Here is a 143,171-nt window from a genome sequence, read left to right on the forward strand (position 1 = left end):
TGCCAAAATAAAATTTAAAAAGTAAGAAGAACTCTGGAGTAATATTTTCCTAGGTTCAGTCTCCAATACTGCAAACAAACAAATCAGAAAACAAAAAAATAATCTTTTGCTCAATAAACAATATAAAAACGGGGTGAGCAGACAGGAGCTGTAGTTTTCTACTCGCTAGGTTAGAGCAGCATCTCTCAACATGTGGGTCATGACCCCTTTGGCAAACCTCTAGCTCCAAAAATATTTACATTACGATTCATAACAGTGGCAAAATTATAGTTATGAAGTAGCAATGAAAATAGTTTTATGGTTGAGGAGTCACCACAACGTGAGGTCTATTAAAAGGTCACAGAGTTAGGAAGGCCGAGAACCATTGGATTAGAGAATGACTGGAGGTACAGGTGCAAGAAGACCTGCCCAAGGCAAAAATCAAGAGAGTCAATCTACCTAGGAGGCAGGCAGAGAGGGGCGGGGAGGGAGGGAGAGAGAGATTCGTTAAGTACCACCACTTTTGCATCTATGAGTGCCTACTACGCCACAGGCACAATGTTAGGGTTGAAGCTGTATAAGAGTATAAGTATTTTTTGCCATTCAGTCTAGCTAGTGAGGTTTGTCTGCATTGTGTCATGAGCTACAATTGAGCAGCATGGAATATGGAGGTTAGTTCCTCTTGAGAAACATCAAATAGCACTTTCAAGAGTCATACTAGGTAGGAACTGCAAAGATACACAAGCCTTGTCATATAGGTTAAGTGGTATACTTAGCAGGGAATACAAACATCTGCCTCATCTCCTGGTCTTCGAATACTGCTAATCGAGGAGAAAGCAGGAAAAATACTAGGTGAGCGTATAGGCCAAGGAACCTGTAAAGTATAGTTGACAACAATTAGTTGTGTATTTCATTATAGAGAGACTTTGAATGTTTCCAGCACAAAGAAACGGCAAACGTCTGAGGGGAAGCTGTGCCAGTTACTCTCACTTGGTCATTAGACACTGTACGCATATGATGAAATATGTATCGTACCCATACGTATCTACAATTGTTATGCATAAATTAAAATGTATTAAAAAGTAAAGTTGCAAAGATGGAGTGTCTGGGGGGGATAATTGGACCACTAAATTGTCCTAGATGCTCCAGGCTCTCTCTTCATCTTCTGGCTCTTTCCAGTCTCTGTCCTCACACAGCTCCAAGCCCTTCCCACACTTCTGTAAGATGCCAAGCAGGACACAGTCTCAGCCCCTTTGCCCTGGCTGTCCCACTGCCCAGAGTCCGACCTCTTCATCACTTTATTTCTCAGCGGCCTTCTCTGGTCCCGGTCTGAAACAGAAACTGTAGTTAGGTTCACTTGATTTTCTCTCCTCACCCCAGCATTGCTGATTTCATCATCCGCTGGCTTATTGTCTAGTTTCTCTACTCCAAACAGAAGCTCCAAGAAGGGAGGCTCTCTGCTGCCTCTAAAATCTGGACTAGTGCCTGGCAAAACAGAGGGACATAAGAGTGAAGTTCATTCTCCAGATCTACAGGCCCTGCACAAGCAAAGTCAACCGAGCTCAGGTTGAATATTTTCAGTGAAATATTGTGTCAGACATCAACTTCTATTCCCTTTTTCCTTGTCCTTATCTCTTTATAGGTTAGTTAAGTATCTGTAAGGAATTTACATTGTATCCAATAGCATGAGTAACACATTGGTGATTCAAAGTATACTGCAATATGCACAAGAATACACAATTTGATTGATTGATCTACTAATTGACTGGATCTTGCCCAGGCTGGCCTTAAACTCTTGATCCTTCTTCCTCAGACTCCCAGAGCCGGGATTACAAGCATGTGCCTCCAGATGCATTATGCAAGTGAATGGGTATCTAGGGGAAATCCTAAAACCAGTCCTCTGTGGGTATGGAGTGATGGCTGTAATAGTCAAACCAGTAAGAGAACTAGGAAGAGGGTAAGAATGGCAAGGGAAGGGGAGGGAGGGGAATGGGTTTGCAAAGGAGCAAGGTCTGTAGTCTTCATCTTACTGACCAAGTAACATGGGAATATGTCTCCTGAGAGGGAGGGGGAGTCCAGGGTTGGAACATCTGTGAGAAACAGGCAAGAAAAGCATGGGGGAGACACATGCCAAACAGATAGGTAATTGCACTGTGCCTAGGGGTGGGGTGAGGTAAAGCGAGAAGGCAGCTCCTCCCTAACCATCTTGTGGTAATTTCATTTATCTTTCTTGGAGTCAAATGCAGAATGATGGGGTGGGGAGGACCAAGCTGAGGCTCCTGGAGGAGTAAACAGGCGAGGGGGGATAGAGGAGAAGTGAACCTTGGCAGGCAGCAGCGACCCATCCGACAGCCCTGTGTGACTTACCTGGAACTGAAGGAGAGGACGAAAGCACGCACAGGGCTTCCTCAGTTTCAGGGCGCTGGGATTTAAAAAAAATCTCCCAACTATAAACATACCTGGTATTTGGCAGCTGGAAATTCTCAGTTGGCTGGAAGTGAGTTTCAGGACAAATTGCCAGCGACTGTCCCTTTCTCTTTCCCTTCCCTTGGGCAGGGCATTTGTGTCAACAACAGTAAAGACAAACTGGAGTAAATGATTCACATTCTTCTGTTCTTGCTTCCATTTTATTGCAGTAGTTAGTTTTTTTTTTTTTTTTTTAACTAATCTAGAGTTGCCAGTGTTCAGACTAAACAAAATGTACTGTGTATAGTCAGTTTTCTGGAAATAATGAGATGAGCTCCCCATTCCTTGACCTGTTGGGAATTGGAGCATTGGTGAGCAATAGGAATTCTTTTTCTGTATGTAGGATCATATCTCAGGCTGTTGTGGGTTATAGGAAGGAACTGAAAACAGATGAACTAGGAAAGATCTGTGGTGTAAAACAGTCCCTGTATGAACGGCTGAAAATGACTTGCTCTCCACAGCTGTGCAGAAACTCAGTGTTAGAGTTTCTTTCATTTTTGTTAGGATTTTAGAATTTAGTATGCTCCGGATTGATTTCCTCTTCCATAAAACCTGTTCTCCTCAGGTTACCCATCTCAGTTTGTGGCAACTTTCACCCTTCAGGACCAAGATCTCGGAGTCATTCTTGAGTTCTCTCGCATCCCATATTTACCTTGTGCGCTCACCTGTCAAAGAATAGACTGTAGTGATATTTTGTTTGCGATCTAACAAATAAAGCTTGCCTGAAGATCAGAGTGCAGAGCTAAGCCACCAGTTAGCCATAGAGGCCAGTGGTGGTACACACCTTTAATGCCAGCATTCAGGAGACAGAAGCAGACGGAAGGCCACCCTGGGCTACACTAGATTGATCCAGTCTAAAAGAGAAACAGAGCTAGGGGTGGTGGCTCACACCTTCAATCCCAGTACTTGGGAGTCACATGATTTTAATCCTAGCACCAAGGAGGTGGAGACAGGAAGGGATATGGCTGGGTGGAGAGAGGAACACAGGTGGGAGGAAGACAGGAGCTCAGATGCAATCTGAGGATTCCTAGAGACAGGGCCTCTTGAGCCTGAACATTGGTAGAGATAAAAGGTCTCTCTAGTAGCTGGCTGATCTGCTTCTTTGATCTCTCAGCTTTCACCCCATAGCTGATTCCTGGTTTTTTATTATTGAGACCAATTAGAATTCGTGCTATAATAGATCCTCCATCTGCCCACCTGTCATGACACCCGCCTTGATCATCCATACCCCTTACTTTCATCTCCTGTCTATAGCATTACAAGGGCCTCCTATGGACTCTCAGTCTTTTCTAGTAGCTGGATGATCCTATTGAAACACAACAGTGTACATCATTCTTCTGTCAAAACCCTTTTCTCATTGTTTCCCTATTGCCTTAGTTAGAGTTTCTATTGCTGTGAAGAGACATCATGACTATGGCAACTCTTATAAAGGAAAACATTTAATTGGGACTGACTTACAGTTTCAGAGGTTTAGTCCAGCATCATCCTGGTGGGAAGCCTGGTGGCATGCAGGCAGATATGGTGCTGGAGAAGGAGCTAAGAGTTCTACATGCACATTGGCTGGCGGCAGGAAGAGCATCAGACACACTAGGACAAGCTTGAGCTTCTGAGACCCCAAAGCCCGCCTCTAGTGACACAGTTCCTCCAACGATGCTACACCTGCTCCAGAGACCACAACACCATACTTCCCAATAGTGCCAGTTCCCATAGGCCTATGAGACTCTTTTTGTTCAAACTACTACACCTGTTTTACTTCCTAAACACTAATGTCCTTATAATAATAGGCCTTGGTTTACTCGACTATTTTTATGTGTATGGATGTTGACTGCATGTATGTTTGTGTACCATGTGCATGCAATGCCCATGGTGGCCAGAAGAGGGCAACAGATTCCCCACCCCAGAACTAGAGTTGACAGTCGTTAGCTGCTTTGTGGGTGGGTGCTGGGAATCAAACTCAGGTCTGCTGGAAAAGCAGCAAATGTTTTCAGCCATTGAGTCATCTCTCTAGCTCCTACTCAATCCTGCATATTACCCTGCCTTATATACTCTCCTCTGTCTCATACACTGTGCTGGACCTGAATACACTAAGCAGGATCCTCTCTCTGGGGCTAAGGATCGGCTAATCTGCGTGGAAGCTTTCTTTCACAGATTCATGTAGCTTGTTCCTTCAAGTTTGTGCTTCTCAGTGAGGCCTGTTTTGAATACCCTATTAAAAAATAAAACGTAAAGCCTCATCCTTATATAGTCTATTTCCTTACCCAGGTAAATAGAATGGTTTTAAAATAAAATATTTATTACCAAAACACTTGAATACTGGTTTTATTGCCTATTCAACTTTATTTTGTTCATTGATTGATTGATCCATAGTACTTAAAATACATAGTACATAGTTAGTATTTTGATAAATATTACTGAATAAGTGGAGGTCTGGATTTCCTTTACTTAACCCAGGATAATCTTAAAATTAATAGACTCTAACTAAACTAGGTTTCATTAGAACATTACATTTTAGTTGCATCAGTTATAATTTCATACTTAGATATAGGAACTGGGATGATGCCGATAGGGAGTTTGATGGCAATTTTGGTTAGGGATATGTTAAATTAAGAAACATTCTTTTATTTGTTGTTCATGTATGTACTTGGAGACAAGGCATGTAGCCCAGGCTGGCCTCAGACTCCTGATTCTTCCTACCTTGGCCTTCCCAGTGCTGGGAGGACAAGTGTGCATCACTACTTCAAACAAGGGCTGTTAATTCTTTTTATTAAAACCAGGGCTTACACACGTTAAAAAAAAAAAGCACTGTATCAACGAGCTATGTTCCCAGACTCTTTTTTTAGTTTATGTTTTGAGACCTGTTCTACCAAGCTGCCCAGTCAGGCCTTTTTATTGGGATCTTCCTTCCTTAGCCTTCTGAGTCGTTGGGAATAGAACTATGTGGCACAGGTCAATTTTTAATTTAATTTTAAAAAGGTGAGCTTTTTTTTTTCTCTTGTTTTTTTGGCAAGGGCTTACTCTTTCAGGCCAGACTGGCCTAGAACTCACCGTCATCCTCCTGCCTCAGCCTCACATTCAGCTGGCTTTATTCTTGAAGCTACATAAATCCAGGTGCTTTATTTCATTTCGTTGTCGGGAATCTTGTGTAATAATACACAGTTCCGAGTGAGCTAGCATGCGCTACTTAATTAACCTGAAATGAGCTTCTGGGAGTTACTGTTCCTGAAGCCTATGTCTCTCTGGATGGTGGAAGAGGGGTCCTCAGCTAGTGTGGCTCAGTCAAAGCAGAACACTGCACTTTTCCCAGCATGCGCTTCCATAGCAAGAAAGGATCCGTGTTAAGTTTATAGGGTGTGACAAGCGGAAGAGCGCCTCAGAAATCTGCTTTGCACATTTTTCAAACCTTTGACTGTTCAAAAGCATACACAACACCTCCCAGTTCAGGAATGTCGAAGTACTCTTTTTCTTCTTACATCATAGCAAGTAACCTTTTAGATGAGGCCGTGGACATGGCCTGAGGAGTTGGAAAAGAAGGACAGATTCGAGATCTCCTGCAGCCAAGAACGTGCTCCGGGGCCAGGCGCACTCGCGAGTCTCCATCTTGTGGGGCGGTCGGATCCCCCAGGGCTCCCCGAGTCAGGTGTGTGACGCGGCGCCGCGGGGACTCTCTACGCCTCGAGGTAGGATCACGGTCCCTAAGGCAAAGGGCTCAAGTGTCTTGTGCAATTCAGGACTGTCGTGGAGGTGAGGGACACAGCCCTGGGCTCCATCTCAGGGTTTTACGATTATTGTTCTCGGGAGCCTGGCTCCGCCTGGAGGCGCGCACACGAGCAGCTCCGCCCCGCCCCCGAGCCCACACTATGCTCCCGGGGGGGGGGTTCCCACCCCTCCGGCCCCGCCCCCAGATTCTGCGCCTGCGCTCTTGTCGCCCCGGCCGGGGATCTTTCCCTCCCTTGTCCCCCTCCTTCAAGCCTACGGGCGCGCCGCGGGCGGGGCCTCGCAGGAGGGGGCGGGGCCGGAGCGCCTCCGTGGGGGCCCGACGGGGATTAGTTGGTTTCGGAGAGGAGGAGGAGGAGGAGGAGGAGGGAGTCGCGATCGCCCAAGACAAAGCCGCGTCGCGTCCCGGGGACCGGCGAGGGGAGTGGGCCGGGGGCTTGGTGGCGTCCCAGTTGGCTGAGGGGATCGGCGCGCCGCTGTCTTGCAACAGGTCGGCCGCCGGGCGCGCGGCCTCGTCCTCGCTCGGCTTCCCCGGGCCCGCGACCCCCGGGCCAGTTGTGCTCGGCCAGGCCGCGGCCGGACCCCCGCGTCCATGCGGTTCGGGTCCAAAATGATGCCGGTAAGCAGGTGGGCGTGCTGGGGCCACGGTTTGGGGCCCGGAAGTGTGCGGGGCGCGGTGGCCGGAGCAGCCGAGCCAGTCGAGCTCGGGGCTTCGGGACTCCGAGGCTTCGCGGTGCCCGGTCCCCGCTAGGGTCGCGATGCTGCCTCCCAGGTCAGGGAGGCAGCCCTGGGCCGCCGCTCCAAACTTTGCCTCTCGGATTGAGACATTTTGGGGGGGTTGTTTTGAAGGTCAAGAGCCGCGGCTCTGGGCTGTTCTGTTAATTGTTTAGGCTTTTTACAGGAGTGAAGAGTAACGCTGGAAAAGGCTTGCCTTTCCTTTTCTTTATTTCTGTCACCCCCCCCCCCCTTGAATTTCGATCTGATGTTGGCGATAGCAGCCAAGTCACCCTATCTCTTTGTGGAAGCAGGTTTTAGTAAATGTAGCCTTAAAAGTTTTAGTTTGCAGGAAAACTTCTGTGACCCGCTCCTAGAGCTTGTTCTGCAAGACCTCTGAGAAAGGAGTGAGCTCTTTAGGCATCCGACTTGGCCACCAGACCACAGGTGATCCGCAGCTTCCAAAAGCCACTTTTCTTCCGCGAGCGTAAGATTTGGCTATTGTGGTGGCCTCTATAGTCGTAGATTTCCTCCTGGGTGCTGTATTGCTCCTCTTGCAGAGAGAATCAATCTTGCAGTCAACTTGAGTTCTTATAATAGTAATAATAATAATTTTATATATTCTTCGAAAAGTTCATGTATTTTAATCATAACCATCGCTAAATTCCATTCAACCCATGTTTGTATAACTTCACTTGTTTAAGAAAACAAAACAAAACACCTGAAACAACCTTTTCTTTTGGAAAATCCTTGGAATAGAGCAATGAAATTTGTGTGGGTGGGTGGGGAGGTCTGTTTTGTTTGTTTTTGTAATTACACGTGCAGTATATACTATATTGTCTCCTTGCCCCTTGTGTTGTGGAAGATGTCTTAAATTTTTTTTATCTTATACATACACATAATAATTTGATTTTTTTTTCTGGGGAGGGGAGTTAGATGACTTGGGATGTTTTTTATTGGTAAGAGTCAAGGAATTTGGAATTGTTAGCATTTTGTGTCTTCTGGTTTAGTATTCCTTCTGTTTTTATTTCTTTGTTGTGAAGAAAAACTTTTGTAGGTTTTCTACTGTTTTTCTCTGAACAGTAAAAGGAACAGAGTAGGTGTTTTTTGTTGCAGTATGGCGTCTTCCTGGAAGATCAGTTCAGTAGCAAGGTAGCCTTTGTTTTGTCTTTTTCTTCTCTCTCTCTTTTTCTTTTTTCTTTTTTGAGACAGGGTTTCTCAGTGTAACAGTCCTGGCTCTGTAGACCAGGCTGGCCTCGAACTCACAGAGATCCACCTGCTTCTGCCTCCCAAGTGCTGGGATTAAAGGCATGCGCCACCACCGCCCAGCCGTTTTGTTTTTCTTCTTGTTTTATGTAGGGATGTTTTCCTCCCAACTACATAGATGATCATCTGAATTCTTATAAGAAGTTAGGAAACTTGGAAAGTCCCTTAAGTATGTGGTTCTGACTGCTTTTCTGATGTCAGAATCTTAATAGAACAGGTGTAGTGTGCATGAGGCCCTTTGGAATTTTGCACATTAGTAATCTCAGATGTTTATAAAAAGCAAAACTGTCCCTGCTTCAGCATCTGTAGTTGGGGATGGTAGAGTACTAGCTCTCAGTGTAGTCTGGAAGAGTAGAGTTACTCTTTAGGAAGGAAGGGATTAGTATGGGGCCTGGCTTGGGATAGGTGCTACATAAAACTCGTGAATTAGCAACAGTGATTACACATGAGGGTCTCGCTCTTCAATACATAAGATAGATTTTCATTTAGCAGCCTTGTGTTCCTTTTACACAGGTTTATGTCTGTGAGTGTTTTCCTCTGTGTGTGTCTCTGTGTGTGAGCCAAGTGTGTGCCTGGTCTCTGCAGAGGTGAGAAGAGGTCATCAGATCCTCTGGAACTGGAGTTGCCAATAGTTGTGAAGCTGCTGTGTAGGTGGTGGCAATTGAACCTGGGACCTCTGTAGGACTAACAAGTTCTCTTAACTGCTAAGCATCCCTCCAGCGCCCAAGCCTCAGGTCGTATGTGTCTTTGTTCTTGTATTATGAGGGTACCTGAAAAAGAAACTCCCTGTGTGTGGTAGTAAGGATGAAACACAGGCCTTGTATACATGCTAGACAAGCACTCTGTTACTGAGCTATAAAGCCCCTTAAAAGTTTATCTTGTTCTTTGAGATAGACTGGTACGGCACCTACTCTGTAGCCCAGGCTGCCCTTTAGCTCACAGCAATTCTCCTGCATCAGCATGTGAAATGCTGGGATAACAGGCATGGGCCACCATTCCTGACTTAAAACCATATTCTTAAATGTGGTTTTATCTTTAGCTTTTAATATGCTTGGAACTTGATTCTAGTACGAGGAAGGTTTTGTTGTATTTTGTTCTTACTTTGGGAAACTAAAAGTTTGTCAGGAAAAACATCATACTAATGGAAGATGGACACTCAAAATGCAGATCAGTTGCCTTGTGCTTTTTTTTTTTAATGTGGTAAAATATACATAATTTTAAAATGTACCTTTCTAACCATTTCAAGGGCATTTTTTATGGCACTAAGTAAATTTCTTGGTTTGTTTTGGAAGGCATTTTGGAGTTCTGTTGCCTTATATTGAATACATACAAAAAATAGTATTCATTTATTTTCTTACCAAATAGTACAGACTCAAGTAGTTTTCCTTTGTGTGGGACACAGTGATAATTGGTTACAAAGCCAGAAGTGAAGATGTACTCTAGCAGGCTAACTAAAAATAAACAGAACCGCAGCGCTAATGATAGGGTGCTGTGAGTGGGAATGACGGCTCCCCTCGCTTTCAGATGCCCGCCATGGCCAGCATCTGGAGCTCTGTGCTGTCTCCGCCAGTGATGAGGGGAAACTGAGTCTAGAGCCGACACCTTGCCTTCATTTCAGAAGGGTTTGAACCTGGACAGGGTGGCGTTTTAGTTTTCCATTCATTGTGACTGATTTTCAGATGGAGGCAATTCTCCAAAACAAAAATTCTTACCCACTTGAAAATTATACTAGATTTCTTTTATGTGTGACTTTTCCTTTCGTGAAGTGTTATATGCCAACAAAAACAGCGTTTTTATGAAAGAGCTTATCGAGCTCTGAAGGAATTTACTGCTCTTTTCAGAAACCAGTTTCATAAAAATTTAAGTTCCTATCTACTATTGAAATGGTAAATTAAAAAGCAGATTCCACCTAGGAAAAGCTATCCCCTGTAGTTGCGAGTGCCCCATAGAAGGCCAGAGGCCTTGGATTTGCCTGTATGGCACATTTGGGCACACTAGTGTAGACAGTGGGGTGCGCTGGCAGTGCCTTGTACACAGGGTGGCTATTGTGAGTTAAGAACTGAACTTGAAAAATGATTCATTTTAATTTTGTTTAAATAGCTGTGTGTGCCTGGTGGTGACTGTTTTGCATGCGTAATCAAACCAAATGTCATCATACTACAGATAATCTTTCCAGACACACTGGCTTGTTTTAAAAAGTTCAGTTGATCTGACCACGGTTTAGTTTCAAGTTTGTGGCCTTTTTCCTGTCAGTGCTGCAGGGGCATAACCACTTGGAGTTGTTTTGGAGAGCTGGAGAGCAAACCTGATTCTGGGGGCTTCTGGTTGTCCCAGTGACTCCGTGAGCAGCGTGGCCCCTGGTCAGCAGTTTCTCTGTTCTGTAGTTCCGCTCCTCCGCAGACCAAAAGCCCCACTTCTACTCAAGTACTGTATTTCCAGAAGTCTGGTTTTATTTGCCACTGTTAGGAATATGGGGCTGGAGAGATGGCTCGGTGGTTCATTGCACTGGCTGCTCTTCCAGAGGTCCCACGTTCAATTCCCAGCACTCACATGGCCACTCCCAACTGTCTGTAACTCCGGTTTCAGGGGATCCAATGCCCTCACACAGACAGACATGAAGGCCAAACACCAATGCACTAAAAATAAATAAATATCTTTTTTAAAAAAGTTGCTGATGAGAATTATTAAGCCTGTGTAAATTATGTGCTCTGAAAGAATTCCTTCCAGTGGACTAGGAATATAAGAATATGTTGGTTTTTATTCCAGAATGAAGTTTAGACTCAGTTCTTAAAGATGAGTTCCTGTCTCTTAGAGTTGTAATTCTCAAAGACTGTTGAATCATCTATTTTTAAAAATGTGCAAAAGATCTCACATTTCATGTGTTTGAGTTTTGTGGCCTTGTGACTTTAATTATATTATGTGTGATTTCACATTTGAAATTTTCTGACTTTTTTTTGCTTTTCAGAGAAATCAGATTTAAGACAGCATAAAGGAGTGTAAGCAAGCATGCAGTGCCCCATATTTTAAAAATTAAAAAGAATTAGCTTATGTGGAAGGGATCTTGGGGTGTCACTCTTACTCTTGAGGAAGAGCTGGCAGTCCCCCCACCCTGCAGCCTCTAGGAACAGTGAGGACTTTCTGTGCTGGAGCTCTTAAGGGATCCTTTGCCCTTATTGCTTGGTGACCTGCAGCAGGTGGCACTCCTTTCTAAGGCACACAGAGCCCTTGGGAAGTCTGGAGCTGGCCTAGGTTTCTCCAGTTCACACAGGAGAACTTTGGAGCAGTGCCTGCTGCTCTAATATGCTGTCATGTGTCAGAAGCCTGCACTAACAACTGTCTCAAAGAGCGAGAGCTGTGGGCTGTAAGAGCTTCGGAATCCAGAGTGTTCTTTTCAGTTCATGCCCCTTAATCAAGCCAAACATTATTTAAATACTGTGTTTTGATAGTGTGCTAGGTACTAAACAGAACATTTTTCTCTTATCTCTTAGAATTGAGAAAAATGTAGATAAATAACCACATTTGAAATGTGTTCTTAGTTGGAGTGGCAAGGTTTAAGATTCTGCATCTGTTCTGCATGTGGACCGTTGGTCATAGGAGCTCCTGAGAGGAGGAGGCAGGAAGCAGTGTCATTAAACGCTGAGTACTGTTTTGTCAGAGAAGTGCCAAGTTCAAGTTTAGATTGTAGGTAAGAGGAAACTTGGCAAGTGTGGTTTTCTCTATGTAAAATAATTTAGAAGCTGATTTATATAGATTATACTAGCACCAAATCATCAATGAAAATAAATGCCCAGTTGACTGCTCATAACTACTGGACTTCTGAAACATATATTAATTGCTTTCTTAGAAGAAATTTTTAAAAGATTTAATTTAAAACTTATGTGTATTTGTGTTTCTGTGTGAGGGTATCTACCTCTGAGTGCAGTAGAGGCCATAGGTAGGGGTCAGATCCCCTGAGCCAGAGGCACATGTGGCTCACAACGTTGGTGCTGGGAATTGAGAAGTACATGTTCTTAACTCCTGAGCTATCTCTCCAGGCCCTTAGAAATGTAGGTAAATTTCACACATACCAACTAAAAGCCCCATAGAAAAGTAGAATTATAGAAAACCACAATGAACAATTATAAAGTACCAATTTAAGCCACTAGTGATAAAAAAGATGGTTAGGGCACTTTACTGACCTCTCACTGTGGGACAAACTGTTTGAAAACTTGGACTTGGAGGTGGGGTGAAGTGGAAGGTGGGAAACCCAGCTTCCCTTGCAGGTCAGGCAAAAACTTCTGTTTAGAGCCCTTTGTCTAACACAGCCCTGTGACCTAGAGAAGTCTTTCTAGCTAGTCTCCTTGTCACATAGTGAAGTTGGTCTTTCCATTTTCAGACAGCAGAATTTGAAGCTCAAAGTCATTTCAGTAATTTGCTTCTGGCCATTGTGCTGAAGTGAGATTTGAACTCGCTGCTTACAGATGCATGCTCTGGCCAAGCTTGCAAGCACTTGGACTGTAATGCAGGGCATTATTAGCATTTGGCCAGTGTCTAATATGATAACTTCCAAAATTGCTCTTCAGAAGCTAGAGAGAAGTCTCACTGACTGAGGGCACTTGCTGCTCTTCCACAGGATTGGAATTGGCTTCCTAGCACCCAAGTCAGGAGGCTCACAACAGCTCCTGCCTCTGCGGGTTTGGCGCCCACTTCTGGTCTCCACAGGCACCTGGACACACGTGCATATACTCTTTCACACACACATCTACACATAAATAAAAATAAATCTTAAAAATTCTCTCCAGAATGTAGCTAATTTTTGAAGTGGAAAAAGAAAACAGATATTTTCTATTTAAATGCACGTTAAATTGAGAAAATTGGTAAATCTGTTACCAAGTTCCCATTGAAAGGGAGGTGGTGACCTGCCCCTAAGCAGAGGAATTATCTCAAAGGCCTTTTAAAAAATTTCCCCTCTACTACTATAGAGAGCTCAGATCTTTCTCATTCATAGGGAAAGAGAAGGGACTTAATAATTATCTTTTTATGAGGGATAAATCTCCTGCAGTGGTTGTTTTAACAGGGCGTGAAGGAGATGGTGTTGAAAACAAAACAGAAGGGACAAAGGGTGGAATAGGGACACTGGAGATGTTGAAGACAGGGAAACGGAAATGGCTGTGTTCATTCTCTGACCATTTCCGGTTGGTTGGATGGTGCAGAAGTGTTGAGATGGTGGCAGAGGGGGAGCACTCCTGTGTCCTCGGGACTGCCCCTTGGGTGAGGACGGTGAGGGCTGATGTGTCCTCGGGACTGCCCCTTGGGTGAGGACGGTGAGGGCTGATGTGTCCTCGGGACTGCCCCTTGGGTGAGGACGGTGAGGGCTGATGTGTCCTCGGGACTGCCCCTTGGGTGAGGACAGTGAGGACAGATGTGTCCTCGGGACTGCCCCTTGGGTGAGGACAGTGAGGACAGATGTGTCCTCGGGACTGCCCCTTGGGTGAGGACAGTGAGGGCTGATGTGGATGGAATCCTAATTGGATCATGCCTCTTCTTTCTTTCTCACGATGGCTGCTTGGGGACAGCACGTTAAGTGAATGTCCTCTGTATTTCAGGCTCCTTTTTGGACGTCAAGGACGCAGAACAGAATAGGACAACATTCAGGGAGACTACCTCTCATGGAGCTTGGGGAGGTGGAGACATGTTAAAGGAAGTAATGGCATTTGATGGAATTTCAGTGAGGCTAATGTGACTGGGTGGCTGCTTTACATCAGGTGACCAGGGAAGTGACATTTCTGCTGGATCTGCATAGCAGGAAGGAATGAGCCAACACTGGAGATTTCCACACGGAACATTTCAAGTGGGCAGAATTCCTGTGTCTGGGGCAGATGCCCATCCTGAAGCATTGGAAACCAACTAGACCAGAGCTTTGGGGGTAGGGGAAGAATGGCAGGAAGTGAGGTAGAGACCTGGTAGCGTATACATTTTCTGTGGAGGAGACGTGGTAGCCTCTTGAGTGCAGGATAGTGAGAGGTGGCATGATCTGATGTCTAGGAAAGCTTGTTCCTTGGCTGTGTGGAGAAAGGATTCTAGGGCTGCCATGGTGGAAGACGTGGGAAAGACTGTAAGACACTGAAAAATGAACAAAAGGGTCACCTAGCCACATGAAGGGCTTAACCAGTGGTAAGAGCTGGTTGCAGATTCAGTGTACACAGTTTACCACTTGCTCTGCCAGCTTGTCTTAGGTGACATTGAGAGGGGAGAGGAGAAGTAGACTTCCTAGGGCTGGGAATCAGAACAAGGTGGGAATGGAGCTATTTATCTGTCGTTCACTTCTTCCCTCCCTTTCTGCACTGGGGATTCAGTTTAGGGCCTTGCACATGCTCTTCGCAGTGCTTAACAACAGCAGCCAGAACCCACACTGTGTTTGTCCGCATGTGTGTCTGTTTACCATGTGTATGCCTAGTTCCTGAGGAGGCTGGAAGACAGTGTTGGGTCCCCTAGAACGGGAGTGGCAGAGTTGTGAGCCACCACGTGGGTGCTGAGAATCGAGCCCAGGCCCTTTGAAGAGCAGCCAGGGCTCTTGACCACTGAGCCATCTCTCTAGCCCACAGTTTGCTTCTTACTTTTGAGACAGAATCTCCGTAAGTTGCTCAGTCTAGTTTGAACTCTGTCTGTGGCCCTGGTAGACCTTAAATTTACACTCCTGTTTTCTTCAGCTTCCTAAATAACCAGCTGGTTTATAGCATGTGCCACTGGGCCCAGACCAGTTTCTTAACTGGTTAAGTTTTCACGTTAACATGCCCTTCCAGCCTTATAAGTGCTATAGGAAGCGTTTGATTGTATAGCCATGTTGTTCAAGCAGCTTCGGATCCTGCCTCACTGCTCCTTGATCCCCTTTGTTTTGAAATCAGTGCTATTTTCATGTTCCTAACATAGCTACAAAGTAGGCAGAGACCTAAGGAAATCAAGTCAAGGTGACTTTAAAAACCATCTCTTCATGTTTTCTCCATCACACAAGCTAATCTATGAGATAGAGGTAGTTTTTGTTAAATGTGTTCATTTTATGACATAGAGACACTATTTTGAACAACTATTACTTATTTTCATTTTCTGTTTGGTAGGTGTGTGTGGTTGAGCATGCCGTGGTGTGTGTGGATGTCAGAGGGCAGCTTTCAAGGGAGAAGGCTCTCTTTCTCTGTTGGGTTCTGGCGATGCAGCTTGGGCTGTCGGGCATGCACAGCAAGCACTTTTTATCTGCTGAGCTGTCTTGCTGGCCCCCAACACTAGTATTTTAAAGTAGCTCAGTACTTTGGTATTTTGGTTGTTGGTCTCAAGAGACAGAGATTTATGCTTCTTTCTTTTATTTTCTTTCAGCCATTTGGTCAGTGTGCACTTCTGCAGTCTCTTTTTCCCTTGGACTTATGCGGTGCTCACCTTGCTCGTGGCTTTTGCTCCAGTCTGTACCCAATTGTGTATTCCTTGTGGTCTTTCTGAAACAGCAGTTTTCCCCTCTGGGACTCTTCTAGATAGGTCTCTAACACAGCATAATAAATACCTTAACCGGATATCAAGTTTCTTTGTTATCTAGCCCAATGAAATGAAGCCTTTTATGTAAAGGGTACATCCCATTTCAGAAGTTTTAGCTGCCTACAGAAAGTGACTGAAAGATTCAAAATACGAAAGTCAGCATTTAGAAGAGAGCGCCTGGTCACCTTACTGCCATCTCGTGCTCCTAAGGAATCTCATGGGGCACCACAGGGCTAGAGGGGTATTGGGTTTTTCTCTTGCTCACAACAAGTGTGTCCTTTCGCATCTTGCTGTCCATAGCTATCTCTACTCCACTGAACTCCACCATCTTTCTGTGTGAAAGGCAAAATGAAACATTTAATAGTATCTTCATGTAAAACAAGTCACATAATAATAAAGTAGCAATGCCCACTTTAGGGGAGAGCATAGCAACATTGATCTTACAGAATAGTTATAGGCAGGAAGATTATATTAAACATGTATTTTGCTCCTTTTAATTTATTTGTGATTATTACAGCTACTGGAAAGCAGAGTGACCCCAAGGGACATTGCTTTGGATGATGTATTTAAACTTTGACTGAATTCAGTTTTAGGTATAGTTGAAAAGAAAGTTTTAAATTTGTCTCCAAATAGGCAGTGTTCTGTCCTTTTCATTTGAGACATTATTTAGCTTTGAAAATGCTCACTTGGAAGTAATGCTATATTTACGGATAAATGTTTCTTGAGGCACACACACAGACCGTCATGTTCCAGACTCCTGTAAGTGTTCTCATCCTCCTGGAGTGTTAAATCTCTGACTCAGTGTCACTCACTCACTCAGGCAGACCCAGACGGCAGAGTTCTGTGTGTAAGGCTGAGTGACTCGGGGAGTGGGATGTAGTGGGGGAAGAGCAAGGGCTGTCTGGCAAAGAGAGCATTTCCCTTGGCTGCACTTGGCTGTTTGTGTAGGAGCAGCTAGAGGAGGGTTATGGTCTGTGTTAGTTTAAAATTGTAGGGCTGGCTCCAACACGGGGGATGGTAGGGGCTGCAGATGAGCTATTGTTCTAGGAGAGAAGTGAGAAAGTGGATTTTAGATTTCTTACTTGGTAACTGGAAGCTGTTACCAAGGAGCTGCTCACTTGATGTACGTTGTAGGGTTGTTTTTTTTCCTCCTTCTTCATATAGGGTATTAGTCTGTAACCCAGACTGACCTGAAAGTTGGGATGATTCTTCTGCCTCTGTGCCCTGGGTGCTAGTGTGAGCTACCATACTCAACAGAGCTTTACACACCTCTGATTCCAAAACCTTCAAACTCTGAAATCTTTTGAGTGTGAATAGGGTGTCATGAGTAAATTTCACACCTGACTGATGTGAAGTGTTGCAGTTAAGAAGGCAGCCTGTATGCTGTATATATCGGTGTATATAAACACGTGAATTTTATGTTTATAATTGAGTCTCTTTAATAAGATTTTTGTGGATAATACAAATACCCCAAAATACAGAAACAAAGCAAATTCTGGAACATTTGTAGCCCTAAGTCTTTTAGGTAAGGAATACTCAACCTTTATTTCCTGAATTGAATTGGAATTTCCTGAAATCAAAATATACAAATCTGCTCTAATGACTTCCCCAGCAATAAAGCCTATACTTACCTCCTTAAAAATAAACATTTATATTTTTACGGTCATGGGTGTTTTGCGTAGATGTATGACCGTGTCCCATTTGCGTGCAGTGTCCATAGAAGGCTGGAGCAAGCTGGGAGTGGAGTTACAGTTAGGAGCTGCCATATGGGTGCTGGGAATGAAGTCAGGCTGTTGTTAATCTCTGAGCCTTCTCTCCCATTGTAACACTCCTTATCCCTGACCTTCCACACTTCAGCGGTGTATTATTAATTTTCCTATTCTTCCCCGAAGAAGGCAGTTTTTACTTAAACTGTGTTTGCTTGATAAGCTCTCAGTACATGAAGTTAGTAAATAGTTGGGGTTGAGAGGAAGACAGAACCAGGAGCTTGGTTAGAGTGACTAATTTCGATAAGAGCCTTGCTCAGAGTTGGATGTAGAAGCAGCTGTTAAGGAGTGGTAGTGTTACCAAAAGTTTTCATGTTTAATTAAAATAATAACAATTGTGAAACTCCCCATGTTGATTATTTTAGAAAATAATCATCTACATGGTATTGAATGAGTGAGAGCATGTTTTATGTATAATTAACTTTCTCACAGAGTATTGTTCAAATTAAAGCTTCATGTGTTAATAGCCAAGTTCTAACTTCTCGTAGGTGACCCAAGAAATAGTCGATGTAGAAAACAATCCATTGACTATGATTTTATGATTTTGCTTTAAGTAACTCAAATCTAGCTGCTAGAGACTGATAGACATAGGTTAAAAGTATGCCAGGATGAAAAAGCATAGAAGAGTTTTAATGCAATTGAGTCTTAGCAGATTGGTAGATAGGATTCATGCACTTGATGAGAATTTTCAACATAGCTTGACAGCCCAGAGTAGACTGTAGGTGGGAGAAAGAACTCTGGCAAGCGTGTTAGGCTGTTGTGAGTAGCAATCTTTTGAGAACTGTATTACAGTTGGAATGTCCTCAGGGAGGCTGGGAAGGGACTCGAAGATGAAGTATGCCTGGGGCTCCTGAAAGAGGCTCCACATCCACTAAGACCTCACATGCTGCCCTCTCAGATTGGGGGTGATCCCATAATGGCGTCATGCAGAATCTGCCTGCCTGAGGAAGCTAGCGACTTGCTGTAGTATACTGTCTACCAGCGGAGTCACCACAGGAGCAGGGACTGACGGAACAACCATTTGAAGCTCTTTGAAGTGTTGTAAGGTGTGTTTGGATTGAAAGTCCCCATGAGAGTTGAGAGATGGAAGGAGACTTTGATTGATGGTGCTCTGTGTGTGTGTGTGTGTGTGTGCGTGCGTGTGTGTGTGTGTGAGAGAGAGGGGGGGAAGGAGGGAGAGAGAGGGAGAGAGAAGCGAGAGAGAGAGAGAGAGAGAGAGAGAGAGAGAGAGAGGGAGGGAGGGAGGGAGGGAGGGAGGGAGGGAGGGAGGGGGAGGGGGAGAGAGAGAGAGAGAGAGAGAGAGAGAGAGAGAGATCCAGGTCCTGGCACACCTTTATTGTGCTCCTGAGCAACAACATAGTCCTTAATGTTATTTTCTAATTAAAAATGTGATATTATTCTCTCTCTCTCTCTCTCTCTCTCTCTCTCTCTCTCACGCACACGCGCGCACACACACACACACACACACACACACGACACCTTTGTGGAGACATTCCTTATATCCTGATGTTCAGACATCAGGCTTGTGTTGCACTTATTCACTGAGCCATCTCATTGGCCCTGCTGTGTCTTAAGTTCTCTCTCTGGGGGCTGGGACGATGGGTCCTTGGGTATAGTACCTGCTGTGTAAGTATGAGGACTTGAATGTGGATTCCCAGCACACACATAAAAGCTGGGCGTGACAGTTCACAACTGTAGCTGCAGTACTGGGGAACAGAGATAGGTAGGCCCAGGGTGGGGGTAGGAGACTCACTGGCCAGCCAGTCTAGCTAGTTGGTCAGTTCCAGGTTCAGTGAGAGATGTTGTTTCAAAATGTAAGCTGGAGTCAGCCTCTAGCCTCCATGTGACATGCATTTGCACATGTGTATACACACACACACACACACACACGCACGCACGCACGCACATGCACACACAGATCCTTTTTGGGTCAGTGTTTGGGAAGGTATTTTTGCAGGGCCAGGTTAGAAGGAGTTTCACGACCTTCTTCTCCAGAAAGCAGTCAGGATCTAACAAAATCTCAAACTAGATGGGCATTTCACATTTGCTCCTCGCAGAGGAGTAGGGAACCCTCAGCTCTCCTCCAAACCTCACCACTAGCTTAATGAATTACCTTGCAGTTTTTGGGAAGTTTCTTATGCTTTGGGAAATTGGAGATGCTCATTTTTCTTTGACGAGCTGACCTATCTCCTCGCGCGCCTGACTTCCTGCATGTAAGTCTAGGAAGTGTGTTTTCACAAATGGCAACTCTGAAGGTAGAGTGGTCAGTCTTTACTTCCTGTCCATTGCAACAAGCATCTTAGACCCAGGTTCCAGTTTTCTTCCTCTGTGGCTTCATGTGACTTTTAAAACCAAATGACTAGGACCTGCTGAGGCAGCTCAGTGAGTAAAGGCCCTGTTGTCACCCTGACCACCTGAGTGATCCCAAGGAGCTATGTGGTGGGAAGAGAAAACAATACCTCCACATCTCAAGTGATACGTGTGTGTACCCCCTCCAAAAACAAGTAAATGAACTTTAAAACCCAGTGAATAAGCTGAAACGTGTCTCAGTCAGTTTCTGACAGTGCCCTACCTACTGTCTGTGTGTCCTCTGGGAAAGGTTGTTCCTACTTCCATCTGAAATAGCTCTTTTCTCTTTGCAAACAAAGCATTCTTATGTCGGTGACGTAACATGAGTTATAGTGACTGCATGTTCTTTCACAGTGGAGCTTTAAACTAAATCTGTGGCCTGTTCCTGCTAACTGAATGTTATCTGTACCCTTGTGTTTCTGGAAGTTCCGTGTAGATGTGGCTTTGGCACGAATTCCTGTGCAGTGTTCCTGGAGTTGCATTTTATCTTTTCCTGCATATTTTCCCCTGAGCTTGATCATTGTAAGAGACAGAAAAAGCAATAATCATTTTAGACATGCTTTCAAGCTGTAAAATATTTCTAAATTTCAACAATATAGTGATTAGCTTGGAACTTAAAAACCTCCTATCTCAGCTTCCAAAGTGTGAATGCTACCACGTCTGATTTTGAAATTTGTTTTTCATCATGGTTATTTAAAAGTCACCTGATCTGAACAAAGCAGTAACTGCTTCATTTTGTTTCTGGGAATTAAATTGTAGTGTTGAGACTACCTGACTCATTTAGGAGAGCACATTTTATTAAAAAAAGCTAAAAGGAGGTAGCAGTGCAAGGTACTTGCATGCCTTCAGCCTTCACACTCAAACCACACACAGGTAGTTCAGCCAGCTTTCCCTTTTCTTCCTTCTTTTCAAGGAAAGGGAGGAGAAAGGAATTGATATTTATTGGAAACAAGTCTGCATTTTATTCTCTTTATAGCATTTAAAATATAGGTTGTCACATTAAAATTCATCATTGTGGCTAGGTTTCAAGTCTAGAGATGTGAAGTCATATTTAACCTTTATAACTTGGGTGAATACTTAGGAAAAGGACATGTTTGACATAATTTTAAAAGAATGTTTCAAAGGTGTGGTAACTTCATTTTGTTATTTTATTCTCATGTCTTCTAAGAGGAGAAAGAGGCAATTCTCTTTTTCCAGAGGCCCTTGACAACCATGGATGATCTTCTTCTTCCTCCTCCTCCTCCTATTATTATTATTATTATTATTATTATTATTATTATTATTATTATTAGTCTCCAGGGGCCTCATAAATTACAATCCAACTTTCCTTGTTTGGGCCTTTCATAATGGCTCTTGGTAGGTTTCTAGACCAGTTGTGTACCATCCAGGAGTTGTTAGACGTGAAAGGGTCTCAGTTCCGTTCCCATATCTGCTGACTCAGAACCTGACAGGGCAGGGCCAACAATCTGTGTTGATCTACCCTTTGTTCTTGCCAGCATTTTAGAACCTCTGCCCATAAAGACTTGCACACTGGTTTCCTCTTGCTCCTGGAGTCTTTTCTTCTTCCTTTCTCATTTTCCACAGATGTGACCAACTGTTTCCTCCTGGGGCCTTTGTTCTCTGTGTGGCATATGTGCCCAACCTTAGCTAGGCTTGCACCTCTTTTCTTTTAGATGGTGGCTGCCTGCTTAAAAACCCTCCCAGCATTGTGGAGAGCAGCTCGGGTCCCCCACAATCCCGTCCTCTATCTCTCTTTGTACCTTAGGAGGGTGACATTTGCATGTGCCCCAGACCCCCTAGCCATCTGATTCTCCTTGGGGTTGCCCAGTGGGAAATAGGAGAGCAAGGGAGCTGCTCCCTGTGTCTTTTTTTCCCCACATAGATTTTGTGTTCTTTCCCTCCCTCTGCTTCGTGTTCAGCATTAACTATTTCATCAGATTGTTTCTATATTAGAGTCCAGACCATAGATCATCTATAACTACTGAATGAGTAGAAAGGACATTGAATCAGAAGGAGAATGGTGGTGGCTATTCAGTCGAGAAGTGAGGATGTCGAGCCTATAGCTTGCTGCATGCTATATGCAAGACCATTTAGTGGGATCTGAGTAGAACTGAAGCTGGGGGTAAGGTTGTGTGCTGTGGGCAAAGCCTCTCTCTGACAGGCAGAACTAGCTGCGGTGACACATGCTTCCCATGTGTGCTGTTGACGGAGGAGACACAGTAGTACAGTAGTTGAGAGCTAAGTCTCTGCAGGAAACCTGCCTTGGCTTTGGATCTTGGTTTTGCCATTTCATAGCTGTACGACTTGCAGACTTTAGCTTAGTCTCTGTGCTTCAGTGTGTGTTCATCAAGTGTAGTGCCATCTCCAGCGTTTGACAGCACACTAACAAAGACAACCCTTGACTGCGTGATGCCCACATTTGTAATAAATGGTAAGCTTGTGACTGCCAAGTACAGAACCTATGCAGAGGCACTGGCCAGTGTGTATGTGTGTTTGATGTTGGAAATGTAGGTGGGGTGGCCAGGGAAGATGCTACTGAGAGGGGGCAGATGTGTAGACGAGAAGGGGAGGCACGTTATTCTGCTTACGAGCGTGCTTAACAGGAACAGTGAGTGCAAGACTCCAAGGTGGGCACAGGCCTGGACTGTTGTGTGACAGCTTGGAGGACTCTGGTAGAACAGAGACTGGGTAGAAGTGAGGAGTTGTGAAATTAGTGGTGGCAGTGCTGTTGGTGTGAGCAGGACACGTGGTCCTGCGGTCTGTAGTCGGTATTGACTTTTATCGTGCACCTAATTAAACAGCAGTTCTTAGGGAGCAGAAAACTCGTTTTAAATGTAAGAGTGCTGAGTAAAAAATAATAATAAAAAAAAGAGTGTTGGGCTGGAGAAATGGCTCATTGATTAAGAACACTGGCTGCTCTTCCAGAGGTTCTGAGTTCAAGTCTCAGCAGTCACATGGCATATAAATAAATCTTTAAAAAAAGATGAGTATTTCAGGTACCTTTCCTGACACTCTGTAGAACAAATGTGGGATTCTGATTGGATCTCCCCAGGAAGCCAACAAAATGCCATTGCTGGTCCAGTATTGATTTCACCATAGGCACTGGATCACCACAGCTAGTCTGTATGGGGAAAGGGTGTTGGCTCAGGCACTGCGTTCCCACCAGTGTTAACTCCATGGGGAAGTACCCCGGGAGGAGCCCTTCTTTCGTATTTCTGTAGTAGTTAGGCTCTTAAACAACAGCGCCATTGGTTTCAGAAAGAAGGTTAGATTGCTGTTAAGTTGGGGTGTCTGGATAAGTAGAGGACTTCCTAATGCTTTCCTGCCAGAAGCACAGGCGGCTTGAAGAGTAGGATCAGAAAGTTATACTCTGACTTTGTTTCAGCGGCCAAGGAGATCACTGTTTTTTCGTCACCGAGAGTCTGTCTGAGAGTTGGTGTGAGTCCGAGGGGCAGTGGCAGAAGTGAGCAGCGGCGCTGTTATGTAACACTGTTTATCTGCTGCTGCGCGTGTGCAGTGTGCGTTCTTCAGATGCTGCTACTGTAATTTAGCAAACATCTCCAGTCTCAAACTTAGCCGGAAACAGTTCCTGCTTTGTAGCTTTAAACTTCAGAGAAAGTTTTGGTGTGGGTGGGGAGAAGTACCTACTTAATACTGCTGCTGTGGTTGACTAAGTATGCTGGGTTTTCTGGCCCAGCAGCAGCAGAGAAGCATTCTCCGAGCTTGGTTAATCTTTCTCTTTCCCAGTGTTGTCAAAGCGCTGTGTGTAAGGCCTTGCTGGTTAAGGTGAGACTTTTCGATCCCACACCTTCATGCAGTACAGTTATCAGAGTGTACCAAACCTGGAATAATTGGCTTAATGCATTCAGTCCATGCTAGGGATCTGGACATTTCCCCTGTTTATGTGATCTATTTACAATTTTAACAGAATCCACTTCTGCTGTTTCTGGATTACTTTGTATGTGTTAGGTGTTTATGTAAATTAGGAGATGCATTTGCAAAAAGTGGAAGTGAAGTCCCCAAGGAAATGGACGGGCCTTAGCATACTGAGGAGCAGAGCCCAGGTGCCTCCAAATCTGCTGGTCCCCGCTGTGATGTCAGTTTCTGTTGCTGTCCCTCCTCAGTGCTGCTCTTTCAGAGAGCCTTGTGCAGTTTTTTCACTGGGATGCTGGCCAGAGAAGCTTCAGCCTGCAAGGGTGGTCAGGTGACTTGGCAAAACCTGTAAGCCCGTAATGGTGCTGTGTCACTGACCAGAGGGTAGCTTCTACTCACTCTGCTTTCTTTTTCTGTTGTAGTCGTAAACCCCATACTTTGTTTGTTCGACGCAGGGTTTCTCTGTGTAGCGCTGGCTCTCCTGGAACTCATTCTGTAGACCAGGCTGGCCTCGAACTCAGATTGCCTGCCTCTGCCTCCTGAGTGCTGGGATTAAAGGTGTGCACCACTACTGCCCAGCCAACCTTGTATTTTCTCAGTGATCAGCTAAGTGTCATTTGGTGATTCTGAAAGACAGTGTCTTATCTGTTGTTTTCCAAGCTCCCGAAGTCTGTGGATTCCTTCTTCCTTCAGGGTGAAAGAGGGATAACTCCTTACAAATGTTACCCTTCATCCTGATACATACCAGTTCACATGCAGGCGGTGTTCATGGAACTGGAGGAACAGGGTTTTCTGACTTGAATTGTCATCAAACATTTATTTGCACCTTGTTAGTTTCTTCAACATTAGGAATTAACTAAATTTTAAAATAACTTAATAGAGAAAGATTTACAGAGCATTTTAATTATCTGTTGGACCGAATTTATGTACAAGATCAGGTAGGTTTTTAAATACTAACTAATTTCTACTTGTTAATGAAATATCATACTTTAGAGTAGGTATTGGATTTGATTGAAACATTTCAGTTTTAAATTTTTTAAAATATTTATTTATTTATTATGTATACAATATTCTGTCTGTGTGTATGTCTGCAGTCCAGAAGAGGGCACCAGACCTCATTACAGATGGTTGTGAGCCACCATGTGGTTGCCGGGGATTGAACTCAGGACCTTTGGAAGAGCAGGCAGTGCTCTTAACCACTGAGCCATCTCTCCAGCCCCCTCAGTTTTAAACTTTGGGAGTCGTTAATATAGGTACATGATATAAAAATTTTTCCTTGTTTGATCTGGCTCCTGATCTTATCCGACACACCATCAGAATATGTACTTAAGTATATTTTTATATATCCTTCCAAAAATAAATGCACTGGTGTAACATTTACTACTGAGAGATCATATTGAAGCTGAACTTACAGTTCAGAATTCCCAAACTTAACAATCCTTCTGCCTCAGCTTCCTGAGTAGTTTGGACTACAGGTGTAAATGGAGGCTGTGCTTTGGTTTTCCAGTGCCTAGGCCTGAATATTTATATAGAAACTATATTAGTTACAGCACTGTTTGGCCTGTTAGCTCAGGCTTCTTATTAACTCTTATATCTTAAATTTGCCCATTTTTATTATTTTATATTAATAAATATAATAATATAATAAATATTGCCTGACTCTGCCTTCTTTCCTCCTTTTTCTCTGCTTGGATTTCCTGCCATAGGACAAAACAGTTTCTTTTTTAACCAATGATAATAAAACATATTCATAGCACACAGAGGAAAATCCAACATCAATAGGCGTGCTCTACCATGTCTGGACTGTATGACATTCTTTAACTGTGAAAGGATTCATGAAAAGATCTGTTTGATGTCTTGGTCTGGCTAAGTTTTTGCTTAAACAAATAGTACAAATGAAACTGGCAGAAAAAGATTTTCTTTGCTCTTCTATCCTGAAGCTTCCTATGACTGTCCTGTGGGGTTTCCCTTTCAGCCAGCAGTATCTGTGCTTTGGGCTTAGCCAGCCCCCTCCGCTTTCTTTCAGGGCAGGGATCTAAGGGGAATGCTACCCGTGCAGATGAGACAGGTGATGGTTTTTCTATGTTTCAGGTGTTCCTGACGGTGTACCTCAGTAACAGCGAGCAGCACTTCACAGAAGTTCCTGTTACCCCGGAGACGATCTGCAGAGATGTGGTGGATCTGTGCAAAGAGCCTGGCGAGAGCGACTGCCATTTGGCTGAAGTGTGGTGTGGCTCTGGTATGGACCTGGCTTTCTGTTTGAGTTTTGTTGTCTTCTGTTGCTTTGGGGTTCTAGGATTGGCACTGTGGGAACACTTGTTTTCACCTATAGACAGCAGGGTAGGTTACACCTTCGAAGGTCATATTCTTGTTCCAACTTTTGATGACAAAGTCTTTTGTTCTTCTCTTTTCCTGCAACAGAAGGAAGTCACTGAACAAGTGTTAGAGGTCATAGGTCTTAGGACAGATGACAAACGTGTTAAAATGTGTTGGGTGGAAGCTTCTAGGGTATTGCTGTGGTCAAGTACTTGGTGCTCAGAGTTGTTTTTTTTTGTTTTTGTATGTTCAAGCTTTCCTTACCAGACATTGGGGCACACACCTTTAATCCCAGCACCTAGGAGAAGAGGCAGGCAGATCTCTGAGTTCGAGGCCAGCCTGGTCTGCAGAATGAGCTCTAGGTCAGTCAGGGCTACACAGAGAAGCCTGTAAAGCTTTCCTCAATTAGAAATGTGAGACATTCTTCCTTTCTCTTCTCATGTCCTGGTCGTTTCCTTCCCTTCCCCTTTAATGTTGGGGATTGTCTTATTTTCATTTTTCTATGTAAAACTCTCTGAAGTAACTTTTGCCTCGTAGTTCAGGTTGTTGTGCATCGTGTTGGGGACCTCACAGCAGTAGAAGCTTAGGGAGTGGGTCACACTGCAGCTACACCCAGGAATGCCTGCTGGGGAAAAGAGCCATCCTTAGCCCAGAACTTTAAGTCTATTCTGTTGTTCACTCTCTAGATATTAAAGTCTTTTCTTCCCCTCCCTCCTTTTCTTTTATTTCCTTTCTGTCAGCTTATGCATCTGCTTGGAGAGCATTTCTTGGATGCCAGGGTACTAGATTTTGAGGGATCCAGAGATGGAAATTTCCTGCTTTCAGATACCCCCCAGTGCCTGAGAAAGAAGCTGATGTCAGCTGGCGTCCCTTACAGTGTGCTGTGAGGGCGGCGGCAGTGGAGTGGGTACCAGGGTCAAAGATGAGTGCTAGTAGCCGTCTGTTCGGACTGAGAGTTTGTATGGTTTGTAGAAGGCAGTTAAGTGCATCACTGTTACTGGGAGTAGAACCAGGACTGCAAGTTGTTTGTTCCACCCAAGCAGATTAAGTTCGGGGTTAAGTCACAGAATTGGCTGCTGAGTGCCTGGCCGCAGTCTCTGGCCATGCTGTTTATTTAAGGCATTGAGAGATGGTGTCTTTGATTACTGATAAGTGTATCGTTTTCATAGGACATTTCAATATTCTTACGCAAATTATACTGATGTCATTGAGAACTCTGGGTTTATGCACTTGCCTTCTTCTCAACTGGTATGTAGGGTTTTTTCATTCAGTCCTTTTCAAAGTGGAAGGTTTTTTATTTTTTTGTTGTGTTTTGTTTTGTTTTTAAATAATTCAAGATCCATTGATACTGAAGCTCCCAGTAATGGAGTATTCAGCTGTGTCCTTTTTGCTTGTTTCTAGAAAAGTTAATGAAAGGCGGCAGTCTTGCTGCCGAAGAGCCAGATAGATATCTTCTCATTGAAATATTCTTTGCAAATGAATGTTTCACTCTTAACATTATTTACAAACTGATAATTTATAAATATTGGGTCTGGGAAGTTGGCTCAGTGGGTAAAGTGCTGCACACAGCATAGGCCCATGTTTGTATTCCCAACACTCCTGTAACTGAATATTGCTGCAGGCTCTGTAACCCCAGTGGTAGAAGTGCAGACAGGGGGATCCGAGGGACTCCTTGGCTAGCCAGCTTGGCTAACATGGCAAAAATTCAAATTCAGTGAAGAGACCCTGTTGCAAAAACTAAGGAAAGTGAACAACAACAACAAAAGCCGGGTGGTGGCGCACTCCTTTAATCCCAGCACTCGGGAGGCAAAGGCAGGAGGATCTCTGTGAGTTCAAGGCCAGTCTGGTCTACACAGTGAGTTCCAGGACAGGCTCCAAAGCTACAGAGAAACCCAGTCTCAAAAAACCAAAAACCGTAAGGAAAGTGGAAAGTGATGAAGGAAGACGTCCTGATGTTAGCCTCCACATATGTACACATGGGCAAAACACATCCACACACGTGTTTGTGTGCACGTATACACACCTGTATACCCTCCCCCAAATCATACAAGGAAAAAAACTGTATTAAAGACTTGGAATTAAAACTTGAGCTGAGGCCATTGAGAAAGGTGTTTTTAATTTTTTATTCATCTATCTAGGGGTACATAGACCATTAGTGTTAATGAGAGTGGGTCTCTGGCTATGAGGTTCACACAAACTGTTGAAACCCTCAGGAATTAAGTGGCATGCTGATAGTTATTAAGGAGCCACTGAGTTAGACTCTTTAGAACCTGACAACTTATGTACACCCATGGCTTCTTTTACTTTATCATGACTTAACAGAGATTGTGTGGAAAATTTGTGACGTTCCATTTTTCTGAGTTCTATTAATGGAAGAAAAATATTATACAAAATACCAAGTATATTCTGTATTTGTAACATAGTTTATGTCAAGGATATACTTGTTTTTGTTTTACCTGTAGATAATGTGTAATTCTTTTTCTTTTAGAACGCCCAGTTGCTGATAATGAACGAATGTTTGATGTTCTTCAACGATTTGGAAGTCAAAGGAATGAAGTTCGTTTCTTTCTTCGTCACGAACGTCCCCCTAGCAGGGATATTGGTACATAATATTCTATGAATCATAATTAGTATTGAGGCTTTTATTTTGTGCATTGTAATAGTTGGGGAGAAGCATAGGATGAGAAACTGAGAAATTGGAGAGGCGAAGGGAAGCTAGGAAGTTAGAGCAATGAGGCAGGTTTTTTAGTCTGTTCTGACTGATAGTGGGGTAAAAGATACAGTTTGATAAAGAAGGGAGGAGTTCGACTGTGGTTTTAATGGGGTAGGAAGGAGTCTGTAAAGCAAGAAGTTGAAACTAGAGAGAGGAGGGATGTTTCTGGGTCCCTGAGGTCCTGAAAATGGGTGTCTCCACCTGAGCTTCTCCTCTGGACCTCCTCACATTAACAGGGAAGAGAGAAAACCACACACACACCTAAGTTCGGGAGTCTGCGGTACGAGTTGAGGTGTTTCTCACCTGAAGACATGGATTTTCTTGGGGATGGTGATGGAGGTGGGTGAGCCGCTGAGCTGTTAAGAGGAGAGCATGCACATGGGAGAAGTAGGGTGCTGGGAGCTTTGAGGCCACCTGTTGAGATACTGGGAACCTGGGCTTTCCGTCTAGGAGTGCTCTTCAGCGCAGGAGGTTGTGATGCAAGACAGACTGGTCTAGGGTTGGGTTTTGCCTCGTGGATTTGGTGGGAATTCAGTGGGGGTGGTAGAATTAGGCAAGGTATCAGCTAGGTTTTGTGGGGTCTTAATGACGTTTCCTGTTGCCCTGAAAAAACACCTTGACAGAAGCTACTTAGGAAAGGGAGGGTTATTCTGGCTTACAGGTCAAGGGATACATACGGTGTGTTTGGCAGGAAGTCAGGCTGGTGAGAGCTTTGAAGCAACTGTTCACCTCACATCCAGTCAGGATGCTGGATCATAAATACTAGCACTTACTTTGCTTTCTCCTTTATGCACAATTCAGGTTGTTTGCCAGGGAATGGGGCCACTTGCAGTGAGCAGGTCTTCTAGCCCTGATTAACCTGGTCCAGACGCTCCCCCTAGGCATGCCCAGAGGCTTGTTTCATGGGTGTTTCTAGATACTGTCAGTTTGTTAGTTAACATTAACCACAGCAGTGGGGTAGAGATAAAGAAAGGATGGGTCCATGGGGAAAGAGTAGATTGCATCTAGGAACCAAACCTCATAACTAGATTATCAAACAAATGTAGTGAGGGAGAAATGAGTGATCGGGAAGTCGAGTGAGTAAGTGTGAGATCTCAGCTGTAGACCGCTCTCAGTGCTGTTCTTTCAGGTAGACCCTGGAAAGGAGCGTGGTTTCCTGGGTAGCAGGGTCCAGAATGAAGGCTACTTTGAAGGCATAAAGAAGGGGATGGTTAAATCTTCGTAACTGATGGTTGTGACATGAGTTGATATAGAACAGGAGAGGACAAACAATAATACAAGTGGAAACTTGTGGGCTGCAAATGCTTTAGATACTGAGAATGTGGCCTTGTCTGTAAGATGCAGATGAATCCATATTCAGTCTGGGGAAGAGTGCTTCTCATTGGGAAGCCACCGGTTGAAACAGGATTGTTCTGTACTTCCAAACATGCTGGCATTTTTAAAGGAAACTTACAGTTTTCTTGGGAGTAAGAATGTAGATAACATCTTAATGAGTAGATTGTCTAACTTCCCAGTTTTATTATTTGCTGTTATTTTAATTCGTGTCCACACGGTACCTGACCATTTCGAAATGATTAGTGTCAGGGATTAGAACTGACTAGTTTGGCGCCTTCTAATCTGCAGATGAGAAGTGCTGATATGTCCGGTTAAGTTGCTTGCCGGGCCACATGCCTGGTGGCAGAGCCAGGAGGGAAAATCCGAATCTCCAGACCAGGCTGACTTATAGCCTTTCAGTTTCTCTGTTGTTTGTAATTTTATTTTAAATATATATAGAGCTCCCCCCCCAGCCTTCTTTTAAAAATAAATTTTAATTGACATTTGCATCATTTTATTTTGTTCTCTATTAGCATTACCTTATACATTCTAAGTTCTAATAAGTTGGAATTTGGCTATCCATCTCCCAGTTCAAATGTCTTGCTGTGTGCAGCTCCGGGTGAATTATTAAATGGTCTCCCAATAGTGTATCGTGCAGTTTCGAAATGTTTGTCATGTGAGAAATAAAGTGTTAACTAAGACAAAGGAGCTGTTTGCACACCATTGCAGACACCAGTGCCGCACAGTGTTTAGTTGATGGAGAGCAAGATGGCTTTCTCGCCTGTTTTAGGCAGGTCCCTACTTCCCTGTTCAGTTCAGACTGCTAAGCATTGGGAGACCAACGAAGACTGTGACCCACATTGTGTTTGAAATTATTTTTAAAACTTTTGCTTTTTACTCTAATTATGTAACTGATTATGAATTTTCCCTGTGACAGAAAAGAAAGCAATTATTTGTACTGTAGAATGAATATATATATTGGTTATTCGAGACAGAGCTTCTCTGTGTAGCTTTGGGGCCTGTCCAGGTACTCTTTCTGTAGCCCAGGCTGGCCTCGAACTCAGAAAAATATTTTCTTCCAGAGATACTGTAATATATGATTCAGGTTATGTTATTGGAGAGCCAAACAGCATTTAAAAGCTCGCTTTAGAGTTCTATAGGAGTGTAATGCTTGGCCCTGAGGCTAGCTAGTCATATTTATTTATTGACAGAAGAGTTTGTCCTGAGTTTCTTGATAGGTATACTAGATATTTCTTTCAAAGAAATATTTGTCTTAAAGTCTCTCAGGTAATTGTAGTGATTGTTGTAATTTCTGGAAATTGTGGGTATGAGTTTAATACATTTAAAAGTTGTCCTTGTTGATATTTCATATATGTATTAGTTTAAATTTATTCCTTTCCTTTTAGTGCATTGAGTGGTGCCAAGATATATGTTTTGGCTTGAAAAAGTCTTTTTAGTCAAAAAAGCATTATAGTCATTAATTTTCAGTTAGCCAGGAAATACTCTGCTACTGAGCTATCTCCATATATTACAGCCTGCTTACATTTTAAAAATTACACTCATATTTAATCCACATATATATAATAAATATATGTATATACATATATATGTATATATTTGTGTGTGTGTGTGTGCTGATTCCATGGTGTGCCTGTGCTTGTACTGTGGCATGTATGTGGAAGTCAGAGGAAAACTTAAGGGAGTCAGTTCTCTCTTTTCATCCTGTGGGTCCTTGGAATCAAACAGCTCATTTGGCTTGGGGGCAAACATCTTACTAACCTGTTGAGATTTTGCTGGTTCCCCCATCCCTCTTTCTGTTTTGAGACAGGCAGGCTTGGCAGTTGGGCTTCTCTTGGTTGATTCTCCTGAGTAGCTGAGATTGTAGACTTGGGCCACCAGGTTCCTCTGAAGCCATTTCAGTTCTTCACTGCATGGACTAGAGCTAGGAGGAACAACTACCAGCAAATGGTACGAGTTACCTGGGGTCAGATACAGTAATTCCCCACCGTTGTGAGTGAGTCAGGCAGCTTACTAGGGAATAAATAGGTGGAAAGTGAGCTCCGTGTTGCTGCTCATTTTTTGGATAATTATGTTTTCAAAATAAGCCTAATTATGAGACCTACACTCTATTGCTGTTAGAGACTTTAAGTGAACATTCAAAGTAAGGATCACACAGCAGTAGAACAGACAGGAGGAAGGAACTGCTGTAGAGTTCTCTCAACTCTAATGTAATGCGTAGGTTTTCATTCTGTATTTAGGGAGTGGACCAAGATCTCAAGATCCAAGTGTAAAAAGAAATGGTGTGAAAATTCCTGGTGAGCATCGGAGAAAGGAAAATGGAGTAAGTGGTTCTTCTTTATTTTATTGTACGCCACAGTGATATGTTTTTAAATGGTAACTCTCACTCTCTTATTTTCTTGTTCAGTGGATCAATAATAACCACCTTTGAAAGGCTTCTTCTTTTTTAACCATTTTAAAATAAAAAAAAGCAATTGTTACTTATTTGTGGGACTGGGTCAGAGGGCAGTTGTGAGCTGCCTGCTGTGGGTGCTGGGAATTGAACCTGAGTCCTCTGCAAGAAGAGGATATGTTCTTAATCACCAAGCCATCTCTTCAGCCCCATAAATACTTTCATATATATATTTCCATGATTCTTGTTTGGCTATTACTCTTAAGAAGCTAGCTTATGGTAAATGTTTATATTTAAATATTAAATATTTATGGTAACTATACCATAAATTCACAACAAAATAAATGTTCAGCAATTTCCAGGAAATATTTGGTGATTTTATTTGTTGCTATAATCACTTTTAGAAAGATAGAAAATTATTAATTAGTGATCTTACTGTTGTATATGAACTGAAGTGTCTTGAACACCTTTGAAGGTGTTCTTTCCAGAGCCCAGAATTTTGAATATCATTCTGGATTTCCTGTATTATCTTACTCTACCTTATAGTTAATTTTTGTCAGAGTTCCTGATATCTAAAGTTTCTGCTCTACATTTCTGTGAGTACTTGCTGCTCTGTTCTTTGATTGACAGTTAGTTATCTTACTGTGAAGGTCAGTGGTGGATAACAAAAGTGGTTTTCCTAAGTGTGACCTAACGTCATCCCTCAGTTGGTGCTTCCTGTCCCAAAGGAAGCTTTACGGAGTAGAATTACGCTAAACAAAATTGCCTCTTCATTCATTCATTCATTCATTCATTCATTCATTCATTCATTCTTCCTGCACAGTTCAGGCTAGCCTTGAACTTGTGATCATCTTCCTGCCTCTGGATGTTGAGTGCGGGATTATAGGTGTAAGCTACCATACCCAACTTTAGACTGTTTTTTGAGATTGGAAAGCAGTAACTCTTGCCTTGTCCTCCCCAGTGCTTGGGGTTACAAGCATGCACTACCAGGCCCATGCAGTGTTGATTTATGTTGCAATCATGTTTTGATGACTGCGGTCTAGGTTTGCTGTGTACACCCTGGCACTATATTTATGCAGCCACAATCTGCTGTAAATTAATCACAGGACAAAGTAACTCTGACCAAACTATTTAATTTAAAAATTACAACTTAAAAGATCATTGGCCTATATGTTGGTATGTTTTTGTATCTTAATAAGTCAACTCAGTGAATTATTAAAGTAAAGATTAATACCTAATAATTTTGTTATGATTAGTTGAGATGGAGCTTTTCAGTAGGCCTTTGAGTGGAATCTCTGAACATCATATGCAAGTGGATGGTGTTGTGTTTCCATTGTAGGTTAATAGTCCTAGGATGGACCTGACCCTTGCTGAACTTCAGGAAATGGCATCTCGCCAGCAGCAGCAGATTGAGACCCAGCAACAAATGCTGGCTACTAAGGTAGTGTCTTCACAGACCCCATCGCCCACTGCCATTAATGTCTCTGTGGAAACCGACAGTCTGCCCTGCTTATTAAGGCCCTTGTCCCTCACGTAGGAACTGGTGTTAGCCCCGGGTTACCTCCCGTGTGACTTTCTTCAGCATTTTTCAGAAGTCCTTGTGTCATTTTAGTTCAGATTTTTCCTGACCTAATTTTTGTTACTATTCTTTTTTTCTTTTTGAGTTAGATGTTTGTCTGTGTTCTTGCATGTAGTATTTCCATGCATTCCTGTGTGTCCATTTCTACTTGTGTGTGATACCCAGCACCGTGGTGCATTGCTTCTCAGACTGGACCTAATCACCTAGGGCCAGTTTGGGATCTAGTTAAGAAATGGGTTTCTGGTCCAGAATTTGGAGCCTGAGATCCTGCATTTCTAAAACTGTTTTTTGAAACATGATTTCTCTCTGTAGCTTTGGAGCCTGTCCTGGAACTTGTTCCATACACCAGGTTGGCCTCAAATACACAGAGATCCGCCTGCCTCTGCTACCCAAATGCTGTATTAAAGGCATGCGCCACCATTGTGCAGCTGCGTATTCCCATGTTACAGTTGAAGAAACAAATGTGTATTCTCGGCAAAGCGATATAATATGTCCAAGATCTGATAGGAATTCATAGTGTGACATGGGTTCGAATCTGAATTTGAATTCATATCCTCTACATTTAACTGCTTTTTTACATTGCCTCCCAACTCAAATGGACTCCTTCTTAAAGTTAGCCTCGCTTTTAAAAGTTAGTGTGCATGCGTACATGCTGTGTGTGAATGCACACGTGCTTTTGCTTTCCAGTATACATATCTCTACCACAGTGCAAGTGTGGAGATCAGAGGAAAACTCTTGAGAGTTGGATGTTCTTCTGCCTTGTGGGCTTCAGGGACTTAACTCATTATCTGTATAGTCTCCCTCCTCCCAAGGCTCAGGGATCACTGCAGAAGAGGGAGCAGGAGGATGATAAGAGCCAGTGGCAGTGGGCGACTACAAGGAAACGTTTTCTAGACGTGACAGCATTTACACGTATGAACTCATTGCAGTCATGACAGCATTTACACGTATGAACTCATTGCAGTCATGACAGCATGTGTACGACCTGTGCAATCTCAGATAAGATCCGAGCATGGAGAAGGAAGATGGGCACGCAGTCCCACCCCAGCTGGGGGAGGGTGTTGTCAATTGATAGCTTCTGGGAGGGGAGTCAGTTTTCTTAAGGTATGACTCTTGGTAGGTTGGCGCCTCCAGCGGAAGGCGCACATTGAAGAGTACATGAGCAGCACAACTGTACCTGATTGTCTAAAGAGGGGACACGGCCCAGCCGTTAAAGGCATGAGCTGCTCCCCAGAGAGCCTGAGTCTGTTCGTAGCCCTCATGCTGGGTGGCTCCTAACTGCCTATAACTCCAGCCCAGGGGCTCTGAATCCCTCAGCCTCTGCAGGTACCTGCATTCATGTGCACATACCCACCCATTATATATATGCATTATTAAAAATAAATCTTTTTTTTTTTTTTTTTAAATAGGGACACAAAGTTGGGTGGGTAGGGAAGGAGGCATAGCTTTGAGAAGAACTGGAGAAGGGCTTATATGACCAAAGTTCATCACACAAAACTCTTCAAAGAACTAATAAAAATGAGGGGAAAAAGATAATCAAGGAAGACATCTAATGTTGACCTCTGATCTTTTATGCCTGCACACACGCACATGTATATACTCACATATATACTACACATATAATCTGTTTTACGAGCAGTTCTCTATGAAACCACTTCCAGGATTATCGCTTGCTTATTGCAAAGGAACCAGTTGGATTAAAATTACTAATTTCTAGGTCTTTCCTCCAAGAGCTTCTAGGGTGGGCCAAGGAAGAAGTGTGTGTTTCAAATACTGCCCACGTGCAGGTGATTGTGACAGCATGCAGGGTATGTAGGAGGGCAGAACTGTCACAGAACACTAGACTCGGCGTGCATGGGCTGGGGAGGCTGTATTGAGGTTGGTAGCGTGCCTGTTTAAAACGACAGGCCTATGAATGCTGCTTTTCTGTCTTTAGGAGCAACGCTTAAAGTTTTTAAAACAACAAGATCAGCGTCAACAGCAACAAGCTGCTGAACAGGAGAAATTTAAGAGGCTCAGAGAAATAGCCGACAGTCAGGAAGCCAAGCTGAAGAAAGTGAGAGCGCTGAAGGGCCATGTGGAGCAGAAGAGGCTGAGCAACGGGAAGCTGGGTACGCGGCTCACAGTGGACAGTGGAGGCCAAATTTGAAGCTGTTCTGGCATAGCGCGAGCAGCACAGGACGTTTATGTGGATTTTGTAGTGAGAATAAGTGTTTGTATTTAAAAGAATTTTTTAAGAAAGTGTTTCCCTGTAATTTTGATGTTGCAAATTCCTCTTAATTGAAGTTAGCATTGAATGTTTTAGGTAGTTTTAAAATTACATTTTAAATTATATTTTTTTTTGTAAATTCTTGATCAAGAGTTTGATGAAGATAAGGATTTTTGTTTATATGCTACCTCTAGTTGTTAAATTGCCATATTATTAATAATTAAAGTTTTAGTGATTCAGTTGCTCCATTGTACCATTATAACATTGAGAGCAAAAGTTCTGAAGAAATTTGATTTCCAAAATTTAGAGTTTAATGTTTACTTTATTCATTGTATAAATTCTTCAGAGTCTCAATTGTCCGTTTTTAGACTGTAATGCCGTTTAGTGATTTCTGTTGCTTCTAAAAGTAGGTTGGTCCTTGGATGTTCTCAAAGAGTTCTCTGCTTATTAGAAAGTTCATTATAAAGCTTGGTTGCCTGGCAGGTTTGTTCTTATTTTTATTTTCAACCGTGGCCATTCTATTCTAGTGGAAGAAATTGAACAGATGAATAGCTTGTTCCAGCAGAAACAGAGGGAGCTAGTTCTGGCTGTGTCGAAAGTGGAGGAACTTACAAGGCAGCTAGAGATGCTGAAGAACGGCAGGATCGATGGCCACCATGACAACCAGTCAGCTGTGGCTGAACTTGACCGTCTCTACAAGGAGCTGCAGGTACGCCTCGGCCACTGTCTCAGTGCAGTGCGAGCTCCAACCCCAGAAACACAAGCTGGCGGTAGAGATGACCGTAACTTTTGGACTTTAGCTGCTTTTCCTTAAGGTGGGTGGAAGTGGGAGGCCTAACCCCAGGAATCCAGAATAAACTTTTAAGATGCTCAAACAGGAAATTTGAGGTATAACCGCAGCCAGTGGTCAGGCACAAATGTTGCTTAAGTTTAAACCAGGAGGTAAGGTGTGCAGAGAGGTGGAAGCAAGCACCTTACATTTTTAGAAATTATGTAATAGTTACCCATGTGATTGCCTCTTGGAGGTGCTTTTCTTTCTTTTCCATGGTTATCTTTGTGTTTCCTTCCTGTTTTGTTCAGTTAAGAAACAAGCTGAACCAAGAACAGAATGCCAAGCTGCAGCAACAGAGGGAGTGCTTGAACAAGCGCAATTCAGAAGTGGCAGTCATGGATAAGCGAGTCAGTGAGCTCAGGGACCGGCTGTGGAAGAAGAAGGCAGCGCTGCAGCAAAAGGAAAATCTCCCGGTGAGTGCGTGGGCTGTCTGGACGCGGGCCTGGCGAGGGGGAGCAGCTTCGCAGAATCCTGACAGCTGTCCTCTAGAGGACAGTGCAGTGTTGAGTCTGCGAAAGGTGATCTGTTCCTCTTTACCTTTTGTTCTTACCTGTGTGCTTAGCTTCTTTCTCTGAGACTTGAAGCAAGGTTGTCTGAGAGTTTATTGTGGAGTATTTCCTTTGGGACATTTTTTATAGACTCTGGCTAAATTCTGAAACTGCTCATTCTGAAATTTTCATTCTTTTCTGAATTGGTCATCTAGTAAAACATGTAATATTAAAAGATGTGTGCTTTTTAACTAAGGTTTCACCTGATGGAAATCTTCCCCAGCAAGCAGTGTCAGCCCCAAGCCGTGTGGCTGCTGTAGGTCCGTACATCCAGTCTTCTACTATGCCACGGATGCCCTCCAGACCCGAGCTGCTGGTGAAGCCAGCCCTGCCCGATGGTTCTCTGCTCATGCAGTCAGCAGAGGGGCCAATGAAGATGCAGACGCTGCCCAATATGAGGTCCGGGGCTGCTTCACAGAGTAAAGGTAAAAGCGGGCTATCTCCAGTTCTTTCAGTCAGCTCTCTCAGACCCGTGTGTTCTCCAGTCGTGTGTTTTCATATTACCCACTTCTAAAGTCTCAGATCCCTTTAATTCTTGCCGAGTGATTTTGACCAGTCTTGTTCCACTAAGGATAAAATCAGAGTTATTTCTAAAATGTCCTTGCTGGAATGATGTGTGGTATTCATCCTTAAGTCCAACACTTCTGCAGAGGTTGAAGCGGGAGGATTGTGTTTTGAGGGCAAACTGGGCCTATACAATGGGGCATTATCTCAGAAAAGGAAATAGCCCTTGTTCTGAAGGGAATTTTGATCTGATATTTTAACGAGATCTTTCATGCTGTGTGAAGAGACTGTCCACACATATCAGTAATGGCAGTTTTGCAGAGGCGAGCTGTGAATCCTCTCTTGGGGACAGTGGTGAGGGTTCATGAGCTCTTAAGCATGAGCATTGCCTGCTGACAGATTTTAGGTTAAGGGTGAACACCTGGAGCTGTAAAGTGGGCGGAGCGGAGGCCCCTTGCTTTTGGATTCTGTGTTGTTGTCAGGTACATGGAGAGGTGCAAGCCAGAATTTCATAATGGAAAGACAGAGTTTTAGGAGGTGCAGGGTCTAAACATTCTTATCATTCAAATAACCGTTATTTTTTCTTCTTCTCCTCACTATTGTTACATGAAAAAAATCACAAATTTTAAATTATTTGTTGTTTTGCCATAATTATTACTATGGAGCATTAATACTTCATAGTTTAGAGTAAATATTATAGTTACTGTTATTGAGGTGGGCTCTCAATATTTATAGACCAGACTAGCCTTGAACTCACAGAGATCCGCCTGCATCTGCCTCCCGAGTTCTGAAATTAAAAGCATGTGCCACCATCCCTGGCTGGCATTTGAAATTTAGATACCAGTATAGAAAAATCATGAATCTCCTAAATAATGACAGCTAGGCTGGAGTTCATGGCATGCATTTACCAGTCCATCACTGAGGCCTTGTTTGTGAGATCCATCTGCTCTGTTGGAAACTGCCTTCTAGGTGATGGTAATGCTTCTTTACACCATCAGGGATACTGAACTAGGCCTTTTCTAGTTCTCTGGTTCAGGTAAACTTTGCTTTGCTTTGGCCAATTTTTTTTTCCTTTTTAAAAAATTTCTCGAGTCAGGTCCTCTCTGTGGAACAGCTGTGGCTGTGTCCTGGATCTGGCTTTGCAGACCAGGCTGGCCTTGAACTCAGAGACCCACCTGCCTCTGCCTCCCAAGAGCTGGGTGGCGTGCGCCACCACCAGCCAATGCTTTGGCTGATTTTTAAACTGCTTATATAAGGTGGAAAATCTGAAAGGAGAAACGAAATCTAACACAAGTGTGTTGTGAATAAGTGCTCGGCGGCTGTGTGCCCACGCCTGTGAAGCTTGTTTTAGAGGTTAAAGGTCGCAGCAGCAAAGTCACCTGGACCAGGGAGAGGTCTTTAGAATGTGAGTGACTTGTGCTGCTTTCTGCATTCCAGGCTCTAAAACTCACCCAGTTGGCCCTGATTGGAACCCTTCCCATGCAGACCTCTTACCCAGCCAAGGCTCTTCTGTGCCCCAGAGCACGGGGAATGCCCTGGACCAAGGTGAGCTTTCTTTGTGCCATTCCTGAGTACTGTGCTTTGCTCTAAAGGGTATTTTATACTTTTTTTAGGTAACTCGTTTTTGTTTTTTGTTTTAAGGCTGGGGCAGTTCATTTATGTGATTACTTAACTGAAGAACTAAGATATTAGCATTGTAATATTTATTGTTTTGTTTTTTAACCAGCTTACAATAAATATGAAAGCACTCAGTGGGAGTGGTGTTCAGAGAGATCTAGGAGAAAGAAATGGATGAAAAGTAGTTTTATTCCAAGCATTTTGAATATCAAAGTGGGGTTTTTCTTTGCCTTCAGTTGATGATGGGGAGATTTCGCTGAGGGAGAAAGAGAAGAAAGTGCGTCCCTTTTCCATGTTGGACACAGTGGACCAGTGCGCTGCCCCACCCTCCTTTGGTACGCTGAGGAAGAACCAGAGCAGTGAGGACATCTTGCGGGATGCTCAGGTATTTGGCGCTATCTCAGTCGTTACCATCTAATGGGTTTCTCTTGTGCGTGTTTAGAGAAAAGATTTTAAAATATTGTCTGTGAGGTAGAGCAGAAGAAATACAGTATCTGGAACATCAGGAAATAAAATAGAAGTCCATTGTTTTTGTTTCTGTTGTTTAGAGATGATGGTGCACTCCCTCCTTGGGGATGGTTGCATATTTGCTTCTGGGTCACAGGTTTTTGTGATTCTCTGAAGTGTGTAAGTACAATGAAGAAGAAAGTATTCATATTGCCCAGGTATTTTAATCCTTGGAAATCTGATTTGTGAACATGGTGGCTCATGACTTAGTCCCAACACTGAGATGCTGAGCAGAGGGTTGCCTCAGATTTGAAGAATAAAATCCTGTCTCAAAGAATGAAAACAGCAAAACCCATGAGGAAATCTAGAGCCAAGCTGATGTCACAGACACGATGGCCAATCCTCAGTGACTGTTAGGGTCTTAAATTAGGGTGTGTGAACCTATGGGTGAATGCTGCAAGTTAGGTGGTTTTTCAAGTGTTCTGCATTGCATACAAGTCTGGAATTGCTTGTTTTGGAATGTTTTTTTTGAGACTTGGTTTTACTCTGACCTCAAACTTGTGATCCTCCTGCCTTAGCCTGCCAAAGGATGGGGTTATAGTTAGATTGTATGCCCCTCTGATGAACAGAATGTTCTTTATGTACTGATGTCATTCATGGATATGAAAAGTGGCAGTGAAGAGTTCTGCCCAGCTAGGAAGCAAGACTAGGTAGGAAGTCATGGGGAGGAATCCAAGTACCTCACTGTAAGTCCCTTATTAATTTGATTTAAAGCTTTAATAATTTTAAAATGTAGAAGCAATATTTTGTCTACTTTTCATGAGTATGTATCTAGTGTGCAGGAGTATATATATGTATGTGTGTATGCATGTTCACATGTGTGAGTGCATGTGTTCCCATGGTGTCTCAGAGGTCCAAGGTTGATGCTGGGATTTTCTTCCTCATTCTTTGAAGTAGGGGCTCTCAGTCATACCCAGAGCTGGCTGTAGACAGCTTGCAGGCTGGAATTATGGGTGCACTCCCACTCAGCATTTACACAGGTTCTTGGGGTCCAAACTCCAGTCCACCCGTGGTGTGGCAACTGCTTTAGCCCTTGAGCTGGCTAGAGTCCTGCGAGCTGGTGTGTGAGCTTACGTGAAGTGAGATGACCGGGTGTCTGTATAATTTTGTACAGTATTTTAACCACCTTGCTCTGTGTTTGCATATGTGTTACAGGCTGCAAATAAAAATGTGGCTAAAGTTCCACCTCCTGTTCCTACAAAGCCAAAACAGATTAACTTGCCTTATTTTGGACAAACGAGTCAGTCAGCTTCTGACATGAAGCCAGATGGAAATCCTCAGCAGTTGCCCATGGCTGCTCAGTCCATGGGAGCCAAGCTCAAGCCAGCAGGGCCGCAGCCAAGGGCGCTGCTATCCCCAGGTGCACCTTCAGGTGGCCAAGACCAAGTCCTCTCTCCAGGATCTAAACAAGAAAGTCCACCTGCTGCTGCAGTCCGACCCTTTACACCCCAGCCTTCCAAGGACACCTTCCCTCCCGCCTTCCGAAAACCCCAGACGGTGGCAGCGAGCTCAATCTATTCCATGTACACCCAGCATCAGGCGCCAGGAAAAAACTTCCAGCAGGCTGTGCAGAGCGCTCTGACCAAGACACACCCCAGAGGCCCCCACTTTTCAAGTGGTAAGGTTCTATTTGTTTGTATTTTTTATGGGAGAGGAGGAGAGCGTGTGCTTCACAAACACATGTGCCAGTGGGCATGTAGAGGTCAGAGGTCAGTTTTTGGAAGTCAGTTCTCTCCTTCCATAAGGAGTTCCAGAGATAGAACTCAGGTGGTCAGGCTTGCGTGGTTAGAACTTTTATACACAGCCATCTCACCTAACCCTTGACTGGTGAGATTCTTACTTGTGTAGATTCTGGGCTTAAGTCCTATGCCAAGCTGCCAGCAAACAATAAAATACCAGTCTCTTAGGCTGAAGCTGTTGTTCTAAGAATTTTAGCTGTGACTCTGGTTACTTGGGAGTTTAGTGGCGTGCCTGTCACATGTCAGCTGCTGTAGTAGTTCCTGCAGACACTGCATAATGTCCTAGTTTTATATCTACGACTATGATAGAAACCCCACAAAAGGCAGCAGAGGAGGAAAACTTTTATTTGGCTTATAATTCCGGGGTATAGTTTATCGTTTTGGAGAAGTCAGGTCAGAAACGCAAGCAGCTGGTCACCACAGTTAAGAGTGGTGAGAAATGACTAAACCCACGCTGCCTGCTTGTTCTCACTTTCTTCTGTCTTATGTAGTTCAGACCTCTTCCTAGGGAATAGCTATGCACAGCAGGCTGGGCCTTCCCACGTCAGTTCACTATCAGAATCCCCACAGACATGCCCACAAGCCAACCTGATCTAGAATTCCTCAATTGCGGCTCTCTTCAAAGGTGATTCTAGGTTGTGGCAAGTTGACAGTTGAAAACTGACCTCCCAGATGAGTTGGCTCTCAGTCCTGAAGGAACTTGCTGATGTGGGGATGACAGTCACAGGTGTTAGATGGTGCGGAAGGCCGCACCTTTACTGTTGATCCACTATTCTTGGTACGCAGAGGGTGGGACAGTTACATTGTCTCTTGATTTTTAAAAGCAACATTCTCTTGTGTTTTAAGTTGTTCTAGTGAGGATACCACCACTAAGTAAATATGAAAGCATAATAAAATTAGTTTGTGTTAAACATGTGCAGTCTGAATGTTTGTGTTTTTTTCTGACTTGTTGGTTATGTTATAAGGCCAGGATACAACTGGCCATGATTTAATTGATTGAAAATGTCTTGTTAGTTGTGAAGTAAGTATACAATTGTGGTTCAAGGCTTTCATAACAGATATTAATGTATCAGCGTATATGCTGCCTCTTAGTCTTTTTATTAATCCTTGGTAAATATTGCTAATATAATAATGTGGAAATCAGGTAATTTTGACATAATTGGAGTGCTTCAGGAGAATGTTTATGGGAAAGACAAGTAGTTCTCAGTTTTGTGAGCTGAGTATGATTTCTCACATTGATCTACATTTGAGTAGTGTGTAAGATGGGTAGATTATGCTCTGACTTAGTCTGGATACATAGACATTGCCAGTTTTCACTGATGCCACGCCACAGCCCATGGTTTCTCATAATTGGCCACACTCTTCCTTCTTACTGTTTCATGGTGTGTATTATAATCAGTGAACATGTTGGTTTTATAGTATAGCTTATTATGCAAAGATGAAATCCTTGCTTTGTCTTTGTTATTTTAAGAAATTAAGTATATGTGAGGGGAATAATGTGGTAACTCTGAAACGAAGAGACTTCACTTACCGTTAGCTGTGTCTCACCAGTTTTGTTTAGCTAGCACTAAGTGGGCCTTTTCCTTCCTGTCTTCCCCGATTAGTATATGGCAAGCCTGTGATAGCTGCTACTCAGAATCCACAGCAGCACCCGGAGAACATTTATTCTTGTAACCAGGGCAAACCTGGCAGTCCAGAACCCGAGGCAGAGCCTGCTTCTTCAGTTCATGAGAGCCACGAAAATGAAAGGACCCCTCGACCACTCAGCCCAACGAAACTACTGCCCTTCTTGTCCAATCCTTACCGAAACCAGAGCGATGCTGACTTAGAAGCCCTACGGAAGAAGCTGTCTAATGCGCCAAGGCCATTAAAGAAGCGCAGCTCCATAACAGAGCCAGAGGGCCCTAACGGGCCAAATATCCAGAAACTCTTATATCAGAGGACCACCATAGCTGCCATGGAGACCATCTCAGTTCCAGCATACCCAACAAAGTCGCCAAGCTCTGTGACTGTCAACACGGACAGCCCAGTAGACATCCCAAATCCATATTTACATGTGGAGCCAGAGAAGGAAGTGGGTGCTTTAGCTCCTGAACCGTTGTCTCCAGAGGATGTGGAGAGCGCCACTACAGAGAGCAGTGGCGTGCCAGCTCCTCCTCCAGGCCTTGACTATGTGCCTGAAGGAGTCACAGACAGCAGTCCAGGTCTCCAGAATAACACAGAAGGCACAAACCCAGAGGCCCCCCATTTACTTGAAGTGTACCTAGAAGAATACCCACCGTACCCTCCCCCTCCATATCCAAGTGGGGAGCCAGAGGGGTCTGAAGAAGACTCTGCACGCATGCGCCCACCTGAAATCACTGGGCAGGTGTCTTTGCCTCCGGTAAGTAATTTAGCGTGCCATGTTCATTTAGGAGACCTTTCCTTGCGATGCTCATCATGGTGGCTGTACTCTTCTCTGGTTTGCTCTTCTATCTTATGGTTCTTTGGCATGAAGTGGATCTTTGTAGTTTTGGTTTTTGACAGGACTGGGACTCATTCATCCTGAACCGTATATAACTATATATTCAATTCTCTTTTTATTTTGAGAGAGTCTCAGTTGCCAAGACAGACCTTTGCCTCTGGAATAGCTGAGATACAGACCTTTGCCACCAAATCATCCTCGGTGGGAGTTGTATCTGCTGTAACATTAATTATGAGAAACATTGCTATATTTTGCTGTGTGTGTGTGTGCGCGCATGCACTTTATAAAGGAAACAGATGTTTGTTCTTATGCCTGTAAAGGCCACCGTTGTTCTTTTCTCTAGCTGAAGGCACGCTAGGGAAACAACAGTGGATTGGAAACACCTGGTTTCATGCTCTGCACTCTGCAGCTAGTACAGCTTCTCATTGGCTGTGCCACTGCTTTCTAGGCTTTGATTTTTCTAGCAGTGAAACGAAGATTTTACTTTCTGTACAGGAGTGTTTTGCTTACCTGTATAAATGTGCATTGAATGCATGCCTAATGTCCACGGAATCCAGAAGAGAGTGCCAGATCCCTTGGAACTGGAGTTACAGATGCCTGTGGGTGCTGAGAATCGAACCAGCGTTTTCTGCAAGAGCAGTGAATGCTTTTAACCACTGAGCCAGTTCTCCAGCCCCTTGAAACTTATTTTTAGTGAAATGTTGGGTTGAGTCTGAAACAGTGATAAAGTTAGAAGGATTGGGGAGAGTGGGAGCAGGAGAGAGCGAGTGGAGCAGGCTCTCTGGCCTCGTCTTCCTGTCAGTGTAGTTTGGAAAGCCTTAGCAAGTACCATAGTCTCTTGGCTCCTCTTTCTCTAGCATCAAGTTCTTCCAGAGCTGTGTTTCTGGCCTGGGAATGCCTTCTGCACTTCTTCCAATGTTAAGATTATTTTGGAAATTTATCATGTCCCTTTGAAATAGTCGGGAGAGAATACCACAGTGTGTGCAGTCTGCTTTTCTATTGTTTGGTTGGAAATCAGTTTTGATTCCTTAAGTGCAAACAAAATAGAGTGCTGAGTTGTGAATTGAAAACACAGTATAGTCAAAATGGCACGTCTGGATGATTGTTTAAATGGATTTTGTATATCTGAGCCCATATTTTTTATATCACTGTACTTCCTTTGGAAGATTCTTATTTTCTTCCTAGAAAATGACTGCCCTTTCACAGATACTCTGATTGTATATGTTTCTTTGAAAGTAGGTGGCTAGGTGCTTGCTTTGTGAAATAGGTAGCATCCAGAAAGAAGGGGGACTGATAGCACAGAATTAGACTACTTAATTTTCTCTAACACTTTAGCCTTTCCCATCTGTGAGATATAATACTTATCACGGATTGCTTTTGTAAAGCTCTGGCTCTTCATATCTGAGATAAAAATGAAAATGGGGACCAGTAGGTTGGCTCAGTGGGCAAAGAAAGGCACTTGTCACTAAGCTCAACAATCTGAGTTCTATTTCTGGGACACACATTGTGGACAGAGAGAACTGACTCTGGTTTCCACACTTGCACCATTACACATGAGTATGTACATGCACACACGTACATGCAGAAATGAATGTAACTTAAATTAGTTATTTGTATTTTGTGTACATTGGTGTTTGCCTGCATGTATGTTTGTGTGAGAGTGTCAGATCCCCTGGAACTGGAGTTACAGACAGTTGTGAGCTGCCATGTCAGTACAGGGAATTGAACCTGGGTCCTTTGGAAGAACAGCTGAGCCATCTCTCCAGCCCCAAATAAATGTAATTTAAGAAGTCTGGTGTGTGTGTGTAAAAATCCTGTTTCATAGAACATTAGATTTCATTTTTAAAATGTCTCTCTAAAGCCTGACTTACTAACATGACTACTCATTTACGAGGTAAAGCTCTCCTCAGTGTATCTAGTTATAACTAACAGTCTTCATTATGCAGCCTAAGTTTGCTTGTGTCTTAGGAAGGGCTCTGTTATGACATATTTAAGAGGAAGGGCTTACTTACCTAGGTTCAAATTCTGATCCTGCTGATTTTGTGTGCATTTTTTTTCTGTGCGATAAGGGTGATTTGATTTTTAATGAGGATTGAGTAAATAATCACTTGTGTATGTGAGTTGTTACGATTCTGAGTATTGCCCAGTTTAAGAGTGAGACTCTACGTTATACCACTAGATAAGTGATTTAGAGACACTAATCCCTGACTAGTTGTGGTCCTCAGTGTGCCACCAAGTTTAGTTTACTCTGAGTTCCACGGAGCGGCATCAGTGGCACACTCCTGTGATCCCAGGGCTCGGGACACCGAGGCAGGAAGATTGCAAATAAAAGTCAGCCTGGGCCACATGGCAAGTTCCAGGCCATCCTGAGCTAAGTGGCGAGACCATCTCTGGATGGATGGATGGATGGATGGATGGATGGATGGATGGATGGATGGAAGGATGGATGGATCCCACACAGGAGTCCTTTTCACCAATTCAGCCGAGTGCTGCCCTATTCTTGTTGCTCTCTTAACTTCCCACACATTTCCTTTACAGGGCAAAAGGACAAACTTGCGTAAAACTGGCTCTGAGAGGATTGCTCATGGAATGAGGGTGAAATTCAACCCTCTTGCTTTGCTCTTAGATTCATCTTTGGAGGGAGAATTTGACCTTGTACAGAGAATTATCTATGAGGTAAGCTTCATAACTTCGTATCTTATTTTAAAGCTCAAAATAGAAGCTACTATAGGGAAATCCTATTTTTAAATTTTCTTTTTTAGGACTACAGAGTTGTGGAGAGAAGTACTGAGCATGCTCTAAAACAGGCTGTGTTATTTTGAGAGTGTAACTAAGGTTTTGATAATGGAGGAGTTCAGTTTGCACTGCAAATATCTTAGCACACGTCTTCTTTGGTAGGGGATAAGAACACGTCTTCCTGAAAATTGTTGTGTATGAATTTGTTCTCGGTAGTATTGAGTTATAGTTGTGGTCTCTACTCAGAAACCTATTAATTTTTTTGTTTTGTTTTGTTTTTTTGAGATAGGGTCTTGGTGTGTAAGCCTCAAATACATGACTCTCCCACCTCAACTTCTTGAGTACTGGAATTGCCCCCATGCCCAACTCCTTTAAAATATTCTTAGTTGAACTTGTGTAATGTATCATAGCAAATAGGATGTCTAGTTAGAAACAGTTTGTGGTGGGAATTGGAAGGAAGAACAAGGGTAACTAACTCTAAGGATATTGTTTCTGATGCTGATTTTAAACAAAACCTTCTTATAGTAAGTACTTACTTAATTTGGCTGTGCGGTCTGTCCTATTTCTGGGACTTGATAGGTTTTTTGGCTCCTCTATGTTTCAGTTATGATCTTTAAAATGTCAGCAAAGTTTCTATTTTCTTGATCCTAAGAAGTTAGTAATGACAGTTGCTGTGGCGTCAAATTGGAGTGACTCTCTCACCCTTTTTATTGGTGTGACAGGTTGATGACCCAAGCCTACCGAATGATGAGGGCATCACAGCGCTTCATAATGCTGTGTGTGCAGGCCACACAGAAATCGTGAAGTTCCTGGTACAGTTTGGTGTGAATGTGAACGCAGCAGATAGCGACGGATGGTAAGTTTTGCTGTAAACACCAGTAAACCAGTTGTAGAAGCGTTGTAGTGCTGTTGGAATGCCTGGAACCATGTCAGCATACATTCTTCACCTGCTGTCCATGTGCTGTCTGGAGTTACTGTGTCCTCTTGGAGTAGCCGTTCTGTTCAGTTTCTGGAAGCAAAAGGAGTTTAAAATTTTAATAGTATACTGCAGTAAACCTGCCAGCATCCCTGCTCTGTGCTTTGAGGCCACGGAGTTAAAATACTGGCTACTAGATCACAATCACTGGAGCATGGGGACTGGTCAGGAGGTCGCCATGTGACCACTGGGTAGGTGACCTATACAGTGTGCATACTCTGGACAGAGTGATGAGTCACATTGCAGAGCGACAAGGGAAACAGTGCAAGAGCCCATCAGGCTGCTCATCTAGCTTGATACTTCACAGAGGGAAGCATAGGAGGAGCAAAGCTCTTCTATAGAGAAATAATAAAAGACTGAAAATGTTACAATTTAACCTCATATTTATTTAAATACTTTTTTTGTTTTTTTCTTTTAATATTATAATATCAGATACATGTGTGTATAAATAATAAATTTGAATTAACCTTTCATTTCAAATGACTGTGTGATCATATGTTCCTTTTTGTTAGATATTTGTATTGTTACAGATAATACTTGGAGAAGTGTTATGATTGCATTTAAAAAATATGAGTAATATATGTCCACTACGGAAAAATAAACAAAACAGAAAAATAAGAAGAGGGAAACAACCTGTACCTCCATAGTCTACAAGTAACCAACATTAAGATTTTAATATAGTTCCTTCCATTTTGTATAAGTAGGGGGCTCCCTGCATATTAAATTCAGAACTTTGTATGCACCTGTTTAAGCAGTGCTCCGTACATGCAGCTCCTCTAGCCCCTGAACTCTCTTGCATACTTTGATGTATGTATGCATATATTTATGTGTGTATATAAATACACACATACACACACTTTTGTTTACCATAAGCAAATTTTTACTGTATCGTATTATTCTTGTTTGAGACTTTAGATTGTATTAGTTTTTTACTTTTAGAAACTAGCATTGAAGACAGATCTGAATACCATGAGGCTGGGGAGACAGTGTATTAGGAAAAGTGCCTGCCCTGCAAGTGTGAGCCCGAAGTTTGAATTCCCAGGTCTGTGACTCTAGTTTGGACAGTCAGGGACAGGCAGATCTGTGAGCTCACTGGCCAGCCAGCATAGCCAGTTGGTGAGCTTAGACTCAGAGGACAACCCTGTCTCAAAGTAGAAGGAAGATCCCATCGATAGAGGACGATACCTCACTGACCTTTGACATTGGCATGCACTCATATGTGCACAAAAACACAGCGTGCACAAAAGCAGGCACTCAAACATGTACTGCACATGTGCGCACACACAAGTCTTTAGTCATATGCGCCAAAATAGTAACAATAGTATTCCGAAGTATGAAGGGTGTGAATTTCTTTTTTTAAAAGCTATATCCAGCTGTAGTGGTGACATAAGCCTGTAATCCTAGCATTCAGGAGGCAGAAGCTGCTGGATCCCTAAGTGCAAAGCCAGCCAAGGCTATATGGTGAGATCTTGTCTGTAAATAAATGAAAGCAAACCTTTTACCCAGCTCACAGGTGAGATGCAGCTCAGTTGTGGAGCTCTTGTCTGGCACGAGTGGGGCAACCAGGACTTCCAGCATCTATAGTTAGAAGGGGGTAGAATGGGGGGGGGTGACAGAGAACAAGCAGAAAAGCATATATCCAAGGGAACCAGACTGAATGAGGAAAAGAAGAAGAAATATTATGCTTTTTCAGAGACTGATTCATAATATTCTTAAGCCAATTATTTAAGTTTGGAGATTTGAGATGGCACATTTTTTCTATAATATTAATGTTCATTATACCTTTTGCCTAGAATAGATTGAATTATGTGTGTGCATGTATGTGTGTGTTACAGTCACTGAATTAGGACAGTATTTACTGGAATAATCTCTACAGTTTGTTACAGTCACTTTTCTACTTAGAGTTGAATTGACAGAGTCAAAGTTTACTCTGAGTTTTAAAAATATTGTAGGGAGTCTGTGTGTGCAGTTTGATTCCTGGAAAGTTGGCCATGAGAAGAAATAAATACTATCATTCAGGCTATAGTTTAAAGACTTAGGTTTTTACCCTGAAAGAAATGATCAGGTTTCAGGCCTAGAGAAATGGCTCAGTGGTTAAGTGCACTGGCTGTTCTTCAGAGAACCTGGGTTCTATTCCCGGCATCCACATTGCAATTCACAACTATCTCTATGGAACTCCAGTTCCCAGGAATCTGACATCCTCTTCTGGCCTTTGTGGGCACCAGGCACACAAGAGGTGCACTTACATACATGCAGGCTATAAAAAATTAAAATTTAAATAAGAAATGATTATAAGATCAGGGAATCCAGACAGAATCAAATCCGCTTGATGATGTTCATTTTAGATCACTGTGCAGACTTTATTTCCTTGATTCTTCTCACTAGCACTGAGCTCCTAGCCCCACTGTGCTCCTTTGTGTTAGGCACTTTCCTTTGCAGCTGTAATTCTTTTATGGGTGCAGTCATCTGTCTCGATTGAACTGGTTTTAAAAGCCATTTGTGAGGCTAATAGGTAAGAGACTGAGGAACTTTCTTCACTGGTAATTTACCAAGTGGAGGTTGTTGAGCTTGGAGACGCATTTCTAACCAGTGCTGTGTTTACTTCACAGGACCCCATTGCATTGTGCTGCCTCCTGCAACAATGTCCAAGTGTGTAAGTTCTTGGTGGAGTCAGGAGCAGCCGTATTTGCGATGACCTACAGTGACATGCAGACGGCTGCAGACAAGTGTGAGGAGATGGAGGAAGGCTACACACAGTGCTCCCAGTTTCTCTATGGTATGTAGCCAGTGCCATCACATGTGTTGGATGCTGTATCCATTACCCTTTTGTCCCTAGGGAATAGCGCAAAGCTCAGGAAGTGTTTTATTATTTGCTCTACATAATTCTGAAAATAGGATCGCCTAGGGCACAGATACGATACAGCTTCCATGCATGTGCCTAGAAGAAGCTACTGTCAGAGACATCTTCAGCTACAGCTGATTACTGGTGTGCGTTCAGAAGACCCTCTATTATGGCTTTAGCATTTAGAGAATTGTAGCTTGCTGTAAATGAGATTTAAAAGATAAAGACAACACATGTTTTGGAATTTGTTTTTGTTTCATGTTTTGAGTTTATGATTTTGATCTCTGTCAAAACATGTCCTGTTAGGGCTGTACCTAAATACAGATCTCTGTTGAGAGAAAAATGGAAGTGAAGCTGAGACGGATATATGTTGATTGTCTTTTATGTAGGATTTTTTGTTTTTTGTTTTTTTAAATTTGTAGCATTTAGCAGTTGCAGTACATTCGTCTGTTTATTTTGGCTTAAGAGAAGACAGAAAATCAGGAGGTCTCAGGAGGCTAGTTTGCCCAAACTCTCAAAGGCTTCCTACCAATTGTTCACAAAGTTCCCAGAGGTTAAAGGCATAGGCCTTTGCTCTCTCGGCCTGGCCATGTTCCTCGGTGTCTGTCTATTTCAGGTTGTAGGTAAGAAGAGAGGGGTTCTTGAAGCCACAAAATCTGTCATCCTCCTAAGTGTTTGTCTTCTTTCTTTCTTCCTTTGTCTCCCTCCCTCCCTCCCTCCCTCCCTCCCTCCCTCCCTCCCTCCCTCCCTCCCTCCCTCCCTCCCTCCCTCCTTCTCCCACCTCGTGTTTTGTGGTACTAGTTTTGAACTCAAGGCCTTAAACATGCTAGCAGGGTCTCTACCACTGAGTGATGCCCTTCAAGCTGATGAAATTTCATCATTGAGACTTACGATTTTGTTTGTTTTCAATTTTGGACCAATAGAGTATTTTGACATTAGCATTATGTAAGCTCATATGGTAGACAATGGTTTTTTGTTTTGTTTTGTTTTTTTCTTCAAGACTGAGTTTCTCTGTTGCTTTGTAGCCTGTTCTAGAACTAGCTCTTGTAGACCAGGCTGGCCTCAAACTCACAGAGATCCTCCCGCCTCTGCCTCCAGAGTTCTGGGATTAAAGGTGTGTGCCCAGCTGACAATTATTTTTTTTAAAAAAAGACCTGAAGATTTTTGGTCAGACTTTTTTGGGACATGAATTGTATCACAAATGTTGGGGATGACACATTATGAAGGTTCACTACTGACAGTGACTGGGCACAACTCCCACTTAGGGAGAAGAACCTGACCTCTCTGATATCTGCATCTTTTGTAAAAGTTATTTTCATATTACATTTTCTCTTATTCTCTGTATGTGGATGATTTGCCTGCATGTATATCTGTGTACCACATTCATGCAGTGCCCTTGAAGGCCAGAAGACAGCATTTGATCCTTTGGAACTGGAGTTAGAGAGGGTTGTGAGCCACTATGTGGGTGCTGGGAATTGAACCCCAGGTCCCCTGGAAGAGCAGCCAGTATTCTTAACTTAGTCTATCTTCAGGGCCCCCTGCCATTCTTAATGGGAATTTCATTGACAACTGGAACTTGCATTGTTAATTTGAGCATATTATAGTACCTAGGATTTCTTTCCCATTCCTATCCCAAACAAAAACAGAATGAAACTCTCAAACATTGTGGAGTTACATTTGTGTGAGGTTTTGTTTTACAGTCTTGTTAGTGATGTTGGGGTGGGAACCTGGGACCTTGTACATGCATCACTGTTGGCAGAGGCTGCTTGTTTGTTCCTGGCTGCCCTGACCTGAAATATTCACGCAGAAACTGTATTGTACAACACTGCTTGGCCAGTGATGCTAATGTATTTCTAGCAAGCTTTTACATTTTAAATTAACCCATTCCTATTATTTTATATTTTACCATGAGGCTCATGGCCTACTGGCAAGGTTCTGGCTGGTGGCTTTCTCCTCTGGTGGCTACATGGTGTCTCTCTGACTCTGCCTACTCTCTCTCTATCTCTTTTAGCCTGGCTTTACTCTGTTAAGCCATTGGCCCAAAGCAGCTTCTTTATTAACCAATGGCAATAAAACATATTCACAGCCTGCATCACCTCCTCTTTTCATGTTACAGTGTTACAATGAGACGGATGTTAGAACCTTACCAATAGAGATGGGTTGGTTTAAGATATAAGAGCTAGAAATACACCTAAGCTATTGGCCAAACAGTATTGCAATTAATACAGATTTCTGTGTGATTATTTCGGGAGTCTGGGTGGCCAGGAAACAAAGGAGTAGCCTCTGCCAACACTTCACGAATGATTTCCCACCAAGCGACACTACCAGCTTTTGTTGTCCTGTTTTTCATGTTATTTAAAAGGGTTTTATTGTCTTTTGGAAAAGAACATTTCATTTCTTTGGGGTTTTGTTTGCTTTGTTTTTTTGCTTTGCCCAGAGCAAGAGATACAGCATGTGCTGGTTATTGATATATTAGTTGTACTAGGCTGCTTACTAATTGTTAGGTGCTCAGAGTTTAAAAATATGTTCAAAAGTCAAGCAGATATTTTCCCGTATTTTTAAGACATAAAGGTAAATGAAAATGAACTGGCTTGCTGTAAACTTTGTTGCTGTGCCCCACTCACCTTCTTCTGCTGTCCTCCTGTGGTGTCAGCTGTCAGGTTCTTCTGCCGCCTTTCACCTTTAGGTACAGAATGAGAAGTTGAACCTAACTCACAGTCATTAAGTAACTCCTGGGAAATGGCCTTTTGAGAATTTTCTCTTGCCCTGTTTGTAGATTTCAACATCCAGAATTCTGATTTTCCATGTATATATAGACTTTTCTATTTTACCTTAACTGCTGTATTCTGTATTCTAACACATGATGTTATCCTTCTTCTTAAAATTACTAGGAATTGCTGTAGAGCTCTTTGGAAGTTTTCTGGTTTGTTCTGAGTGTCTGAAGACTGAATTGCACAGCTCCTTGGTCATTATGCTTAGAAGTAGGCCAAAAGCTGATGAGCCTGTCATTTCTTTTCTTAATATTATGGATTCAGACAGGGTTTTCTTTTAGATCCTGGGCTAGCAGAAGGCTTCCTCTCTGGGGAAGGCAAGCTTTTTGAGATGCCTAGGAGGTGCCTGTTTTTGGCCTTGTATTATGGTGTCTTTCTATGTTCTATAAACACTGCAGGCCTTCCAGTTTCTCTCCCATGCTGGAACATTTATTTCTTGAATGCTTAATGTAGTAGTTCTGACGTTCTAGCGAGTATCCCTTTCCCTTTTGTTTTATAGAGTCTAAAGTTCTTTTGAGGAGTGTAATCTGAGTGGTAATCCCATGTGCTCTCTTCCTTTTGTCTCTGTTGTAGGAGTTCAGGAGAAAATGGGCATAATGAACAAAGGAGTCATTTATGCACTGTGGGACTATGAGCCCCAGAATGAAGATGAGCTGCTCATGAGAGAAGGAGATTGCATGACTGTCATCCGCAGAGAAGATGAGGACGAAATTGAGTGGTGGTGGGCCCGGCTTAATGACAAGGAAGGATATGTTCCACGCAACCTGTTAGGGGTAAGTAAGTCTCTCCAACATGGACCGTGTTTTGTGTGTGGTAAAGTAGAGCTTTACATGAGCTGTGTAGATCCAGTGCAGTTTACTGCCCTTTGTTAATAAGACACGGCACTGGGCTGGAGAGATGGCGCAGCAGTTAGGAGCACTGACTGCTCTTGTAGAGGACCCAGATTCAGTACCCAGCCCCCACATGGCAGCTCTCAACCATCTATAAACTCTAGTTCTCAGGGACCTGATCCCTGCTCACTGCACATGTGATCATAAAATTTTTTGAACACACAAAGCTTAAATTTCTGCTGCTCTTGATTTATTTAGACTCACGCTACATCTACAGTACACCTGATTATTCTTAGGAAAATATTAATTGGTTGGAAAGCTAGAGTAATGTGATTTCAAGATTTTTGCACTGGGCTCTTTTATAGGTTTAAGCCAGGTGCCATAGGTCATGTCCATATTTCCAGCACTTGGGAAACAGAAGTAGGAAAATCAAGAATAAGCTCTTTGATGGACTTGGGTATTCTTCTTTGTGGCCTGTGCACACAGAGATACGTTGTGTGTATAAAAGAAAGAGAAATGGTATAGGTAGATTGAAGGTCTTGTGGATCTGCTGTTGGAAAGGACTGGGAAAGAAGGATGGAGGTGACGCATGCAGGTGTCGTGTAGGTTACAGGCACTGGGTTCCACATCTCTGCTGCTCCAGTTGGAACATTTCTGTTCTGGATAAGCGGTGGTGAGAAAGGCTAGAGAGGCCTGTGAGCTCGCTGTGCACACAGTACAGGGAGTCCATGTGAGGCATCAGTTAGACAAGGTCTGCCACATAGATGTCTTTGGGAGGCTTCTCCAGCATCACACCTGCCTGCTAAGGTTCCTCTGCTTGGGTGTTCTAAGTGACTTTGGCCCAGGAATCTGGCATTCTGGATTCTGACAGTGACTCTCCCTTTCCTATGATTGCCTGTCCAGTGTCCATTTTAAGTCATTTCCTGTACCTTAACTGCTGCTTTCCAGAGAGCAGCATTTGTTGTGAAGTCACCTGCTGAGCCATCTGCACAGCTCCATCATGCCTTCGTCTCTCAAGTGCTGGTATTATACTTGTTCAAACACCGTGCTTAGATGAGCCCCACCTCTTCCTGTTTTTGTGGGGGAAGGGATGAGATGGTCTTGCTAAGTAGCTGAGGCTAGCTTCAAACCCTCAGTCCTTCTGTCTTCTAAGTGCTAGGTTTACAGATAAGTCTCAGCTACCGAGCTCACCTGTTGTAACTTGATAACTAGGTGTGCATATTTGTGGTATATAACATGGCTTCTAAGGAGTTTTACAAACATTTACTGTGTGTCTTTATGCATGTGCCACAGTGTGTGAAGGTCAGAAGCCAGTTCTGGAGTTCAGAGATTGAGCTTGGCAGCCAATGTCCTTACCTGCCAAACTGTCTTGCCAGCTCTTATGTTCCCAGTCCCTAATCCAACTTGAAATAACAGGTTTATATTTATAAAATTACTAAGTCAGGCTAACATGTAAAACCTTACATAGCTATCTTCTTATTTTGTGATGAAAATAAAGTCTGTTAACCAGTTTTCAATTAATATGCACATTTTTAGCTATGATTCCCGTGTTGTACAACAGAAGTCTTTGTAAGTTTAATTCCCTAGTAGCAAAATACCCTGGTTAATGAGATGGAGGATTATTCTCAAGGGGAGGAAGTTGCTCAGAGACTGTTCTCAGAAGGTTCTGAAGTAACAGGCTGGGAGAAAGATTGTAATTCTGGTCCTAAACTTAGATACTCTTGGTTCTCTGGAAATTTCTTCTGTAGACATGTGCTTTACATATCATGTTTAAATATCTTTTGGTATTTAGAAAAAAAGGGATTGAACAATATCAAATTTTAGCCAGGCTCAGCCATGAATCTGGGAAGTGCATTAGTAAATGTCTTCTCAGTTGAAGCTAACTCTTAGATAACCACACCACCCTTTTGAAAGCTTCCTTGTCCCTGGGAGGAAGAAGGGGGAGGATTTGTGTAGTCTGATGGTTGAAATACAGTGTGACCCTCACATAGCCTCTCTTCACCCTTGTTATGGAAAGCACAGCCAATAGAATTCCAGAGCATTTCACCTGGCTTCCCTATGTCTGCTGACTGAGACATTTCGTTTCTGATATACACAGGGCCCACCCAGACTGTCATGACCCAGTAAATAAGGTTGAAGAAGTGTGGTTTACATCTGTGGTTCCAGCACTTAGGAGACTGGGGCAAGAGGATTGTGAGGCTAGCCTGGGCTACCTTGAGAGCCCCCGCTTTTAAAAAATGACTTTTTATCCTGTCATAAGGCATTCCAAACCTGGAGCGCCCAGCTGTTCCCTAGCAGACACCGGCAGTTTGGCGCCCCTGGCTGCTTTGTAGTTGAGTTACTGCCTGGAGTTCCATGTCCCTGCTCCATGGCACTGTTCCAACTGATGGACCCTGGTGACCTTTAGAGGTCTCTCAGCGAGTAGCCCATGTGACCAGTGCTTTCCTGAGTGCGTCACACTCCTTCCTGCCTGTATTGAAGTGCTCTAGAACTTCCGTACATGTAGCATTTGCAAATATTTTAAAAACTCTCTTGCAGCTATATCCAAGAATTAAACCAAGACAAAGGAGCTTGGCCTGAAACTTGAGTTACTGAAGACTTAATAAGATAGAAGAAGTACTATGACTGTTTTGGAAAAAATTTCAAAAGACTCATAGCTTGAAAGCAATGAAGAATGTTTCTTGGAGAAAATGAAGGATCGAAGACGTCAGCCTTAGTAGAAGACATCAGCGGCAAGAAGGGAGGTGCTGAGTCAGAGGGCAGAGGGCTCCATGTGGCACACAGATAGGCAGCAGCGATCCTGTCTTTTCCATTCACTGAACTGTGGGAAATCAGCTTCTTGTCCTGGTTACAGTGTTTTTGGCACTGTTCTCATACCAGTCTTCTGCCAGGAAGGACCAGTGCCATGAGGCACCATCTCCAGCTGCCCGTCCCCAGCACCAGCAGGCTTTGGAAGTCCCTAGAGCCGCACACTTGTGTATTGTCAGTGAACAGTAACTATTGTATGAGTTCTTGGAGCATTTTAAGACTTATGCATATATTCGAAATACTTAAACTAAACTACACTATCTAATCTAAATTAGATTTAGATCTTGTTTTTAGGTTGAATTTGAATCTATATTTATTGTCTTTTTGTATCTTGGAAATTAGAGATTTGTTATAGATTTGCCCGTATTTGTCAAGATCATAGCTGATTTTAAAAATGATTGTAATAAAATTAAACTTTATGTCTCTAAGCCACTTACCAGTTTCCCTTTTAATTTTGTAAACATCTTTGGTGATCTGTCACAAGCCAGTGGGCTCTGTCCTGCACAGCTGAGGAATAATGAACTGCTTGATCCGACGTGTGAACTGTGTAAGAGTTCCTCACAGCCGTGTGATTGAGAAGCAGTTCTTAATTAAAAAAAACTCAGCTTTGCAGTTCACAAGTCTGCGTGGATAGAATAATTTACTTTTGGGGGGGCAAGAAAGGGAGGGAGGGAGGGAGGGAGGGAGGGAGAGAGAGAAAGAGGGAGAGAGAGAGAGAGAGAGAGAGAGAGAGAGAGAGAGAGAGAGAGAGAGAGATTCATCCACGGAAGCTGGGAGGGGTATCATATCCCTCGGAGCTGGTGTTAAAATGTTTTGTGAACCACCTGATGTCGGTGATGGGATCTGAACTCTGGTCTGAAAGAGCAGGAAGTGCTCAACCCCTGAGCTATCTCTCCAGCCCTGATCTGGAGGCCATGGTGGCAGACCTGCTATCTCTGCTACGTGTTTCAGTGCTCTCGTTTCTTTTCCCCTTCATAAACTTATAGACATTGATTTTTTAATTTGATTTTACTGCCAAACAAGGAGCATATTGCTTAGTGGAACTAATAGAAGATACAGATGCAAAACCAGTAGTTACTTTCTCTAGACGTTTTACAGCTGAATTCTAACAAGGTAAGTATATGAAAAACAGAATGATACCATTAATTAAATATGGAGATTATGCATAGCAGGCAAAATTCTAAACCCAGTGGCCTCCCTTCCCCAGTTTGTGACTTTGGCACAGATCCTAGGGCTTTTCAGACTTAATTCCTTAATCAGCTAACACAGTGGTGAGATCAGCTTGGATTATCCTGGTAGCTCCAGGGTAATCACATGAGCCCTTGAAAAGGCAGAAGGGGAGGCAGGATCCTGAGACAGAGAGGTGGTCAGTCAGATTTTGGATAGTTTTGAAGATGAAGGGTCATGAGCCAGAAAGTATAGAAACTAAGAAAAACCCTGGACTGAAAACTGCAAGGAGACAAAACCCCAGGCGTGTAGCCATGTGGACCCGAGTGCATCCCGCTGGGCAAGCTGATCTGTCTAGAGATGATTCCACAGCTGGGGGTGGGCTGCACTAGTGAAACTTGCTGGACCCCAGTCTGTGCAGGTGTGGGATAATGGGTATTTGTGTTAATCACTGAGATGATTCGTATGAGATGCTACCGTAGGAAATGATTAGGACGTGGATTCTCGCACAAGGCAGCTGACCTGCGTGAGACCTGTTCTCCTAATTCATGTAGTGAAGCTGAAGGAGTTGAGAGAAGCCATGGACGTGCTGTAGAGCAAGCTGAAGAATTGTGTGAGTCTAGGGAAACGTGGAAATGAGGAGAGGGAGCCAAGAAGGACTGAGGCATATATTTTATTGTTATTGATTTTATTGAGCTCTACATTTTTCTCTGCTCCCCTTGCTGCCTCTCCCCTCCCCTTCAGCCCTCTCCCATGGTCCCCATGGTCCCAATTTACTCAGGAGGTCTTGCCTTTTTCTACTTCCCATGCAGATTAGATCCTGAGGCATATTTTTTAGTCTTACTGTTTGTTTTTATTCTTATAAATTTGGCACCACCACCAGGTGCAACACATTCCACACCCACTATTAGTTGCATAGAGTTGCCTAGGGACATGCACCCTCTTAAAGGCCCCAGGCACCCCAGATCAGTCTCTGTCTTGTTCCTCTGTCTTCCTGTCTTTTTGTCTGTCTGTCTCTCTCTCATGTCCCCACTCCCAGACTCTCCTTCTCTCCCAGTAAACCTCTTGGATTTCATCTGTTGTGTGGTGTTATCTCTTGACAGCACATCTTGGCTGGGCCCACCAAAGGTACCTTTCCACTGCTTTATCCTAAGAATTCTCTTTGGAGTTTTTTTAAACCTGTTTTATTATTAAAATAGAGTTTCTTGGGGGTAATATTTGAAAGTATACAAAAAGGTTCTTGACTCAAAAAACACAGCTTCCAAGGGAATAAGAGATAGTTCATTATAGAGCCAATTTCAGTGACCAAGACCCAGGAATCATGGAGCCAGGTTTCTGCAGCTCCATGTTCCCACACAGAAGCAGTTTCATGGAGCTTTATAGAAGAAGAAGAGCAGAGAAAGTCCTAAATCAAAGCAATTTAAAAAGAAATCGGTGGGTACATCAGAGAGGCAATTACAGCAAAATAAGGAATCTCTCCTATAGATCTCATGTATCAGATGACATTCCTAGATTTTAAGTTCATAGACTCCAATTTTTATCTATTAGTCACCAGATGGAAGTCTGATAAGGTTCAGGGGCTTAAAGTTAGCCCAAGCTACGATGATGAAGCCTGGGCCTGCAGCATTCCCATCTCCACATCCCTGCCCTGCCCTTCTGATCAGCCCCTGAAGACAGCTTCTGTCAAGGAATTCTTGCTTAGAGTGAGGCACTGGACATTGTAGCGACACTGGTTGGCATATTTTTTGTAGTCTTGTCCTTGGATTTTTATTGCATAATTGGGAGCATGGTGTAAGCAATTCTGTATTCTGTTGCTTGCTTGCCATTGTTAAGATTCAATGACTGCATAAAACTAATTTATCAAACGATTTAGTGTTTAACACGGGCTGCTTTTCAGTTCCCTATATTGCTGCTGTGGTCATTCTAGCAGCAGAATTTGAAGGTTTTTGCAAAACGAGGCAGAAGGAAGCAGCGGGCAGTGGGCCATGTTAGAGGAGAGAGTAAACTTTGATATAATAGGCCGCGAAGTCTTGGTAGGAGGAGGTGTCATGTGGCTGGACTCTCAGTTGACAGAGCAACAGACAGAAGGACACTAGGGAGTGTGGTCTCAGGGCAGAGGAAGTAGGAAATAGAATTAAAGGCAGGTGAGGCTGGTGGGGGTAGACTGGAAGGTGTTCTAGAGTTGGCATCTGGGGGTAACTGGTATTTAGCAATGTTAGAAGACAGATAGGCTGTTGATTAGGTGGTACCAGGTGGAGACATGATTTGGGGAACAAAGAAGTGGATGTAGGGGGGCAGCTTAGAACGATGACTCTAGGGGAAGGACGGGAGGGTTGGGCAGGCATGTGACTAGAATGTCTTGCAGAGGAGCTGTGACAAACACTGAAGAGGTAGATGTGTGCTCACTCCACAGAAGGGCCCATATAGGGCTGGGCTTGCGGTTCAGGGCAGAGGTTTGTGGTGAGATTAGGACAATTGCTATGGGGTCAAAAAGCTTGGGAGTTTATTTCTTCCCTGTAAAATGGCCACCGCCCAGTTTTTGTTTCTAGACTTTTATGTATATGATGGTTTTGCTTGCTTGTATACCAGTGCACTACCGCATGCCATGCCTGTGGAGGTCAGAAGAGGGCATCAGATCCCCTGGAACTGGAGTTACAGAAGCCTTGTAATAGGGTTAGGTCTAAGACTGCCATGATGGGTTCTGGGAACTGAAACAGGTCTCTCCTTGCCCTCCTCATTACAACCAAGAGTACAGTTGGTCTTAGGGTCAGCCCTTGAGATTAAAATGCGGTAGGAGGGGCTGGCTGCATGGTGCCTGCCATTTGGGAGTGGCCAATTCTTCTGCTCCCATCCTACACCTAAACTGAGACCCTCCTCTCTCAGCTTATTAAGACAGGACCCCCGCCCTTACTCCTGCCCCCTCCCAGCTGGGTCTCCTAGTCTACTATTTCAAACATTTGATCACCTTCCTAGATCCTATCCCGTCTCAGTCCCCCACCTCCACTACCTTTGTCACCTGTAGTCCTGAGACAAGGCATTTCTCTCTATCCCGAAAGCCCCAGCTCTGAACAGAGGATGCTCATACCCAGGGCTGGAGTTTGTTCCATAATCGTCCTCTCCAACCTCTTAGCTGCATTTGAGAATCCATCTACTACTTAACATGAGGCTGGAATTCCCACTGTGGAGGTGGAGGCAGGAGAATCAGGAGTTCGAGGCCAGTGTTGGCTACATAGTTCCAGATCTGTCTGGAATATATGAAGCCCTGTTATATATCACCTGCCCCTGAAAAAAAAAATCTATCCACTAAGCTTTCCATGAAAGTATAGGTAGCATTTCCTCACCAAGTCATCTTTCTTTTCCATTTTATTACTCTTCAGACATCACCAGCGACAGCCATAATCCTAGGCTCATGATTTAATATTCAGGTTTTCTCAGCTCCCTTGCTGGCTCCTCATCCCCGTGGGAGCTGGCCTAAGTGATGGAGCCAGCAATGATAGAGACCAACAAGCAGGTGAAATTAGGACTGCCCTTTCTGGTCGAATAAGCAGAACTTCTGAGTTAGAATGTTAAAACATTGTATATATAGTTCCATAGTTTAATTATAGGTAAGGTGTTTCCTTGGTATTTGAATGTTCAGAGCAGCAGATCTGTTTAAGTAGAGCCCAGCTATAACCTTGTGTGCTCATAAACCTTCCCATGGGGGCCATTGCTTGGAAGAAAACCAAGGTGTGTGTGAGACTGCATTGGCAACTTTATTAACAGTACATTTAGAAGGAGATAAGGCAATATGTTTACAATGTTGCCAGCATTTTCCCACGATCAAGAAGCCAGCTTGTTTGTTTTGAGACCTTCTGAGCTCTGTCCTCGACAGCTTTAGGCACAGTCCCTGGGGTTAGTGAAGTACATAAGGTTGAGGCAGCCGACAGCGTGTGACAACGTGTTTGCCCTTTAATGTGCTCTTCTGGCAAACGGGACACCTGGCTCTGATGCACTGCTACAGTTGCTCAGGGTATAGTGCTGTCACTACCTACTGTTTGTGAGACTCAACTGTGTAAGGCCAAATATGGTCAAGGACTTGAGTTTGAGAATGACGGGCTGTTCTTGACATTGTATAAAAACTATCTTTTGTTAGAATCAAATAATGGAAGCATGCTTTTTTTTTTTTCCCGATTTAGTGTTTGAGACAGGGTCTTGCTAGGTAGCCCAGGTTGGCCTCTGTCTCAGACTCCCGTTTGCAGGGGTGTGCCACCACTGCTGGCTCCTGGATGCTTTAGATGTCGCCATCATCACCACATCCACTGGTTTGCTCAGGCCAGGTGGCAGTCCCTGCGCTGCTTTGGCAGATGCCACCACTGCGTTTTAAAACTTAAAACATTTCTTTAAATATTCCCACCAAGTCCTTGTGGCCTGAGATTGATTGCTCAGTTAGTCATTTAGGCTCTCTGCGTTCCTTCCTGATTTAATATTGCTATGAACAGGAAAATGTGTAGAAGTAAAAAGTGTATACTATTTACAGACATAAAGCTTTCTTCGAGCTTATCAAGGGTTATACAATTCATTTGCATTTGGTTTAATGATATGCAAATCTTTGATATGTGAAAATTCATCTATCTCAGACGGTTATACTCTTCAGGTATCCATTTAAGTAGATGTTCCCATAAGTTCAAGGTCCAGATGCAAAGTGTTTGGGAGTTTAGGCATTGGCTGTTTTCTTCCATTAGAAGTCTTCAGGCGTGTAACTTCAGAGTACTGAAAAACTCAGCCACTGTGTGAAGAAAAGAACAAGTTATTCAGGGACCGTCGTTAAAATGAAAGGCTTTTTAGGTGGCTTTGGGTTATGCTGGATGACGGTTGAGCCTGGAAGCGTACCAGGGACTAGAACCTCATTGCCCTAGCAGTTCATTCTACCTGACTTCTGGAGTCTAGTTTAGCAGTTTGATAATTTGTGCTATTTGAACTGGTGGCTGTCATAGTTCTTAACATACAAAGGGTGACATTCAAATATTGTATGAACCAGCCTTTCATACCTTCCCCCCACACGTCACATCAGAGGTTTGTTTTGGGGCTGGGGTGGTGTGTACCTTGAATTCTAGTACTAGGGAGGCAGAGGCAGGCAGATTGTTGTGAATCTGAGGCTAGCCTGGTCTACATAGAGAATTCCAGGCCAGTCAGGAATTTTTTTGAGTTCCTGTCTCAGGAAAAAAAAAAAGGTTTGAGGTGTGGACATCCAGAAACCACTGGCTTTAGCCTTGGTTCTATATTGGCATGACAGGAACTCTCTGACCCTAAATCAGTGCGGAATACACCAAGTCAGCAGGACCTTGTCAAAACCCCCCAGAGTGATGTAATCCACGACTGAAGCTGAAAAATCATGAAAATTACAGCATTAAGGGGAGACTTTCTGAACAAGGCCAATCCTTGGTGGCTCCTCCTAAGGGATCTTTAGGAGCCTGTGGAGGGTAAGGCTGAACAGAGGGTGGATAAAAGGTGTTCCATAGGAAACAGGAAGGGGCTGGTCAGAGAAGAGAGGCCCGTATGTGTGAGAAGGGAGTGGGAGAGCCAGAGTTGGCAATTCAGTAGGAATGAGAAATTGTCTAGTTTCTAGAACCCAGCATGGCATGTTTCATGTCCTGTTCTGTTGACTTGCCTTTAAACTGCAGGCTCAGGCTAGGGGTGTTTCCTAGGCGATATAACAGAGACAGCTGGCAAAAAGGTTGCCGCTTGGATATGGGTATTTTACAATGCACTGCACAGCAATGAACAGCTAGTTGTTTGAGGATTGGTTTAAAACAGAGTTCAAAATTCAAGGAAAAAAAAGTTGTTAGACCCCAAGCCCTGTCTTCTTGTCGTTTGGCTCCTCTGTGCGACACGGGGAAGCACTGGTGGCTTCCATTCCCACCTAGTCCTGCATCCTTCTGGAGTCACGTGGTCCTGGATTCTTTGCTGCTTTATCTTTTTCTGCTGTGTTGGGAATTGAACCCAGGGCCTTGTGAACACTCAGCAGACTCTCTACTACCCCGCTGCTTCTGGGACTGTGAGCTTTCTATTGGTGGGATGACAAGAGGATGTCCTATGTTTTGTTTTGGTGAAGTTGCCTGTGACTTGGAGCAGTGGTTCTCAACCTTCCTAATGCTGCAGCCCTTCAATACAGTCCTCATGCTGTGGTGACTCACAACCGTAAAATTGCTTCCTTGCTACTTTGTAACTGTAATTTTGCTATTGTTATAATTATAATGTAAACATCTGTGTTCTCCGGTGGTTTAAGTGACCCCTGTGGAAGGGTTGTTTGATCCCCAAAGGGGTTATGATCCACAGGTGGAGGACTGCAGGCTTAGACTGATCTCAGAGATGTGTGTGGATGAGTTGTAGACACATAAGCTTATTATGGCATAGATGTATGTATCGTTAGTTTCATGTTAAAGAGAAGAGATAATAGAAAGAAGTATTTGTCTCAAAAAAAAAAATACTATGAGTAGATATGGCCTCAAATGGCAGGTCTTCCCAGAGCCCAGCTAAATTCCACCCAGAGGGTCTCACTTTACAAGCACATTCTTTCAAGTGCTGATCAGTTCTTTCCTCAGCCATCTGGTATACCCAAGTCACCTTAGTTTAACCTGGTGCTTATGCTCCAGTCAAAAGTCATGGGGAGGGAGAACCAGGTGTGTTTTCCTAGGCAGAAAAATCAGCAAGCAGTTCAGAAATAGAAGATCAAAGTGCATCATGGGACTTTACAACCATTTACAGTCTTATCCCCAAGAGATCAGAAAAAAACTCAGAAGCGAAATTTCCAAAAGAATGTCACCCTGGGAACAGCCTGTCTGACCCATCTTCTACCAGCCTTCCCAGGAGCCGGGGTTGGTGCGAGCTGCTGACTTACAGAAATAAGGTCGAGTGCTATCGTCCCGGTGTTCTCAGTATCCAGCTGCTTGAATATCTCTGTGGAGGGAGGAAAGGGGATGTGAAAACTGAGGGCACGGAAAGGCAGATTTGCAGCGTTGGCCACTTTGGCAGCTGGTTCTCACTGGATGGCACAAGCTACAACTCCTTCCTGCTTCCCCAGTTTAACAAAAGGGAAATTCATTCCCAGCTCACAGACAGACACAGCCAGTGGCCGCACCCCTGGTGACAGACAGGCTAGACCTTCACTGAGCGAAGGGAGTGGGAAGAGCCAACGTACTGAATAGCGTTTCCAGCCGAACCAAACACCTAACAAAATTGTTAAAATCGATGGTGAGTTCGTCGTCTGCAAACCGGGCAACGATGACTTGGTGGAGTTGGCAGGGCAGCTTGAAACCTGGAGGTGAGGGAACAAAGAGCCATTGGTTGAGTGCCAGATCCCACTGCATAGCTCTGCTGAGTGCCACCCCACCATCCAGCTCAGCTCACAGGCTATGGAACCAATGTGACACACTCTCTCTCTTCCCTTCCTTTATTTTTATATTTTTATTTATTTATTTTATGTGCATGTATGTGCTTTTGTATATGTGTGCCACCTGGATGCAGTGTCTGCAGAGCCCAGAAGAGGGGGTTGGATCCCATAGAACTGAAGTTACAAGTGGTTGTGGGACACCCAATGTGGGCATTGGGAACCAAAGTCAGTCCTCTGAGAGCAAATACTCTGAACCAGCGAGCCATTTTCCCAGCTCCCCGGACTGTGTGACACTTTAAATTACACCCATGACTGCTTTCGTCCATGGGCAGTGTGATGGTTGAACTTTGCAATGCAGCCCCTTCTTTGTTTCTGAACTGTTCCACCACCCTGTCTATTTCCTAACAAGTAACGCTTTTGTCTGTTCTTTTGCAATGGTCATGCTGTTCTGAACTGAAGGCCATGGTCATCGACATGTAGCAACAACCATGTAAGTTAGCTCTAAAGCATCTTGGAGATGAGTGTTTTCCTAGATTTAGGTGGCAGACTAATAGTAATTTTTCCTTGTGAATAGAAAAGGAACTTAAGCAGGCCCATTGCTGTCTGGGTATATAGACTGCACTTCCCAGCGTTCCTTGCAGCTGTAGGAGATCTTGTAAGTTCTGGCTAGCAGTGTGTGCGAGCAGAAGTCATGGGTGTGCCTTCAAAAGCAAGAGGCTGTAGCGATCCCATCTCTACAGAACCCCAGACCCTGGGCTACATGAGATTGAATCTGTCTAAAAGAGAAACAGGGCTCACACAAAGGTGATCCCAGCACTTGGGATCCCAGCACTAGGGACTGGAGACAGGAGTGATATGGCTGGGCAGAGAGAGGAATGTAAGGCAGGAGGAGACAGGAGCTCAGATACAATCCGAGGTTTCAGAGAGACAGAATCTCCCTTTCAGTCTGAGGATTTGGTAGAAATAAATGGTCTCTCTAGTGACTGGCTGCTCTGCTTCTCTGATCTCTCAGCTTTCACCCCTAATATCTGACTCTGGGTTTTTATTATAAGAACAATTAGAACTCGTGCTACAAGGCGTCCTTTTGGGTCTGCTGGCAGCATGCGATGGTGGTGACCTGTTGTTCCGGATCACTAAGTAGTAGGTAGGAGGAGCCTGAAGTGCTAACAGCAGAAAGCCCCATCCCAGTCTTGTCTGCCTGAGGGAAAGATGCACAGTTGTTTGGAGTCACATGCAGTCAGATTTGCCCTCAAGAACAGAGGTCTCCTCTCTGTTGGTCTTGCTAGGTTTTCACCTTAGTTACTGATGTCTGTTCTGCCGGGGCTTTCCTGAAAGCTGAGCTGAGACAGCCAGATTCTACTAAGTCAGCTCTGCAGGGGAAAGAGTGGGAGGAGCATGGAAAGGGACACACACACACACACACACCCCTCACAAACACACAACATACACACACCACAAACACATCACATACACACACCATACAAACAAACATACATACATATACCATACACACACACACCTCACAAGCATACCACATACACACACCACAAACACATCACACACACACCATACACACAAACACACATACATGTACCACACACACACACACACACACACACACACTCAGAGCTGGTTTTATCTTCTTGCTCTGCCAGACTGTTCCACACAAAACTTAGATTCAAGAAGACACTATGGGCAGAGCTTCCGGGATGACATTTAATTTGAGCAGTCAGTCTTTTCAAGGGGAACGAAAAGGACGTGTTTGTGTGTCGTTTTAGACCAGTACCTGCTTTATGCCACCAAACGAATTCTGGCTCGCCTAACTTTTCTGTGGTGCTGGGGTTAGGACCCAGGGTCTTGTGGGTGCTAGGCAAGAGCCCTACCTCTGAGCTGCGTCTTCAGACCCACCAGCAAAGCTTTATATTGTATGGTATAGAACAAGGCTCAACAGAAAGCACAGGTGAGGGGGCATGGGTATGAAGTGGTACCTGCTTCTTCCAGTGCTTTCCGCATCTCGTAGGAATTCATGGTCCCAGACCTGTCAACGTCGATTTCCCGGTAAATTTTCTAGAGCATGGAAAACACTTATTAGAACCCTGACCCAAAGTGAAACAGGTGTTAAGGTGTCCTGGAAGTGTGTGCTGAGTGAGGTCTTCCGTCTCCCTGCCTTTAGTCTGGCCTCACTGGAATCACTTTCACTTTCAATGTTCAGCAGGGCAGCAGATCTCAACCTTCCTAATGCTGCGACCCTTTAACACAGTTCCTCATGTTGTGGTGACCCCCAACCATAAAATTGTTTTCGTTCCCACTTCATAACTGCAATTTTGCTACCGTTATGAAACTAAATATCTGATATGCGACCCCTGTGAAAGGGTCATTCAAACCCCAAAGGGGTCGCGACCTACAGGAATGCCACTGTGGATAAAGTTCAATTTACCTGGAAACGTTCCCCCACCCTCCAGAGGGTGCATCTTAACACATATGTCTGGAATATCCCCCAGCACTGACCTACCCACCCCAGGGTCCCCAGGACCCTACTTGGTATTTCTGAATCTTCGTCCAGAGAATGTAGAACTCCTTCAGCCCCAGCTTGCCACTCCCATCTTCCTGCCCTCGGTCAAGGAAAGCTCCTGGAGTATGAGGTCCCTGGGTATAGTAGCATCTGATTGGACTGTGGGCTGGATCTCCCAGTCTTGCCAGCACATGCGGAGAGGTTTTACAGAAGGGTTTGCCTTCCGCTTTTCATACTCTTGAGTTTTCTCAAAAGGACAGCAGGAAGGTGTGATGGAGTCCTGACGTCTGCTGACTGGGAAGGGTGATGGAGCCCTGCTGTCTGCTGACTGGGAAGGGTGATGGAGCCCTGCCGTCTGCTGACAGGGCAAGGGTGATGGAGCCCTGCCGTCTGCTGACTGGGAAGGGTGATGGAGCCCTGTCGTCTGCTGACAGGGCAAAGGTGATGGAGCCCTGCCATCTGCTGACTGGGAAGGGTGATGGAGCCCTGTCGTCTGCTGACAGGGCAAGGGTGATGGAGCCCTGCCATCTGCTGACTGGGGAAGGGTGATGGAGCCCTGCCGTCTGCTGACTGGGAAGGGTGATGGAGCCCTGCCGTCTGCTGACTGGGAAGGGTGATGGAGCCCTGCCGTCTGCTGACTGGGAAGGGTGATGGAGCCCTGCCGTCTGCTGACTGGGCAAGGGTGATGGAGCCCTGCCATCTGCTGACTGGGGAAGGGTGATGGAGCCCTGTCGTCTGCTGACAGGGGTGCTGTGGGGGCCCCAGATTTTGCTAGCAGTTTGTTATGAGATGATAGACAGACAACTGGGCCCTGGAGAATTATTTGGTACTTTTAAGGCGTCTGGTGAAGGGAGCCGCATCATAGCATAGGTACATGCCATGTGGCTGGTGGGAGTGTCACAGAAACTCACTCTGTTCTGTTACTGGACCTCAGAAATGGAGGGGAATCATGGTAGTCTACTTCAGGGACAGGTGGGAGGCCCATGGGGAGCCAGGCCAAAGAGTAAGGATGCCAACGTAGGCAGGTTCTCGGCATCGGGTCTAGGAAATTTTTTTTTTTAAGACAGTTTTGCTATATAGCCCTCAAATTGGAAATCCTCCTGCCTCAGCCCTACCATGTGCTAGAATTAACCACAGAAGTGCACCACCACACATGGTTGCAGAAGGGAATCTTGCCACAGACACAGATTCATGTCAGACACATCATGGTTTAGGGAAGCAAGAGAACGCTGTCACTTAAGAAGTTGCCCAGGCCGCTTTGGGTAGAGATGGCGGATCTGGGTAGAGATAGTGGATCTGGGTAGAGATGGCGGATGTATGGCCAGAGTTTCGAGCCCCGGACCTGCCAGGCTGGCTGTCCACACCCCGAGCCTGTGAAGTGAGTGGACTTCCTTTATCTGAGGAAGTAAGTCTCTGCCCTGAGCACATTAAAGGATACATCTAGCAAGTCCACCATGATTTTACAGGTCTCGATGCTGAAGCCATCTGACTTGATATCTTGGCCTAAAAGACAAGATAAGCATGTGAGCAAGGCCCTTCAGACTAGCAGTGTCTGACAGACAGGTCCGTCTGCTGTGCCGGCCACTACAGCAGCCCGGTGGATTACTTTAGCCATGTGTGGTGATTGGCTGGGAAACTGGGGAAGCGCAGGGGATCTTACATGTGCTGGACAAACAGGGCTTTAATGTTAAAATAAACAAGAGATTAAAAAAATGATGGTATTGGTTTTTGTTTTTTTGGACAGAGCCATGTTTTCAAGTTTAGGCAGGCTTCAAATCCACACTTCTGCTTCACAATTGCTGGGATTACAGGCATGTGCGACCACACCTGGCCACAGCTGAACCTTTAATTGCTGACAGGATGGAAAACTGCCGTGTCGTCACGTGCAGCCAGAGAGCACGTGTGTTCATTATAGTCTCTGAGCAGAGAGAGGAAGGCAGCTGTGCCATCTGTCCTTTAGCCAGTTGGGTCTGTGTCCCCAGTGGACTGAGAAATCTGAGGACCTAGAACTTCTCTAGGTGAGTCCTGTGCCATTGGTGGCCTGAGACTCCTGTCACACACCCCACCGACTTTGTGTGTGTGTGTGTGTGTGTATGATGGTAATGTGAACGTGTGATCGGTGTATATGCATGTGTGTGAGTACAGATGGGTATGTACCATTGCACATGTGTGGAGTCATAGGACAGGGTCTCTGTTGGTAGCCCCCATGTATGCTAGACTGGCCCACAGCTTCTAGGGACTCTCATCTCCACCTTCCATCCCACCTCATGCGAAGGTGCATGCTGCCATACCTGGCTTTACATAGGTTCTGGGGACTCAAACACAGGTCAAGCACATTACCCCCTTAGCCATCTTGCCAGGCCATAAGGAACCACCCTTTTGGTGATGTCTTTGTAGAATAGTTGAGCTTAGCCTGTCTTAATCCTGCTCTACTAGACACCAACCCATTCCCCAGGATAGGCATGTGCTGTAGGATAACCCTTCATTACTCTGTGAATATATGTTGCTCTCATTGGTTAATAAAGAAGCTGCTTTGGCCTATTGCGAGGCAGAATAATGCCAAGCAAAACAGTCAAACTGAAAATACAGGAAAGAAGAAGGGTGGAGTCTGAGAGACACGAGCAGCTGCCCAAGGAACATCATGCCAGCAGATGGATAAAAGCCACGGCCACGTCGCAATGTACGGATTAATAGAAATGGGTTAATTTAAAAGTAGAAGCTAGTTAGCAACAAGCCTGAGCAATAGGCCAAACATTCTGTGATTAGTATTAAGCCTCTGAGTGATTATTTAGAAGAGGCAGCAGGATGTGGCGGGACAGAGAAACCTGCATTTACAGGCACGGGGCTGTGTGGGGACACTTAGAAGGCTGGAGTCATCAGGCAGGCAGGGAAGGGGTATGAGTTCAGAGAGGTCCATGCATAGCGCATACTTTTCCCTCCACGAGGAGGGGGCTGAACCAAGCACGGCTTAGCTCTTCCTGCATTCCGGGTGTGTGGGACAAAGCCACTTTGTCTTCCACAGGCACTACAGCCACCACCTCAGGGGCCCTGTGACCACCCTCGTGCCTGACAGCCTCCAAGAGTCACACCGTTCCCTTGTTCTGAGAGTGAGGGGAGTGCAGCTGGGCCCAGCCCTGAGGAAGACCTGCATGGCCTGCTGGGATGCTGGCTCTGGCCATCCTCACCCTGATGCTGAGCGCTCTGTGAATCATTTGTTCAAGACTCACACGCAGGGGCTGGAGAGATGGCTCAGAGGTTAAGAGCATTGCCTGCTCTTCCAAAGGTCCTGAGTTCAATTCCCAGCAACCACATGGTGGCTCACAACCATCTGTAATGAGGTCTGGTGCCCTCTTCTGGCCTGCAGGCATACACACAGACAGAATATTGTATACATAATAAATAAATAAATATAAAAAAAAAAAAGACTCACACGCAGCAATCCATTGTCTCCCTTGTCTATGAGGGACACACACCAAGCATGGAACATTCTACAGACGTTGGACTCTTCTTAAGCTTTAAAACAAAGATTGATTCTTATCCTAAGGGGTTAAGGGAGAGGCCATCTGGTCTGGTGTCAGATGGGACATTATGGTGACTGACAGAGCTGATGTTTGGGATGTCACAACAGTAACCGCAGGCATCCCACACTAACTACTCTAGTATTCTATCAGAGGCAGGATGATTTGTAATGATTTGATGGGGGGAGTATATTTTCCTTCTTCTCCGGTGGTGCACAGTGTGGGAACTGAGCATCAGTCTTTGGGTGATTTTAAAGAAACAACTAGAAGAGCTGGCACGGTGAATCACACCTACAATCCCAACACTAAAACCCAATACTCAGCAGCCCAAGGCAAGAGGATTGTTGTGAGATCAAGACCAGCCTGGGCTACATATTGAGTCCAAGGAGGTCATGCTAAGCTACAGAATGAAAGAGCACCCCAAAGCAAAAAGCAAAACAAAACAAAAAAGCAAACAAAAAGACATCGCGATGGCTCAACTAAAGGTGCTTGTCACCAAACCTGATGACCTAAGTTCAACATCTAGAGCCCACACAATAGAAGGAGAGAACAGGCTCCTGTTAGTTGTCCTCTGACCTCTACATGTGCACTGTGGCATACATGTGTATACCATGTATACACACACATATTCATACACATACACACACACATATACACAAGAAAGTAATAGTCACAAGCTAAAAAAGGTTGATGATAAGCTTGGTTCTGCCTCATTCTCCGGCCTCCACTTAGTCTTGTTTATTCTTTCTGGGAGCCTCCAGCCTGGGCATGAGCAGACATTTCCAGAGTTAGTCATTTACTTGGCTCATTGGCTCAAGTGAATGGAACACACAGGCTCTGGACAGACGTTCAACCGCTGGGAAGAGGGAGCCATAGTGTGTCCATTTTTCAGATAAGGGGTGAAAAGTCAGACGGGTGATCTATCTAATGTGGTTTATTTATAGAGCTTGTAAGTAGTAGAATTTGAATCTAATCTGTCATCTCTAGACCCAGGAACCCCCTCCTCCGTCCTATTTGTCCCGGTGCTGGGCGTGCAAAGGCAATGACTTATATAGGAGCAGAGAGTGATGGGTTAGCCACAGTAGCAGACATGCACCGAAGGAAGGAGTCTCCCATAGCACCTCATGTCCGCAAGGGTAAGAGTGTGATGAAGGGACACTTACGCCTGGCTAGAACTCTTCTCAAGATGGTCTGCAGCTCAAAGGCGGAGATCTCAGCATCCTGTGGACATAGGACAAGCCATCATCATGGGCTCCCTGTGGGAGCTGGGTGAACCAGAGTGAACATCTTGGATGGGTCTTGTTTCATTGCTAATGCCCCAAGAGATGTTGGTTCAGCAGTCCCCGGCCTACCCTGAATAGTGACCCGGCTTGTGTTCAACCTACTGTTATAAGGTAGGGCACATACGAGGTCGAGCAAGTCACCCTTCCTGTATGGCAGGGACCACGTTCACGGTGTTCCTCGGTCTAGTTCTCTCACCCCATCCTTCCTACCCGGCAGGCCTTCTCCATCCTCTACAACTCAGACCCTGGGTTTCCTGAAAACACTTAAGCTCAGTCATCTCCAAGATGGCTCAGCCCTTCTCTGGGGTCATTTGCCAGGTCTCCTCAGCAGTGGTCCAGCTACCTCTCTTCACTCTGGTGTGTTTGGGTGATGTATGTGTTATTCAATTAGTGGAGATGGTAAGTTTCTCTGAGGCCCCTTCCCTTGAGAAACAAGCAGTAGGGAGTTAGCTGGTGCTGCAGAGAGAACAGGTCTGCCTGAGTCCTTTGATGAGCCTGTGGCTAGGCAACAGACCGGCTTTGTGGTAACACTGGAGGCAGCTAACAATGTGGAAGGACACTTGGCTTCAGGATTTGCTGGGAAAGAAGGGCAGGCTGGCTTTGTAGTGGAACTGGAGGCCTGGGGGACTATTTTAAGAAAAAGAAAAATAATGCTTTGGTATAAACTGCTTATATTCTGGAGGGATGGGACCCTTCCATCTCAGGTATATGTATGGGGGTCAAGACGGGGAGTCACGTTTCAAGTCTCAGTTGGCACGGCACAGAGGAATAAAACAACCTCAAAGAGAGCCAAGAATCTTCAGGAAGAGCAGAGCCAGGGCTGGCTGAACAGAGGAGTCCCTCAGAGCCAGCAGAGGGCTCGAGAGGATGTGAGCAAGGGTAGAGCTAAGGGTCTCAGCCGACCAAAACTCTTCTGCTTTTGCTTGGTTTGTTTCCTCCCCCTTAAATGGAAGTCTCCTCTGGGAAAATCACTTTTCCTCTAAGTCAGCAGAATTTTGCTGACACCTACCTCCCCTGCCAGCTGAGCAAATAACCTTCGGAACCCATCGTCAATGTCCTCCTCATTCGCGTCAATCTAGAAGGTGAGGAGCAGAAACAGGAAATGGTTAAAGTGAAGATTGACAGGAAGGTGCCCCTTCCCTTCCAGGGCAGCCCCTCTCCCACTCCCAGAGACTTCCACTCCCTCGGGCCAGAATTCTAAGGACGCTGGGCTTACAATGAATGACAGTGGGAAGAACTGAATATTTTGTTTTATTTGAGACAAGGTCTCATATAAACTCCTTATGTAGTTGAGGATGGCCTTGAACTCCTGATCCTTGTTTCGTCTATCAAGGGCTGGGGTGATAGGTATGTATCACCACACTTGTCTTTTAAGTAGTCCGGGTGGCCTTGAACCCAGTGCAAAGCCGAGGATGCTTTGAGCTCCTCATTCTCTGGTTTCTACCTCTTCAGGGCTGAGGCTACAGGAGCGCACCACTGTGCTCAGCTAAGGTTTTTTTGTTTTGTTTTGTTTCTTTTAGCTAAAGCCCATGAGCGGGAGTGGAAGACACATGAGAAGGGAGGTTATGCTTTAACTTCTTGTAATTCCAAGTGTCTTCAATATTTAACAAAAATGACCTTGTATGGTCTATTCAAGTGGAATACTGTGAAGCAGTTAGGTCAGTGACAAACTGTTTGGTGTCGCACTAGGTACATATGACAAGCACCAGACTTCAGCAACCATGATCCAAAGAGCCACCTCAGGGTCTCAGAGAGAGGGGAAGCCCTTCCTTTCTCTAGCCAGTAGTACTTCTTACATTTGCTAAGATTGGGCCTTGGGTGAAATTCCTGATTTACACCCCTAAAAGCCCCTCAGGATTTACCACTGAACCATTCTTAGAACTCTTAGAAACCTGAGAAATCTTGTTATCCTTTGATTCCATTTTATAGATGATAAAAGTGAGGCCAAGCAAGAGGAGTCACCAGAACCCAGCCTGCTCAATGTAGCACTGGTGCTCTGTCCTTCCACGCCACCCTCATACCCCTGCATGCAGATAAACTGGGCTTTAATGAATAAGAGACTGACTATAACCTCACTTTCAAACCCTGTTCCCTCAGTCAAGGGACCCAGGCCCTTGCCATGTTTTTGCTCTCCTGCATTCTGTGTCCATCAGAAGGAGTAGAACTAGGGAAGTAAGAAGGACATACCTCTTCAATGTTGGCCTCGATTTCATCATCCACGACTCTGGAAACAGAAAGGAAATTTACTATTAGAAGGTTGGGGAGGGTGAATGGGAAATATTGCAGAAGTCACCCTATAAAATGGGACAGCAGTGTTTAAATCCAGCATGCTGTGGGAGAGGGGGTCTCTGCACTCTGAGTTTCTGCCATAGCACAGCCCCTTGGCAGCAGAAGCTGAGGCAGAGATTCTCTGTTGGTTTTGGGGTCCTTATTGAACAGCACATGGAGAAAGGGCTCCATGAACTCACTTCTGGCTGGACTTTTTCTTAGCAACTGTTCTGTTCAAGCACCCTGCCATTGAGCCACAACCCCAGTCTCAAAGGACAATGTTGAAGTTTCATGGGAAACACTCTTTGCCACGGGAGGACTTTCATGGTGAGACCTGCCCATAGGGACCTCTAACTCTTTGTCCCATGCAGGGCTGGAGTAAGCCATAGAGAATCTGCTGAGAAAGTTAGCTGACTCTCACACAGTCTCTTTCATAGGCTGGATCCTTCCATGAGGGTACTTAAGTCTAGGAGGGGCTTCCTTGAGTACCTACAATCTTAAACTAAAAGTCCTATCTACAGACCTGTGGCTTCACAGAGGGGGAAGGGACTTCTCAGTGCTGCTAACTGGCCAAAAGCTTGGCTATTCTGGGTCAGGGCAACAGTTTTGAAGGGCAGAGAGCTCATGCTGGAGCAAGCAGAGAGGGCTGGCAGTGCCTGGGGAAGGCTTGTGGTTAGCAGGGCAGGAGAGGGTTTGACCAAGAGCAGTGACGTTGCAATGCTATTCGGGCTTGTCCCCATCTCATCAGGGGAGACTAAGCCGGACGCACAGAGCTCCTCCCACCACACCATGTGATGATCCAATGGGTCCCTTCCCTGCAGCAAGCTTCAACCAAACCAGAGAGCCTGTGATGGCTGGGAGTCACAGCCACACTCTAGTGACATTCGCTGTTCACAGCTGTTGGGCACTGGAATGCTTTCTCTGTGGTGTCTTGTTTGAAGCAAAGGTTTCCTGGTCTCTCTCCCATGGCCTCTTCCCTGTCACAGGAGGTGATGGCTGGGGTCTAGCCTGTGCCCACCCCATCAGACACAACCTATGGGGCTTTTGTGTCTTTGGCATAGGGTGTCCCGACCATGGTCCTCAGTACAGCCTTGTTCCTGTCCTTCCCATCTTGTCCCTGGTCCGTCCATCAGTGCTGGGGTCCCCATAGCCTTTCAGTGATCTTCCTTTTGCTTAGACAGTGCAGAGTTGGTTCTGTCTGCTGGCCAAATGATTGACACAAGGACAGATGTGGCAGAAGCTACTGTGAGTCGAGGCCACAGGGACAATGGTAGGAACTTGCTATGTCTGCCTAAAAGCCTTACCAGAGACTTCCTGACTAACAGGGAAAGTTCTGGATGCATGGACCATCCACATTGTCACTTACATGTGGCCTGGGAAAGCAAGGGTTATACAGTGTATAGGCTAATAGAGGGTGTACACAGGTTATTAAAATGATATTAACTATTGATGATTCAGAGATGAACTGTGAACCTGGACTACAAACTACTCACTTCCCTAGCTGAAAAAAAAAACCACATCCTGCATGTTTTTTCCCCCTTTGCTTTTTCGAGTAGAACCCTTAGAGCGGTCCAGTTTACCTATCCTTGCAATGACCTCATCTGAGCTCCTGTCTCCTCCATCCTCATATTCCTCTCTCTGTCCAGCCATCTCACTTCCTAGCTCCACCTCCCTAGTGCTGGGGTTAAAGGTCTGGGCCGCCCAATACTGGGATTAAAGGTGTGAGCCACCACGGCTTGGCCTCTAGTGGCTTAGCTCTGCACTCCAATCTCCAGGCAAGCTTCATTTGTTAGAACACAAACAAAATATCCCTACATAAGCCAGTATTACAGAAAAAGAAAAGAGAAGGCAGTCCAGGGTCAGGAACAAAGGAGAGGTAGCAGAACCTACTGGTAGTCGGCCTTCTTCTCTGAGAAGACGCGGATGCAGAAATCTCCATCCTTGTGGGGCTCGAAGGTGGAGGGGACGACCACGTACTCCCCCGGGGGCAGCTTGAAGCGGTTGAGTACCTCCCGGAGGTTGATGAAGGTATCCGACCGCTCCCTGGCTCGGGTTGTGAGGAAAAAGTTCTTGCCAAGGTGGATGTTCGTCTGCCCTGTTAGCTGATGTTAAACAGAGAAACAAGACAAAGGGATAATGGGGACAACAGCTCATTTTAGATGAGAAGCAACATTTCCACTCCAAACAAAACATGACTGGTAAGGAGCTTGGGTGTGACCAGGCGTGACAGGAGCTCCCCTCTCCCATACACCTTGCTCTAGGAGACTCTCAGGGTGCCAGAGGACCCAAGTCAGTTCTGGGTTGTATTTCACACACTGATAAAATGAAAGACAAGGCTCGGGGGCAGAGAAACCAGATGCCACTTAAGGCTGGGACTACAATTCCTTAGTTAGTGCTCAATACAGCTCAGCTGTCTATTGGTGAAAATAGGACTCCCATGGGTGAGTCAGGACGCCTGGTATGACCATTTAATACCTGGCCTTCTGAGTCACCAGGCTGTTAAACATCTTATACCTGTTAACTGTGACCTTCTACAACTCAGTTCATGTCTACAGTGCATAGGGAGGTAATGGCCCACCATTTATACTGGAAAAGAAACAAAAGCTCAGACAGATATGTTGTGTGTACAGGGTCACCTAGCCTGAGAGTTGGGTCCAGGAGAATATGCAGTTCGTTCTCCCCCTCCCTGCTTGTTCTGGAGCCACAGAGGCCTTGGTGACATGCTTCCTGCCGTCCAAGGGCAGCGGGCTGCCACCACAGCCAAACTCTACATGGCTTCTCTAGGGCCACGGGGAAGCAGAGAGCACTGATGAACTCTCCAGACACTTTGTCCTGAGCTTAGTCCAGTGGGATTCAGAATTGGAGCCATCCCTGTGGGGCTCAGAGAGGACAAGGGCTTATCCCTCAGCCACCAGCCCCTCCCAAGCTCCCGCTACTCCCTGAGTTCAGGCAGGCTAAGCCTCAATCATGTTGGCAGCTGGAACCCTGGATTTGGGGGCTGACAGGTGCCAGACGTACCTCCTCTGGAACCTGCAAAGTAAAGAAGATTTACGGATTCAGATGTGGGGAGGATGAACACACCAGCTCTCTGACTGACTCTTTTCTGTGGCTTTTCTCTGTAGCTCTCCAGCGCTATTAACTAGTTCAACACAGACTCAAAGTGGTTTGTTTGGTCACATCGGAAGAAAAGCCCTCTCAGGACCTGGTGATACTCTCGAAGGGCTCATACCACCATTCCTGCCTGGAGACACGTGGTTTCAGGTCACTAGCCAGCTGCGTAGAAGCCCACATGCACCTCTCACTCAGGGAAAGTAGGGCTGGGTGCAGTCGGAGGAAGAAGCCACAGGCAGGCCAGCCACATCCAGTCTGTATGTATTCCCTCCACGACATCACGTTCCCCCACTGGTCTTAATTTTCTTACATTTGAACGGGACTGGTAGCTGCCAGAGTCCTGCCCAACTCTGAAAGCCCACGACTAGACTCCCAAGTGCACGTGTGAGGAGCTACATTTCACTTTGCATTTCTGAGCTGTCCTGCCCAAGTCTGACGTCCTTAGCTTCCGTCCCAGAGACCGGGAGTCCAGGGCCTATGTATACATCACAACTGATGGGTTTTGTCCCACTCTATTTCTCGGGTTGGTGGATGGGGCTCAGATCAGCAGCCAATCAATCAGAAGCAGCCACATTGGCAGGGCTGAGCACAGCAGTTAAGCCTTTTCTGGGTTCCCAGTGTGCTAGGAGTATGCTTGGAGTTGGTGGGCAGAAGCCCAGCTTCGTAATTTTTGCCATTTTCCAAAGCCATGTTAAGGTTACTCAGGTGACCTTGAGGAACATGGAACTGAGGGAGCGAATGATGGGGGTGGCTTGCAGAACTAGGAGGAGCCCAGCAAATTGCCAGATTGTACTCATTAATCAAAAAGGCACCTAGGCAGCCACCCGAGGTCTTCTGTGCTGTGCTCACCTCCTGCCAATCAAGGCCATGTTCTCTGCAGCAGATCCCTGACATGAAATCAGGTCTCCTAGCCTTAGCCCTCAGTTTGAAGAGGAGAGACGGCCATAACAAGGCTTCTCTCTGGTACAGTCGAGCAGGCATGGCTTTCCTTTGGCTTGGAGGACAGTGAGGGGGTTTGTGAGAGTGGGGATGCAGCCAGCAGACCCCGGGGGAGCACAATGACCCTTCTTTCTTCTGTCCTGGGCTCTCTCCCATCCAGGCCAAAGACTTGGCTGGGCTCTGACCATGAGGGTCTCTTGGCTCAGCCCAGCCCTCACAATACTTGGTGTGCTCTAGAATATTCTGTCCTAGCTTAAGCCTTTTCTGTTCTTTGGAGTTCGCTGGGCTAACCAGAACTCCATCCAGGACTAAGGGATGTGAAAGGGACACAGAGATCTTTTCCAAGCACGGAACTCTTAGAACGGTAGTTATGGAGGCGCAGAGAAGGGCCAGGAGGTCCTTGGAGACACAAATAGCTGGGCAGACCTTGTGTCAGCAAAATCTAGTTGTCCTGGCATCTTTACTTGGGCTTGGCCAAGTTCCTGTCTTTTGTCTTGTGCCAAGTACTGAGTTTGGGGTCTGTGTGCTTGGGGCTGGGAGGAGGGAAGGGAAGGCAGAGTGCAGCCCCACCCTCTGCCCATACCTCATAGATGCCAAAGCCGATGGTATGCATGTCCTCGCCCATCTTCCTCTGCCGCCGCCGGTGCTTCTGGATGAGGCCCACCAGGAAGGTACAGCCTCTCTCCCCATCCTCATCATCTTCATCTTCTTCCTCCAGCTTGATGAGGTACTGAGGGTTCATCCAGAAGGTATCTATGGATAGGGACAGAGGAGCACAGCCTTGAATAAATGCCTGGGAGCTGGGAACTGGGCTGGGCCCTGGCCTTGGGGTTGAGGGCGTGGGACAAGGATGGGGAAGCCAAGCAGAGGCCAACCCCAGTCCCTGGCTGGAGTAGCTACTGACTGAGGAGGGTTATAGAGGCAGATCTGTACCTTTCATGAGAAAATGGCTTCCTCTGGTTCTCTCCTTCTGGCTTAAGGATTCTAATAGCTCAGGTTGGCCTTAAACTTGCTGTCTCTCAGGATGACTTTGAACTTCTGATCCTCCTGACTTCACCTCCTCAGTTCAGGGATTGCTAGCACTAGGAATTGAATCCAGGGCTTTGTGCATGCTGGGTAATCACTCACTCTACCACCTGAGTTATATCCTTACCCCCACTGCGAAGTCTTCCCAAAGGCTCATCACCCCCTACTCAGAGCAAATGGAAGGCTGCTGGGGTCCTGGCACACCCTGAATCTCTGAAGTACCTAAATCAGAAATTTCCCCTCAAAGTTCTTTTTTGCTTTTAGGTTGACTTGTCTTGGTGCTTCCTAAGGACATTTATACTGTGCCTGTTACTTTCCCTTACCCTGTGGTGAATGCAGTGGCCAGGGGTATCCTGTGCCCTACTTCGGCATCTCTGTCTCTTGCTCGGCCTCATGGCATCTCTAACATCCCCACTTCCAAGACCCATCTTTGGCAAGACCCTGAGTCACTCCTGATTGAGGTAATTACACTAAGCGCCTCCTGTCCCTCGTGTAGTTAGAAGCGTGGTCTTGCAGAGTTGGCAGCCATGGCACCATTTCTTTCTGCAAATCCAGGTGTGTCAACATACACTCATTCACGTATGAAGCTTCTAGGCTACCTCAGTAGCAGCACTGAGTAAATACTGTTGAGGGAGAGCATCTCACAAGGCCAAGAGCATTCACTCCCAAGGTCCTTGAGAGAGTCTCCTGACACCCCCACCCCCATCTAACAGATGTGGGGTGTTTGAGTGGGTGGCAGAAGGGTTTCCCAGTGGTGTCCTCTAGAACTGCCCCTTGGACACTGATGCTGGGACTAGAGGGACTGGCAGGCCACAGTCTATTTGCTCTGTAGGTCTGGTAGCTTTGGCTGTCCTGGAACTTGCTCTGTAGAACACACTGGGCTCAAACTTAGAGATCTGCCTCTGCCTCTCAAGTGCTGGGATTAAAGGTGTGTGCCACCACTGCCTGGTTGTTTACATTTCCTAAATGAACTTGACCCTCAAGAAGGTGGAAGACTGCAACGAGAGGCTGGTGTGCCCCATGGATGCGGTGTGTGAGGGCCTAGGGTAGCTAGCTATGAACTGGGCCTTAGCACTGCCTCTGTAAAGCGGACGACAGCCATAAGCCCAGAGGATCTGGGGCCCAAAGGGTTTATCAGGGCAAAGGCGTGAAGGAAGTAGTATGGCTGAGAAGTCAGAAGAAGATGCTGAGACCAAGGCTGGTGGTGAAGGAGAAGAGTGAGTGGCAGCTACGTCCCGTGGGCGTCCAGGCCGATGTGGCGTATCTATCAGGGTGGGATGCCATGGCTGCAGCCTCACATAGCCAGGGCCCTTACTTGGGTAGTTCCTGCAGCCCCCTGCAGTGGAACCTCGCCTCCAGTTCCCATCCATCTTGGTGAGTTTCCACTTCTTGTAGGAGTCACAGGTGAGGGTATCAGGGGTCAGGTTGCAGATCTCCAGGCGAGAATAGTGCCTCAGGAAGTCACTGAAGGACATCCTGGCAAAGCAGAGACAGGGTGTCCTGAGTTATAGAAGACACGGGGCCGGCTTTGGTCTTCTACCTGGTCAGACTAAGAGCTGCATGGGACCCGGTGACGGACACTAGAGCCACAGACTCAGAGGGTCCCAGATCTAGTCCTGTAACTGCCTGTTAAAGTAAATGACTTTGAGCAAATTGATGAGCTCTCTATGCATCCCAGAGCTCTCAGATGTGAAGTGAAAGCCACGCATAAATACCAGCTGAGACATCATATGAGCTCTTAGGGTAAACAGTAACCATGGTAGGTGTTCTCTGGGGCAGTGCACACACCGAGGTCCTCTGTTTGCCAAGGACCTGATTTCTTTCTCTTGAAGACTTCTTTTATTTCTATTATGCATGTGTGCTTACATGACTTTATGTGCACCACATGTGGGCAGGAGCCTGAGGAGGCTAGATCTAAATCCCCTGAAAATAGCGTTACATACAACTGTGAGCCACCATGTGGGGCTGGGAACTGAACTCAGGTCCGCATGAACAGAGAGTGTTCTCTCAGCCCTTGTGACATTGCTCAGGGTGTCAACCCCACTGTGGAGACGGACAGTTTGAAGAGATTTAAAAGTTGTTCAGGATCGTATGGAGAATTTTCTTTCTCTGTTTTTAGACACAAGTTCTTGCAAGATTGTCTAGGCTAAGCAGCTTAGTCTCCAGTTTGAGAGCCCTCTGCCTCACTTCCTAGAGCGCTAGGATTACATAAGTGCAACATCCTGCCTGGCACTTAGGAACGGCAAAGCCAGGATGCCATGTCACATGCCCTCAGTGTGTTGAAAGCATTTCTGCTGGATGCTCTGGTTAGCAACTTTCCTGTGAGGAATACTGAGGCGGGGCTCTTGCCCTGGAGCCTCCACTGTCTTACCAGAATTCTCCGTCTTCTTGTCGTTCTGTTAGCCTGGCTCTCACTTCCGGGTCTACTGTGTTCCAGCTGGGGCAGCTGGAAAGTAAAGCAACAGGAGAGGCCTTAGGAACGGGTGTGTGATAACGACCATTTCTCTTCACGGTCCCCAAAAGTCGAGGCGCGGAGCACACCCACTCTCCCTACTGAGGGCCTAGGCCGCCGGAAGGAGGGAGTCATCCCTCCTGGACCCAGGCCCCACTGAGGAACACAAAGCACAGCCTAAGGAGCACAGAACCTTGTACGGGGAGCAAGGGGAAAGGCCATGCTCTCCCGGAAGATGACGGATAGGAGAGCAGAAAATGAGCAAGTCCCACGATCCAGGGATGAGGGAGCATCACCTGTTCCAGGCAAGATGCTCCTGGCAGCTCTTCTAGGGGCAACTGGGAATCCACCAAGGACCCCCAGAGCCAACCTGGAAGGAAGCCTGCCAATAGGCTGCTGAGGCCAAGGCTGCCTAGAACAAGTCAGAGAAAGGGTGGAGGAAGGGGAGGTGTGCAGTAGGGAAAGAGAGTGTGTGGGGGGGACCCAGAGGAGAGACTAATGGAGCATTTGCCCCCAAGGGTTGAAACCTAACAGCTACCAGCAAGCCCTGGAGGTCAACAGGCACAACTCTGCTCTTGGCGCAAAGTTCATGTCCTTGAGATGGAAGTGTTATTAGGACGAGGGATGCCTTTTAACTGTTTTTTTTTCTCTTTTACATTTATTTACTTTGCATTTGCACGCATGTTTCTGTGTGTGTCCGTGTCCGTGTGTGTGCTACATATGCCAGCAGGGTGGTGGTATGCTCATGCCACAGAGCTTCTGTGGAGGTGGGAGGATAACTTGTGCTACTTGGTTCTCTCATTCCTCCACGTGGGTCCCTGGGATCAAACTCATGTCATCAGGCTTTAGTGCCAAGCACCTTTGCCCGCTAAGCCATCCCACCAGCCTATGGGTGCCTCTTCCCCAGAGGGTCCAGTAGCAGAGTGAGTTTGAGCTGGAAAACAGCATGCAGGAGAAAAGAATGTGCCCTGCTGGAGGCCTGAGCCTGGGCACAGCACCTTAGTGCAGGGAGTGGTGTCCTGTTTACAAGACCCTTTAAAAGGGCTCAGTCCTGGATCCCACTTGGTGTGAGTGGTGAGTGACCTCAGAACCTCACTTCTTGGTACCACACACAGTGACTCCTCACTGGGTTTCAACAGGTCCTAGTAGAATGCATGTACCCTGGCTCATCTTGCCCTCCCCACCCACCCCGCACCCTGGCTGACCCTGCACCCTGACCCCCCCACCCTGCATCCTGGCTCACCCCGCACCCCGGCCCATCCCACACCCTGACCCCCCACACCCTGTACCCTGGCCCACCCCGTACCCTGAACACCCCCACCCTGGCCCACCCCCGACCTTGACCCACCCCCCCGACACCCCCTCTCTGCACCCTGACCCACCCTGCACCCTGTCCCCCCAACCTGCACCCTGCCCCCCACCCTAACCCCACCCTGCACCCTGTCCCCCCAACCTGCACCCTGCCCCCCACCCTAACCCCACCCTGCACCCTGGCCCACCCCCCTCCCGCACCCTGGCCCACCTCTCTCCCGCACCCTCACTGCCCCACCTCGCACCCTGGCCCATCCTGACCCCTGGCCCCCCGCCCCCCACCCCCACACTCTGGTCCACCTGGCACCCTGCCCCCCCAACCCTCTCCCCCTCACCCTGGCCCACCCTGCACCCTTCTCACTTGTCATTCCACTTCCCGGTCCATTCTACTTGTCCCCAGGGATTCCGGATTCGGATCAATTTCTGTAGGCTTCCTGAGCTTTCAACCTGATGGATTCAGTTGAAGGAAAAGAAGCGGAAGAGGCTGAGAGTCATGAAGGCTCGTACCCCCCCCCCAGCATGAGTCAAGTGGATGGAGGAGGCTCACAGAAGCAGGAAGGGGCTTGACCCTCAGACCCTCACTGCTGCCCAGGTCTGAAAAGCTAAAATTAAACCCCAGGCACGCGGGAGGCCTCCCCCCAAATTCCAGGGAAGCCAGAACTACATAGTGAGACTCTATCTCAATACAACACCACCTCTCCAAAGCAAAAGTAAATAAATAAACCGAAGAAAATGAGAATTAAGGCCCCCAGGATCTGGCTTTTGGAGGGCTGGACCTTTAGTCTTTGTCAGCAGCCTGAGGTACAAACAGCCTGGCCTGCCCTGGTGCCTGTGTTTGGGGTGTTATGGCTAAACCTCAGTCAGCTAACTGGAATAGGATGTACTTTGGGCTCTCAGAGAGGCTTTCTCACTTGCTTAAAGGTGTTGGATGAAAGGAAGATGCAGTTTGGGAATTTTTTAGTTTTTGTTTTTTTTAGACAAGGTTTCATTGGGTTACCCAGGCTGGCCCTGAACACATGAACCCAAGTGACCCTCCTCTGCACTAAAGTTATTGGGACTTCAGGCCCATGCCACCATAGCTTCAGCTTACTTGTAAATGGCTCGGGAAAAACAGCCATGCGTATGGAGAGAGCATGTGTGGCAAACTCTAGCAATGTTGAAATGCATAAAAATAAATCTCTTAAAAAAGTCCTAGCATACGGGAGACAGAGGCTAGGATTACAGGTATGAGGCACCATGCCCACTAACAGTATCTTGAAGAGTATAAAATACCATACAGATGCAAAGCGTTGTGTTTGGGTTTTGTTTTAAAAGCTGGTTCAGAGATTAAGTCGGAACTCTCTCGAAATAGAAGAATGCCTGCAGCAGCCGCTGTGGCCAGCAGGGGGCAGCGCGCACCGCGCTGATGCGGGCCTGGAGGCCCCACCCTGGACAGCCAAGTACTGGGGTGCGGGGGTAGGGGAAGAACTCGGTCCTCCCAGAGGGCCCGTACCTCCTCAGCTCCGGTGACGGAGTACGCATGTCCTTTCACCAACTTCTGGTATGTTACGGCCTCCGAATCCGCAGCACTGGTGATCTGCAAACACAGTCAGCAGCTGCTCCAACTCTAATACGAAAACGACCCAAAGAAATGCACAAGCCATGGGGCCCAGCCTGGGGAACTCGGCGCATTTATCCTGCCACCTGGAGGAGCCCCGTGGCACTTTCAGTTGCTGATCGTCAAGGAGCAAGTGGGAGCACCTATTCCCAAGCACACCCCTCAGCCGTCTTTTGGATGGGGAGGGCGTGAAGGAGGTGCCTGTGGGGACCGTAATGATGACACCCAACGGGCACCTGTGGCCAAGATGCTCTGGTCTCCCATCCCAATCGCTACCACACCCAGCTCAGTTGCACAAACAAGATGGCAGTTTTTATCTCCAGTTCTCTTCACAGTCAGTGTATTGGACCGCTAATTCCTCAAAACCACCCCTTTTTTGGGGGCACAGACTTGGGAAACTCCTGGGGCCTGGACCATGCCCACCTCCCATATCCCTGTTGTTGAGGTTTGCCTGCAAAGCTATTTTGGGGAATTACTCTCTGAAGTCTTCTCCAGGACCCACGGACACTGGGACAGAGTGAGTGAGAAGCTGCTGGGTGCTCAGACAGCCCTGCAGGTTGGGGGTGAAGGTCTGGAAACCAGCAGAAGGGGGCTGGGGGACTTTCCTGGAAACTGGGTTCCGTGAGTGGGGTGATTCAGAGCAGTCAGAATGGAAAATGGACTGGGGACAGAAGGGCTGGAGACACCATTTCTATGCCAAAAGCACCCCCAGGTGGCCTGGCTGTTGCCTAGCAACCCCTGGCTTCAAGAGATGAGCAGTGTGGTGAACAACGGATGCACTAATGTTCTTAATGAGCTTCCGGGTGCTCTCAGGGCTTCCCCTGAGCTAGGGCAGACCAGGGTGATTCCAGAGGGTGGTGTGGACTTACGTCGATAGAGCAGCCGAGCAGGGAGCCTTTCTGCAGAGCCTTCTGAATGATCTTGAACAAGTTGGGAGGAGGCTTCCTCAGCTCATACCACTCAGCGATGCCTCCTGTGAAGTCTTCAAAGCCCTCGGTGGTGGCGCCACCTGAGAGGGCTTCATAGCACCCATTGATCCTGAAGAGGAAATGCATGCTGACACTCACGGCCCTTCATGCTGCTGACCCTGTGTGGTCATCCCCGAAGGTGCCATCCCACTCCAACTCAGGTCCCCCCTCACTGGAGCTCATGGGGTCCTCTGCTTTTAGTCTCCTTATCTTTATCTCCAACTTGGGGTACCCAGGAAGGCAAGATGCTATCTCCCTAATCACATTCCTCCATGGCTGGGACATGTTTTCAGAACTGTGCAGTCTGGTGCTGGAAGGACTTAGCAATGATCTGGTCCAGCTCTGGCGTGGACTCTCCCACTGGCCCAGAGGGGAGATTGGCTGGTTGACTGTTGGACAGTTAGGTGCTTAAAAAGACACTTTAGCCATGAAGCCGGCTTCCTGGGAAGCACACAGCGGGTTCCTGCGTTCACTCCTACGACTTCTCCATCAGTCTTCCTGGCTGAAGACTTGAAGCCTCCCTCCTTTTAAGCCTAGGTCTGTGGGGATTCTAACCCCAGCAGCTGCTAAAATGGACTCACCTCAATGCAGGGGGTCACTAGCACCAGCACCTGAGGTCCCTCTGCAGAGGGACTCACACCCTGGGCAGGCCCAGCACAACTCTGGGCAAGCTGGGTGAGACACAGCTAGGATTGGAACTGGGAAACCAATCTTACCAGCCACGTGACTTGTTTTGCGCGGGTTTCCACAATCGCCCTGTCTCTGCGATGGGCAGGGTTTTTTGTATTTTGTTTTCCTCCCTGGTAAAGCTTTTGCTCTTTTCAGTTGGTAAAATGCTATGGGGCCCACCAAAGAAGCCGGGTTCCTTCTCAAGCCCAGAGCAGTCAGCCCCAGAATGTTCCAGTTTACTTAATTAAAAACAGCAATGACTGCCATTTATCAGTACGTCATGTGACCCGGCATCATGCCCACATTACCTCCTTGAATTAAGAGCCCAGTTTGGGCCAAAGTCACCCTTTTGTAGAACAGAACTTCCACTCAAAACTGTCCCCGAATAGCTCCTGCTGCTTTGGAGTCCAGCAGCCGGTGCAGGGTGGGGTGTTGGGAAGGGCGTGGTTACTTACTTGGCATAGGCCTTCTCCAGCAGGGCACTCCAGAACTCGCTCCCCTCAGCGGAGTGCACAAAGAGGAGCTCCCCGTCCTTAGTGGGCAGCCTGTCATCCACCACCACCTCCACCCATTCGCCATATTGCCAGAACTGCAGGGCAAGGAGGACAAGAGAGGGTGGCGCTGGGACTCTGAGCCTCAGCCTCACCAGCCCCTTGTAGGTTCCCAAGATGCTCTTCAGTCTCCTATGATAGGCACGCCCCTCACCAAGCAAGAGAGGATGGTGGAGCTTGTCTGTGTCTCCAAACCTGCCCGTACTCCTTTCTAAGATATCATTTCTCATTTGTCATCATAAAAAGAGGAAGTTTCTTAACGTCTATCTCAAACCTCAAATAATAAGCTTTTTTTAAACTTGTGGATTACTTCCTGAACACATTACTTCCTGTACACCGAGATCTACCTACATGGGTCATTCCCACTTGCCACTCTCAGGCTGGGAAAATCTTGTCTCTCCCCCAGCATCCTCTGCAGAACAACACTGATCTCAGGAGTTCGCAAACCACCAGGGACTGAGGGACTGAGGTGCCAGCCACACCAGGAGACTCTTGAGCCCTTGAGCCTGGGTGAGGAGGTGCCTAAGTCAATTCTTCAGTTACCTGGAAGTGGAAGATCCCAGCATAGTTTTCCTGGAAGCTCTGGTCTAGAGGCACAACCCGAGCCAGGACTTCCTCGTTCAAGGTGAGGGAGGCAATGGCGGCCAGCAGCCAGCAGTCCCCTGAGAACACAAAGTCAAGAGTTCTTGTCAGATCTAAGACTTGTTCCTACAGCTGGGGGTTTGACAGCCAGCATTACCCTTGTATAGATGGAGCAGTATTTCAGATAGTCCTCATCTGAGGGATAGGCCAGTTGTCTGGGTGGATATTTTAATGGCACTGCCAAGGGACAAATGCCACATTGGATGGATGGCAGGGTACAAGAAGTGAGGTTCAGTCTCTGCGAAACTCGGAACTCTGGGGTGGCCGAGCTGTGTCCTTGGAGCCCAGCTCTGTGACTGACACAGGAGCTGCCATCATCATGGATGAATGGACTTGACTGGGCAACAGAGGCTTCCGTGAGAAGAGATTCTCCAGGGGACTTCGAATGAGAGGAAGAAAATGCAGCAGCAGATGGAAAGGGGCCGACATTGCACCTCTCTTAGGAGAAGGATTCGGAGACAAAGAGGAGATGCGGGCTGGCAGCGTGACCACGGGAGTATTCAACAATGTGGAGGAACAGCCGTGAGAAGTATGTGTGAGTTCAGACTGACTTGGAGGGTTCCTGCATAGAGGCAGAGCTCCCTTCTGGGATGTGGACACAGAAGAGACTGGCCAGGGACAGGGGCAAGGAGATGAGGTTCTCTGAGCCTCAGGCCCATCCTTTGCAAAGGACAATGTATGTTTAAAGCAGGCAGACCTCATTGGTGCCCAATGTAGGAGCTTCATGTAGCAAGCTCCACGGTCATTCCCTGCAGTTACAAACAGCCTGGTCCAGCACCAGCACAGGACAGTTTGCGGACAGGAACACTGGTGGTCAGGGACACTGCTCAGTACAAAATACCAACAAAGGGGGAGGCGGGAAGAGGAGGAGGGTATTTACTGCAGTCTTAAGAAAGGAACATTTGCTTAAAATTTTCCACCACAGAGAATAGTTTGCCCATTAGACGTACTGGCGACATTTATGGGGTCCTGAATTCTGGTTGGCTATTGAGCAGATCCTGATGGAACCTGAGCTAGATGATTCTGCTGACACAACGGCATGTCCACTTGAGGCCTGGACATGCTGTGACAAACAGTGGCGGTGAGTGGAGAGTGAGCACACAGCCTTCCTAATTAGTCACTACGTAACCAAAAGAAATCAAACCGTGTCGCTCCTGAAATAGGGTGGGTGGTGCGGTACTGTGGATGTTGTAGTTTTCCGCTCACAGTCATCTGCTGCCCTCCTAGTGACACCAAGACCGTCCCTGGACTTGGTCTCCAAGGTTCAGCAGCTAATGGCTCTGTCCCCAGTTCCAGAGGAGCACTCGAGCAAGGGAGCATCGGCTGACTTCAGTGGCGGGCTCAGGAACAAAGTGTAATGGCCCCCAACTGAGCTTGGGGTAGAAGGGGCGGGTGGTCTCCTCTGCATTGCCATCTCTAAAGATGGGCGTGGACTGAAGAGCTGCCACCGTCCTGCCACCGTGGAGGGACAGGCCGTCTGCCCGAAACTCCGCCAATGCTGATGAAGACATGAACGATGCAGGACAAGCCAGGTCCCCGAATCAAGCTGGACCTAGAACCGGACCTGGCTTGAAGTTTTTCAGTCCCATGAACTGATCATTCCCGTTTCCTCACTCGGCACACGGGGCTGCAAGTTCCTGCTCCTTCATTCTAGGGGCAAATGGGCAAGACCCGTTACTTCCTCAGGCCTTCCTGCGTGTTGCCCACTGCCCTAAGAGAGTCAAATACCCTTCACAACAGCTCCAGGAGGGCAGTTAAAGTTAAAGTTGAGAGTAAAAGGCTCGGAGAAGCGCTGTGCCCTGTCCACAGTCAAACAGCTACAGGCCCAAGTTTTAAAGATGCGACTTTATCAGCTGTTGGACTTCCGGAGGAACCCTCTGGGTCAGTGAAGCCATTATACAGCCCAAACTGGAGACTCTCTGACATGCAGAAGCTATGGAGTCCCTGGGAAATTTGGTAGTGATTATTTAGCTCTGGCTATAGGTGAAGCTGAGGATTGGTACAGATGGACATCTATCTGGGGGTTGCTTTCCCCATATAATCCCAGGTGGCGCCGTGGATGGACCTGTGGATTCGGTGATCAAAAAGACCTCCAAGTTGTCTGAGATCTCCTACTGTCCCATTCAAGCCCCTACCAACTCTCCACATTGAGAGATCAGTTCACCAGGCACCAGCTGCTCCTGGGGTGGTAGGAGCCCCCTTTTCATCCTACTCCTCCTCTTCTTTTGGCCTCCTTAGGAGCCAGGCAATACCTGTGAGTCTAACTTTCCTTGGGTTCCTTGAATTTTCTAGGAATCTGGCAAGCTGCTTAGATTTGAGTCTATCCACGACACCAGAAGGAAGAAAGCCTGGGGTGGGACGTGTGTGTGTGTGTGTGTATGTGAAAAAGGACCCAACATTAAGGAGTCAGACCTGAGCCATGAACTTCCACAGATCCTATGCAATGTTATATCAAATCCTGAGCATCCGCCTAGGGCATCCCTGGTACTGTCTGAGCCCATCAGTGATCATCTTCCCTCCCTTTAGATCCCCTCAGCCCCAGCAATCAATGCTTTTACACCAGCATGCACGTGGAAACACAAGCATGTGTGCAGGGCCAGCCCATGGTTTTTATAATCTCAGCGATCACTACAGATCAATGTGCTATTCAGGGAACAATGACTCTGAATGCAGGAGAGCCTTTTGGAAGGTGACACTGTATCTGTTTGTTTGTAGTTCATTTATATGCATCAGAGTTCAGATTAGGTTCACGTTACCGATAGCCAGCAATCCTGTGTGCTCTGATCACATCGTGGAAATCAGCCGTCTTGCTTTACAGCTTCTGGCCTTCTTCCTTTATGTCCCAGAAACACATCTTCAGCTTAGCCAGGTAGGAATTAGACTCTTCTCAACCTGCCTTTGGAGAGGACCGCTTTCCTCATCACTTGCTATCCAGTTCTTCTGAAAGGTCATGATGCCAGAGGGTCCCTGGGTGGTAAAGCTCTGGCTCCAGACTAAACTACCTGCTTAGCTCAGGTGTCCTGGAAGGGGCACAGTCCAAACACCTCCACCTCAAGTCTCTGTTCCTCCTACCAACTAAGAGGAGGTGGTGGTGCACACCTTTAATCCCAGCACTCAGGAAGCAGAGGCAGGTGGATCACTGTGAATTCAAGTCCAGCCTGGTCTACAGAGTGAGTTCCAGGACAGCAAGGACAGTGAAACCCTGTCTCAAAACAAACAAACAAACAAACAAACAAACAAAAAAACAAACCAAACAAAACTCAAACAAACAAACTAACAAACAGCCCCCAAAACCAAACCAAACCTAACAGCATCTAACGCTTGTACAATACTTTAAAGCTGTAAAGGAATAGTCTAAAATTTTTAGGACCTTCTCATAGCCCTCATGAGATGTTTATCACTATTCTTATCACGAAGGTCAGGAGGTCTATGGAGTGGACTTCAGCAGGTCTCACATACATATTCTCTGAGCCCAAACCCTGGGTTGTTTTTGTTTTGTTCTCTTGAGACAAGGTCTCACTGTGGAGCTCTGCCTGGCTTGGAACTTGATAATGTAGACCAGACTGGTCTCAGCCTCCCAGATCTCTGCCTGCCTCTTCCCCTCTAGTTCTGTAATTAAAGCTATGTGCTATCACGCCCAGCCAAACCTTGGGTTTTGCTTCAGAATAGCACGATAGTCATTTCTTTTTGATCAGGAGTACCCAGTTCCCACTAGGAACACTCAACTGCAGTTCAGATTCAGCACGAAGGAAGAACACACTAACAGGGTCTGTAAGCCCTGGACTTTAATAACCTAACATCAGTTCATTGTCTTAGTCACCGTTCTGTCCCTGTGAAAAGGCATCATGACCAGGGCAACTCTTACGAAAGAAAGCGTTTAACTGGGGGGCTTCCTTACGGTTTCAGAGAGGGAGCATGGCGGCATGCATGTCACGGAGGCAGTACCTGAGAGCTACATCCTGGCCTGTAGGCTGAGAGAGAGAGAGACACTGGGCCTGGCTTGGGCTTTCCAACCTCAAAGCCCACCCCCAGTGACACACTTCCTCCACCAAGGCCACACCTCCTAGTCCTCCTAATTCCTTCAAATAGTGTCATTCGCTGGTGACTAAACATTTAAATACATGAGCCCCTGGGGCCATTATTATGCAAACCACCATATTTGTGAAATACTAAAATTTATCTCTTCATTGTGAGACAATTCACCAAGACAATATGAAAGGTTACCACTACAGAGCCAAGAAATTGACACTAAGATCACAGCCAAGGCAAGAAACAAATGACGGACATTTGCGTTTGTTGGTGTTGGTGTTGAAACAAGATTTCACTGTGTAGTATAGGCTGGCCAAGAACTCAAAAATTCTCCTGCTCCAGACTCCTCTGTGGTGGGATTACAGATGTGCCCCACCACACCCAGCTTGTCATATAAATTTTATAGTCAGTCATGCGTTCAATTTTTCAAACTCAAAGTCCAGTGAGTCTTAGAGGCCAGGAGAAGAACATGTTGGTTTTTAATGAAGTGGAAACTCTTAAAATCTCATCTCATATTTTATTCCTTCTTTTACCCTTATCAGCAGAATATTTTTAAATAAGTTGGGAAGCTCCAATAACCAATTTTTAAAAAAAATATCAATTTATATACACTTTCTTGACATCAGTCTCTATGCAACGATTGCGCTGTTGACATGCTCAAGGCTTGTCAAGTGCCAGGCTTGTGCAAGAGTTTGTGTATATTTGCACAGTATCCAGTCCTTTCACGGTCACTAAACAGTACGGGGTAAATATCCATATCCTATTTTACGGTTATAACCGGGTTCAGTGGGGTTTGTGGCTTACCCACCAGTCCCAGAGGGTAAATATCTGCACCATTGTCTGTTCATCTAAGCTTATCCTTCATGCCCTGCTTTGCAAATAGGCTGCTGTCACTCCCAGGTTCAGCCAGTTCAAAGGGCAATGCCTTAGGACTTCAGTACTCCAGAGGTAACCTGAGGATGTCTGCAGAGAACCCACGCCATCAAGGTCAGAACCTACCTTCTGTAAAACATTTTATGAAACACTCCCTTCTGGATAATCTTGGTGTCTCCAGGCAGGTGCTCTAGCTGGAGACCTCCCTGCGGTTCTTTCTCAGCGAAACTTGCTTGGGGCAGTTAGAGGCTGGGTAGGTAATGAGCCAGCTGGCTAATTTGGAGGAGTCTGATCACAGATTAACTAGAAGGCTACAAAGAGAGGTGACTAATCTGTTTTAGCTCCAGGAACACCCTAGAAGGCGCCTTTAGGGACCAGGTGGTCACATGGCTGGAGCTTGAGAAAAAAAACAAAAAACAATTATACAGGTTTTACCTTCACTTACGAGAGATTGAAGACTTGAGCACAGTGTTTCTCATGGGCATTACTTTGGCGCTGCTCTCTAGTCATACAGGAAGAAACTGGTGGGAGGGAGGGTGAGATGTCCACTCAGGGCTTGGCTCCCTTTTGGGGGAAGGACTGTCTGTCTCTTCACATTGAACCTTGAATTACCCAAACTCCTGTCTTCCTTCCTCTCCTAGAAATCATTGCTGTTGTTACACAGGTACGAAGCTTGTTTATGTTTTACTTCCTGTGGACTATTTTTGGGTCCCTAAATTACTCTCTTTATCTCAACACAGAAACACTTGTCTCTGGAGTCTGAGTGCTGGACCGCAGTGGGCAGAGATTGAGTCAATACCCTCTGCTTGCTTCTGTGATTAGTTTTATACCCTCTAACCTCTTCTCTGCTTAGGAGCCCCCTGACCAGTAGACACAGAGGTTATGGCTGCTGGTGTGGTTTAGCCAGTGGGGGACTGGACACCAGAAGCCAGGGCGTGCTTACCCTGGTTCTTCTGATGACATGGTACAGGGTTTTAGAATTCTGGCAATGGCCCTGAACCTGCAGGTTGGGACCCAGAGAAGAGCCATGGGGAGCTGTTGGCTTTTACTAACTACATGTTCAAGAGCCTGCCTGTGGGGGCAGAGACAATCATCTACCCTATTTTAAAAAAGAAGCCCATATTCTCCATTGCAAAGATTCATTATCATAAAAATGTCTCTTCCTCTTAAATTGGTCTATAAACAATATGATCCCAATAAAACAGCAAATGAATTTTAAAAATCGGAACCTGGTTGACGCCTAAGTTTATAAGGAACATTAAGTGTGAGACACCATCAGAAAACAGTATCTAGGAGAGGCCTGGAGTAATGGTGCACCCTGTGATGCCAGCACTTGGGAACTTTGATGGAGGTGGGTCATCTTTCTATCTGTTGTTTCATTGGTTAATTAATAAAGAAACTGCCTAGGCCCATTTGATAGCCAACCCTTAGGTGGGTGGAGTAAACAGAAGAGAATGCTGGGAGAAAGAAGCTGAGTCAGGAGTCGCCATGATTCTCCCACTCCAGACAGACGCAGGTTAAGATCTTTCCTGGTAAGCCAGCTCGTGGTACTACACAGAATATTAGAAATGGGTTAGATCAATATGTAAGAGCTAGCCAATAAGAGGCTGGAACTAATGGGCCAGGCAGTGATTAAAAGAATACAGTTTCCGTGTAATTATTTCGGGGCATAAGCTAGCCATGAGGGCGGCTGGGTGCCGGGGACAGACCCGCCGCTCATATTACAACAGAGTGGCACCCAACGTGCTAATGAACTCCACGTAAAACCTGAGAGGGCTTAAAAAGGACACAGAGAGAATTTAAGACAGCTTTTTGCTGTTTGTGGGTTGTGTGCGGCAAAGAAATTGTCCTGACTCAGCAACAGAAAAAAACTGGCTGTTTTAAAATGCCGGCTTTCTGGGCTGTGCCGCCATCGCGATCTCTGCCTGGCTCCCGCTGGAGACAGAGCTTTTGAATGGAGCATTTGGAGTAAAGTGCTACGATTTGTTTGATGGCAACTAGACTCACTGTGTGCCTAAAAGGAAGTCATTTTGTGCTGCGGCTCAGAGGCACAAGCAGCTCCACCATGCTACTGGTGCAATGTGCAAGAATCAGAGGCACGAGCGGCTCCGCCATGTTGGACTGGGCGGGGCAAGCAGGCAGTACCTAGGAATGTCACAGCTTAGATTCTTAAGCGCTTAGCGATTTAAAAGCACAAAACAAAGTGCTCCTGGATAGTAAAAAAATTACAGATTCACAATAGAACTGATTCAGACACTGTTGGATGAATGTACATAGGCTTGAGAGAAAAAATATATATAGAGAGAGAATAAAGTTAATGCCCTTAAAAAAAGGGGGGTAAAGTCTTTAAAGAGACAGAGTACAGATAGTTGTAGATTAAAAGAAATAAAGAAAAATAAGCCACGTAAAAATGGAAAATTCACAGAGAGTCTGGATTCTTTGTATTATTGTGTTTTCTTTAAAATTTTTGACTGTGAAGGAGCTAAGTACAGAGAGACATTTCATTATATGGGCTGCCAAGCTAAACCAGAATGGATATAGGGGTATTATGATTTCAGAATATGGGTCTAAGGATATGATGCTTTGGAGAGGGTCTTCTTTTGTTTTCACAGAGGACGAGACCCTGTTAATTGCTTCTATCCCAATATGGTATGATAGACCACGCCCTCCTGAAAGGTTGCTATGAACACCTTCAGAAAATTACTTCACTCAACTGCCGACTGAGATGACCCTGACACACAGGTTACACCATGAAAGATCTGAATACAGCGCCCCCATTCAGCAGGAAGCAGTTTGGAGAGCAAAACTGCGCCCATGTTCCCAAATATTGTTTATAAATGTTCTTTTACATTTAAAGGGGGAAATGATATAGGTATGAATAATTTGCATTGGTGTGGATTTGAAGGTCAATTTTGTTATATGTATATGCATATTTCTAATATTGATTAAGGTGTTGTGATTGTGTAGTTCATTTAAAAATGTAATGTATAATTAGGAAATATAGGTTGCTAATGGATAATCATAAATAATAGTCAAGCTTGTACTCATGTTAGTTAGATTTTCTAGATGTGCATAGATATATTTCAGCTAGATAGGCATTCTTCATATCTTTCAAAGACTGCAGAATATGGTATTTAATGTTTTAATAATTTAGGGCTTTTCATGACAATGAGACACGTCTGCTCCTGGCAGTACCAATCTACTTTGAAGATGGGCATCGAAGAGGATCCTTATAGAGTTTGATAGCCATTTGAGCAAGAAACTGTTCTTGCCTGGACTATTGCATAAACTGGACACAGAGAACCCACAGAGAGAGGACTGCTACACTTGCCTAAAGGTGAGATGATCTTTTGGGATTCCTGATTTATGAAAGAGTCTACGAGACATTCTGCAGGACACAGCAGATAGTGACTGAACTGTCTTTGAAATTTCCTGCTTCATGGAAATGTCTGCTGAACACTATGGGCCTGAAGGCCGAAGATGGATGCCCCAACGGTACAAAAGAACTTTGGGTGACTGTACAGGCAGCGAGATGTCTCTGTCATTTCTAGAGTTTTGGATTTCTTGTTTGCTTAGGTAATATTATATCCTTTTGGAGTCTTTGATGGAGTTAAAGAATGGTTAGTTATAGTTTTCCTTAGTTATGATAAAGGATAAAATAGATATAAATATTGTAACTGTAATTCTTGCTTGATAACTGTTTTGTTATATGTAATTTTACTATGTCAAAGTGAACGCCTTTCTTTTTTGTTTAAACAGAAAAAGGGGAAATGATGGAGGTGGGTCATCTTTCTATCTGTTGTTTCATTGGTTAATTAATAAAGAAACTGCCTAGGCCCATTTGATAGCCAACCCTTAGGTGGGTGGAGTAAACAGAAGAGAATGCTGGGAGAAAGAAGCTGAGTCAGGAGTCGCCATGATTCTCCCACTCCAGACAGACGCAGGTTAAGATCTTTCCTGGTAAGCCAGCTCGTGGTACTACACAGAATATTAGAAATGGGTTAGATCAATATGTAAGAGCTAGCCAATAAGAGGCTGGAACTAATGGGCCAGGCAGTGATTAAAAGAATACAGTTTCCGTGTAATTATTTCGGGGCATAAGCTAGCCATGAGGGCGGCTGGGTGCCGGGGACGCAGCCCGCCGTTCTTAATACAACAGAACTTAGGCTCTCAGACGCATGCCTATCACATGCTCCCTGCCACACACTGCCTTTTCACCTCAAATCCCCCTAAAGCAACAGAGCTAAGTGACAAAGAGACCACAGATTAAAATCTCTGAAACTTGGGGCTGGAGAGATGAATTAGAGGTCAAGAGCACTGCCTGTTGTTTCTCTACAGGTCCTGAGTTCAATTCCCATCCACCACACAGCAGCTCACAACCATCCAGAATGAGATCTTGTGTCCTCTTCTGGCCTACAGACATCATGTAGACAGAACAGTATACATAGTAAATAAATAAATCCTCTAAAATCAATCTCTGAAACCATGAGCCAAAGAACGGGGCTGGGAGAAGGCTCTGCAGGCAAAATTTTTGTCCTGAAGGCCTGGGTTTGATCTCCAGAGCCCAGCCCAGAGTCCGCATGGAAGGAGAGAACTGACTCCTGCAAGTTGTTCTCTGCCCCCCACACTTGTGTGTGCCCCCCACAAATAAATACTCTTCTAAGAAGATAAATGATAAATGGTTTAATGTCTATATGTAAACAATCATATTATGCAACTGAAATTTATATTTATACATATTTACACATTCATAACTATGATGAACTGTCCATTTATACAATTTGCTCTCCTATTTATGTTCTAGAAGTGGGGGAATTCTATTATAATCTTATACTGGCTATCTAATTATAAACATAAGCCATGAAAATTTAAAATCATAAGTAAAAAATATTTCAATCTAAAATAATAAATGTAGCTACATTAAAATAAAGGAATTATATGGTAAAAGCCACAAAAAGTAAAACAATGAAAACACAAAAAACATGGAAAAAATGTTATTCAGACCTAGACCAAAGGCCACACCTTCTTAAGGATATAAAGAGCAAAATATCAAACTTATTAGAAAAATGAAGATACATTTAATGGAAAAAGGAAAAATTGATGTGTGTACATGTGTTCAGGTGTGCACATATATGAACAGGAGGCTGTTGGTGCCTGTGTGTGTTCACGTGTATGTATATACATGAGAGCAGGAGGCTCTGCCTGTGGTGCGTGCGCATGTGCGTGCATGTGTGTGTGTGTGTTCACGTGTATGCATATACATGAGAGCAGGAGGCTCTGCCCGTGGTGCGCACGCGTGCGTGTGTGTGTGTATTATGTTCATACACAAGAGCGGGGGCTGAGCATGTGTGTGTTTGTGTTCATCTGTTCATGTGTGTATGTGTTATGGGCATACACAAGAACAGGACACTGTGCATGTGTGTGTTTGTATTCATGTGTTCATGTGTGTGTGTGTATTATGTGTCTACACAAGAGCAGAGGCTGTGCATGTGTGTGCAGGTCATCCCCAGTTGTCCCTCAGGTCCATCCACTCTGCATTTTGAGAAGGGTTTCTCAGGGGGCTGCTTAGCTGCCCAGGGAGCCCAGAGACCCCCAGTGCAGGTCCATCTGCTGCAGCCACAAGCCTTTGCCGGTACCTATGCTCTTCCCTCTGGGTTGGGGCACCCTCTTCCTTCTGGATCTCTCTCTCTCTCTCTTTTTTTATTAAGACAGGCTCTCAATCTGTAAATCTGTAACTCAGGCTAGCCTGGAACTCACTGATAGCCTATGTTGGTCTCAAATTATAGCAATCCTCCTCCCTCAGCAGAGAGTACAGGTGTCTATACTCTGCCTGGCTCTGAAGTATATTTTCTTTCTTTTTTAAAATTGATTTTTATTGAGCTCTACATTTTTCCCTGCCTCTCTCCTCCCCTTCAACTCTCCCAAGGTCCTCATGTTTCCAATTCACTCAGGAGCTCTTGCCTTTTTCTGAAGTGTATTTTCTTTACAGTGGCTTGCTTTCCCTTTAAAGGCGATCCTGTTTGATATACTGTCTATATTTACACTGTTGTCTGTGCTCCCTGGGAATGGAAAGGCACAAGTAAATATAAATAAGCACTGCCTTGGCCACTGTTCAACCGTGACATACCATCTCCGGTCTGCCTCGTACTGGCCTCTGTCCAGCACCCTGGACATGAGCAGGGACAAGGGTCAGAGAGGGGTCACTATAGGGTCACTATAGCACTTATCACTCATGAGAGTCCCCGTGGCTGTGCCTCCCAAGGGTGGGAGTTGGTAATGGCTGAGCATGTCGTGGTTAGCCCAGAGGTTACTGAGCTGCCTGTGACCACTGTCCACAGAATGCCATTCTGTCACCCAGGCTGCCCCTCGTCAGTCAGTCACACACCATCTGGGAAAACACTAAAACTTCACAGTCTAAGCGGCAGGGGCTGCCTGTGTTCTCCCACCACAACCTCTACTAGCACTGGGCTTTGTTTCTGTCATAAAAGATGGATTTCCTCTCTCCAAATAGAAAGACCAGACTTGGGCTACATATACCTATACTGAGGGAATCTTAGGGTTATAAAGCTCTGAGGTGAAATGTCGACAGTTTGAGGAAAGTGGGGAAGGCTGGGTTCTGGAGTCTAGGGCCAGCACTGAAAGGAAATCGCTAGGGTCAGGGGAGTGGGTGAGGGCTTTACAGCCAGCCTGGCACCTTTATCCTTTGCTTGGGGAGTCACTGAGAAACCCTGCCTTCCTCCGCTGGGTTCCTCCAGGGTCCTGTCCAGGGCTACAGGCAGAGTGCATGCCTCTTCCCTCAGAGACCCGGCCTACCTACCCCGTTCTTTTTCTAGTTTTTCACTCTCTGGCATGTTCCACACACCTGCTCGCCAGCACCAGAAGACACCATAAGCCTCCACACCCTAGGTCCTTTACTGTCTCACTCCCCAGGAGCTGCGGCTGGCTCATTTTGTTCCTTGGCCCAGGCTCTCACTTCCTGTGGGTTTTCCTCCCCGGGTGTGACCCGCCCTTCTCACATTGTCCTAGTACCATGGGGTCCCACCTGCCAATAGGAGGCAAGCAAACTGGACAGGACGGCTGCCCGGCTTGTCTGGGGCAGTTATCACAGGCAGCAGCCACTTTGGGCAGAGGCACCGGCCCAGCTAGGATGGGAAGGAAGCTAAGCAAGTGGGGTAAAGACCTCAGATGTGACCCAGGAGGCCCACCAGAGGCATATGGAGACACACAGTTGGGGCCAGAAACCTGAATCTGGGTCCTGATGCTACCACTTAAGAGCGGGTGAACTTTGCTGTCTATTTTCCTCACGCGCAAGCCTTAGCCACCATGGAGGTCAAGGTCAGCACTGAGGTCAAGGGCAGTATGGAGTTCAAGACCAGCATGGAAGTCAAGGTCAGCACTGAAGTCAAGATCAGCACTGAGGTGAAAGCCACGGTTGTACAGTTGCTTAAGGGTCAAGGGTAGCCTCTGCAGAGAAAATCCCATACCCCACCCTACTCCACAGACCAGTTTTTCAGGGGAAACTGAGTTCCCCTTCATTCCTTCTAGAGCTGGACCCTGGACCTGAGAATTCTGGGCCCTTCTGGGGTTCCTTCTCTGCTTGATTCGCTGGCAGAACATAGCTGGGGTTTGGGCTTTTCCATCCCTTGGCCTCAGCCTTGGGGACTCACTTGGTCTACCTGGATGAAAAGGTTCATTGTTTCCGTTGCTCTGGCTGCTGTGAGCACCACTAGAACCCACGGCCTTCCCTGCACACCCAAGCCTGCAGACAGGTCCCTGTTGGCACAGGTTGTGTCCGGACCCTCCCTTAGCACAGGCCTTATGAATGGTTCCTTTAAGCTCTGGGCCCTGATCTGAAAAATTAAATTCATTCACGGCCATGGCTGTAAATTTCCACAGTTGTGTTCCTGGTGCCTGCACCCTGTGTGGCAGCGCCGTGTCCAGGTCAGGGTCACCTGCACCACTGCGGGGAACGGCTGCGGCTGGGTTACTCATTTTCGCTGTTGTCTGTAGGGCTTACCAAGCGAAAGATGAAACATCTGTTGGGTGTTTTCTTTCATTTCCTTCAGCCATTAGCATCTTTCCTTCCCAAACAGGAAAGTGAGGCAGAGTGGGGAAGCACTCCAGGGGACCCAGGATGGCCTGGGCTCTGCATAGCCTCGCCACACCTGAGGGCAATGGCCTGTGGATAGAGTCTGGCCACCCCCGGCTTCAGCTGAGCCTTGCCACGGGTATGAGTGAGCTACAAGGCCAGGGAAAGAGATACCCATCGCTGGTAATCTTCAAACACAGTCAAGGTGGTGCTTAAGCTCCGGGATGGGAGACAGGACACAGCCCAGCCACCCATACCACTCCTGGAAGCCCTTCCTATGCCTCAGTTCCTCTCACAGGCTTTCATGGTTACTTTCCTAATTTGTGTGCCGTGGGATGTCTTTCTGTATGCTGTGAATATGTGTTGCTCTCATTGGTTGATAAATAAAGCTGATTTGGCCTATAGCAAGACAGGATAGAGTCAGGTGGGAAATCCAAGCAGAGATACAGGAGAAGAAGGGTGGAGTCTGGGAGACGTCAGCCAGTCAAGGAAGCAAGACGCGTAGAAAACGAGGCAATGACATGGCCATGTGGAAATACATAGACTCACAGAAATGGCTTGATTTAAGTTGTGAGAGCTAGTTAATAAGAGCCTGAGCCATTGACCAAACATTTATAATTAATATTAAGCCTCAGAGTGGTTATTTGGGAGCTGGTGGGTAAGCGAGAAACCTCCAGTTACATTTGTGCTTAACTTTCTTGTCGTTCTTCTGTTCTCCCCTCCCATGCATCCAAGCAGGGGGGCAGTGTCACCCTCTTCTACCTCCAATCCAGCCTTAGGCTATGCCAAGGCACTTGGACACCCAGCTCACAGCCAGCAAGGACAGCCATGGAAGCTGGATCCCAAAGATGGTGGTGAGCACTGGCCTGGGCAGGGAAGAGTGGGGCTGTGGAGTGGGTGTAGCAGAACAGGAGCCGGGACCGAGAGAGAGGAGAGTGGGAGAACTTTCAGGGAGAGGGGAGGACCAAAGGCATGGGGAATAGGCACAGACCAGGGTAGAAAGGTCAGTACGAGGCCAAGTCTGGAGAGACTGGGTTAGATACCCAGAGTGGGTCTGGAGCTGAACTGGCCCCTGGGGCCTGAGACTGAGGTGCCTTCCCCTCTCACATTCTGACACCAGCCTGTCCCAGCTTGTCAGTACTTTCAGGCACTATAAAGCACTTAGATTTTAGCTGCAGCAGCTGACTGAGTCTCTAGGGGTTTGAGAAAACCAATAAGCCCCAAAGATGCCAGTGCTGGGATGCCCAGGACAGCCAGCCATTCTGGCAGACTACACCTGGACCTGAGATGCGTTCCTGCACACTCCTGATGAGAGGTTTAGAACGGACCCAGAAGTGGAAACTGAGAAAACCTATAGCTAGGCCTGAGAGAAACTCAGAGAAGAGTCCTCCCCACCTCCTCCTTTGTGAAGCCTGGCACTCCCCTCCCACATGCTCAAATATCCCAACAATGCTGAACTTCCCTGTAAGCTGGCCCTGGCTACAATGTTGCTGAAACCTTAACTCTCCCTCAGTTAAGCTGCTACAGTGCTGGAGGTGCGTGGAGACGCCTTTAGCGGTCACCATCAATCACTGTCACCCAACTGAGGCGTTTTCATTCTCCCCATACTGGGAAGATTCTCAGCACAACACTTTTTATCAACCCAAGTGAGGAAGCGCTCATGGCACGCGGTGGGTAGAGGCTCAGAATGTTGCTGAACATGCGAGAACTCCCAATCATGAAAACATTCTCTGTCCCAAATGTCAAGAATGACACCCAGGAGAGAGCTTGCTTCCAGTCCTGCTTGTTTTGTGTCTCGTTCCTGTGGTGGCCTCCTTCCTTGCCTCGCTTGCCCACAGCTGGATGAATGATCAAGATTATGGAAGCAGCTCCTGGCTACACTTCCACCTTCGGTCTCCAGCCCATCTGACACTTTGTAAGGAAGAGACAGGCCACTCTCCTGCCCTCGGCAGCCCAGACAGGGAGGGGACCTCGGTTCTCAGATAGCTCAACTTCAGGAGCAATGAGAAGGAAGGACCAATGACTCACCGTAAGGTCCCTCTGGAACTGGCTTGTGGGTTTCTCTAAAGCAGTGGTTCTCAACTTCCTAATGCTGCGACCCTTTAATTCATGTTGTGGTGGCCCCCAACCATAAAATTATTTCGTTTCTATTTCACAAATGTAATTTTGCTACTGTTATGAATTGTAATGTAAATATCTGATTCGCAGGATAGCTGATGTGAGAACCGCTGCTTTAGAGGAAACACCCCAGCCCAGAGCCAGGCCTGTAACAAGGTGATGATAAGTCACTCTGGGCCTTCCCTCCTGTTATTCATTCCACAGCCTGGCAGCAGGCCAGAAAAGGCTTCCCCAAATGGGAGTTCCCCACGCATGTGCAATCCCGTCATTTCCACTAAATTTGGGGAGGGAGGAAGCCTGCACTCTACCCAGCCCCTCCTCACCAATGTCAGGTCTCCAGTCTCTTGTGCTGAAGACCCCCAATCCATTCATCCCCCTGTCTTTCTCTCTCCTGCTGTGGGGAGGCCCTGAAGAGAGTGGGAGGAACAAAGTGGAAATAGGCTCACATTTTTGGGCATCCACAAGGGTACAGGACTTTTGCCACACTTTCATACTCTGATGTCTGTCTGGTCACCAGAGAGCTGCAAAGTCCCTTCCTTCCTTCCTTCTTTCCTTCCTTCCTTCCTTCCTTCCTTCCTTCCTTCCTTCCTTCCTTCCTTCCTTCCTCAGTTGTCCTGGGATAGTAGAACATTCCCGCCCCAGGTTTCCTTTACCTTGTTGTTCCCCACAGCCCCAGCCCTCTTGGGCCACTCCCACGGTCACTATCTGATGTAGGATTTTTTAATCCTGGTACCCAGGCAGCGTGACTCCTCATCCTCTGGCTGCCTTCCCATTGTCCTCTACCCCATGCCTCTTCCCATCAGGAAGCCCAAACCCCCTCCCCCAGCTCACAGCCTCCTTCCCACACCCTCAGAAGAGAGAGAGGTGGAGAGAGGAGGGTCCTCGGTGCTCTCCAAAGCTCCTGCTCGCCAAAAGCCCCCTTCAATGGAAGGGATTGAGCTGAGGCAACAACAGTGAGGGTTGGCCTGACGAGGACTATTGCTGGTTTTCCACCCATTTTCAGAGGGATGGAGGAACCCCCAGAGGCCCTGGTCTCAAGGACACTTTAGAATCAGGGGTCTCAAGATGCCACATTGTGTGGAGAAAGGAATAAGGATTCAAATGTTCTCATGGTTCCCATTTCACAGATGGGCAATTGGAAACTGATGACTACCATTCCCAGGGTGTTGGAGGCATGCACAGGAGCCCAGGGCATGTGGTGCAGGAGCCTAGGCCGAGTGGGGCAGGAGCCCAGGCCGGGTGGCACAGGAGCCCAGGCTGGGTGGCACTAATAGGCCTCTGGTTCTGGGAAGAAAACAGCAGCAAGTGTGGCCATCACAACTCCAATGTGCTGGAGCAGAGGAATCTCAAACTTTCCCCACTACTACCTTCTCAGTCACAACCCTCTCTGATACCGTGGTCACCATGCTAAGCGCTAAGGCTGGACCCATCCAGGCATGAAAGAGGGGCAGTGCAACACAGCCTCATCTGAGCGTCTCCCCTCGGGCACACAGTCCCGTCCCCAGAGGTTTTATAAACTCCTTGCCAAGCCTCAGCCTCTTGCACACCGAGCCTCTGGGACTTATCCCATTTCATCTCCACATGGCTATAACCATTTTACGGAAGAGTGCTCTTGCTGTTCAAAGTGACAGAGTTCAGGGGCCAGCCTCTAACCATTGGGCGCCCAAGTCCTCCCTCTCACCCTGATGCTTTCAGATGCTGACTGACATGTGCGCCTCGCTTGGCTCTGATGTGAGGACCAGGCCATGCCAGAGAGTAAGGGATGGACAGGAGATGGGCCCTAAAGCCCCGCCCTCTGCCGCACTGTCACCTTTAGTTGCACTGAAATAAAACCTACATTTCTTCCACCAGCCACGAGGGTGCACATCTATACTCCCAGTACATGGGAAACTGAGGCAGGAGGAGCTCCTTGAATTCAAGGCCAGTGCAAGCTACGACGTGAGAACGCATTTCACAAAACAAACCCCAGTTCATCTCCTCGGTAGCATTCCTCACGGTTCGGGTGCCGTGAGCCATGTGGCTGGTGGCTACCATATTGGGCAGTACAGCTGGACACCTGCATTGTTGCCAAGTGCTCTGTTGAGACAGCTGGTCAAGCCTGCCTCATTACACACCTGCCTTCTAGGCCACCTGCTCTCAGGCAAGTCAGAGACAGCATGGGCCGTCTAATCCTGGGGCTCCATGCAGTGACCTTGCCTGGACCCTACTGCGCCTCACAGGACATGAAGTTCTTACTGCTGCAGCCCCATATAGCAGCCTCCCTGGAGCTAACACTGTTGGGGGCTGAGGCTGAACAAGGCTCCGTTGACTTTGAACTCTGCTCCCAAGCACAGGGGAGGTGACTGATTTTTAAATCACATGCTGCAAGTGTGGGCCTTAGGAAAATCTGATCTAACCCTTTCTTCCCAGACGTGAGATGACTGAGGTCATACAGGGATGTGCTGTGGCGCCCAGCCACAGACAGCTGGTGGGAAAGTTGAGGGAGTGCCTAGACAGCCAAAGATCATATCCTGATCTACAGACCTAGAAGTCAGTCCCACTACCCGCTGGGCACGCTGGGGCTTCAGAGGACAGTTGGAGGTGAGCTGGAGGCTCTGATGGATTCCTACCACTCTTAACTCCACAGCCAAACGCAGAGCTATCACAGGAGGCTGTAGCCTTGCTGTCTGATGGCCAAGCCTGGGGCCAGCCAGGGCAAAACAGGGCCTCAAGGCAAAACAGAGGCCAGCACTTCACCAGAGCGCCGGAGCGCCGGAGCGCCGGAGGGCCAGAGTGCTGGAGTGTCATTTCTGCTGCCTGAAGCTGCAGCAGGGAAGACAGCTGCGAAGCAGACAGCAGCCTCAGGAGAGAGCTGTGTCAGAGCCTTTGCAGCAGAGAGGAAGTTGCGGAAGCCATGACTCATAGATACTAAAGTATTCCGGGAGGGGCCTCTGTGGGGGTGGGGTGGGGTGATGGAGCAGGAGGGTGGGGTAGGGCTGGGGGTGAAAGACCATGAAGAGAGAAGGATGGGTTCACTTTCTTCTTTAAAGTAGCCTACACCCGTTTTCTGGTTATTGTCTAGTTTTTTTGTTTGTTTCGTTTTTAACTACAGGCACCAGCATCGTCTTCTTTTATTCTTATTCTTCTTGTTAATTTGGTGTGTTTCTGAGGTAAAGTTGCCTGTAACCCTTAGTAATCCTCCTGTCTCAGCCTCCTGAGTGCTGGGATTACAGGCACCCACCGTGCTCAACATTTCCACGTATTATTTTCAAGAGGCAGCTGCAAATTCCAAGAGAAGGCCGTCATACACAATTCTTGGCTGGTACTCTTTGAAACGGTCAAGTTCAACAAAAAACAAGAAAGGGCCGAGACACTGTCATAGTCGAGAGGCACCCTGGGAGACACGACAGTGATGTAATGTGGCATTCTGGAAGAGACCCTGAGCCTAAAGAGTCTATGTGAAGTGTGGCCCTTAGGAGAATGCACCGAAACTGGTTATCAAGGGTAGCAGATGTACCACCCTCATGAGATGGTCATAAGACTGGAGACTAGTTCTGGGGTATAGGAGTCTCTGCGCTGTCTCCTCGATTTTTCTGCAAATCTAAAATTATCCTAAAAGCACAAAGTTTATTAAAATGCAAAAATTCCTATTATAAGGATGAATTTAAAAATTCACATGTGGGGGCTGGAGAGATGGCTCTCAGTGATTAAGGGCACTCGATGCTTTCCAAGAGGATGTGGGTTTGATTGCAGCATCTACCTGGTGGCTCACAGCCATGTAACTCCAATAACTTCCCTGGCCTTCTTGGGCACTGCACAAACAAGGTACACACACACACACATACACACACACACACACACACACACACATGCACATGCACACACACACGGGGGGGCGTGGGGGCAAAAATCCATACATATAAAAGTGAAAAAAATTAAAAATTTAACATTTTAAGCCAGGCATGGTGGTACTGCTGTAACTCAGAAGACTGAGAGCAAGAGCACTGTGAGTGTGAGGATGGGATAAATATGAATTCTAGGCCTCGGCTACATACAAATAAATAAGTAAGAAACCCAGGCCTGGTGGCACAATTTATAATCCCAACATCTGGAGTAAGAAACTGGGGCACATTTGTAATCTCAGCGCTCAGGAGGCTGAGAGAGGAGGATTGCTGCAAGTTTAAGGCCAGTCTGGCATACCCAGCAAGACACTATCTCAAACACAGAACAACAACGACAATAATATTATGACACATGCAATTTTTAAAAAAGATAATAACTAGGAAATGGGTGTTGGCTACTTTGTTGGGACAAGCTGATCCGTCCTCCTCTCTTTCTATAATGTACTAAGTGGACAACGACCCCAGCATTTAGTATCCAGTAGGTGACCTGCCCGAGTCACAACTACATTGTGAGCTCCAGGCAATTCTGGGCTAACACAGAGATATTTTCTTTAATGGTTTATTTCCTGACTTAAAACCTTTCATTTTTAGTTTAAAATATTTGAAAGTTCAACTCACAAAGCCAAAGAGAGAGCACCTGCCCCATTATGCTTCCTTCTCCCCCATTTTCATCTTCTGAGTGCTCCAGACTTGGGCGCACCCTTCCCCCATGGCATGTGCACCCTTGGATTCCGAGCTCTCCAAAGAGCAAAGACTCAGCTTCTAACCCAACTTATCTCTCTCCTTCTCTCCCTTTGCAATTTGGCGAAAGCTTTTCACATTGCTGGGCTCCATTATGGTCTCCACTCCCTTCCACTTCCTTAGGATTCTTCAGGGTGCTAACTCTGGCTCCTACATGATGTCACGCCTCCAGCTCTGGGAGGGAAATATCTCATTACAGAGATTCTTTGATCAACTGGGATGGTTAGAGATAACTGTCAACCTGAAAGACATCAGGATCACTTGGAAGATGGTTCCCTGGGCACACCTGTGGGGGATCATCGAGATGACATTAACTGAGGTCAGAAGCCCTGTCCACTATGGGTGGCACCATTCCCTGAGCTATGGATAAACGAAGCTGGACAGCAGCTTGTGCTCATCACTCTCTGTTCGTGATTGTGGACATGATGTGACCACGGCCCACAGCTCCTGCCACCTTGGTCCCCCCACCATGGACTGTATTCTAGAACTGAGAGCTAAAATAAACGCTTTCGCTCTTACGTTGCTTTTATACAAGGATTTCGCCCCAGCAACAGGAACAGTAGACCTCTACCACGAGTCCCATCCCAACAAATCCATCGCAGGTGTATGTGCGCGTGTGCATGCGTGTGCATGCAATCACTACAAAGCCTGGTTTCCCTTAAATATCCTCAGAGCACTTACGTTACCTACAGGTGGGCAAAGTCCCCCAACACAGGACCATGTTATTACAAAATGTTGAGCGTCTCGTGTAATTTAACAAATGCAGCTCAGTGCCCCTGAACACTGTATATTTCCCCTCCTGAGAAATGGTTAACAGGAACTCACTCACTATCACCCCCCAGCATTTGGGACTGAGTTCTGCGGTCTGTGCTATTAGCCAGGAAAAAAACCAAAATCCAAAGTGTGCGCTCTTCACAGCATTGCAAAGCCGAGGAAGGCTGAGTTGCACCATTGCTAAGTTGGGCACTCTTTGAGTTCCCACTACTACAGAAGGGAAGACTAACGCTCACAAAAGTTGGGTGACCTGCCCCAAATCATAAAGGCTATTAAGTGGTAGAGGGCATAAAACCGGAAACTTCACCCTCGGGGCACATTTCCCATCCAGCTGCTCCCATCCGCCTCTCTGATGAGGGAAATACTAGGAGGCTGTAGGGAAGAGTACCCTGAGGTCAGACACTTCCTGGTGGGTCTTCTGGGAACCAGATGAGGGTGAAGGCAAATTGACTCACTTCAATGGCCCAGAGAGCACAGGTCTGTGGTTTGAACAGCTGGGACAGCAGAGAGAACCTTACACTCTGGACTGGATGCCAGAGGCCTGCTGGGCACAGGCTCGGTCACCATCAGCAGTCAGAGAGCCTCTGGCCTCTCTCTGGGCCAGTCTGGCTGAGGCTCGGCCTTTTATTTCCAACCTTCCTTGAGGAAGGGTAGAATTTTTTTGCTGAGTCCATGCCTGGACCAGCCGCCTTCTGCGGTACAGGTGGCTCATGGAGGGAGCCTCTCAGTGCAGGCACACATGCTCCCGCCCACGTGCACGCGCGTGTGCACATACACGGTTTGAACCACTTGAGGGACGGCTGGAAGTCGAGCCTTCTAAGAAAGCGGGTGAGATCACTTCAGGGCAGCACAGCAAAGGTCGTAGACAGACGCCAGGACGTGTACAAGTCTAAGAGTGCCATTTACGCAGGCTCACTGGGTCACCGAATGCATTTGGGGTAGGAGGCACCACTTGTGAACTCCTTGCTCAGCTCAGCACCATGGGTTCAGACTTTGGGTGGGGTCATAAAGTGAGTGCAGGACCTGGCATCAGACCAGGCCTCAGGCAATGATCAGAGCGCAGCCTTATAAGCACCCTCCTCTCTGTGTCTCAGTTTGCATATCTGCGTGGTGAGTGTAAAAATATCCACTTGGGCTCAGCGGTTAAGAGCACTGGCTGCTCTTCCAGAGGGCCTGAGTTCAGTTTCCAGCAACCACATGGTGGCTCACAACCATCTCTAGTGGAATCTGATGCCCTCTTCAGCATAAAGTCATACATGCAGATAGAGTACTCATATACAAACAATAAATGAATAAATCTTAAAAAATGTATCTATGTGGGACTTGGGATGGTTGCATATGATAATGAGATCAAACCAAACAAAAAGACAATGCTGTCTGAGTCACCCATTGTTTCTCAGGGGATGATCCTTGTTGCTCACATACCAGACCCAGGAATGGGGGACAGCTAGCCATGAACCGGGAAGGGCTTGATTTTATTGATTGATTCGTTGCTGCCACAGGGATTGAACCTAGGACCTCATTCCTGCCAACTGGTCAAGTGTTCTGCCATTGTTCCAGCCCACGGCAAGAATAGCTTTAGGCAGCTGAATGCCACCTATCAGTGGGTTCTGATGCCATCTTATTTAACTTGCTTCCCTCTGCAGTTTGAAAAAATTGAGGTCCCCAGTGATGCCTGGGCCAAGGTCCCCCAACTCCTGACATTCGTTCCTGAGCCTGTGTTTCTGCCACAGCCCTGTTCTGTCATTCCTGAGCCTTTTGGGACCTGGGGATGTTACCACCCCTTCAGGACCTCATGCCCAGAAGCCGAAGTAAGGGCGAGAGTTCAGTAGACTACATTTCACAACCCACAATCTCATTAGAATCTTCCAGAATAAAAGACAAGAGAAAATAAAATGGCTAGTTGGGGCGCTTCAGAGACCTAAACATTAGATCAATTGCCAAGAAAGTTTAGGAAGGTTTATATGTCTCCTTTTCATTTGGTTCTGGACTTAGAACAAGCAATTTCTCCCAGGAATTTAACTGTATGGCCCCCTCCCAAACCACTTGGTGGAATTGAAATGGGACATAACTCGGATGCTTGTAATGTGTGGCATGGCCCTTCGGATGTTTTCAGAGTTCTGAAGCAGCTCTTTAGGCTGCGGGTAGGGTTCAGTAGCTGCTGGATTTTTCCAGATCCTTCAAAAACTTCAAGCTTGGTCATAATCTTAATCAACACCCAGTCCTTACCACCTCCACTTTCTCGAGCCAGTGGCTCGCCTCACTGAACACCTTAGGTGCCCTGGGATACCAGTCTGCTCTTTCCTGGGAAGGGAGGGCAGAGAAGGGAGGCCTGTTTCCTGCAGGTGAGAAAACTCTCTGGTATCTTAGGAATCCACACTTAGCATGGTTGTGTTCCAACAGGTCTGGATCCTGTTCTCCCTAGAGGTTGCCCTATCCTGAGGATTTGCACAGGCCATGACGTCCCCCACAGGGTGACATGTTGGCAGGCCTCTTTGAAGGGAGGCTACCTCGGCACTTAACACACTAGGGCTGGGGTCAGACCAAATGTCTGTACACCAGGCCTCTTCTCTGGCTACAGTTTGGTTTTAGCACACTCCTCTGTAAACTCAGAGTGACCAGGGGTATCTTGGAGTGTGGACAAGCATGGCTTAGTTACTGGCTTAGGAAATAGTGGCTGCCATCATTAAGAGATCAGAACCCTTGTGAAGCGGGCACAGGAAGGTGGTGAATTCTGGCTGGTTAGTTTTGCTACCATGGGCTTGTTTGGGAAGCTGGTTGAGGTGGACAGCAGGTTTCCAGCTTATCAGAGCAAGTAATCTGTTCCAATAATTATAGGCCCATGTTTGTTATGTATAGGAAAAAATGAGGGTGGATTCTCAATGCTGAGACTTCAGCGAAGCCCGGGTGATGGAGGTGGTTCTTGTATTTTATCTGTTGCTTTCATTGGTTAAGTAATAAAGAAACTGCCTTGGCCCCTTTAATAGGACAGAAAATTAGGTAGGCGGAGTAGACAGAACAGAATGCTGGGAGAAAGAAGCCGAGTCAGGAGTCGCCATGATTCGCCCACCAGACACAGACGCAGGTTAAGATCTTTCCTGGTAAGCCAGCTCATGGTGCTACACAGAATATTAGAAATGGGTTAGATCAATATGTAAGAGCTAGCCAATAAGAGGCTGGAACCAATGGGCCAGGCAGTGATTAAAAGAATACAGTTTCCGTGTAATTATTTCAGGGCATAAGCTAGCCATGCGGGCGGCCGAGTGCTGGGGACGCAGCCCTGCCGCTCTTATTACAACACCCGGGAAGTTTCAGAACAAGGCTGGGGACTCTGGAGCCCAAATCCTCAAACACAGTCCTCTCAATCTTGATTGATTCCTGGGCTAGTTTGAATCCATGAGTATTACAATTGTGTGAGTTTCCACTGCCAGCTTACACGGGCAGCCAGCTGCCTGCAGGGCTGAGCTGGCCCTGGTGCTTTCCACTTCCTCTCAGTAAGGGCTTCCCCCTTCGTCTCAGCAGAGGTTTCCCCTCCTTCACACTGTGTCACTGCTCCTCTTGGGGACCTGTTTTGGACCTCACAGAACTTCCATCTTAGCGTTGCGGCTGGCTGGGGGACATCCCTAGGAGACAAGACGTCCAGGGAACTTCTGGGAATGGAAGTCACCACACCGCTAGAGAACAGAAGCCATTGAACTTGCAGTTGACACAGCACAGGTTGTCCCAGACCCCGCGACTTACCCAAGGCTCCTTGGCAGATATCTGTGCGGGTGGCTCCTCCAACAATAAACTGGGGGTCAGAGCAGATCTCCTGGAAACAAGCCCACAGAGTAAGGTCAACATAGCCGGCAGGAGCTTGTGGGCCCAGCCCCTCCTCCTCGTGCTACTCAGCTCTGAGGAGAGTTCCACAGTCAGATCTCCATGCTAGTCATGTGACCCTGCTCCATTGGCCCTAACGGGGTGGGGCGGGGAGGGGGGCTTCCAGGAAGTCATCAGACCCCACACACTCCAAATCACCTGCAGTCAGCTCCTTTATGCTGTTTACCAAGGGCAGGGAGTACATCCAGCTTCCTCTGCCAGGCTTTGAGACCCTTCATGCTAAGTTCCCCGCTGCCCACCATTCTGGCACCTTCTCTTCTGGGCCTGCATGTCAGTGGTTGGATTTGCAAGGCATTCCTCTTTTGCCTACATTTTCCCATTCATCTTTCAAGTCTCCAGGATGAAGCCTTTCCTCCTCATTTAGCTCCACTCTTCCCTTTGAGTTCCATCCCAGAGCCTTTGGGAACCTAAACCTGTGCTGTTGTGGTGGCGTTCATGGGTCCTCCTCCATCTTTCTAAAACACGTGCTTCTTTGGGTTAGGGGACTGGATCCAGCCCTTCTGAGTTGGCCCCAGAACTAGGAGAACTCATGCACTCCATACTCCAGACACTGCTTGGAGCCTTATCTCTTACAGCCCTTTGGGGGAACTCAGGGTGACATAGCTCCTCTTACACGTGGGGAGCAGCTCAGGAAGTAAAGTGATTGTTCAAAGCTCCTTGCCTCCCCAGGAGTAGAAATCACTGGGATTTGAACTCCATAATGCTAAGCCTCTCTATCCTGTGCCTCTGCTGTGGTTGTTCCCAACAGCCTGATAGAAGCCACAGTGGAAGGGCTCAGCCCTCTAGCAGCCCCCTGGATGTGTTTCCGGATTTCGAAGAGCTCCACCCAAAAGCCACAAAGGAAGTCAGGGTCCAAATCTGAGCAGCTTTTGACTCAGAGATGTTGGTTTGTAGGAGTGCCACATCTGCATAGAGTGGCCTTGCCCCTTGGGCATGCTGCTGTCTCCAGGAGTCTTCCCTGGGTGAGAGCTGGGTCTAGCATGGGGCCATCCTGGCAGCCTCCAGCAGCACACCAGCTTACAGAGCATGCTCCCTTCCTGCTTCCCCATCAGTCTGCCTGGCGGAGGAAGGGATAGCAAGACTGCATTTCTGTCCAGGCAGGGAAGTCAGCTTTCCCTAAGGCCTGGCAGGCAAGCACTTATCCTGGGGGTGGCACAGATGGGGCTTAGTTCCAGGAGCTCCTTAATCACACTGATCAATCAGGGACCAAGCTCTCACCTCCAGAAGGGGCTACCATTACACTTCAGGAACTGCCTCAGGGTCTCCAGAGAAGCCCAAGTTCAGACTTCACAGCCCAGAAACACTTGAGAAAACAGCCCTGCCTACAGCCTGTGGAGCCTGGAATTAAACACGGATGTAGCCATACAGCAGTAGAAGAAAGGAGCGGGCACGGGCCTTGGATTCTGACAAGGTAGTGAGAATCTTGGCGATGCCTCGTAATGCATAGGTCCTAGGATGCGGGTGGGCTACTACTGGACACCCTGAAGCTCGATCTGCATCTGTAAAATGGGCTTGAAGACAAATGTACCACCCACAGAAACTGTTCTCAGGGTCAGGGCAGATGAACATTAACGGCCTTGCCAAGAACTCTATAGAGGACCTGATGTGCCAGCCTTGGGTGATGCAGTACCGCTCCTATCTGTGGCCTCAGTGTGGCCATGGTCATGCTCTACCTCATCCCTCTTGTAGTGGAGCCCTCTCTTGCCAGTGTTATGACATCCCCTCAGGAAGAGTTAGCAGCACCCGCCCCTGCCCCCAGGATGGCTAACCAGCTCCCTTGCCCTGCCCTGCTTTCTCTTCCTCATGGCTATTTCATTCTTTCTCTGGAAGTCATCTTTAATCCCTTCCTCTGTCATGACTCAACCTCTAACAAACCCAAGTTGCCTACAGCTGCCCAGTCTCTCAAATCAAGCCAAAGGTTGTACGCTCTCTCTCTCGCTCTCTCTCTCTCTTTCTCTCTCTCTCCCACCCTCCCTCTCTTCTCTCCCTCTCCTCTTCCTGTCATTTAGACATCCTTCTTAAATGAGTGAAACACACACTTCACTTCCATTCTTCCTACTCCAGAGTCTTCAGCCTGTCTGGTCCCTACCCCACCCTCCCCTACCCCATCCACATCATCCACCCCATCCACACCATCCACCCCATCCTCCCCATCCACCCATCCACCCCATCCACACCATCCACCCCATCCACACCATCCACCCCATCCACCCATCCACCCCATCCACTCCATCCTCTCCATCCACCCCATCCTCCCCATCCACACCATACACACCATCAACACCATCCACCCCATCCTCCCCATCCACACCATCCACCCCATCCTCCCCATCCTCCCCATCCACACCATCCTCGCCATCCACACCATCCACCCCATCCACCCCATCCAGTGACATTGCTCTCTTCCAGTCTCCAATAACTGACTAATGAGCCCAGGGGTCACTTTTTTTTTGTACCATTGCCTGACTCCACCAAGGTCTGGAAAGACAGGTCAGGACAGAAGGCAGTTAGCCCAGGCCTGGCTCCACTCCTGTTTTGTTCTGAGGAAGTCTGACAAGCTTTAGTTTCCCCAACTATAGAATGGCTATGTGGTATGTGGCCTGCCCAGGCAGAGTCCCCGAAGTGGCCTAGATCTCTATTTTTTCTACCCAGAATGCCCACAGGCACCATCACCTGTTGAGAGAACCTTTGTGGGCTTCAGAGACAGACGCTAAGTAGTCTGTGCCTAGAATATAACAGGTGTTCAGTAAGTGCTCATTGACTGAATGGAAGGGTGAAAGAAGGTGTGTGTGTGTGTGTGTGTGTAAATGTCAGCTTGCCTCAGCCTAGAGTCATGGAGAAAATAGTCGTTTCAAAGAATTATCCAGATCTGGTTGGCCTGTCGTTCTGTCTGTGAGGGATTATCTTGATTGCTAATTGACATCGGAAGACCCAGCCCATTGTGGGGGGCACCATTCCCTAGGCAGGGAAGCCTAGATAGGGCAGACAAAAGCAACCGCCATGTAGCATTTGATCATCTCTGCTCTGGACTGCGGATGTCATGTGACTAGCTGCTTGAGTTCCTGCTCTGACTTTCCCTCAGTGTTGTGATGTAACCTGGAACTGTAAGCTGAAAAATCCTTTCATGTCTTCAATTGCTTCTGGCCAGGGTGGTTTATCGTAGCCACAGAAATGAAACTTGGATAGAAAGTAAGTTGTAAAACAGTACACAAAAGTAAGGCACATTTTCTCCTGCTTGTGAGTCATCTCGCCAGCCGGGATGTCATTCAAGGTTCACAATGATTGTACATTTGTTCGTTCATTCATTTTCAAATACTCAGTGACCTTGTTTTGTTGGTTTGTTTTGTTGTGATTGTCATGGGTGTCTCAATGCTTGGCCTAGAACAGCACTTTATAAATGCTGAGGAATGAATGCATGTGTGAATATTGAGGAGGAACAGTTCTCTGAGACCCTGAGAGCACAAGGGCAAACAATACACCAGCTCAGCAGAACAAGAAAACACATGGGACTGCATTGGTTCATGGGGAAAATGCTCGGGCAGAAGCTAGCATAGGGCAGAGAACAGCAGGGTGGGGAAGTCTGCTAAGAGTGGCCAGGAAAGGCTCTTTTGGGAGGAGATATGTGACAAAGCCCCAAAGAATGTAAATGAACTAGACTTGGAGGTCGAGGGGAGAGCATGCCTGGCAGGTGAGAAGGGCAAGGGAAAAGAACCGGGTGTCTCTGGGAGCTGCACCCAGTGTGCAGGACATGAAAGGGACTAGAGAGTCTTAGCTTGCTTCTTGGTATCTTTTCGTTTGATACAGTCTTACTTTGTGGTCCAGATTGCTGGGGCCAAGGTGTATACTACTCTGCCTGGCTGAGGTGGGGAGCAGAGGACCAAAGACTCACCCAGTGCACCCAGGTGCTCGCCGTCCTGCTCCACAGAGACTTTTCTGGTTTTCCTTTTCATTTATTTTTTTAATTTGAGCCAAGTTCTCATGTGGTCCGGGCTGGCCTCAAATGCGCTATATAGCCAAGGCTAGCTTTGACCTTCTTTTGTTGTTGTTATTATTGTTATTAATTATTAATCTACTTATTTTGTGTGTGTACATGCTTGCAAGAGTCCGCATGTGAGCCACAATGTGCATGTGGAGGTGAGAGGACAATTTTTGGGAGTTGATTTTCACTTTCCACATCCGTTCTGGGAAGGTTGTTAAGCTTAGCAGCCAAAGCTACCTCAGTGGTCCCCTGCTTTAACTGATCTTCCTGTCTCCACCTCCTAAATTCTGGGATTATAGACTATAATCTATAGATTATAGATTATACATTACTATGCACCTGGTTTTATGTGGTGTTTGGGGTGGAACCCAGGGCTCGTAGAGCACCCAGCTGCTCTAGGGTACTTTCTAGATCTCAAACTGGATTCAGGATAACTGAAGTGGCCTGGGATGACCAAGAGTATGGGAGCAGGGCATGAATGCCCAGTGCTCTAACAGGAATCTAGATTTCCTCTAGGTTCCCTGGGAAAGTCAAGGCCAGCCAGGCGGAATTCCACTGGAGACTGAAACCACCTGGGAACTGGGAGGGCTTAGGGACAGAGATCCTGAGGCTTGGCCTAAGAACATTTGGGAGTGGGACAGAGGTTCCCAGGTGAGGACTCTAGGCTAGCGAAATAATGAATAACAGAATCCTTAAGCCTTTCAATTCTTTGTTAAGTTACCCGGGGAAATACTAGGGGCATGCTAGCTACACTTTGAGAAATAAACAAGATCCAAGCTGGAAAAACCCAGCCACACAGGTACTTGTGACCACCTATGTAAGCCAGCTCCAGGCTGTGCCCACCCTTGCCTCCCGGAAGCAGTAGGAAGTCTTCTACCCTACTCGGATACCCCACCCTCACAGCAGACCCATGTCCCCTCCCTCCATCTTACCACTAGAGTGCAATAAAAGTTTCACCCCAGCGGCCCTGTGTCCTCGAGGCTTTGTGAAGACAAAGTCGGCCTCCTGGGCGTGCCCGCTACTGGGATTTGGGGTCCTGTCCTGCCAAGCGCTCTGGGCTATCTGGGAGCAGGTCTACGGGGTGGGCCACAGCCTGCATCTGCAGTCTCCTTAGCAGCAATCGCGGAGTACAACCAAGCTAGCACTACCGAGCCCGGGAACCTCGGGTCTTGGCTCGTAGCCGTCCATTGCAGCCCTTCCCGGCCCCACCCGGTCTCCGGGTGCTTCCTACCGTGGGCCGCTTCCATTCGATGCCCCGAGTTTTGCTGGAGTAGGGCCCCAACTCCTTGTATCCCAGAGAGGACGGCAGGGCGGGGAAGGAAGGATCCTGGAAGAGCGCCCCGGCCTCCAGGCACTCGTTCCGCAGCGTCTCGTAGTCCTGGTTGAGGTACTTGACGGCTCTCTCGTGCGATCCCAGCCCCTCGGCCGCCTCGCGGTCCTTGGCTAGTTTGATTGCGATGCCCGCCATGGTTCCGATCAGGCTGGCTCACTGCACAGGGAGAGGGCTCGCGGAGACGCTGGGCGCTGCACTCGGCTGGGGTGCGGCCGGGCCCGGGGCGCTGCAGCGGATTGCGGGAGCCGCTGCTGCAGGCGATGATTCACCGACTGGAAGAGCCTGGGCCGCGGGGTGTGGCCTCCGCTTCTCCGGGCCTGCTCGTCGCCTAACCCAGGACGCGGTCAGCCGGCGACCTGCACTGCGCCAGCCCGACTGTGGAGGACTGCGGGGCCGCTGCTGCCACCTTCGGACGGTTCCCGGGATGGCGCGACCCGGTGGCGGGGAATGCTCGCAAATTGGGATGGGAAAGTTGAGACTCAAACCCCAGCGTGTCGGTCGCGAGGAATGCCGGGCGAAACTCAGCAATGACTGTCCAGGAAACAGGATGAGTCAGTCGCAGTGTGAGCGTAGAGACTAACCCCAGTTGCCACTCACCAGCCCAAGATCGTAATAACTCTGCAGACTCTGGACAAGTGCGTCAATACCTGAAATTTTATGAGAAGTGGCTGCCGGTGTGTTCATCTTACAGAAGAGAAACTGAGTCCCATTGAAGCTCAATAATGTAACCCCATGGGTTAAAGCTAGTCACAGGCAGAGCACAGTCCCTGCGATTAGCCGACAGTTACTTGTGCACAAGTTGGTTTGTACAATTTGTCAAAAAACAGCCATCGGGTGAGTTTTAAGTAAAGGAAAAAAAGTGTGGTTTTAGTATGGATAGCACTCAAATACCACCCGAGATCAACCTATACTAGAACAACTGTGTGAAGCGTATCCAAGACTCAAATTTACCCGGGAGGATTTATTGAGTTAACACTGAGAGAACATTTAGAAGAGAGCCAGTGTTGGTGAATGCTGCCACCACTCTGTCGAGGGAGAATTTCTGAGCTGCAGTTCACATAAGGAAATCTTCTGGAATGAATACTGGGAGGGCTTAATATTTGCCTGCGCTATGAATAATTTCCAGTAGGGGTCCTCAAGGGGAGGCAGCCCCCACCCACCCATGTGATCCAAGCGGCTTTTGGAGATGATTGCAGACATTCTTCATAATGTCACCACTGGAAGGGGAGTGCTCCTGGCCTCTACTGAGTGAAAGCCAAGGATGCTACTATAGATTTAGTGGGTCTTGGGCAGTGCTTTACAGAGAGAAAAGCCAGAACAGTGCAGTCTGAACGTCTTTCTCTGTGCCGACTCAGGGACCGAGGTCTGGAACCTCCCTCCAGGTGGTCATGGTCTAACATCATTTCTGAGTTAGTTTGTAACTCTGGAAATTGTAGGTAACTGTAGCAACTTGAAATATCTATGTGATATGCAAATGGCTCTGTTCCTGGAGGAATCAAAGTGTCTTTTTCCCTGTGTCAAGGTCAGTTTGTCTGTTCACACTGCTGACTCACGCACACTCCTGTGCATGAAGCATGTCTAGAGTCCTCCTCTTCTTTTTGAATCCTGACATCTTGGTGGGGCCGATCTGACAGTGAGAAAAAAATTAACAGTGTACAAACAAACAAAAAAGGTTTTCATTTTATATCAATACAATAACTATAATTTTAGCTTTAAGAGCTATCCACACCACTCCTTATCATGTCCACTCTTGTCTTTAACTGGGAGTCCACTGTTGCCAGTGGTTGACCCTCTGCTTCATTTGCTCAGGTTTCCTTCTTTCTTTACTGGTTCCCCAGCTCTTCTTCTCCCAGGGCAGAGCACACACAAACGAAGCTGAGTGTCCCCAGCCCACCTTCACTAGCCAGAACTTTCCCTGGCTGGCTAGGCAGTTCAAGTGTTTGTCCAGCTTCTCTTCCAGATTCTATGTTGCCGTTTGACCCTCCTCTGCCACAGAAAGACAAGCCCCTTCCCAGTTCTTCTGAATGTGAGATGCTTGCAGAGCCCTGAGACAGGGTCATTCTGCCCATAAGCACAGTCTGTCTTTCAAATGACAACCTCTTGCTACCTAAGTTTGACTTTGTTTCACATCCTCTGTCTTCAAGTTTCAACTCTCGGCACATTGCCCGACAGGCACGCCGCTTGTCACTACACCATCTTGTGTGCCACCGAAAGAGCTGGGGGCTCCACAGCAGTTGTTTGCAGTTCAGGGGTTTCTGAAGCTTCACAGTCCTTTCCTGGAAGCCATTGATTTTCCCACTGTCTGATTTCTACTGGCCCCCACCCTGATCTCTTCCGGGCTCAGGGCTCTTGGGGAAATGTTTGTCCCAATCCTGTTATAGTGGAGTTTGGCTACTACCTGGAGGAAGTGCCTCTTCCCTGGCAACTGGAGGCCAGGCCCCCTCCCTTCCTGATCCTTTTAGCAATAAATGTCTGAGCAGATTACACCCATTACCGCTGTCAAGGCAGAAACTTGCAAGACAGAAGCTTTGCAAGGCTAAGGCTCACCTAGGGCTTCTTTTTCCGGTATAGTGAACACCCATCACGGTGCATCCAGGCAGGGCAGCAGACCTAACCAACTGTGCACATAAAACGCTGCTCCCCAAAGGCTCCAGACTGTCCAAAGCCGCTGCAATTGGTTTGCAAACACATAAAGACTGACCTCACCATTTGGACAGGGGCCAGTTTGTAACCTGAATCAACACTGCTCTTTATGCTATCCCAGGGGAGCTGGCCAAGTCTTCTCTTTTAGGCAAACATGACCCCTGTCAGGGAAACATAAAGACACACACAGATCCCCTCTTCCCAAATGAGTCATCCAGCCCAGAAGGGTAGCGGGTGAGCCAGAACCAGCTGTCATATCTAGAATATGAGCAAGATGGAGAAGGAGAAAGAAAGTGGGAGGTGTGTGTGTGTGTGTGTGTATGTGTGTGTATGTGTGTGTGTGTGTGTGTGTACGCTGCAGTTCTCTGTTGGGCTCGCAGACTTCACACCTGCCCACAGGAAATCCTCACTTCTTGTTTTAGGAGGGATACGGCAACAGCTGACATAGTGAATTAAGCCTTGCTCTGAAACCCTAGACCATAGTCCCAGGGCCTCCCTTCCTGGCTTCAGACAGCAAAGGACAAGGCAGGTCTAGCCTGAGGGACACCCATGTTTTCCTCTTCTCCCTGTTTCAGGTCTGTCATATGAATCGATAGCAGGTCACAGACAATATGAATTCCAGTGTTATTAAAAAAACACTTGGAGCTGTCCAGTTGCAGAGCGCTTGCCTAGTGTATACAGGCTGAGTCGTCCCCAGCCCCCGCCCTGTATTCGTGTACAGGAGACAAAAACAAACAGCCCAGTTTTGTTTGAACATTAATGTCCCCCACAAGGCTGGGGTGTTGAGAACTTGGTCCCCAGCGGGTGGCATTACTTGGAGAAATGGTAGGAACTTTCACAGGCAGGACTTGGCAAGGGAAAGAAGTCCCTGGAAGGAGGCCTTTGAAGTACACACGGTCTTCAGGACCTCTCTGATTACTTCCTGTCTACAGTGAGGTGAACAGCCTTCTCCTTTATAGGTTCCTGCCTCCATGGAGCCTCAGCTCAGCCCTAAAATAACAGGAACAGCCAGGCACAAACTGAAGTTCCTGAAACTCTGAGTCCAAGCGAGTCATTCCTGCCTTTTATCTATTTTCCCAGTGTTTGGATCGCAGCTACAGAAAGCTGCATAGCACTCAATAGACTTTCTTTCCTCTGCAGAGATTATAGGATTGATTCCCTCTTCAAGATCGCAGAGTGTGCCACGAGGCAGAGGGAGCTTCTGGAGGATGGCCGAGACCCGACCAGGAGATTGGACAGGCAGGTGTCTCTTTAATATCAATCTGTGGGAGTGCTAGGACTAGAAGGGGAGAGGAAACAGCCCGAAGAAAATTCCAAAAGTTTCAGAGGCCTAGATTCTTTCTGAGCATGTCTTTGCCTGTGTCTCCAGCCTGCACACAGGGCCACAGACAACACACTCCAGACATCACAAGGCTTTCTCTGAGAGGAGCTTACATAGGGTTTCTCCTAATGGCAGATCAGCTAAGGATAGATTATGTCTTCATTTGTGTGACTCCTTGACATTTTCAAAATGCCAGCTTCCCACCCCCTTTTACTTATCTCTGTGCCTGATCATTTTTGTCAACTTGACATAGACTAGAGACAACAGGGAGGGGAGAGTGACCTCTGTTAGACTGGACATGTCTGGGGGTGCCTTTGATGGCTAACTGATGGAGGAGGGCCTGTTCCATTGTGGTCAGGTCTACCCCCAAACAGGTGGGCCTAGGGTTGTATAAGTAAGGTAGCTGAATGTGAGCCTAGAAACAAGCCAGGATACAGCACTCCTCTGGGGTCTCTGCTTCAGTTTGCCTCTAGCTTCCCACCTTGAGCTCCTGCCCTGACTTGCCTCCATGATGGACTGTAACCTATAGGATGAAAGTGTTCTATCAAAGCAACAGAGAAGCAAATTCGGGCTTCTTCTCAAGAGGGGACCCACTACTGCCTACTTCACATGGTCAGAATTGTTACACGTATCAGCTTTTAATGTCTGTGAAATGTCTGGTATAACAGCAGGCCCTTAGGTGTTACCATCAGTATGATCATTGCTGTCACCATCACTGCCAGAAGCAGCAATGGCACCTCCATAGGAGGGCACCTGAGTGCCTAGGCTGCTGCAGCTGATCCTCTGTCTTCACAGTGTCCCATGAGGGTAACAGATGTAGAGATGAACATTGCCTACTCTATGGGAAGCACCCCAGGGTGCCAGAGAGGTGTGGCCCCTGCAGGGTTTCTATCAGCAGTATCCCCAAGTCCTCCAAATCAGTGTTTTGAACCAGAACAAGTTGCTTACTAAACAAACCCGGCATCTGAGCTCACTTCCTCTTCCTCCCAGCATTCTGTTCTGTTTACTCCACCCACCTATGTTCTAACCTATGAGGGCCAAGCAGTTTCTTTATTTTTTAACCAATGACCTTCCTCCATCATTTCCCCTTTTTCTGTTTAAACAAAAAAAGGAAGGCTTTGACTTTAACATAGCAAAATTACATATAACAAAACAGTTATCAAGTAAAAATTACAGTTACAATATTTATATCTATTTTATCTTTTATCATAACAAAGGAAAACAGCTATAACTATCTATCTATTCTTCAACTCCATCAAAGACTCCAGAAGGATATAATATTACCTAAGCAAACAAGAAACAAGCAACTTCCAAACTCTAGAAATGACAGAGACATCTCGCTGCCTGGACAGTCACCCAAAGTTCCTCTGTACCATTGGGGCATCCATCTTCGGCCTACAGGTCCATAGTATCCAGAGACATTTCCATGAAGCAGGAAATTTCAAAGGCAGTTTAGTCACTATCTGCTGTGTCCTGCAGAATGTCTCGCAGACTCCTTCATGAATCAGGAACCCCCAAAGATCATCTCACCTTTAGGAAAGTTTAGCAGTCCTCTCTCTGCGGGTTCTCTGTGTCCAGTTTATGCAACAGTCCAGGCAAGAGCAGTTTCTTGCCCAAATGGCTATCAAACTCCATAAGGTGCCTCTTCGATGCCCATCTTCTTTCTTCTTGAAGTAGATTGGTGCTGCCAGGAGCAGACGTGTCTCATTGTCATGAAAAACCCTAAGTTATTAAATCATTTAAAATGCCATATTCTCTAATCTTTGAAAGATATGAAGAATGCCTATCTAAAATATATCTATGTACATCTAGAAAATCTAACTAACATGACTACAAACTTGACTATTATTAATGATTATCTATTAACAACCTATATACGTTACATTTTTAAATGAACTACACAATCACAATACCTTAATCAAGATCAGAAATACATACATACATATATATACATATAACAAAATTGACCTTAAATTTATATCAACAAAATTTATATCAACTAAACAAACAAGGCAAGCCTCAAGACCACCCTTGCAACTCCATCTACCACCTGCATTTTTTCAATACTCAAGTCCCTCTCAAGTAGAAATTGTAGAACTGCCCTGATATGTGCTCAAATTCAAAGGATGAGAAGCCAGTGTGGCACTCAGTAACTTGGCTCCTGAGTGTGCAGTCTGGATGGTGTAATTTCTCCCAACACACCGACCACAGCTGTAGCAGTTCCCTAGGGCTTCTAGGTATCATCTTGGTTGTAAGCATCCCTGGGTATCTTCACGCTGGGTTACTTTTCTTACTAGTGTGACATGATGCCTGACAAAGGCAGTTCAGGGTCTGCTTTGGTTCCAGTCTGAAAGATACTGTCCATCCTGGCAGGGGAGCATGAGGTATCTTATCACACTGTAGCCATGGTCACGAAGCAGTCATGGACTCTAGTGCCCAGCTGGCCTCTTGCTTTTGTCATTACCCAGTTTGGGACCCTAAGCCGTGGGAAGGAGCCACTCACATCCAGAGTGGGCTCTCTTTCCTCAGTTAAGTCTTTCTGGAAACACCCTCAAGTACATCCTGAATTGAGTTGTTTTCAAATCCATTCAAGGTGACAATGAAGGTTAAGTATCACACTGGGTTTGTTCAACTATGATCTGGGGGCCACAGCTGCAGAAGCATGGGTCAACCTGGTCTCTTCATTTTTTCCTTCCCCCGGCTCCATTCCTTTTCTCAATCAGTAGGTGAATAGGTTCGTGGCCGGGAGTGACACTGAAGATACTGAATAGCACTGTGGTATCAGACACCGAGCTAGTGGAGGGTAAGGTCCCGAGGCAGGAAGTCTGTTAGCCGTTAATCATTTGGTGGCTGTGTTGGAAGGAGCGTATGGGGGTTGAAGATAAGGAGCTGAGGGACCAGGATGCTGGAATAGTAAAGAGACAGGAAGGGGCTGGGAGAGCCAACCACCGAACTTATGAATCAGCTTTCTATCCCTTGACAAAACATCTAAGATAGTCAGCTTCAAGGAGGAAGTTCATTTTTGACTCATGGCTTCATAGGCTCCGTTTTGTGGTCACCTGGTCCTGTGGGTTTGAGCTGATGGTGGCATAGTATGTCAGGAGTATGTGGCAGGGTTGTATGTTTACCCTATGGCCTCCAGGAAGCAAAGAGAGAAAGAGAGAGGCAGGAGAGGCTAGAGTTTCAGTAGCCCTTTAAGGTTCATGTTCCCAGTGACCAAATGTACTAGTTTCTTTTCTATTGCTGGCATAACACACCGTGACCAGGTCAACTTATAGAAGGAAGGGTTTATTTGGGCTTCCTGTTCCAGAGGGATAGGCTCCATCTCAATGGGGAGCCAAGGCAGCAAGTGGCAGACACACCAGCAAGAGTAAACTGAGAGACTACATCTTCAGTTGTAAACATGAAGCATACATTCCTTGCTTAATATTGTTTAAGCTGGTTGTAATCCTAATTTTATACTTAATATCTGTTCCTAGTGTATATAGCTTTAAATTGGGTTTAAAAACTCTCTTATTTATACAAAAGGTGGAGGTGATGGGGTACCTCCTTCAGCCAATGACCTTTAAGAGGCTGGACCAGGTTAGGGTGTGACCTTTTGGGTACCCAGAGAAAAACCACTGGCCCACCCAGGACTCGCTCTCTATCTCTGGTTCCCGTGTTACACACCTGAGGTTGGACTTTTTCTTCCTGTTCTATGAGTTTGCCCCTTATAATAAAAATTATAGCTGAAATGTTTTGGAGTTAGCTTGGGTTTATTTGACTCGCGTTCTCACACCCTTTTCAGTAACACCTCTGGATGTAAGCAAGCCCTGATTAAATACTTCCTTTTATAAGAGTTGCTGTGCATGACAGCTCTTCACAGCGACATGACACTGACTGATACAGGGATGTTTCTAAGTCAAACAATCACATCCCATTTCCTCCTACTGTGCCCCGTCTCCTAAAGGTTCCCATGTTTTCTCATAGTGCTGCAGGCTGGCATCTAACCTTTAGCCTATAGGCCTTTGACGGGCATTTAAAATCCAGATCACAGGCTGGAGAGATGGCTCAAAGGTTAAGAGCGCTTGTTGCTCTTGCAGAGGACCTGGGCTTGGTTCCCAGCACCCATGTGATGGCCTACAGCCATTTGCAACTCTCCAGTGCCCTCTTCTTATTTCTTCAGGAACCAAGCCTGCATGTGGTGCATACACATACATGCAGACTAAATACACACATAAAATAAAATGAACAAATCTTAAAAGATCCAAGCCACAGCAATCACATTTCCCCTGGTTCCTGCTGTATATGCTTTATGACAGTTGAGACTTGGTTCATACACTTCCTCTGCTTCCTGCTGTGGTCTGCTGGGGTCAGGTGTTATTTCCTTGCTGTTACTGACTTGCCTTAGGGACATAGCACTATTGTTGTGGGCTCATTTATTGTAGGGCTTTGATTCCAGACACCCTTCTGGTTCTCACTCCTCATCAACAGTGAGTGAGTGAGGCCCTTTGGTATCCATCCGTCTGTCAAACAGGGGGTAACTCAGGGACCACACTAAGAATTTGCTTGGCTATGGATCTGAGCCAGTGTCTTTAACTTCTTAGGTCTTGGTTTCTCTGTCTGAAAGAGGGACCACGACCTCCATAATGCTGACAAAGGGCTCTGTAACTCTCAGGTGGATGAAGGCTTACAGATAAAGCTCAGGTTGCTGACACTAAGCAGAGGAGGGCTTGGGTTTTCCTCTCTGCAGAACAAGGCCCTGGCTGTGCCATACTCACCCAGAATGCTTCACGATTTGAGGTCTGCAACGCAGAAACCAGGGTTGGATGGAACTTCAGAGGTGTTCTAGACTAATGGCTTGCAACTTGACTCTGCAAAGCAACCCAAGTATCGTGAGATGTCAATGGGTGATCTCTGTGTGAATGTGGTTCTGTAGCTTTTTTCATGGCCAAGAGATCTTGGAAAATGCTTCACATTCCATTTGCCTCTTCATGAGTCATAATGCTGTTTATATGTGAAGGACTCTGACCAGTCCTATAGCAAAGAATTACATTTAACTGAGTGTACCAATTTGTGTCTTCTAGGAAGCAAATTTTCCCCTCCAAAAAACCCCCCACAAAGTTAGAGATTGTGATAGGCAATCTTCATCACCAACTTGACACACCTAAATTGAAGAATTGCCTCCATTGTGGGGGGGGGATGTCATTTTCCTCATTGCTGATAGATGTTGGAGGCCCAGCCCACCGTGAGCAGTTGTCATTCCTAGGCGAGTTGCCCTGGGCTCTCTGAGAAAGGTAGCTGAGAAAACCAGCGGGAGCAATCTAGGAAGCAATGTTCCTCCTTGGTTTCTGCCTCAAGCTCCTGCCTTGAGTTCCAACCTTGGCTTCTCAGGATGACCTGTAACCTCTAAGCCAAATAACATTTACTGCCTTCAAGTTGTATCATAGCAATGTAAAGTAAACTAGAACAGAGGTCCATGGGAGCTGGGCATGGTGACTCACACCTGTAATCTCAACACTGGGGAGTCTGAGGCTGTTGGGGTTGCTTTGAGTTTGAGGTCAGCCTGGGGTGTAGAGTAAGACACTGTCTCAGAAAACCAACAACAAAAGACGCAAGAGGCTGTGGAAGCATAGAGAACGGGAGGTAGAGAAAGTCTTCAGACCCCAGGAAGATCTTACAGGAACAATGAAGAGAGACAAGAAATGGGCAAAAGTGCCCTTAGAATACAGTGTAGCTCTGAGAAAACCTCCTTGTCACCCAGATGGGGACCAATATAAATAATAAAGCTCCAAAATAAAGCTGGTTCAGCAGAGGTCTGCCCGAGGTCAAAATGGTCTGTTCAGAACCTCTGTGCGCTGTCACTGGCTGGAGCGGCTGGGGAGTCCATCTCTCTTTCTCAAATGTTTGGCACGTATTCGATCATCAGATCCTCACGTTGCCCAGTGAGCCGTGTCTTGCCATTGTTGCCACCTTTAGTCATCAAGAGATACAATTACTTCCTCAGGAGAACGCAACTTCTGGACTGTGAAGCCGGCACTGCAGCGGGGAGCTCAGGCCCTGGATGTAGTAGATTTTCGATCGTGTGCTTGTATCCTGGGCTCACTGTCACAGCATGCTGTAGACTGCGGGGCTGGCTGTCACAGCTCACTTTCCTTCTGTGGCTTCCGATACTCTAAACATCCCCCTGCAGGTGGATCCTCTCTCTCCTCTCCGTGATTTGCTCCCGCTGTCCTGATCCTTTCCCTCTGCTTGTGTCTTTGTGTAGGACATTTTGCCTTTCCTGTCTCAAAACCTGCCTGGCTCATGCTTTTAACTTTCCCATCCCAGGGGCCACACCTAGGATCTGGGGTAAAAAAGATAGGATGCTTCAGCTGGTGGAGAATTCCTCTCTTCCGGTTTCCTCTCTCTTGACCCTCCCTCTTGCCCTTTTCCTTCCCCCTTCTCCCTTTTCCCTTTATTCACCCAAGGAGGAGACTTTTCTACTGACTTGGGTTATCCGTTCATTACACAATTAGCGTGGCTTCTCAGGCACAGCTACTTCCGGGTAGGAGCTGAAGTCTTGGAGAATGAGACATTCCTTGCACCCAGCCCTTCTGGAGAGCAAACCGGAGAACTGTAGCCCCCGTCTGAGGCTGTGTGACGCTCTGCCCGTGAGCACTCCTAAGAGAGATGAGGGAAACCCTGCCTGGGGCCAAAAAAGGGCACATTCTGGGAGGAACCTTAGAGCTGAGCTTGGGACTGAGTCATGCTCAGCTCAGCTATGTGTCCCTAAGCTTCTGACTCAGCAGAGATTTCTCCATATTCAAAAAAGCCGAGGCTCTGAGGGGACCCGAGGGATCTTCTCGTTCACTTAGTCCTGCATTTGTGGCTGAGCAGCAGGGGTCCAAATAGTGAAGGCGGGCGACAGGTCAGCGAAGGTCCAGTCCTTTAGGAGTGCTTGGTGCGCGCAGGGGCTTTGGCTGGGACTGGGCCTGAGGTTGGGGACGGCGCTGGAGCTGGCATTTCTAGACTCTCCCGAGACAGCGAGTTCTGCCTCTGCTCCTTATGCTGTGCCAAGTCTGAATGGACTGAGGGTGCTTCTGAAGCCCAGCTCCTCTGTCCTGAGCAGGTTCTGCAGGGAGGCTTCAGCCTTCTGACTCATATCCAGAAGGGAGTGTCCCGGAACAGACTTGGGACTAATTGAAATGCAAGTCATATCAGGAGTGTGGATTCTGTCTCCTGAGATGTGGACTCATAAGCCAGAAGACACAGCTGTCAACGAGTGAAGTTGTTCTCTGTAATAAAACTTAGTTCTATTCATTGATTTATTATTTCTATTTGTGTGTGGAGGGTTGCATGTTCCTCTCGCGGGGTCCTTAGGTACTGGGGGTTCCCTTATACCACCTTGTCCTCTGCCTTGAGGACAGGCCTTTCCTTGAACCTGGAACTCGTTCACATTGGTCAGCTAGGCAGTCAGTCTGTAAACCCTAGCTATTGCCCTGTCTCTACCCACTCAATGCTGCGGTTACAGATGTGTGCAGGACCACTCCCAGATTTGAGGCAGGTGTTGGAACACAAACTCCAGTCCTCGCCTTACACAGCGATCTTGCACAGTAAGCACTTTCAGCCACCGAGTCACTATTCCAGCCCCCCTTAGCTCTTTCCATATGACTTCTGTTAGAATACTTGTACCATGGTGACACAAATGCCTGCCCCATTGACCACTAGCCTGTGGTTCCTCTTCTCTCTTTTTTATTTTTTGAATTAATTTTATTAGTATATATTTGTTGTGCAAAACAATTGATTTCATTGTGACATTCTCAAATAGTCATATAAAGGACTTTGATAATAGTCACTACCCTTACCCTAGTCCTGAACCTGGGCCACTTTTTACTGTCATATGTTACTATTATTTCTAAGTTCCGATTCTGAAGCTGAGTGCCATGGCACCTGTCTGTCATCCTGGCACTCCAGAGGAAGAGCATAAACCAGAGAAAATGTGTGTGTGTGTGTGTGTGTGTGAGAGAGAGAGAGAGAGAGAGAGAGATACAGAGAGAGAGAGACAGAGAGACAGAGAAACAGACAACACACACAGAGACAGACAACACAGAGAGACAAACAGATACACATACACACAGAGAGAGAGAGACAGAGAGACAGAGAGAGACAGAGAGACAGAGAAACAGAGAAACAGACAACACACACACAGACAGACAACACACACACAGACAGATAGACAACACAGACAGACAGACAGACAAATAGACACACACACACACACAGAGAGAGAAAGAGCGAGAGAGAGATTGGCTTGTGAATCGTGCAGATCGTCCGTGGAAGCTGACTTAGACTCCTAGACTTGGTTTAGATAGATACTAAAGTAGTCCTATTTCTTTTTGAGATACTGCCACGCTGATTTTCATAGTGGATTCTCTAATTTATATTCCTCCAATAGCCTATAATGCCCTCACCCTCACTCTGGTCAGCATCTATTGCTGCCTTTCTTGAGGACAGCCATTCTGACTGCAGTGAGATGGAGTCTGTGGGAATTCCCTGATGGCTAAGGATGCCAAATGTGCTTTGCATGTTTATTGGACATTTTGCTTCATCTTTGGGGACTGTATGTTCATTTAATTTGTCCATTTACTGATTAGATTTTGTATTTAATTTTTGGTGTTCCTTATAGAGTCTGGATGTTAATTCTCCATCAGATGTATAGCTGGCAACAATTGTCTCCCATCCCATCCTGTAGGCAGGTTCTCTTCACTCAGTTAATTGGGTCCTTTGTTTCGCAAACTCGTTTTAAATTGGTTCAACCCCATTTGCCAATTCTTGTCATTTCTTCCAGAGCTATTAGAGTCCTCAGAGAATCTTTGCTTGTACCCAAACCTTCAAGCATCCCTAACCCCATGATTTCAAATTTTTACCTCTTACATTAAGGTCTTTGGTCTATTTTTTAATTTATTTTGTAGAGGATGGTAGATTTATTACTCCACAGTGAATGTCCAGCTTTCCCATTTGTGAAGGGGCTGTCTTTTTCTTTATTTAAATTTTTTTATTCATTTTACATAACAACCACAGTTCCCCCTCCCTCCCCTCTTCCATTCCCCCACCTCTCTCCCCACCACAACCCACACCCTGTTCACTCCTCAGAAAGGGTAAGGTTTCCCATCGGGAGTCAACAAAGCCTGGCACATTAAGTTGAGGCAGGACCAAGTTCCTCCTCCCTGCATCAAGGCCGAGCAAGGCATAGCATCCCACCATAGGAAACGAGTTCCCATAAGCCGGTTCATACACCAGGGAGAGATCCTGGTCCCACTGCCAGGGGCCCCTCAGACAAACCAAGTCACATAACTGTCGTTCACATGCAAAGGGTCTAGTTAGGTTCCATGCTGACTCCCCAGCTGCCAGTTTAGAGTCTATGAGCTCCCACAACCTGGGGTCAGCTGTCTCCGGGGATTTCCCCGTCATGATCTTGACCTCTAGTGCTCATATAATCCCTCCTCTCTCTCTTTCTCTGGACTCCCGGAACTTGGCCTGGTCCTTGGCGTGGATCTCTGCATCTGCTTCCATCAGTTACTAGATGAAGGTTCTAAGATGATAATTAAGGTAGTTACCAATCTGAATACAGGGTAAGGCCAGGTAAGGCACCCTCTCCACTATTGCTAGGAGTCTTAGCTGGGGTCATCCTTGCAGATTCTGTGGAATTTCCTAGCCCCAGGTTTCTCCCTAACTCCATAATGGCTCCCTCTATCAAGATGTCTCTAACATTGCTCTCCTCTTCCATGCCTACCCCAACTCGACCATCCCATTCCCTCATGTTTCCCTCTCTACCCCCATCCACAGTTACCCAGGCAATCATGTTTATGTCGTCAAAAACCAACTGTTTATTGATATTTTAGTCTTTATTACATCAATTTTGTTTTAACCTTCATTATTTCTTTTACCTACAGTTTTTGGGTATGGTTTGTTATTGTTTCTCTAAGATCTCAAGATGCATACTTTATTTATGTGTGATCTCTCTGATTTGCTTGATATAGGCACGGCTAACTATAAACTGTCCTCTTGGACTTGCCTTAGCTATTATCCCCGAAGCTCTGGCAAGTTTTGCTTTTATTATAATTTGATTCTAGGAATCTACAACAATTTCTTGTTAATGTTTTTAATGTCACATTGTGCATTCCAGAGTGCATTCTTCAGTCTCCAAGTATTTGCGTTGTTACTGTTGTTTCTCATGCTGTTTACTTCTAGTTGTACACAAGAAATTGTTAGGTTCTCTTGTGTTTGTTAAAGCTTATATTGTGCCCTTGAATGCAATCTATTTTTCATTATCTGTTTGATGGAATGTTCTGTAGGTATCTATCAAGTCAGTTTCACCTATGGTGTAGTTTGGGTAAGCTATCCATAGGTGGAAATGGAGTACTTGTATCAGGACCCATCTGACCTTTATGCAGTGAAAGTGTAGCCCGGATTGTATTGGAGACCCCGAATGCTGGAGATGTCAGGACTGTGGGATACCTGCCAGGAGGAGCTGCAGACAGGGAGTGGAAAAAGCCCCCGACACAGAAGTGCCTTGCAGTCAGCAAAGCCGGAAGCGGGGAGCCCTTTGACATCAGACATGCAATGTGGGAGATCCTTCTCTGTATGTGTTGCTTTTATTGATTGATGAATAAAACTGTTTTGGCCAGTGGCTTAGAATAAAGTCAGGTGAGAAATCTGAACAGAGATAGCTAGAGAGAGTAAGCTGAGTCTTTCTTTAAAATAGAGTCTATTTTTAACTTATTTTCTTATCCTGGCACCTCTCTTTAGACAAGCCATCTTATAGATAGGTTCTAGTCTGCTTTCTTACCTGGAATTCCTTTTCTCTGATTGTTTAACATAGACATTGACTATTACTTATACACTTCTTTTTTTCTGTATCCAAAGTTATTGTGTATTGTGTTTTCATTTTCATTTGACTCTAGAGAATTTAAAAATTTCTCCATTGATTTTGTCAATGGTTCATTGATTGCTCAAAGGTCTGTGCTTGCTCTCGCATCGTTGTTTTGTTTCTCCAATGACTCTCGCCATTGATTTCGAGCTTTATTCTATTATGATATAAGATAGGAGCATGTGTCCTTCTTGTGGGTTTCCATGGTCTTGGCAGAGTGCCTGACTCTTGGTAGGTGCTTTGAAAGGTTTATTGTTGTGGAATATTATTTTAAGATGTGTTACATTTGTTTATGCTGTAGAATATTTGTTTAATGTTGCAAAAATATATTGCATTCTTTTATGTTGCATTTTTTTTTAACTCTGTAGCTGAATTGTTTTGCTTGTCTAAAACACCTGATTGGTCTAATAAAGAGCTTTGGTGGGTTTCTGAAGATCTTCCTTCCTTTGTTTCTTTCTTTAGAATAGTGTTTATTCTAAATAATGGCCAATAGCTAGAAAGGAGAAAGGGTGGGTAGGGCTGGCAGGCAGAGAGAATAAATAGGAAGAGAAATCTGGGAAGAGAACATCAGGAAACAAAAGGAGAGAGGAGGCCATCAGTGGCCTCACCCAGCTACACAGCCAGCCATGGGGAAAGAAGGAAAGAAAGGTGTAGAAAGTTTAAAGCCCAGAGGCAAAAGATCGACGGGAGAATTTAAGTTAAGAAAAGCTGGCTAGAAAAAGCCAAGCTAAGGCCGGGCATTTATAAGTAAGAACACATCTCCGTATGTATATTTATTTGGTAGCTGGGTGTTGGTCCCCTAAGAGTAAAGAAGTAAAACAACCAACTCCAGTTTATTGACTGGAAGCTAGAGACATGGATCTCTCCTGAGGCGAAGACTGTTGGCATCTTTAACATCAATGCCACTTATTTTGGCTGGGCAGGGGTGCTGTTGGTCCTACATTCTGCCTTTAGAATGGAACGTGATGTGTCACCTCTCTTTACAAGAGAATACCCTACACCCTAGGGTATTCTCCTTTTTTCACTCTCTGTAGCTCAGCTCATCCCTCAACTGTGAGTTTTGGTTGCTATGGAAGTTTGAGGACAGGAGGACTAATGAAATCTTTGGAGTCTGTTTTGGGATCAGACTGCCCATTCACACATGGCTCAGCTTCTCTCTGCTTTCCTGAGGGCATTTTTGGAGCCAACTAGGAAGAAGATCATGGGAGCCGGGTAAACCCTGGCAACGCTCTCGACCCCTGGAGAATACTGTGTGGGTAAGATGCTTAGGGTTGTAGCAGTAACATAGTGATGGGGATTTTGAAGAGAAAAAAGATTCAATGGCATGTTTAAAGTATGATAAGGAGGACTATTCTAGGCCATTACAATAGCTAAAGGGAACATGGCAATGGGATTTGGGAGCAAGAAAGCTAGTGACCATAGAAAGTACAGCCAAGGAGCCCCAGGGTGAGAGGATTGGCTTCACCCAATGATTTGTAGCTCACTCACTCTTGTCATTGCTAAGACTAAGTCCTTGGCAAAAAAGCAATCCATGGGGGATGGGTTTGCTTGCTCACGGTTTGAGAGGGTACCATAGTCTATAATTGTGGGAAGGCATGGCAGACTGTGGCTGGCATGCCCTAGGTCTAGGCAGGTCAGGAGGCAGAGAACAGGCAAGACTAGCACTCAGTGGGCTTTCTCCTTTCTCCCTTTTGTGTGCCGCCCAAGCTTTAGCTCACGAGATGACATCACCTATATTATGGCATGTTCTCCCTCCTCGTTTAAACCACTCAGGAGATACTCTTGTAAGACACATCCAAAGATATGCTCACTACTGCCCTTCTTGTTTCTTAAGTCAATCAAGTTGACAATCAAAAGTAGGCATCATAGCCACCTAACAGCAGTTTTTGACAAAGCCAAGTCAGGTGATCAGAGGTCACCCAGAGGGTAGTGGAGGGCCAGGGACCCCATGACAGGAATGCTGAACAGAGTGGAGACGGAGGCATCTTTATTTTTCATCTATTTGTTTATTTATTTATTTATTTGTTTGTATGTGTGTGTTTGGGGAAGAGGTCATACACATACCTCAGCATACATGTACATGTGTATATGTCTGTGATGTGGGGTTCCCCTCTGTGTGCTGTGATTACCATTAATGAATAAAGAAACTGCTTTGGACCTATAGCAGGGCAGAACTTAGCTAGGCGGGGAAAACTAAATGGAATGCGGGGGGAGGGGGGCGAGAGTAGACAAAGTCAGAGAGAAGCCATGGAGCTGCTGCCAGAGAGAGAACGCTGAAACTTTGCTGGTAGGCCATGACCTCGTGGTGATGCACAGATTAATGGAGATGGGTTAAATTAAGATGTAAGAGTTAGAAAATAAGAAGCTAGAGCTAATGGGCCAAGCAGTGATTTAGATAATATGGTTTCTGTGTGATTATTTTGGGAGTCTGGGCAGCCGGGAAACAAACAAGCAGCCCTCCTTACAAAATGTCTGTGTGTGTGCCTCTGTGTGTGTGCATGCCTGTTTGTGTGTGTGCACCAGTGTGTATGCCTGTGTGTGTGCCTGTGTGTGTGCGCATGCGCCTGTGCGGGCATGTATGTATGTATGTATGCCTCTGTGTGTGTGTGTGCCTGTGTGTGTGAGTGTGTTCGTGTGTGCCTGTGTGCAGACCTGTATGTATGTGTGCCTGTGTGTGTGTGTGCCTGTGTGTGTGTGTGTATGTATGTATGTTCAGGGGCTGGAGGAGGCCAGAAGTGAGGCTAGGAGGTACGCAGAGGCTAGATGGTGTAAGGTCATGAAGGGTAGCAGGTGTGGGGTCCTGTCACAGAGCTGAAGGGAAGGGTTATGTAGTGATAGGTGTGGTAGGAGAGATCTCAATAGATATTGTCACAGGTGTGCCGGGGCCTTGAAGCCGCATCCCTGGGACCATAGTCCTGGTCAGGAGCGATCTCCCACATCCCCAGCCCAGACGACTCCCTCCTTCACAGATCTGGGACGGACTTGGTTTCCTTGATGACAGTGACACTTTGCCACTTCTCCCTGCTTATGCTCGCTCACAGTGGCACTCAGGACTTTCAGCTCTTCCGTTGTGCTGGCAGCTCTCAGGAGAGAACATCGCTCTTCACTCTAGTATGGAGCCGGATGAGCTCTTTGAATATAGAAAACTGTAAAGCTCTCTGAGATTTCCTGAACGAATACACATAGCCTTTATACCCCAGTCACACAGAGAACTTTAGTGGATAAGGTCACAACCAGTCAGGAAGTGATGGCAAAATGGCGGCTGTGAAGGCCTCTTTGATGTTTCGTTGGCTCCACCTTGTGGCAAAATATAGTAATGCTATTTTGATGAAAAAAACATTTAATTCAGCAAAACAAATGGAGATCTCTATTTAAAAAACCGTTTCAGCATAAACAATTAAAACCAGAAAAATCCACTGATGTATTTATCAAGATCCTGATTTCAAAGCCCCCTAAAGTCTAATACTGACCCTTTACATATATGTATGTGATATCTGTCTATTATTCACATACAAACCAATTATCTGTCATAATAGATTTATCTATCTATCTATCTATCTATCTATCTATCTATCTATCTATCTATCTATCTATCTATCTATCATCAGCTGTCTATTATCTTGACTTTATAACACACCAGATAGAACCTGTCCCTAACAACCCTTTGCCTTTCTGTTTGTTCCCACTGACTGAGGCTCGATGGTTGTGGTAGGCTGAGTAACAGCTTCCTGAAGATTCCCACACTCCAATCTTCAGAACTGCACTCACAGGGTAAAAGATGTGGTGTTAAGAACCTTGAGATGGAGAGGGACTCCTGGATTGTCCAGGTGGACCCAGGGTCTTTACAAAGGTCCTTATGAGGGAGACCAGAGGTCTGAGTGGGAAGTAATGAGGCAGAGGAAGGGATCTCAAGCCCAGGAGTACAGTCGGCTTCCAAGCCCCGAGAAGGGCAAGTCCATGAACTTCTCCCATATGCAGGAGGAACTCTAAATTCACTCCGGTGAGGTGGATCAGGACCCTTCACCTCTTGAGCCACTCCGTCCTTACAGCCGCCTTAAGAAAGGAAAGCAGCAGGACGGGTACCACATTTTACAGAGCCCCGAGGCTGAACACTAGCCGTCCCTGTGCCCTGGGGGCTGGTTCTCAGGCACAGCGCTCAGGGCATGGCTGTGAGCAAGTTCCCCAGTGAAGGCAGTGGAAGGCAGATTCCCTTGTGGGACGTTGGAGTGACACTCTGGGGTCCACCAATTCAGGTGGCTAAAGATGAATGAGTCTGTCCAATATCATGTCTGGCAGGGACAGGGTCATTATTACTCCTCACTGGCCTCCTCTGCATTTTATTATTTTCTGTTTTAAAGACTTTAACCTGCATATGTTAGTTGTGCACTGTGGTTTTGTTTTGACATCATCATGCATGCATATAATGTATTTTAATCATATTAACCCCCGATTACCTTCTCTGGTCCCCTCCCACTTTGATGATTTCCCTCTTCCCTATTAGTTTCCCGTCTTTCAAAACGTTCCCCCTCTTTTGGGGGAAACAAATGAATATAATTAGCGTTCCTAACAGAAACAAGGGTGAAAGGTTGCTTGCTGGTGCATGGGTATCTCAGCAGTGGCTACGCCATTGAAGAAAACATTTCTCTCTCTCCCAGAACAACTACTGATCGCCTGTAGACCCTCAGGTTGGGGCTTGCAAAACCATCCCCACCCAAGACAAGATGTTTAGAGCCCAGTCTCTTACCACTTGTTTTTTTTTTTAAAATACACTTTAGCAATACTTTATTAATTCTTGAGAATTTCATACAATTCACCGTCCTCCCCCAGCTCCTCCCATTACCATCCTCTCAGACCCTTCTCACCCACACTGAGATTTTCCTTCTTTCGGCATTGAGTCCAGTCTGTGTTGCTCAGCTAGCCTTGGGGGTGGAGCCTGTTCTGCTGTGTTGTCAACCCAACACGGGTCATACCTTAAGGAAGACTGTCTCTCCTCTCCCAGCAGCTATCAAATAGCAGTTGTTCCCAGTTTGTGGTGGGCTTTTGTGTCCATCTTCTTCCCTCCATGTTGGGATTTTCTCTGCTTGGATTTGCACAGGTATGGTGCATGTTTCATAATTGCTGTGAGTTAGTGAGGGCATGTTCTCCAGAGAAGACTGCTCAGACATGGGTTTAAACCAACAGAAATCTTTATTAGCCAGCCGGTGACGACACTGGGTGTCCGGGATCCCCAGTGTAGCATTGAGCCTTTCTCAGGATGAGTTTCTAGGCACAAAAACTGTATCCTGGGTTGACATACTTCAGTCAACAACAAGTTAGCAGAACAGAACTACAAGGTGAGTACACTTAGAGACTTTCCCAGAACTACGGACTTTGATTGATTAGGTCTTTGTTTTCGTTTTGGCAGGTGGTGCTGTCTACATGCTGAGTTCTACAGCCTGAATGATACTTCCACCATGGAGTCAGTCAGTTATGCTAAGGTCTAGGGGCCTAGTAAAGTCTCGGACCCTGTTACAGTCCATATATGTATCTGCCCTGTCGTGTCTGGAAAACACTGTTTCTTTGATGTTATTGGTCACCTCTGCCCCTACAATCTCTCCACCCCCTCTTTTATGACTTATGTTTATGGCACCATTTTGTCTGGGGTTCTGGGCTCCAGGCCCCTGCCGTGTTTCTCAGGTGGATCTTCTCGGAGTGGGCCAGGATTTCCAAGGACCTCGGTGAGGTGGTCAGAGGCTGGGGCAGCCTGGCTGGCCTCTCCTCATGGAATGCAGGGCTTGCTTGTTCTGGAATGGGCCGAGTGGCTCTGTGAGTGAAATTGCTTCACCTGGGATCGCTGACTTTGCTCTGGAATGTGCTGGGACTAACTCACTCGGCTCAGAAGACAGCAAGAGCGGCAGAAAAACATTTGGGGCCACTTTCAAACACAATGTTCGGTTCCAGTTTGCAGCTGTGTGGACCATGCCAGTCTGTCACGACATAGCCAGATGCCTGTAACTTCTCAGAACCCCTGGGCTGGCGATGGCCAGTGGGTGGAATAAAGACAATAATGAAAATCCTTTATCAAAGGATTCCCATTTAATTTCTGGCTATGATCTCCAGGAGGCAGCTTCCAGGGACTTGAAGGCAAGAGGAGCGTGACTCTCCTCTGTGGTGACCTGGCCAGGTGTTCTGTTTTGTATTGTCAACATGCAGGTAAGTTCCTGTGACTGCTAGTTATGCCAGAGGGATTGTGTATTTTGCTACATCTGTTTTTGCATCAACCACGACCCCTCTTGCTGGGACCGCAGATCTCCTTGTGAGGTCAAAGTCCTTTCTAGCATGCCCTGCCCTTTTCAGCCCCTTCCTCCCAGCCATCTGTGGTTTTGACCCTGGAGGTTTAATTTTGAGAATGCGTTCTTTTCTTCATGAGAACATGCCGGGTTGCCTGCAGCTGACTGCTAGAGTTCTGTTTTTTTTCCTTTGTCCTCATGCTTCCTGTAGGAAATCCTAGATGCACAGTGCCGTGGGTGAAAACATGTTTCCGGATAGGCAGATCCGGTCGCTTAGCGTGTCAGGAACCAGAGGAGCCAAGATCGATTTCTACTGGCGTCAATGGGTGACTCTGCTGTGCCTTAGGGCAACTCCTCCCTCTTTCGCGGACCCCTGGACTCTATGTGCTGGGAGTTATTTGCCACTCTGACCCTTCCTAGCTAGGGACCCAAAGGGGAGAACAGTGACCCATTATTTGTAGCTCTTGGGTGCTGCCAAGCCATTTGTCCAAGGCCCACCCTAGGCTGTGATGGAGGCTGGCCCAGTCTTTCTTGGTTTTCCTGGAGGACTTTTCTCTTGACAGACACCATGGCTTGCATGTGGTGTGAACGACCTACAGCCTGAAACCACTGTGATGTAATCCCTACTGCAAGGCATCAAATAAATAAATAAATAAATAAAAATGGAGAGCTTCATCCCCTGTGGGGTTTAGAGGTGAGACCATAGAAGTGGTTGGGATTTGGTGAGGTGATTAGGGTTGATCCCATGCTTGTGAGAGTGGCTTTAAAAAGAGAGAGGAGGTGCATGTGCAAGCTCGAGGACACACACAGACACACACAGGCACACAGACACACACACATGCTGGAGCTTTCAAGAGAAGGCCATATGAGCTGAGACCTTACACTTTCAGAACTGCAAAACCAAATAGGTCTTTTCCCTAAAGTTAGCCTCAGGCATTTCATTATAGTAATGAAAGTAGACTTGTATAGTAAATATCAAACATATGGTACCATCCCCTCCTTCTTTTCAGTCTTCTTTAAGCGACAGCAGTTTCTCTGCTTATATTGTCTCTCACGACCATGACATTTTTAAATGGTTGGTGTGACGCCTTTAGTTTGCATTTCTTTGCTCTCTACATGAGATTGAGATAAGATTTTTTTTTTTTATGGCAGTAACATCACGGGAGTGGTGTGCCCCTTGTAGGACATGGCTCTAAGGAGGCAAGTGACATTGATTTGTTTCATTTTGATCATGTAGGCGGGGCAGGGCCTGGCAGTTTCTCCATTACCAAGTTATTTCCCCTTTGTAATTAACCAATCATTTGTTGGGACATACTTGGACATCACAGGCTTCTTCTCATCCAACTTTTATCTACTGGTTTTAGCGTTTGTAACAGAGACGCCCAAGACCTTGGCACAACTGACTCCATGGTGGAAGTACCATTCAGGACATAAACCTCGCACACAGACAGCACCGCCCACCAAAACTAAAACAAAGACCTAATCCATCAAAGCACAGAGCTCTGGGAAAGTCTCTAAGGCTGCTTTTTTGGCTTCTATGGTCCTGCTTCTGGCTAACTGTTCTTGCTAAATGAAATATGTCAAGCCTGGGAATGTTTTTTTTTGTGCTTAAAAGCTCACCCTGAGACAAGTTTGAGGCTACCCTGGCCTGGGATCCTGAACACCCAGAGTAGTCACTGGCCTGCTAATAAAGACTTTCTACGGTCTCGAACCCATGTCCTAGCAGTCTTCTCTGGTGAGTACCCCATAGCAGCCTTTATCAGTATCTCTTGTCTGAATCAATCGCTGTTACGAGTATTATAGACTCGTGTTTTAAATCTTTGATGTCTTCTCCCTTTGCTGGCTGCCATTTCATGATTAGAAAGAGCTTTCTGTCCAGCCAGGATGTAGATAAAGACATACGGAGCCTCTCTTTACCCATGCCTTAGAATGTGTTACCACTGTTATTTCCTTTGATGCTCCCCTTAGCCCTGATTTTTACAAAAGTTTGTCCCTTCATTCATTAAGCAAATCATAAAAAATTAGGTGCATGCCAGTTGGTGGTGGCCATATCCCATTAATTCCAGCACTTAGGAGGCAGAGGCAGACTGATTTCTCTGATTCCAAGGCCAGCCTAGTCTATACAGTAAGTTCCAGGACAGCCAATGCTACACATAGAAACCATGTCTCGAAAAACAAACAAACAAACAAACAGAAATAAGCAACAAACAAACAACAAATTAAGTATATAAGAGGGGATGTCACTGCGGTGAGGCTGAGCAGTGATGAGCAGAACTCTCACCTTGGTCCAAGCCCACCCTCCTGGTGTTCTCACATTTGGGGCTTGCCTGAGACCCTTGCCCTGTCCCTGCCACCCTGCAGCCTGGCCTTGCTCTGTCACCTTCATGGGTTGCTTCAGAGGCAGTGAGACCCAGCACCGGGGCAATGAGATGCCAGGCCGACGATAAGATGGAGAAGCAGCTGCGGAAGGATAAGCAGGGTTAGTGGCCATGCACGGCCTGCTGCTGGGTGCTGGAGATTCTGGTAAAGCACAGTTGTGAAGAGATGAGGATCCTGCACATTAATGGTTTTAACAGAGTAGAGAGAAGGCCACTGAAGGGTAGGGCATCAAAAACAACCTGAAGGAGGCCTCTGAAACCACTGTGGCCTCCCTGAGTAACCTGGTGCCTCCTGTGGAGCTGGACAACCCTGTAAACCAGTTCTGACTGGACAACATTCTGAGCTGACTGCATAGAACTTTGACTTCCCACGTGAATTCTACCAGCACATCAAAGCTCTGTGTGTATGTGGCGAGGGAGTGGGGGGAGGAGGGAGTACATGCCTGCTACCAGCAGTCCCGTGAACACCAACGGATTGAGCCCAGTACTTCCTGGACAGGGTCAGTGTGTCGAGCAGGCTGACTAGCGTCAAGCGTCTCTGCCGCATCCTGACCCCTGGAATCTTTGAGACCAAGTTCAGGTGGACAAAGTCAACTTCTACCTGTTTGACTTGAGCAGCCTGCACTATGAATGCTACGCGTGACTGCCACCATCTTTGTGGTGGCCAGCAGCAGCTACAACGTGAGCACCGGGAAGGACAACATAGACCATGGAGCCTCTCCGAACCTCTTCAAAAGCGTCGCAGATGGCTGCGCACCATCTCTGTGATCTTCCTCCTCAACAAGCAAGACCTGTTTGCTGAGAAAATCCTCGCTGGGAAATCCAAGATTGAGGACTGTTTTTACAGAGTTCGACCGCTACATTCCACCTGAGGATGCGACTCCCCAACCTGGAGAGGTCCTACGTGTGCCCTGAGTTAGCTACTTCATTCATGAGTTTCTGAGAATCAGGGCCGCTAGTGGAGATGGGCGCCATTACTCCAACCCTTCCTTACTGTGCCGTGGACACTGAGAATATTTTTGACGACTGTGGTGACCTCATCCAACGCATGCGTCTCTGTCAATAGGAGCAGCTCTAGGAAAGGAACACCCACAGCCAATTCAGCCTTAAGCACAATCAATTAAGAGTGAAACATAATTGTACAACCAGTTGGTCATTCACCATCGGACACGATTCATGATGCAACTTTCTCTTTTTCCAGAGTGATTTTGAATGTGCCCCCCCCCCCCGTTTAGCTTAGGTGTTGCA

General features: G+C 46.4%; 2 protein-coding genes and 1 pseudogene across 2 annotated transcripts; 2 read left to right on the plus strand and 1 right to left on the minus strand.

Moving 5' to 3' along the window:
* Positions 1-6,515: 6,515 nt before the first annotated feature.
* Positions 6,516-57,765, plus strand: Tp53bp2 (tumor protein p53 binding protein 2). Its single transcript, XM_057770395.1, has 18 exons — positions 6,516-6,778; positions 25,719-25,866; positions 28,432-28,545; positions 32,229-32,311; positions 33,720-33,821; positions 35,896-36,070; positions 36,696-36,877; positions 37,249-37,413; positions 37,745-37,973; positions 39,490-39,597; positions 39,906-40,054; positions 41,332-41,794; positions 43,520-44,298; positions 46,918-47,055; positions 47,838-47,971; positions 50,701-50,867; positions 54,278-54,477; positions 57,073-57,765. Exons 1-18 carry the CDS (start codon positions 6,752-6,754, stop codon positions 57,112-57,114), a joined length of 3,405 nt encoding a protein of 1,134 aa, XP_057626378.1. The 5' UTR covers positions 6,516-6,751; the 3' UTR covers positions 57,115-57,765.
* Positions 57,766-60,159: 2,394 nt separating this feature from the next.
* Positions 60,160-119,096, minus strand: Capn2 (calpain 2). Its single transcript, XM_057770890.1, has 21 exons — positions 118,320-119,096; positions 112,972-113,041; positions 88,627-88,745; positions 87,988-88,121; positions 86,765-86,933; positions 85,791-85,874; positions 84,660-84,745; positions 82,907-82,981; positions 81,851-82,011; positions 80,093-80,262; positions 78,478-78,489; positions 77,350-77,561; positions 75,379-75,415; positions 74,201-74,266; positions 73,072-73,129; positions 69,829-69,893; positions 68,417-68,485; positions 67,867-67,945; positions 65,687-65,803; positions 65,387-65,445; positions 60,160-63,274 (listed from the first exon to the last, which is right to left on the minus strand). The coding sequence occupies exons 1-21, from the start codon at positions 118,554-118,556 to the stop codon at positions 63,251-63,253; spliced, it is 2,103 nt and encodes a 700-aa protein (XP_057626873.1). The 5' UTR covers positions 118,557-119,096; the 3' UTR covers positions 60,160-63,250.
* Positions 119,097-141,969: 22,873 nt separating this feature from the next.
* On the plus strand, positions 141,970-142,989 carry LOC130874506 (guanine nucleotide-binding protein G(s) subunit alpha-like; annotated as a pseudogene).
* The last annotated feature ends 182 nt before the right edge of the window (positions 142,990-143,171 follow it).

Source organism: Chionomys nivalis, chromosome 5 (assembly GCF_950005125.1).
Source record: "Chionomys nivalis chromosome 5, mChiNiv1.1, whole genome shotgun sequence".
Lineage (NCBI taxonomy): Eukaryota > Metazoa > Chordata > Mammalia > Rodentia > Cricetidae > Chionomys > Chionomys nivalis.

Bases quoted from the DNA above. Each gene is read 5' to 3' on its own strand.
- Tp53bp2 (XM_057770395.1), top strand. From the start codon at position 6,752: ATGCGGTTCGGGTCCAAAATGATGCCG. The intron at 28,546-32,228 runs GTACATAATATT...TTCTGTATTTAG, and splicing joins TCCCCCTAGCAGGGATATTG to GGAGTGGACCAAGATCTCAA. The intron at 47,056-47,837 runs GTAAGCTTCATA...TTGGTGTGACAG, and splicing joins TACAGAGAATTATCTATGAG to GTTGATGACCCAAGCCTACC.
- Capn2 (XM_057770890.1), bottom strand. From the start codon at position 118,556: ATGGCGGGCATCGCAATCAAACTAGCCAAGGACCGCGAGGCGGCCGAG. The intron at 88,122-88,626 runs GTAACTGAAGAA...CTTGCCCTGCAG, and splicing joins CTGGGATCTTCCACTTCCAG to TTCTGGCAATATGGCGAATG. The intron at 84,746-85,790 runs GTACGGGCCCTC...TGAATCCATCAG, and splicing joins CCGTCACCGGAGCTGAGGAG to GTTGAAAGCTCAGGAAGCCT.